The sequence below is a fragment of the Daucus carota genome, chromosome 6, assembly GCF_001625215.2.
Source record: "Daucus carota subsp. sativus chromosome 6, DH1 v3.0, whole genome shotgun sequence".
Taxonomy (NCBI): domain Eukaryota; kingdom Viridiplantae; phylum Streptophyta; class Magnoliopsida; order Apiales; family Apiaceae; genus Daucus; species Daucus carota.
Genome location: NC_030386.2, coordinates 28349145 through 28466775, shown reverse-complemented (window position 1 = coordinate 28466775; position 117631 = coordinate 28349145). Strand labels below are relative to the sequence as shown.

At 34.8% G+C, this 117631-nt stretch overlaps 12 protein-coding genes across 15 annotated transcripts; 2 read left to right on the top strand and 10 right to left on the bottom strand.

Annotated features, from left to right (window-relative positions):
• Positions 1 to 46611: 46611 nt before the first annotated feature.
• Positions 46612 to 48597, bottom strand: LOC108227031 (uncharacterized). The gene is made up of 2 exons (XM_017402027.2): positions 47157 to 48597; positions 46612 to 47081 (listed from the first exon to the last, which is right to left on the bottom strand). Exons 1-2 carry the CDS (start codon positions 48460 to 48462, stop codon positions 46876 to 46878), a joined length of 1512 nt encoding a protein of 503 aa, XP_017257516.2. The 5' UTR covers positions 48463 to 48597; the 3' UTR covers positions 46612 to 46875.
• Positions 48598 to 49342: 745 nt separating this feature from the next.
• LOC108228195 (transcription factor GTE4) lies at positions 49343 to 54232 on the top strand. Its single transcript, XM_017359240.2, has 6 exons — positions 49343 to 49682; positions 49793 to 51531; positions 51610 to 51664; positions 51761 to 51844; positions 51969 to 52044; positions 53777 to 54232. Exons 2-5 carry the CDS (start codon positions 49822 to 49824, stop codon positions 51995 to 51997), a joined length of 1878 nt encoding a protein of 625 aa, XP_017214729.1. The 5' UTR covers positions 49343 to 49682; positions 49793 to 49821; the 3' UTR covers positions 51998 to 52044; positions 53777 to 54232.
• A 2694-nt stretch (positions 54233 to 56926) lies between these two features.
• On the top strand, positions 56927 to 63316 carry LOC108224550 (uncharacterized). Of its 3 annotated transcripts, XM_064079254.1 has the most exons (9): positions 56929 to 57385; positions 57946 to 58187; positions 58274 to 58370; positions 58771 to 58954; positions 59065 to 59146; positions 59299 to 59350; positions 59487 to 59646; positions 59887 to 60036; positions 63066 to 63316. In XM_064079254.1, exons 1-7 carry the CDS (start codon positions 57002 to 57004, stop codon positions 59556 to 59558), a joined length of 1113 nt encoding a protein of 370 aa, XP_063935324.1. In that variant the 5' UTR covers positions 56929 to 57001; the 3' UTR covers positions 59559 to 59646; positions 59887 to 60036; positions 63066 to 63316. The 3 variants fall into 3 exon arrangements, with proteins under 3 accessions (XP_017254694.1, XP_063935324.1, XP_017254693.1); XM_017399205.2 differs by lacking the exon at positions 63066 to 63316 and having other exon boundaries at positions 56927 to 57385; positions 58771 to 58927; positions 59887 to 60158; XM_017399204.2 differs by lacking the exon at positions 63066 to 63316 and having other exon boundaries at positions 59887 to 60158.
• Positions 60292 to 61754, bottom strand: LOC108224548 (phospholipase A1-IIgamma). The gene is made up of 2 exons (XM_017399203.2): positions 61147 to 61754; positions 60292 to 60911 (listed from the first exon to the last, which is right to left on the bottom strand). The coding sequence occupies exons 1-2, from the start codon at positions 61732 to 61734 to the stop codon at positions 60297 to 60299; spliced, it is 1203 nt and encodes a 400-aa protein (XP_017254692.1). The 5' UTR covers positions 61735 to 61754; the 3' UTR covers positions 60292 to 60296.
• On the bottom strand, positions 62092 to 63136 carry LOC108226195 (embryonic protein DC-8-like). Its single transcript, XM_017401139.2, has one exon. The coding sequence runs from the start codon at positions 63036 to 63038 to the stop codon at positions 62271 to 62273; it is 768 nt and encodes a 255-aa protein (XP_017256628.1). The 5' UTR covers positions 63039 to 63136; the 3' UTR covers positions 62092 to 62270.
• A 528-nt stretch (positions 63317 to 63844) lies between the features above and the next one.
• Positions 63845 to 68734, bottom strand: LOC108224265 (protein trichome birefringence-like 39). Its single transcript, XM_017398783.2, has 5 exons — positions 68321 to 68734; positions 67966 to 68137; positions 64603 to 64778; positions 64370 to 64528; positions 63845 to 64289 (listed from the first exon to the last, which is right to left on the bottom strand). Exons 1-5 carry the CDS (start codon positions 68605 to 68607, stop codon positions 63998 to 64000), a joined length of 1086 nt encoding a protein of 361 aa, XP_017254272.1. The 5' UTR covers positions 68608 to 68734; the 3' UTR covers positions 63845 to 63997.
• A 1348-nt stretch (positions 68735 to 70082) lies between these two features.
• On the bottom strand, positions 70083 to 71972 carry LOC108224266 (transcription factor bHLH30). The gene is made up of 2 exons (XM_017398786.2): positions 71560 to 71972; positions 70083 to 70795 (listed from the first exon to the last, which is right to left on the bottom strand). Exons 1-2 carry the CDS (start codon positions 71839 to 71841, stop codon positions 70301 to 70303), a joined length of 777 nt encoding a protein of 258 aa, XP_017254275.2. The 5' UTR covers positions 71842 to 71972; the 3' UTR covers positions 70083 to 70300.
• Positions 71973 to 77641: 5669 nt separating this feature from the next.
• LOC108225169 (bifunctional riboflavin kinase/FMN phosphatase) lies at positions 77642 to 82583 on the bottom strand. The gene is made up of 10 exons (XM_017399986.2): positions 82341 to 82583; positions 81785 to 81971; positions 81555 to 81685; positions 80540 to 80609; positions 80096 to 80161; positions 79432 to 79586; positions 79264 to 79341; positions 78854 to 78990; positions 78266 to 78358; positions 77642 to 78093 (listed from the first exon to the last, which is right to left on the bottom strand). Exons 1-10 carry the CDS (start codon positions 82411 to 82413, stop codon positions 77983 to 77985), a joined length of 1101 nt encoding a protein of 366 aa, XP_017255475.1. The 5' UTR covers positions 82414 to 82583; the 3' UTR covers positions 77642 to 77982.
• Positions 82584 to 82806: 223 nt separating this feature from the next.
• LOC108225168 (bifunctional riboflavin kinase/FMN phosphatase) lies at positions 82807 to 88521 on the bottom strand. The gene is made up of 10 exons (XM_017399985.2): positions 88221 to 88521; positions 87793 to 87979; positions 87566 to 87696; positions 86763 to 86832; positions 85728 to 85793; positions 84985 to 85139; positions 84819 to 84896; positions 84447 to 84583; positions 83777 to 83866; positions 82807 to 83616 (listed from the first exon to the last, which is right to left on the bottom strand). The coding sequence occupies exons 1-10, from the start codon at positions 88303 to 88305 to the stop codon at positions 83509 to 83511; spliced, it is 1107 nt and encodes a 368-aa protein (XP_017255474.1). The 5' UTR covers positions 88306 to 88521; the 3' UTR covers positions 82807 to 83508.
• Positions 88522 to 89268: 747 nt separating this feature from the next.
• On the bottom strand, positions 89269 to 92226 carry LOC108228119 (14-3-3 protein 9). Its single transcript, XM_017403605.2, has 7 exons — positions 91990 to 92226; positions 91039 to 91345; positions 90847 to 90934; positions 90445 to 90554; positions 90212 to 90360; positions 89703 to 89755; positions 89269 to 89609 (listed from the first exon to the last, which is right to left on the bottom strand). Exons 1-7 carry the CDS (start codon positions 92051 to 92053, stop codon positions 89607 to 89609), a joined length of 774 nt encoding a protein of 257 aa, XP_017259094.1. The 5' UTR covers positions 92054 to 92226; the 3' UTR covers positions 89269 to 89606.
• A 587-nt stretch (positions 92227 to 92813) lies between these two features.
• Positions 92814 to 93831, bottom strand: LOC108226998 (heavy metal-associated isoprenylated plant protein 28). Its single transcript, XM_017401993.2, has 3 exons — positions 93700 to 93831; positions 93521 to 93596; positions 92814 to 93393 (listed from the first exon to the last, which is right to left on the bottom strand). Exons 1-3 carry the CDS (start codon positions 93703 to 93705, stop codon positions 93002 to 93004), a joined length of 474 nt encoding a protein of 157 aa, XP_017257482.1. The 5' UTR covers positions 93706 to 93831; the 3' UTR covers positions 92814 to 93001.
• Positions 93832 to 97121: 3290 nt separating this feature from the next.
• LOC108227406 (phosphoenolpyruvate carboxylase 2) lies at positions 97122 to 102684 on the bottom strand. 2 transcript variants are annotated; one of them, XM_017402529.2, is made up of 11 exons: positions 102526 to 102684; positions 102160 to 102407; positions 101515 to 101906; positions 101340 to 101424; positions 100862 to 101084; positions 100448 to 100551; positions 100251 to 100338; positions 99925 to 100079; positions 98708 to 99706; positions 97969 to 98355; positions 97122 to 97557 (listed from the first exon to the last, which is right to left on the bottom strand). In XM_017402529.2, the coding sequence occupies exons 2-11, from the start codon at positions 102325 to 102327 to the stop codon at positions 97258 to 97260; spliced, it is 2901 nt and encodes a 966-aa protein (XP_017258018.1). In that variant the 5' UTR covers positions 102328 to 102407; positions 102526 to 102684; the 3' UTR covers positions 97122 to 97257. The 2 variants fall into 2 exon arrangements, with proteins under 2 accessions (XP_017258018.1, XP_063936433.1); XM_064080363.1 differs by having other exon boundaries at positions 102160 to 102588.
• Positions 102685 to 117631: the final 14947 nt, after the last annotated feature.

The window sequence follows — 117631 nt, the reverse complement described above, 5'->3', positions numbered from 1 at the left end:
GGCACCACTGATGACAATTTTCGCCGATCTCTAGCCAAGAGGGCTCCGGACAATATGAACGATTTACAAGAGAGAGCCGGAAAGTATATAAAGGCAGAGGAAAGCTTGAGAAAATCCCAGAACAATCAGGGACCGAATACCAACTTCAAGAAGCGTGGGAATGACACGGAGTATAATGCTGAGAATAAATACTCCCGGAAGGAAGATGAGGAAAAATCGCCTGCTAAAAAGAAGGTGGGGCCGAGGTTTACTGAGTATGCCAGGCTTAACGCCCCGAGGAGTCAAATCCTGTTGGAAATTGAGAAGGATGAAAGTGTTAGATGGCCGAAGCCTATAAGGACTGATCCGGAGAAACGTAACAAAGATTTATATTGTCGATTCCACAAAGACACAGGACATAAGACCGATGATTGCCGGCAGTTGAAGGATGAAATTGAGTTCTTGATCCGAAGAGGCAAGTTATCCAAATTTACCAAAGATGGAGACAAAAATTATCGGGACAATGACAACCGTGGAAGAGACAATGATGATAAGAGAACCCAGCCTCGAGGGCCTGTGATCAACGTGATCTCCGGAGGGCCTACAGCTGCAGGAACCTCAAGTAATTCACGGAAAGCTTATGCGAGGGAAGTAATGAGTATAGTTGGAGAACCCCCGAAGCGGGCAAAAATTGACTATGCAATGGCATTCGATAACGTTGACCTCGAGAAGGTAAAGTTTCCCCATGATGACCCATTGGTAATTACACCGGTGATTGGAAACTCGTCCGTAAAGAGAGTGCTTGTTGATAATGGAGCGTCGGTGGATATCTTGTTCTATGATGCCTATGAAAAGATGGGATATTCTGATACTCAACTAACACCCTCGGATATGCCTATATATGGCTTCAACAATGTGGAAACTAAGATTGAAGGCATGATCCAACTCCCTATGACTATGGGTACCAAACCTAGGCAAGCCACATGTATGATAAACTTCTTGGTTGTTAAAGCCTCGTCTACTTATAATGCCATCCTTGGAAGGACTGGGATACACGCTTTTAAGGCAATCCCGTCCACTTACCACATGAAGATTAAATTCCCAACTAGGAACAGAATTGGAGAAGAATTAGGAGATCAGAAAATGGCCCGAAGCTGTTATATTGGGGCATTAAGATCTGGAGGTGTCGGGGGGCAAGTACTACCCATAGAGGACCTCGATGTCCGAGAAGAGGAAGAAAGGAGGGGCAAGCCCGCCGAAGACTTGATTCCGATCTCATTGTATACTGAGGAACCCGAAAAGGTTACTTATGTTGGAGCCCTACTTCAGGAAGATTTGAAGCAAGAACTAGTAAAATTCTTGAGGAACAACTGTGATGTTTTTGCTTGGACAGCGGCTGACATGCCAGGTATTGATCCTTCATTCATGACCCATAAGTTGAATGTAAACCCCGAGAGGAAACCTATTAAGCAGAAGAAAAGGAACTTCGCCCCTGAAAGGCAAGAAGCCATTAAACAGGAGGTCGATAAGTTGTTGGAAGCGGGTTTTATCAAAGAGATACAATTTCCAGAATGGTTGGCCAACCTTGTTATGGTCAAGAAAGCTAATGGGAAGTGGAGGATGTGTGTGGACTTCACTGACCTAAATGACGCTTGCACGAAGGATTGTTTTCCTCTTCCAAGGATTGATACACTGATAGATGCCACTGCTGGCCATGAGATGCTGAGTTTCATGGATGGCTTCAGCGGATATAATCAGATCCGGATGGACAAGGACGATGTACCCAAGGTATCGTTTATCACTGACTTTGGTGTATTTTGTTATTTGGTTATGGCCTTTGGACTTAAGAATGCAGGAGCAACATACCAACGCCTTGCGAACAAGATGTTTAAACATCTGATTGGAAAGACTATGGAGGTATATGTAGACGATATGTTGGTGAAAAGCTTTGTTAGGTCCAAAGTATCGTAGAAGGGGGGGTTGAATACGATACTCACTACAATTTAAAATTCTTTCGAATCTTGCGGATAAATAAATTGCAGTCCTGTAATGGGTTTCGTGTTCCGGATATTCATTGGGTCGATTTCTGAGGATATTAAAATATTAAACCAACACACAATATTTTCCAAGGTATATCTGTATATTGATAAATACCTCGAAGGTGCTACAAATCCAAACCCGAAGGTTGGCTACAATGACCACTCCTCTAAATATTACAAGCCCTATCCACCAAAAATATTTATGGTACAAAACTAGGCTAGGGTGTGTGTATATTTGAGAGAGTTTGTGCATAGCACTTGGCCATCCATCCCGAAGGATGATGTTAATTGTGAGAACCACAATCACATATTTATAGGCTTTCATAAACTAACCATGGTTAACGAGTTCGTCCTGGACGACTTGAGTTCGTCCTGGACGGATTCGATTTATGAAAATAAATCTAACTCCCAGAAGTCAAAGTTGCGCTTTGAACAATTCAGAGTCGCAACCTTTGACTTGGTCAAAGGTTGCGCTCGAGCACCACTGTGTTGCCTGTGACTTAGCCAAATATTGATGCTCACAAACTTGCGCCACAGTGAGAGACTTATAGGAGGCGCAACATTTGACCGGGTCAAATGTTGCGCTCCAAACCGTACTCCACAGTGATGCCTTAGATAAAAATACTGAAGTTGCGTCTTGGACACGGTTGGGGAGTGTGTGGCGCAAACTTTGACCGTGAGTCAAAGGTTGCGCCTCACTTGAGCATTACTGTATCCCTGAGAGCATTGCCTTAGTTAAATTCGAAGGGATTGACTCAAGTCAAAGTTGGCGCTTTGACTTGAGGTCAAACCTTGCGCCACTTCCTTGTAGTATCAGTATGCAGTGTATATACTTAGAAAAATCTAAGTACTGGAAAGTATTGAGGCGCAAACTTTGACTTTAGTCAAAGTTTGCGCTTCACAAGTGTTGGCCCCTTCCCTGTAGTGTACTTAGTTATTTTTCCTTGTACTCCCATTTGTCTCTCCTTTGACCGCCCCAAGTAGCTCTTTGACTTGAGTTTGCTTCATTCATATAATATATTATATTCATAATATTATATAAATATATGTATAAATAAAGATATATATATAAATGTATATAAATAATATTTATATAAACATATAGTAATATATATATATACATATATTTAAATATATTCTCATATATTTAAATATATATAATATACATAAAATTATATGTAAATATAAATATAAATATATATATAGGGATATATATATAATTATCTATAGATACAAATATACACATATTTATGCACATAATATAATATATATATATATACACTTAAATATATAAATGTTTATGTAAAATATAAATACATATACTATATACATATATATTTATTTAAATATATATACATATAAATATACATATACATATGTTTAAAAACATATATACATATATATTATATATATTATATTTAATTAAATATACATATATACATATATAATTATATTTGTACATATACAAATATATAAGTGCACACATATATAAAGTGTCACTTCCTGATATGGCTTTCTGTGGAAGCTTTGACATATGGCATTTGAGCAGTAAGCTTTGGCATAGTTGGCATTTGACTTGGCTTGGCTGTGGAACAAATGACTTGATATGACTGGATCAATTCTTCGATCGATAAATACTTTGCAAAGCTCCGTACGTGCTGACGCTTAGTGCACTGGTCTGGTTCACAAGCGACTAACACTGAAGTTAAACATTGTACCGTCTTTGTCAGCAAACATTGATCAGTCGGTTCCGGGTTAGTTTATGCTTCAGTTTGTTGATTATAAATAACCAACCAAGATATATAGAAATATCTTGCTTCAGGGGTTGCACTGAAATCTTTCGAGTACTTGGACAACATCTTCATTGCTTCCACAATCTTGAATACTTCAATCTTTATTCTTCACTGAGGCATGAACATATTAATGAACTTCTTCCAGTGAACTTATTCCTTCAAGACTGTAGATGGCTTCTTCAACCTTTGTCTTCGTATCTTCCAATTCCGGTGCAGGCGTAGTGTTATTTACTTGTCCCGTTCTATTGTTGAGTTATCATCCCTATGTAACAGATAGGGTTGTCTTTACATTTAGACTTACAATCTCCCCCTATTTGTTTGTTAATCATAACAAGCAAATCCTCTGGAGGATAACTCAACTAACACTAGAAAAAGTAAAGTCCTGGACTAGTAAATAATGCTACAAAGTTTCTGGATCATATAATACATTTCCAGATTTCATGAATAGAAATAACAGATGTGCATATCACCTTCATTTCTCTGGTTTTTGCTTACCTGCCAGATAATCCTCATAGTCTGTCTTGAAGAGAATTCAAAACATTCCATTATGCAAAGAACAATCAGCAGCTTCATTGAATTCTTCAGTGGTAATGAATAAGTTCCTTTCTACCACTTACTGAAGAATAGATGTATCACTTTATACTTCTCCTCCCGTTACCTTGATCAGGTTCCCCTTAGTGATAAGTAGTTGTCTCCCCTTAGATGAAAGATCAATCCTCCTCCTTAGTTGAAAGAAGAATCTCCCCCTCAGTAGTACACAGCTAGAGAGTAGTTTAATCCCCCTTAGTTGTAGACAGCAGAAGAAAGCTAACTTACTTTTTCTTCCCCCTTTCATATATTCTTCCCCTAAATATATTCTCCCCCTTAGTTGTGGAATCCTCCGAGGATATGTGGTATCAAATAGGTCAAGGAACGTGTACAATACTTCCTGTACCAAAAGATAATCTCCCCATAGAGAACTAAACAACGCTAAAGCTTGGGTCGAAGAAAGAGTTCAGAAGAAGGGTTTACTTTGATTGGGTTGGTCCCTATGCTGAAAGAATAGGTTCCAAACGGAAAAGTAATGAATAAGAACTGACATTCCAGTAACAACATCTACTCTGTCTTTAGGTATAAATCTGGTAATTAGTAGGAGTCTCACTAAAATGTTCTGCAGGTGTATCACTCAACACTCAATTTTCTCTCGGTTTTAGGGTAAGGGTGTCACTCACAAGTTCTGTAAGTGTATCCCTCCACACAAATACTGAGCTTCCAAAATGCTGAGTACCTGCAAGAAAATCACCTTAGCCACCCTTAAAGGGGGTCACCGGTGGTGCAATGGGAGTTCGTAATTCCCAGTCCCTGCAGACTCATCAGATAAATCCGAATCATGGTCCACAAGTTGCCAACCACTAAGTGGCTTATCCAATTAAGGATCCAGAGTTGTTTGCTCTGGGAGGTTAGACAAAGGCTTAATTATGGCAAAGGCCTAAGTCCTCCTCAATGTCTGTGAAGACACTTGATTCAAAAGAATCATCAACCATAAGTTCACAACGTGAAATGGAATGAACCGTAGTTGCTTCCGTCAATTCTTTCAACAACTTGTGAGCTTTCAATACCAATTATTATTATATGTACCTCACAAGTGTTTCACTCTTCTCAAAATCCTATGTGTTCGCACTCACTCATGCTCATATATTTCTCATTCTGATATCTCACTGGTCCTTCTCAGATACTCACCAAGTGTTTAACTCTCAGTGTTTGGCTCACAGTGTTTTTCTCAGCACTCAAAGTATGGTCTTCTGTACCTGCATGAGAAAATCACCATAGCCCCTTCAAGAGAGGTCACTGGCGGTGCAATGGGGTTTCGTAAATCCCCGATCCTCAACTGACTAATCAATAAATTGACTCATAGTCAGAGAGTTGCCGATCTCCTATAAATAGGAAATCCATTCCGATTGGATCCAGATCTGTTCTTATCTGGGGAGGGAGACGAGAATCCTGAAGATTTGGCAATTGAGATCCTCGTTTCCTCCTTACACCTGTAAAGGTATCAACCATCTTATCTACCGTAAAATGGTGAATGAAGAAGTTGCTTCTGGAACAAAACCTTTAACCTTACTGTGCACTCTCTTGTATTGTGTCCATAAGATTTTTTGTTTAGGCTCTTCATCAGAGTGATTACTGATGATGTGCTTGACTTAATACAAGATGCTCTGGCTGACGAGCGAATTTCAATGGACTCATCCTGTTGAGAGAATGATTCCAGAGACTGTTTTATTGCCTTTTCAGCTCTATATTCTTTTGGGAGAATACAGATGAGCAACAGTTACCTCAAGTTTGAAAACACCTTTTCTCCTTGAGAGGTAGAGCTGTGGGTACACTATCCCTCACATCCTTATTTGCTGCAACGAGTACAGTTTCTCCCTCATTGACCTCTAGTCTAATAAGTTCCTTATTACTCCAGGGGGAAAGTTGGGATGTGTTCTGAATTTGGTTTTATAGTCTGGGATAAAGATTGTTGGTTTTCAACCTTATGACTATCTAGGAAAGCCAAGAGGCTGATTAAGTTCCGAAGAACAGAATGAGATATAAATGCACTTTAGAAAATCTATGATTTTAAATGAAAGCAATTGCATTTAGAAAAATGAATCAGTTATGACTGTAAAATGATTTTCATAAAGAATGACAATCACAACTGATGAAAGAATCGAAGTTTTCCATTAAAAACTGGTTTGAGTACGAGAGTCTGAAAAAGATTTAAATGAACTTGTCTTTGAAAAAGACACAGACTCCTGTTTCTCACTACAATTTAAAAAGGAAACAAAAAAATTTATGCGCTGCAGTGTATAAAGCACTCGCCACACTAATTAGTGAAAAGGCCTCATACTAGCACATCGTCAAAACAGATGCTGCAAGTGACAAAGATCACCAAGTACACAAATACAAGATAATCAATGTCTCGTCCTATGACGCTACATGTATAGATGCAAAATATTCTAAGAAATATTTATGAAATAGAGTAGTGAATACCAATTGTTGAAATCAATTGATAAGAAAATTTCTTTGAAGAAACTCACCACTCCAGAACATAAATATGAGACAGAATAAAGATTAACTTGTCTCCCTTGTACTCAGAATATTAAACACCTAAAATATATTAGCACCAGTGGTTTTAAGAAATATGCAACAATATTTCACTAGTGCCAATACATCACAATCAATTCAGAAATAAAACATCAATAAAGCATCAGAAATAGATACCAATTAAATATTTCAAAAATGAATTAATCATGCTTCTATTATTCTATCAAAGTCAATCATGAAACAAATAGGCATATAATTGTCATGGATCACAATTTAACTAAGATAAAATAATAATTACCTATGCAATATCATATAATTATCAGATCAGCATATAACAACTAAAATCATGACAATCATACAAAGATATTCGCAAGCCCGAGGGAAAGTTGAAGAAAAGTTCACGAGTCTTATACAGATAATCCTTAAACACAAGTGAACTCACACAACTCCTCGCAGAAAATATTAACACTTAATATTAGTGATCTACATATAAGCATGCAAAAATATCACTAACACTAAAAGTATCACAACTATATGTAGTTAGACATGAAATAAAATATCAATTAATAAATCATCAAATATCCAACACAAATAGTTATGCTTCAAATATATACACTAATATAAATGGATTCAGCCTAGAGAGAATCTAAGTAACTCCACAAATATTAGTATATCATGACTAAATTCTAAATAGATTCAAACTAGATACCAATTACTGATACAAGTCATAAGTCTAGAAACAAATAAGTCATGCTTCAGATTTTATACCTATAAAAATGAATTCAACCTAGAAAATAATCCTTAGTATGTTCACAAATACAGATATATCACGACTAGATTATGACAAAGTTCTCTACTAGATACCAATTGTTGAAGAGGTATAGATCAAGAAAAATAACATAATTAAGTCATGCTTCATGTCATCCCTAATTATTTAAATCATGAACAAATAAGTCACTTAATTGTCATGCAACACAATTTAAATAATTGGAATAACAAACATTCATGCTAAAACATATAATCACCATCTAAGTATGCAAAGCAATAAACATGGCAATCACATATAATAGCAAAAAGCACGAGGTACTGGATTTTAAATAAATTCACAAGTCCTAAGTATAGACAATTTAATACTCATGAATTCATTTAATAAATACGATAGACATGCTCATGAAATAAGTAATACCTTATGAAAAATATAGTATGTGATCTACTTGCAGTTAAGTAAAGTGATAAGTTGAATATCTCTGAGACTTGACATTTCAGTTGATGTACCTTTCTTGTACTTATCAAGTCCAGTGGTTGTTGGCATAAGTCTTGGCAGGTCTAGAATCTTCCAAATTGCGCATATCCAAAAGATCCTTGACTTCCTTTTATTGCCATCATTCTTTAGGCTAACTAGTAGACCATAAAGAATTGCAACTTTCCAACAAATTCATCATATCACTAATCTGCATTCACTTAGCAATTATCTTGCACAAGTGACGTTAGTCCACATATAATATAATCATGGTATCACAGCACAAATAGTTATATTGTGTGTGCCTTGTATCATGAGAGAAAATGATTTGAATACCAAATATGACTCTAGCAAACAGATATTTAAAATAATATGCTAGTCAGAAGTCATACCATGTCTGTGACTATCATCAAGTCTTGGATAAAAACTCATAGAGAGCTGGTGAAGAAAGAACATACAAATTCCGTTGGATCTGCAACTGCAAAGTCCTTGAAATGTTGCATGAAGCTTCATCTTCTAGCTCACTATAATATCCTGAACCCGAGTCTCGTCAATGGTGCTTTAGTTAAATCATGAAGGTCGTTGAGTCCCCTAAGATGTAGAGTCCTGAACTTGAAGATTCTGTTTCCATCATCTTCATAACCTTCTCCTTTGAAGTAACTCTAAGCAACCAAATTTGGCTTGTCCCTCGTAACAGAGCCAAAATTATCCAGTTGGAATCTGAATACCCGACAAGTATTAAGTACTGAATTGTCTTTAGGTCAGGGTATCAGAATCCGCACAATCTGCTTTACAACTTGATTGAGATCATATTGTTGTGCAATCACTCAATCTGGATCCCATTAAGAGCTTTTGAATCTTCCCCAAGTTTCACTTCAGATTGAAACCCAAAGAAATAACATCCTTTCACCATAGCTCTCCTAGTCTTCACTTCACCATTAGGAACATTTAAGAACTAGAACCCGAGAATGATATTGATTTCAAACCCTTTGTCTAAGCAGATACGTTCTTGATATGTCCTGTTCATCTTCAATTTGGTGTTGAGTTTGACTAGTGGATCCACCAAATGCTCCCCCTAAGCTGTTGCTGGGATCTCCTTAATAATCCTTATCCTTGCAAAGAGATTCTGCTTGGATCTGAATCATTATTAAACCAATACTATCACCTTTAACAGCTTGGAGCAAAGTGTCGTTCAATCTCTTGTCCAGACTTACAATCACCTTCTGTTGATTAATCACAATCACCCTGTAGACTGTAGACTCCATAGAGTAGCCGAGGAAAATATTCTTTGAGCTTCAAATGCAAGAGTTGCAAAGAGGCATTTTCCTCCAAACACATACCAAGAGTTAGTGTTTGCTTCTGATTGGCCACTGACAAGAATGGTGTCTTTCTAGATTTATCAATGGTCAGGGTTCATCTTGATCAACCTTCATTTGTGACATCTTGTCCTTCGAACACATATGAACAACACAAAAGACTCTAGAGTAGTCAACGATCATCACAAAAAGATATATGGCTTTGTTTGAAGACATGACATTAGCTGATCCGTAGAAATCCATACGTATCATCTGAAGCGGCTCAGTAATGTTAGTCATATCTTTGCTTCTGTGCGATGCTCCTTCGACTTCCCTATTGACATACCTCATGAGCTTCATCCATATTGAATTCCAGATGAGGTAGTCCTCTCACCAATGCTTTTCTTGCAAATAGAAAGAGCTCCTTGTTTTGACATACAAGTTTGAGAGCTTCAAGTGCCATAGCTAATACTCATCTGATGAGGCTTCACTATCGAAACAGCTCACTCCATCTTCAATTGTAGTTCCATATTAGCTACGAGCAGATTCACATCTTTCCTGATTTGAGATAAAACACTATTCCATGAACTGACATAATGTCCTTTGTCAGAGAACCGTTTGATACTAGGAATTTGTGTGCTTTGACTCTTCCAAGAAAGATATTCTTCCATGATGACATTCCAGGAAAACAGGCATGTCCCGTAAGAGAATCTTTGTTGTCATCTTTCAAAGATTATTGACGGAACTGCTCACACGATCACATTTGCTGACAGGGTACTTTTGGTAAATATATGATTTCAGCTACTCAGCAAACAGAGTGCACCAAAAATCATATGGAACATATGTAACCTGCAATCACAAATGGAAAGTGTTCTATGGTCCCCAATCATAACTGGGTCCGGATGGATTAGAGATTTTTCTTTAACAGTGGTAACAACAGAATCAACCTTAACATGCTAATTCTTATTTAGACATTGCCCTAATTTGATTCTCAAACATGCTTTTCTAAAATCAATGCAAGTACACGGACATGCATTCATGACAAGAAAATAAGCAGACATGATGTTGAATACACATGGCAAATAATCAAAGATAAGACAAGAGCAAGGTAGGCAGTTATGCAATTCAGAAGATTCAGTACTCTCTACTTAAACCAATTAACACAAGTGCAACAGGTAGCAAGTAGAATTACATATATTCAATAATCTTCGAAAAGCATATGGATTAGACACAAGAAATTAATAATCACATTATCAATTCATACTAATCCCAATCTGTTGTTATATGGCATTATACTATCTCTATTACCTAAGTCAGTTTTAGATCTAACATGAAGTTCTAAAAGTTCTACTGACACAAGGTAGACATTCCATCATAGAACAAAATAAAATCCTTAACAAACAATTCAGATAAATAAGCAAGTCTAATTGTACTAGGGAATCTGAAAGTAAATGTTTTAACAAAGTTATATATGCTAGGATCATAACCCCAAAAACTAAGAGTTGTTTTCCAAAGGAAAGCTTCTAATCTCACCATTGCAAATAATCAGCTCCTAAATATTCATACACATGTTAAGAATCTGCTAAAGATACATGCACAAGATATCATCAATCCTAGTTACCAGAATAGTAATCTAGCATACTAGTTTAACATTATCTAATGTGATGCTATCATGCTTGTGCTTGTGTGTTAAACAATTCTACTCAGAGATTTATAACATGCTTTGAATATAAAGAAATAAGTATTGCATAGTTAGAAAGAATTCATACCTGAGAAGTGCGAGGTGAGTCATCTTCAGAGAATGCTTGGATAGTCAAATAACCATATGTTAGGCCGAATAAACTCACTATATAAGATAATATAGTGAACACAATCAAGAACAAAACACCAGTATAAGAGAATAATTCAACTAAACTCTTATTCACAAATCACAGTAGCTTACAAATAATCTCTTAGTGATTTATAACTTATCACTAAGAGCTGCTAGGTTACACGAATGATATTCAATTGATAACTCATCTAGAGTAAACCCTAAGCTGTGTTTATATACACAGTTACATGATATCTACTGATTGATTTATAATTATCTGCTTCCTAAAATAATCTAATCAGTAGCTATCCTTCTGCTGTCCTGATCTGCACAATCTCTCTTGATCTTTATCTTCCTTACTTAGTCAGATATGCTCCTGAAAATCAGCCGCCTGCAAACTCTGATCATTGCTTAAACTCTGATCCAGCTGTCAGTCGTTAAACTCTGATTTCCAGCTAAACTCTGATATTTGCTTCTGCACACTAAACAAGTTAGATACCTGTGACATCATCAAATATGTAACAATCTCCCCCAACTTGTGCATTTAGACAGAATGAACAAGTTCTATATATTTACTGATGATGTCAAAAACAATCAAGGACAAATGCATGAAGTAATTAATCTGCATAAATAAATCAACACTTACAGAATAGGCAGAACTAATTACAACTTACAGATCATAGCAGAACTAACTATCCAATCAGTCTATATCCATAGCTCTCCTTAACAAACTTGGTAATCAGATCTTCTTCAATTTGTTTCAGAGTTTGTATCATTTGAGCTTTGACAGTCTTCAACTCTTCATCTTCATCTCCTGTCTGGTATATGGCTGATCTCAAAGCATTAGCTTTGCTTCTCTTCATTGCTTCTCCAAGCTGAATGACTCTAGGCTTGTCTGCTTCATTATTATAACCCAAGATTCTGGTGTTTGCAATAGTCTCCATCACAGAACTATTCTTTTCCATACTAATTTCAGAACCATCATCTTGAGCTATTTGTGGAATATATTCATCATCAGACTTTATTCCATAGAATCTTCTCTTTTCACTAATTGTTTTCTTCATCAGATCTGACCACCTCTGAGTTGCTTCATTCTTGATCTCCAACATATAGTGAAAATGTTCTAGCTCTCTCAGAGATTTCAGCAATAAATCAGCTTCTGATATTCTATAAACTCTGCCAGATTCTAGAAATATAGCAATCTTTTCTTTATCTTCTGGCCCATCATGAGTGTCCATCAGAATCTGTACTGACTCAACTTTGTCAAGATCTTTCTGTGTAACAGCTTCTCCTACTTTTTCAGTCAGAGGATAAGGATCTCTGAAAGTAGTTGCTGAGCCTGTTTGAATCTTTTCTTTTCTGTGACCAAGACCAGTTGTGTCATAAGCTTCTTTCCCTCTGGTACCATGAGTTCTTACTCTGGTGAGCATTGAGCTTTCCTTGTATAAATTTGTACCAAGACTCCCATATAAACTCTTTTTCTTCTTCTGACCTTGAGTCTTCTCAGAATTTAACTTTAACCAAGAGGCTTTAGTGTCTTCAACTTTCTCTTCTTCAACTGAAACTTTAACTTGAGCATTGTCAGAGGTTAAAGCTATATCAGATATTGGCTTGCTTTCACCTTTTCTTCTTCTTATCAACCCGGCTTCTCTTTCTATAGCTTGATCAGATACATCAGTGATTATATTTGCATTTCTGCTCAGCTCTAACATCCTCTTAGAAGGATTCTCTGATGCTATCTTGATCATTGACTTCTTTATCACAAGAGGAGCTGAAGGAACTCCATCAACAGGTTTCTTTCCTTTATCTGCTACATCAGATTCAGATTGAGTCTGAGATCTAGTTCTTGGTCTGTTGATATCAGTGTAGTTTACTTCACTGATTACTATTCCCTTTTGTTTTGGAATTTTCTGTTTCTGAGAGGAATCAGTAATCTGTCTTTGCTCATCAGACTTTGTCTTGCTGATCTTCTTCTTCTCAGCAGCCAGTCTTTCTTCCTCAAGTCTGATAGCTTCTATATCAACTCCTGGATTCTCCTTTTCAAATATTTTCCTTGCCATGGCTTCATCAATTGCTTGCAAGGAAGGAGATTTGTAGAAAAGAGTAGTTTCTCTGCCTCTAAACTTCAGAGTTTGACAAAACTTCTGAGACTCAGGGTCTCCAGCTTTAATCAGCTTATCAGTTCCAGAAATTTGAACTTCTTTCTGTTTTTCAACCTCAGAATTTACAAGAGCTATTTCTTTGGATATGACATCTGAATCTCTGACTGCTTTACTTATGCTCTGAACTTGAGACATAACAGTCAGTTCCATAGACTTGTTCTTCTGTTTTGATTCTCTGGGTCTCTCAGAGTTTGCATCCTTATTGCTCCTGATCTGTACCAACTGCTTAATGGATTTGTCTTTATTTACATCTTCCTTAGCAGCTTCCTTCTTTTCCTCTTCATCATCATCATCTGACTTTTTGTTTATTAATAACTGGTCATTTTTGCATTTGTCTTTGAGCACTTTCTCCCCCTTTTTGACATTATCAGAGGTAAGAGCTTGAACCAGCTGAGCTACAGAGGAGCTCAAATCAGTCAGAGTATGCTGCATAGACATTTGAGTGGCCTCAATGGAAGTGAGTCTGTCCTCAAGAGAAGGAGGTGTAGCTCTGCACATCCTTTGATAATAAGTTAAATTGCAGACTTTTCTTCTGCCAGGTACAGAAAATGGAAGCGGAGAGCTTGGAGCTGTGGGAGCTCTGATAGGAGAAGATTCTCTGACAGGTGATAGTACTTTAATTGGAGAATCAGCCCTTTCAGTTGTAATGTCTCTGACTGGCTCAGAGAATGCAAGGTGAAGACCAGGTGTCTGGATGGAAGTGGATGTGACTTCTGTTGCACCATCATCATCAATATCATCAGCAAAGAGGCTCAGAGTATGAGATTCCAGAGCTTCAGTAGCTGCATCAGAGTTTGCAGCTTCATGAATCTCCTGAGCAGGAGCTGCAACAATAACTTCAGGTTGAAGCAGAGAATCCTGAATCATTTGCAATACCATCTCTATCTGTGCATCTTCTGATTGATTGGGGACAGCAGGAGCTATTTCTGACACAAAAGTATCAGCTGCAATTGTCATTGTTGGTTGATCATTGTGTTCAGGGAATGATTCTGACATTTGAGTGTCAGCTGCCATAGTGTCAAGCGGAATTGCAGTGATAGGTTCAATCATAACAGGCTCTGCACCAGAGGGTTGGTCAGAGAATGGGATCAAAGCTTGTGTTGGATTCTCTGACTGAAGTTTCTCAACAGTCAGATCAGTGATTGTGGTTGGCTTGATTTTCTTTCTCTGCTTCTTTGCTGGTGGAGGAGGTGGAGGTGCTTCATCAGAGTCAGAGTCTGATATTTTCTGGAGAAATCTTCTTTTTCTGGGAGGAGGGGAGGGTTTGGTTGGGGATTTAGTGGACCTGAGAATCCTCTTGGGTGAAGATTTTTCAACTGGTCCTTGTTGTGAAGAACCAGAGGGTAGTGTGTGAGTAGATTTTACAACTGGCCCCTTTTGGGAAGGACCAGAGGTTGGGACTGGTTCTGGATCAACAGTAGAAGGTAAAGGCTGTGGTATATGCTCATCAGAGAATAGAGCTGAATACTTATCAGGTAAAGCTATTCTTAATTTATCCTGTACAGTCACAGGAATGGCAAATACAGGCACATGTGGTTTCCTGCTATCCTTCTTAATAAGATCAGTAAAAGCACGTTTGGTGATCTTAAAGGGTAATTCATTACCAGTTTCAGGAATGGGCACATCAGGAAAACAATAAGAGAATATAAGCTGACAGAATCTAGCATAATAGACTATATTCATATTCTCTTGTCTCCTATCACCAATGAATCTCAGGATAGATGTAGCAATATCAAATTTGAGATTATGAATCAGAGAGTACCCAATCTGTTGACTGAAGATGGGGATGGCATCAAAGTTGCTACATTTGTTGCCGAAAGCCCTGGTGATGCAATCATAAAAGAAGCTCCACTCCTTGCAGAGATGTGGTCGCTTTAGTTCTCCCATCTTGTCAGTACTTGCTGTGTACCCAAGAAAAATCATCATGTCCCTCAGAGTTTGAGTAGGGACTGAGGAATCAAACTTCTTCTCTTCAGGAAGATGAAGAGCCTTCCTGATAGTCACTGGTGAAACAACATACTCTTGACCCTCATAATCGCAGGTCAGAGATGGAGAACCTTTTTCCCCTCCGTCATCGTAATTTGTTGTCCTCCAGAAAGTGAGAACCTGAGAAGGAGAGATGGACTCCGGCTGAGTCAGAGCATACATTAGCTCACTGTGAGCCAGGAAGTCCTGAATAAGATGGAACTCTTTGGGAGCTTCATCGTTATCAAGTATTGCTGAGTAGTTGTTGGTGACGAACTTTGCTCCATTGAACTCGAAAGCAGTTGTCGACATGATTTCTGGAAAAAAAATCAAGAAAATCGTGAAGTGTAGATGAGATGTTTGATGAAATGCGCACAAGAGATTTTGAAAATATTATCAGAGAGAGAGAGAGAGATTTCGTGTAAAGTGAGAGAAAAATACTCGATGTCTGAGAATATATATGTATGTACGCATGCGGGTGAGATATAAACGCTGTAGTGGGGCACGTGGCGAGTTCTGAACGGTAAAAAAATATGGTAGTGGAGAGGTAATTATGAGTGGCGTGTGAATCTGAACAACTATGCACCATTTACCAATAAAACACAAATAATTACCGTGTTTTTCTCCACTCAGGAATTCAAATGGTTTTTCTACCGTTTGATAATAAAAACTAATATTATCTGACCAAAATATTTATTTTAACTCGGACTTCGATCAGAGGCTGACCATTGACCAGAGTTTAAATAAATGACTTATAAAATGACAAATCAAAGAGTGATCATAGAATCTTGTAATGATGAGAGATAAATATTCAAGGTCTAAACGACACTTGCTCCTCAGAGTTTGCACATATTTATTGAACTCTAGTCAAAAATTACTCGAAGAAGAAAAAATTGTTAGTCACAGAAGTGGAGTGAGGTGTGTGTTAACATGAATATTCTAATGTCACAGAGATTGTCAAATTTCTTAAATAATATTAGAAAGAATCAGATGATAAGAAAATGTTTTAATCATCTCATAAGCCGAGTTTCTCACAAATGGATCAGAGTATTTCATTTCTTCTCTTTTGAACAACATTTGTCTTTTGAAAGGGAACTTCTCATGGTAAGTGAGTCATAACCTTTATCAGACTTTTGTTTGCTCAGTGTATTTCTCCAGTAATCAGAGAATGTGAAAAGTCCCCAAAAATTAACTTAATTTTTGATGCATTTGCTTAATACCAGCAGTGCACTTGGATCTTTCCTTTCACAGATTTTCTAAGATCTCAAAGGAGTACCTGAGATAATTTTTGTTTGTTTTTCTTTTCTTTTGATTTTCTTTTCTGAGAAGAAATATCTTGAAGATCCATAACTGAGATATATTAACTCTTAGCTCATAAGAGGAGGAAAGCAGATTCTTTTCTGAGTACATATCTAATATCTAAGAAGTAAGACAGTCTAAGTAACAAAATTAACTCATGTGTTGTGTGTTAGGGATTTCCACAGCTGTAATATCACAAATTTCAGACTTTAGAGAAGCTTATGACTAAATTCAGTTAAGTGCAACAATTCTTCACAGGAGTATCTTTCATCATGAAAAATTCAAGTCATCAGAGTTTGTCGGGTCAGAGTTTAAATATCAGAGTTTATCAAATCAGAGTATAATCATCAGAGTTTAGATCAGAGAATAACAGATGCAGTCGTAGATCAGATTTATAACAACAAATACTAACAGATATAGTATCATGCAATGTATCAGAGTTTAGAGAGGACCAGAAATCATCCCTAATTCGTTTACAAGCCTTGTAAATGTTGCTTCAGCCAGAGGTTTGGTGAAAATATCTGCCAACTGCTGATCTGTTGGAACAAAGTGAAGCTCTACTGTTCCTTCCATCACATGTTCTCTGATAAAATGATACCTTATGCTGATATGCTTGGTCATGGAGTGCTGTACTGGATTTCCTGTCATAGCAATAGCACTTTGGTTATCACAATAAATAGGAATTTGAGTCAGAGTTAACCCATAATCCAGTAGTTGATTCTTCATCCATAAAATCTGAGCACAGCAGCTTCCTGCAGCAATATACTCTGCTTCTGCAGTGGATGTGGAAATAGATTTTTGTTTCTTACTGAACCAAGAAACTAATCTTCCTCCTAGAAATTGACAGCTCCCACTTGTACTTTTTCTGTCTATTTTGCATCCTGCAAAATCTGCATCAGAGTAACCAATCAGTGTAAAGTCTGATTCTCTGGGATACCAGAGTCCCATCTCAACTGTTCCTTTGAGATATTTGAAAATCCTTTTGACTGCTACAAGGTGTGGTTCTCTTGGATCTGCTTGAAATCTTGCACAAAGACAGGTTGCAAACATGATATCAGGTCTACTAGCAGTCAGATATAGAAGTGAGCCTATCATACCTCTATAGTTAGTAATTTCTACTGGTGATCCAGTATCTTTATCTAACTTAGTGGCAGTTGCCATTGGAGTGGTGGCAGCTGAGCTATCCTGCATGCCAAATTTCTTTAGCAAGTTCCTGGTATATTTAGACTGATTAATGAAAATACCCTCATCAGTCTGTTTGACTTGAAGTCCCAAAAAGTAGCTCATTTCTCCCATCATGCTCATCTGATATCTGGACTGCATAAGCTTTGAGAATCTCTCACAGAGTTTAGGATTAGTAGACCCAAAAATAATATCATCTACATAGACTTGAACTAACAGCAGATCATTACCATGGTTGAGATAAAATAGAGTTTTATCAATTGTACCTCTGTTGAAACCACTGTCCAAAAGAAATTGAGCCAGAGTTTCATACCATGCTCTTGGTGCTTGCTTTAGTCCATACAGTGCTTTATCCAATCTGTAGACATGATCTGGAAATTTTGTGTCCACAAACCCTGGAGGTTGTTCAACATATACCTCTTCCTCCAGCTCCCCATTGAGAAAGGCACTCTTTACATCCATCTGAAACACTTTGAACTTCTTGTGTGCTGCATAAGCCAAGAAAATTCTGATTGCTTCCAATCTGGCAACTGGGGCAAAGGTCTCATCATAGTCGATTCCTTCTTGTTGAGAATATCCCTTAGCTACCAGTCTGGCTTTATTTCTTGTGATTATACCATCACTGTCTGTTTTGTTCCTAAAAACCCACTTAGTACCAACAATTGACCTGTTCTTTGGTCTTGGTACAAGTGTCCAGACTTTATTTCTCTCAAATTCATTTAACTCCTCCTGCATTGCTGTTACCCAGTCTGCATCCTTTAAGGCTTCTTCCACTTTCTTTGGTTCTGTCTGAGATAAAAATGAATGAAATAAACACTCATTTGCTGTTGCAGTTCTGGTTTGAACTCCAGCATCTGGATCCCCAATAATCTGATCTGGTGTATGAGACTTTGTCCATTTTCTTTCATGTGGCAGTTGATTTCTGGAACTAGATCCTCCCCCATGATCCATGCCAGTATCATTTTGATTCTCTGATGCCTCTCCCCCATTATTCATGCTATCTCCATGAGCATTCTGAGATTCTGATGCTCCCCCTGAAGATGTGTTCTCCTGATTTTCTGATGCAGAGTGATCAGAGTTTGAGGAGTCAGAATCAGAGTTTGTGTTTTCTGCCGAGTCTGCAACATTTTCATTCAGATTTTCATTTTGAAAGTGCTCCCCCTCAACATGTGCTTGAGGTTGGTGATTAGAAGTGACATGCTCTGATATTGTCTCAGAGTCAGAGTTTATGGAATCAGAGAATGCATCTTCATCTTCAAATCTCAGTTGCTCATGATCTTCAAAATCTTCCATTCCAGTAATTTTCTTATCATCAAAGGATACATGAATGGATTCCATGATTACCCTTGTTCTCAGATTGTAAACTCTGAAGGCTTTTGTTGATAAAGGATAACCAACAAAAATTCCTTCATCAGCTTTTAAATCAAATTTGGTTAGTTGTTCAGGATGATTTTTCAGAACAAAACATTTACATCCAAAAATATGGAAGTATTTGAGATTTGGTTTTCTGCCTTTAACCATTTCAAATGGAGTTTTCCCATGTTTGTTAATCAGAGTTGCATTCTGTGTGAAACAGGCAGACTGCACAGCTTCAGCCCAGAAGTAGGTTGGTAACTTTCCTTCCTCCAACATGGTTCTAGCAGCTTCAATTAGAGTTCTGTTCTTCCTTTCTACAACACCATTTTGTTGAGGTGTTCCAGGTGCTGAAAATTCCTGTTTAATGCCATTTGCTTTACAGAACTCCTCCATTTTAAAATTCTTGAACTCAGTGCCATTATCACTTCTTATGATCTTTACTGCATCTTTAGAGATTTTGTTCAACTGCCTGACATGCTCAATCAATAAAGATGGTGTTTCATCCTTGCTGTGAAGAAAATATACCCATGTATATCTGGTAAATTCATCAACAATGACCAGAGTATATCTCTTCTTTGCAATGGACATTATATTTACTGGTCCAAAAAGATCAACATGCAGCAGATGATATGGCTCAAGAATTGAGGACTCAGTTTTACTTTTGAAGGAAGACTTCCTCTGTTTTGCTTTCTGACAGGAATCACAGAGTCCATCTGGAGTAAAAACTGATTTTGGAAGTCCTTTCACAAGATCTTTCTTCACAAGTTCATTTATATTATTGAAGTTCAGATGAGATAATTTCTTGTGCCAGTTCCAGCTTTCTTCAATACTGGCTCTGCCAAGTAGACAGATTGCAGAGCTTTCAGAGTTTAAAGATAGCTTAGCTTCATAGATGTTGCCATGTCTGTATCCTTTCAGAACAACTTTTCCAGTTCTTTTACTAATGACCTCACAGTGTTCTTCCAAGAAATTGACATGATATCCTCTGTCACAGATTTGACTTATGCTCAGCAGATTGTGCTTAAGTCCTGAGACCAGAGCTACAGATTGAATGATGACATTTCCAAGATTGATATTGCCATATCCCAAAGTTTTCCCTATGTTGCCATCTCCATAAGAAACATTTGGGCCAGCCTTCTCCACAAAGTCTGATAGCAGGGCTTTATTTCCTGTCATATGTCCTGAGCATCCACTGTCCAGAACTAGGATGTTTTTCCTGTTGCCCTGCAATCACATACACAACTAATGATTAGTTTTAAGGACCCAGACTTGCTTGGATCCTTTGTTCTTGTTAAGTTTGTTAACACTAGCAGCGGAAGATTTATCAGAGTTTATATCAGAGTTTGTGCTAACAGACTTTTTAACAGATGCTGAACTAGGAGAATCAATCTTTTTCTTCAAAGAAGGTTTTAATTCATAATAATTGTAGTACAAACTATGATATTCCTTACAAGTGTAAATGGAATGCCATAAACTACCACAATGAAAACAAGGATTCTCTGGTCTAAATCTAGTATTCCTAGTCTTAACTTCTGATTTTGGAGACATAGCATTTATGTCCTTATTTTTCCTGCAAAAAGAAGCAAGATGATTAGGATTACCACAATTATGACAAGTTTTCCTAGGAGCATTTGGAACAGGCATGTAATTGTTGCTTTTGTTTATTCCAACCTTTCCATTCCTATTTTTCCTAGGTTCCTTAATCCTATTTTCTTTCTTAACCTCCTTGAGTTTATGCTTAAGCTGTTTCTGAGTCATTAAACCAATATTAACCTGTTTAGGAGTATCAGTTTTTGATTCTGCAACAAATCTTACTGGAACTACTTTGAGTTTTTCAATTTTAATGGTTTCTTGTTTATATGACTCAGCTTCATTTTTATCAGAGTAACCTAACCCTTTCTTCCGGTTCCCACTTTCTAAGATATTCTGAGTAGTCTTCCCTGAGTTAGTCCAAGTTCTGATTATCTCTTTTTCCTTAGCAAGTTCTGATTCAAGAGAAGCATTTTTCTTTAAGAGTTCATTTTTAACAAAGATAGAATCATCTCTTTCCTTCTGAACTTCTAGCATCTGAACTAGTTCCTTTTCAAGATAATCATTCCTTTTCTTAACATCCAAGATCTCAGATTTTAGTCTGTCATTTTCTAATGTCTGATCTCTATAACTAACATGCAGAGTTTTAAGAAACAATCTTAACTCAGTTATATCCTCAGTATCAAAAGCAAGAGTGGAATGAGGTACCTTAGTTTCAACAGTCTCAGTGCTGTTGTCCATGTTTGCCATCAAGGCATAGTTGACTTCTTCCTCTGATTCTGATGAGTCTGCCCAACTCCCCTTCTTTGTGATAAAGGCCTGTTCCTTTTCTTTCTTAGCTTTCTTGCACTCAGTTGCAAAATGTCCTTTCTCTCCACAATTGAAGCAGGTGTATTTAGACTTATCAGATTTTCCAGATTTTTCTTCTTTGCCTTCATTCCTTTTGAAGACCTTCTTATCAGAGTTTCTGTCTTTCCTTGAGAACTTCTTCCCTTTGTTGAAGTTCTTGTAAGCCATCTTCTTGAAGCTTTTTACCATTAGTGCTGCCAGCTGCATCATCTCAGTATCACTGTCATCAGAGTCTGAAGGGATATCAGAGTCTGAGTCAACATCAGAGTTTGATGACTCAGTATCAGACTTTTTGAGAAGAGCTTTTCCTTTGCTTTTCACAGTTGAATCTTCTTGAACTTTTAGGGCAACTGGTTTGGGTTTCCCACCATGTCGTTTGCTCCTTTGCTCCATCTCAAGTTCATGAGTTTTCAACCTTCCAAAGATTTCATCCAGAGACATCTCTTCAAGATCATGATTGTCTCTTATAGTGGTTACTTTCAAATCCCACTTTTCAGGTAGAGCAAGCAGAAATTTGAGATTTGAGTCTTCCAAATCATATTCTTTGTCCACAAGAGACAAGTCATTCAGCAGCTTGACAAACCTATCATAAAGATCAGTCAGTGATTCACCTGATTTTGAATCAAAGTGTTCATACTCTTGAGTAAGTATGGTCCTTCTGTTCTTTTTAATGGCTTTGGTTCCTTGACATCTGACTTCCAAAGCATCCCATATCTCCTTTGCAGTTTTGCATCCAATTACTCTATTGGACATAGCATTGTCCAGAGCACTATGCAACAGATGCTTCACCTTTGCATCTTTACTAATAGATGAGATGTCCTCTGGAGTATAGTCCTTCTTCTCTTTAGGAATCATCTTCTGGGGTTCATCTCCCACTGCAACAGAGAGCTTCGTTGGCATGTGTGGACCATCATAAATTCTATCCAGATATTCTGGATCTGTAGATTCCAGAAACATGATCATTCTTACTTTCCAGACAGAATATTCAGATGCCCTGAGGACCGGAACCCTAAGAGACTCATATCTACTGTTTGATTTCTCAGACATGATTGTGTGTGATTAAGATCTCACTGTAGGTCTATCAACAGAACCTGGCTCTGATACCACTTGTTAGGCCGAATAAACTCACTATATAAGATAATATAGTGAACACAATCAAGAACAAAACACCAGTATAAGAGAATAATTCAACTAAACTCTTATTCACAAATCACAGTAGCTTACAAATAATCTCTTAGTGATTTATAACTTATCACTAAGAGCTGCTAGGTTACACGAATGATATTCAATTGATAACTCATCTAGAGTAAACCCTAAGCTGTGTTTATATACACAGTTACATGATATCTACTGATTGATTTATAATTATCTGCTTCCTAAAATAATCTAATCAGTAGCTATCCTTCTGCTGTCCTGATCTGCACAATCTCTCTTGATCTTTATCTTCCTTACTTAGTCAGATATGCTCCTGAAAATCAGCCGCCTGCAAACTCTGATCATTGCTTAAACTCTGATCCAGCTGTCAGTCGTTAAACTCTGATTTCCAGCTAAACTCTGATATTTGCTTCTGCACACTAAACAAGTTAGATACCTGTGACATCATCAAATATGTAACACCATAATCATCCTTCTCATCAGCAATTGATCCATCTCACACCTTTCCCAAAATAGCATAAGAACTTGTTGTGATGCTTCTTTCAAAACATCCACTTGAATTTCAGACAAGCCCTATCATCCTTGTTTGTCGAGGCTTCAATATATATAGCAACCCTTCTTTGCTAAAGATACCAATCAATATTGTGTGTACTGACCAACTCAGTTTTCAAACAACCTGACGAACTGAACCCCGAAGAGTCACCACTTGAAACCAATGGATTCCATCTGAATCTGCCATGACTAAACCTCTCAGACAGTGTTATGCTAATCCTTGAAGTTATGTCCTCACATTCTTCAAAAGTGTTAACTTTCGTCGACTTGAGCTTCCTCAAATTCAGCAGTTACAAACTCTTCTGTTCAATCCTAAGGTTCTGACATAAATGCACGAAACTGATTTGGTGCGGTAGTAACTCGATAATTATATCCTTAAACCTCCACAGTTCTCTGTCTTTGGTTCAGTTGATTCTGGATGGATTTAGCATTGATACAATTCACTGTGTAATTGTATATCCCTGAATCACTGAGTTAGATTGAATTCCCTTGAAGATTTGTTCGTAAAAACTTCTCTTTTCCTACATCTAGTGGTACCATTCAAAGTTGACATTCCGAGCCCTGGAAAGATGCTTCATTGCAGATGTAGCAAATTCCCATCCTGATCTGGTGATCTGATAATCAAGTCGGAGTAATTACTCAGATCAAGGCCTGAAGTACCTTCTTCAAAATCCACTATCAGTAGTGTCCAATCAGTCTTCAATATAATCTTCTTCGAATCACAATCATCTTTGTTGAATATAGAAAAACTGCTTCTAATAATCCTTTGAGTAATCAGTTGAATTGGGTCATCAATGTACTTCCATTACCGGTTCTGAGACTCTGGTATTTTGAAAGGCCGGTGTTTGTCTTGTAATCTGTCAGTCTTATATGTCTCAACTAAATGTCAATCTAATTTGTCTTGGAGTAGAGTAATTAAAAAGGTTACGGGACACTTGATTATTTAAACTAAGTTTAAATTATAGAGAAAATAAATTTAAAAATAAGTTTTAAAAGATAAAAGAAAATAAAGTATAAAATAAACTTAGTCAAATCTATAAAATAAATTTAATTATATTTAAAAAATAAATTCAAATAAATTTATAATAAACTGAATAAGTTTAGAATAAATTTATTTCAAATTCATTTAGTAAATATATTAAAATTTATTAGATAAATTTAATCTTTGAAAATATTCAAGTGTCTCGTCTCCAATTAAATCATTGTTTCCAGAACAAACTAAATTGAACCCTTGAACTTGAACTTATATCCATAATCAGTTAAATTCTCTTAAATTTATATTTTATATTTTAACTTAAATTTAAATCATAAACTATACAAATTTAAATAATAAATTTATAAAAATTTATGATAAACTTGATAAAGTCTAAGAGTAAACTTTACAAGTCTAAAATAAATTTAAGCAAATTTATTAAATGAATTTAGTAAAGTTTATAAAGTAAATTTAATTAAGTTTATAAGATAAATTTAATTAATTCATAATAAACTCAATTAATAAGTTTAAAATAAATTAAGTCAAATTTATAAAATAAACTTTTTAAAATTTATAAGTCCCGGTCCAAAGTTCAGTATCCGATAGATAATCCTTGCTTAGGCCTATGGACAAATTCAGCAAAACAAACCGGAAGAACATTTCCCCTAATCAAATATCAAAAGCTAGGTTCTTGATTTTCCGTATGATAAGGATCCTGATTTGTATATCAATCAGCCTGGCTCTGATACCAATTGTTAGGTCCAAAGTATCGTAGAAGGGGGGGTTGAATACGATACTCACTACAATTTAAAATTCTTTCGAATCTTGCGGATAAATAAATTGCAGTCCTGTAATGGGTTTCGTGTTCCGGATATTCATTGGGTCGATTTCTGAGGATATTAAAATATTAAACCAACACACAATATTTTCCAAGGTATATCTGTATATTGATAAATACCTCGAAGGTGCTACAAATCCAAACCCGAAGGTTGGCTACAATGACCACTCCTCTAAATATTACAAGCCCTATCCACCAAAAATATTTATGGTACAAAACTAGGCTAGGGTGTGTGTATATTTGAGAGAGTTTGTGCATAGCACTTGGCCATCCATCCCGAAGGATGATGTTAATTGTGAGAACCACAATCACATATTTATAGGCTTTCATAAACTAACCATGGTTAACGAGTTCGTCCTGGACGACTTGAGTTCGTCCTGGACGGATTCGATTTATGAAAATAAATCTAACTCCCAGAAGTCAAAGTTGCGCTTTGAACAATTCAGAGTCGCAACCTTTGACTTGGTCAAAGGTTGCGCTCGAGCACCACTGTGTTGCCTGTGACTTAGCCAAATATTGATGCTCACAAACTTGCGCCACAGTGAGAGACTTATAGGAGGCGCAACATTTGACCGGGTCAAATGTTGCGCTCCAAACCGTACTCCACAGTGATGCCTTAGATAAAAATACTGAAGTTGCGCCTTGGACACGGTTGGGGAGTGTGTGGCGCAAACTTTGACCGTGAGTCAAAGGTTGCGCCTCACTTGAGCATTACTGTATCCCTGAAAGCATTGCCTTAGTTAAATTCGAAGGGATTGACTCAAGTCAAAGTTGGCGCTTTGACTTGAGGTCAAACCTTGCGCCACTTCCTTGTAGTATCAGTATGCAGTGTATATACTTAGAAAAATCTAAGTACTGGAAAGTATTGAGGCGCAAACTTTGACTTTAGTCAAAGTTTGCGCTTCACAAGTGTTGGCCCCTTCCCTGTAGTGTACTTAGTTATTTTTCCTTGTACTCCCATTTGTCTCTCCTTTGACCGCCCCAAGTAGCTCTTTGACTTGAGTTTGCTTCATTCATATAATATATTATATTCATAATATTATATAAATATATGTATAAATAAAGATATATATATAAATGTATATAAATAATATTTATATAAACATATAGTAATATATATATATATACATATATTTAAATATATTCTCATATATTTAAATATATATAATATACATAAAATTATATGTAAATATAAATATAAATATATATAGGGATATATATATAATTATCTATAGATACAAATATACACATATTTATGCACATAATATAATATATATATATATACACTTAAATATATAAATGTTTATGTAAAATATAAATACATATACTATATACATATATATTTATTTAAATATATATACATATAAATATACATATACATATGTTTAAAAACATATATACATATATATTATATATATTATATTTAATTAAATATACATATATACATATATAATTATATTTGTACATATACAAATATATAAGTGCACACATATATAAAGTGTCACTTCCTGATATGGCTTTCTGTGGAAGCTTTGACATATGGCATTTGAGCAGTAAGCTTTGGCATAGCTGGCATTTGACTTGGCTTGGCTGTGGAACAAATGACTTGATATGACTGGATCAATTCTTCGATCGATAAATACTTTGCAAAGCTCCGTACGTGCTGACGCTTAGTGCACTGGTCTGGTTCACAAGCGACTAACACTGAAGTTAAACATTGTACCGTCTTTGTCAGCAAACATTGATCAGTCGGTTCCGGGTTAGTTTATGCTTCAGTTTGTTGATTATAAATAACCAACCAAGATATATAGAAATATCTTGCTTCATGGGTTGCACTGAAATCTTTCGAGTACTTGGACAACATCTTCATTGCTTCCACAATCTTGAATACTTCAATCTTTATTCTTCACTGAGGCATGAACATATTAATGAACTTCTTCCAGTGAACTTATTCCTTCAAGACTGTAGATGGCTTCTTCAACCTTTGTCTTCGTATCTTCCAATTCCGGTGCAGGCGTAGTGTTATTTACTTGTCCCGTTCTATTGTTGAGTTATCATCCCTATGTAACAGATAGGGTTGTCTTTACATTTAGACTTACAAGCTTGAACAAAGCGGATCACCTTGAACACCTTAGAGAGGCCTTTGAAGTCCTGAGGACGCATAAGATGATGCTAAACCCGGCCAAGTGTGCCTTTGGGGTTGGTTCCGGGAAGTTTCTTGGTCTAATGGTCTCCAAACGTGGTATCGAGGCCAACCCTGACAAAATAAAAGCTATCCTTGACATGGAACCTCCCAAGAGTATAAGGGATGTACAGAAGCTGACAGGAAGGATTGCGGCCCTAGGAAGATTTGTATCCAAGTCGGGAGACAAATGCTTACCTTTCTTCAAAGCCTTGAAAAAAGCTAAAGATTTCGAGTGGACAGAAGAGAGCCAGGTAGCTTTTGAGGAACTGGAGAAGTACATGGCAGAGCCACCTCTTCTATCGAAACCCATTGATGGTGAAACCTTGTATGTATACCTAGCTGTTTCAGAACAAGCATTGAGTGCTGTATTAGTCCGAGAGGAGTTCAAGGTTCAAAAACCGGTATACTACGTGAGCAAGGTTCTGCATGGAGCGGAGCTCAATTACTCAGTGATCGAAAAGTTTGCCTTGGCCATGATTACAGCATCGAGGAAGTTGAGACCTTACTTTCAGTCTCATAAGATAGAAATCCTGACAGACCAGCCTCTCCGAAATGTCATACATAGCCCTAAGGCTAGTGGAAGATTGATCAAGTGGGCAATTGAGCTTGGAGAATTTGACATCCGATACAAGCCTCGAACGGCGATTAAAGCTCAGGCCTTAGCTGACTTCCTGGTTGAATGCACCATTAGCAACCAGGAAGTCGGGGGGCAAGGAGACAAGGTAGAAGAACCTACTAAGGAAGAAAAACCTAAAGAATATTGGCTACTATTTTTTGACGGGGCTTCAAAAACAAGAGGTAGTGGTGCAGGACTTGTGCTCCAAAGCCCTGATGGCTTTACAGTGGAATATGCTATTAAGCTGGACTTTCCAACCACAAATAACGAAGCAGAGTATGAAGCATTAATAGCTGGACTTGGTTTAGCTAGAACCTTGAGGGTAAAAAACTTGAAAGTCTGTGGCGACTCAAAGCTCGTGGTCTTCCAAGTGAATGGTGAGTTCGAAGCTTGTGAGGAAGCTATGACAAAGTATCTGAGGATTGTGAAGACCCAGATGGCACAATTTGAAGAATGTCAAGTAGAATATGTGCCGAGGGAGGAAAACACTAAGGCTGATGCCTTGTCTCAATTCGCATCCTCTGATGACGAGGTATGTTCAGGAAGCGTTTATTATCAGGTTTTGAGAACCCCGAGCATCGAAGCAAAATTAGTGGCTCCCATTGATACAGGGGCAACATGGATGGATGAGATTAAGTTATACCTGGAAAAGGGACACTTACCCCCGAATGTTGATGAAGCACGGAAGTTGCAAGTAAGGGCCCTCAAGTATGTGCTCATTGAGGGAATCCTATATAGAAAATCGTTTGTGATCCCTTATTTGAGATGTTTGAGGCCGGATGAAGCTCGAGAAGCCCTCAGGGAAGTTCATGAAGGTGTATGTGGCCAACACCTCGGTGGAAGAGCATTGGCTCATAAAGTAACCCGCCTTGGGTTTTATTGGCCAGATATGCTTAAACATGCCCAAGATTATGTGAAAAGGTGTGATCGCTGCCAAAGGTTCGCGCCTATAGTACGGCAACCCCCGGAGATGTTGACATCCGTCAACACCCCCATCCCGTTCGCAATGTGGGGAATGGACATACTCGGACCATTTCCACTCGCTAGTGCACAAAGAAAATTTTTGTTGGTAGCAATTGATTATTTTACTAAGTGGATTGAGGCCAAACCCCTGGCCAAGATAACCACCAAACAGGTTGCTCAGTTTGTATGGGAGAACATCATCTGCAGGTATGGAATACCACGAATCATGGTTACGGACAATGGGACTCAGTTCAACAATGCTGAGTTTAAGAGTTATTGCGAAGATTACTCGATAGAACTACGCTTCACCTCAGTTGCCCATCCTCGAGCTAATGGACAAGCTGAGGTGGCTAATAGAATAATCCTCGATGGACTGAAGAAAAGAGTTGAGAAAGCCCAGGGGTCATGGGCCGATGAGATACTTCCTATACTATGGGCGTATCGAACAACTTGTAAAGTTTCAACTGGGGCAACCCCCTTTCAGCTGGCTTATGGAGCCGAGGCAGTGGTGCCACTGGAAATCACTCACACTTCCTCTAGGGTCCAGCAATATGGGCCAGAAGCTAACGAAGAAGGTATGAGACTTGCACTGGATATGATTGATGAGATTCGTGACGAAGCTCATGCTAAGATTGTGGAAAACCAGAAACGAGCTTCCTATTACTATAACCTACGGGTTAAGGAGCGATATTTCAGAGAAGGGGATCTGGTACTTAGAAAGGTTGAGGCTTCTGGGGTAGATCCCAAAGGCAAGATGGCTCCAAATTGGGAAGGCCCATACCAAGTTAAGACTGTCACAGGCCATGGCTCATACAAACTTCAAACCTTGGAAGGAGTTGAAGTCCCCAGAAGTTGGCATGCGACCAACTTAAAGATATATTATATTTAATGTCTACTCTGTGATAACAGAAGTTAGTAATTACCACAAAAATAAGGTCATGTTGACCACTGCCATGTAGTTGATTTCCGGAGATAGTTATTCCTTTTGCTATAATAATAAAGTCCTGAGGATTATCTAACCTGTTTTATCGAAGTCACTTTTGCTTGTACTTGTGTCTTGTTCAATGGAAAGTTCACAAATTCTGATCGAACTTACATGTTTGAAGATAAAAATCCTAAGTTTGGACTTAAAATAGTCAGTTTCAGAGTTTAAAAATTCTAAGTAAGAATAACTCTGATTAAAATCCCGAGGATTATTCTGAGATTTAAATTAATCTTACGAAAAGTATTCTAAGTAAAGAATGCTGAATAAAAGTAAAACAAAAGAAGATTTAAATATATAAATTAAAACCCCGAAGGGTATAAACATCTGAATAATTAGTTACAAAAGCAAGCCACGCAGGGCTAGAAATAGGCCTAATCTAAGGAAGATCGTCGTCAAAGACGTCTTCCTGGTCCTTCCCCTGGAGTTGGGTTGTCTCCTGGGCCTCCTCAAGAGGGGTCTCGTCCTGGGCTTCGGTGTCTTGGGCTTTTTCCCCAAGATCCGCCCCAGCCTTGTCGAGTTCCTCGACCTCGAGTTCCTCAGTTGGAATCTCCACATCTTGGGAATCAATTGGGTGCGAGTCCCCAAGATTCTCGACCTCCATGGGAGAAGATATCTCTTTCCCTGAGAGATCGGGGACTAGGAACCGCTCCAATGTAACCCCCTCGATCTGAGAACCGAGTTCCTCGATGATCTTCACCCAACAAGACTTGAACGTCTCGGGGAAGCTCGCGTCGTACTCAGCCACCAGGAGATCCTCGAACTCCTGGGATTTCTTGAAGTCCTCCACCGCCTCCTTCTTAACCCTCGCCAACTCCGCCTCCAGGGTGCGGACTTTTTCTTGCTCAGCCACGAGCTCAGCCTCCACCTTCCTAAACTGCTCGAAATTGGCGGCCGAAGACTCGAAGTAGCGATCGCGGTCACGTTCCGCGATCGACTTCTCGGCCCTCACCGCCTTCAAATTATGAACGGCGGCTTGAAGGTAGGTGTTCATCTGCCAAAAATAAACAGAAAATTACTAAGTCAGGAAACACCTCAGTAAAAAGGAGGTGAAAAATATTGCGAAGTATGGAAAAGGAAAAATCATCAAATATCAGAAAAAAAGGGGTATTTGGGCCTTACCGTGGCAACTGCTTGGGCCCCCAACATCTCGATCTGTAGATCGTCGGAGGACTCGACCACGTGGGCCCGGTCGCGTGGAGTCACGATGTTCTTGGACCACTCGGCTGCGGCCCGGGCGTCACCCACGATAGTATCCTTGTTTAAAAGGCCCCACTGGACCACGTAAGGACTCGGGTCCTCGTCCACAGCTTTGGGCCTTGGTGCCAAAAAAGCCGGGACTTTCTCCACGACTTCTTGGGCCCCACTTTTTCTGGGCCTCTTGACCCGCTGGACTTCGGCCGGTACCACCTTTGCAGCGGCATGTTCCCTCTTCGCAAAAATGGTGTTTAATCTATCCAAAGCTGCAAGTACAGAAAATAAAAAATGGTTAGAATACATGGAAAATAAATAAGGCCCAAAAGAGGTGAAGGTAAAAGTAGAGTACCCTCTGGGCCCAAGTCACTCAGCCCACACTCTTGGAGCGAGGCCTCTGAAACTAGCATCGAACAATGGTGGAGGCAATCCCCTGTTAATATCTTGACTGCGGCCTCTTCCTCCACCCCTAGTTTTATGGACCTAACGGCCCCATCTTCGGCCTTGCTAAAGTCCGAATAAAAATAATCGGCCCAATTCGCGTCCTCCAGATATATATAAAACCATCGTTTCTTCCAGTGAGGAAGAGAATCGGGTGCCGTACCCGAAACAAAAATACTACGGGCCAGGGTCCTGTATTGGATCTTGACCCAACCCTCGTCATTGGGTGCGTTGACGAATTTAAAAAGATACCTAAAAACGGAGACATTGGGCTCAATGCCATGTCTCCTACATTGGACTAAGAAGCAGTAAATGAATTTCCAGCCGTTGGGCTGGAGTTGGGTTGGACAAACGCGGGCCTCGGCCAGTAGTCTAAAAACAAACTCTGGAGGAGGCAATCTGAAGCCCGCGTAAAAGGTTTCTTTATAGATTCTAATGCCCCCAGGTTTGGGATAACAGGCTCGGTCATTTGGGCCTGGGGCCACGTCCCTATAAGGCCCGTTGATGCCAAAAAGATAAGCTATGGCATCAACGTCCTTCTGATCATACTTGGAAGGAAACTTATATGCATCTAAGTGAAGCAAGTTGGGAAAAGCTTGGCCAAATTCACTTAGCAAATCACGAAGAGAAAAAACACTGGCATGAACGAGAGATTTTTTACCTCGATTGGCCCTAGGCTTGGCCGCAGGAGGCTGAGAGAGCTGAGATTGCCGGGATGAAGAAGAATCCGCCATTGATATTCTTCTGATGAAGGTTTGAAACCCAGAAATTGATGAATGAAGATGAAGATTGATCGGAACCTGGGAAATTTTTGAAGATCGCCCGGAAAACTGGAAAATCCTTGAATATCGGCCGGAATCTGGGGAGAACTTGAAGATTGCCAGGGATACGCCTAAAAATTCGCCGAGAAACTAGAGAATTTATGAGAGTGTTTGGGAGGGTTTTCTAGCATTTAAACTTGGAAACTTTGGAGTGAAATGAGAAATGAACTCTCAGTCACTCATTATATAGGCAATCCAAAACCGGTTCACTTGCCGGTAAACCCTAAAATGAACTGGCTACAGCCCGTAAAATGGGCCTTGGGCCGGTCATTGAGCCGTGTCGGAGGCGGGAAGCCCATAAATTTGAAAAATTCGAACCTATTCTAGAAGGATCTCGAGGATTCTGGGAGATACCCACAAAAAAATAAAGAAATAATACATAATATAGGCCTGACAAGTTTATAGACTAAGGCCCACAGCATATAACGCGACAGAACTCCCAAGTATGTCTCCTACGCGTGGCACCTACCATGTCTCCTTGACGGGGCATGCAACGCCTAGGGCACATTCATTTGTTGAACAAAATCATCGTTTATTTAAAAATAAAGGATAAATTCATTAAGATCGTAAAATCACTATGTGTTCTTGGCGTTGTCGAAGAACTATGTTTCCTAGGCGCTGCATAGCACGCCTACGGAACAACAACTTATTCAACCTGTGACGAGCTACGCTTACCCACGCCCAGGAGACATGTCTCCTGAGAGAACTAGCAAATATGTCTCCTTGGCGTGGTAAGGCACGCCAAGGAAGCATCATCTTGATCAGCCCGGACAGGCCTCATCCATTAACGCCCAGAAGACACCCTGAGCAAACATGTCTCCTTGGCGTGCCCACGCACGCCAAGAAAGCATCAATTTGACGGGCCAAAGCAGGCATCAACCATACACGCCCAGGAGACACGTCTCCTAGGCGTCGTGTATATCATGCCTCCTTGGCGTTGCTAAGCACGCCAAGGAAGCAACATAACACTCAGCCACGGGTGGCTAACTCATCAACGCCAAGGAGACATGCCTCCTTGGCGTGGCAGGTGACATGCCTCCTTGGCGTGGCAAGACACGCCAAGGAAGCACCACACGAACCAGCCTTGGTTGGCTTAAAGCGACCACGCCCAGGAGACATGTCTCCTAGGCGTGGCAGTAAATATGTCTCCTTGGCGTGGCAAAGCACGCCCAGGAGACACATTCCATTCAAGGGCTGATTGATCAAATTAAAGAATTATTTAATTCTTTAATTAAATTCTGAGAATTCCTAAAAATTGGAAAAATACAAGAAAAATTCCTGAAAAATCAGGAAAAATAGTAAAATTGGGATTTTAATTTCAAAAAAATATTTTGAAAATTCTTTAAAGGCTCAAAAAATTCTAGAAAATTGGAATTTAATCGCAGAAATTCCAATTTAATTGAATTAAGCCTTGAAAAAATACGAAAATGCTCGAGAGCACCATTACAAGCATACATCTGAAAAGGATACTTGTTGTACAAATAAAAAATGAAATGCAATCCCGAAGGATACGAAACAGAGCTATCTTTACTATACAGTCAATTCAAATCATCTCTCGAATTATCTCAAAATAGTCAAGATCGGTGAGATCCTTGCGCTATTTATGGAACTTCAGACCTTGGGTGATAAGAATTGGCAGAAGTTAGCTTTCTCGCGTAATGAATGAAGCTCGGAAAGCCGATAAGGTCTCAGCAACTTTTGAAAAGTTTCTACGAAACTTGTCGAAAGTTGGGGGGCAAATGATATGGGTCAGAAATAATATTTAATTATTATTGGATATTAAAAGCCCAAGAATACTAAAGCCCGGTTAAATAGGGTCTGAGACTCTTAGATATTAATTTCGTAATTGATAGAGGCCCAACCGTAGGTCCGGTTACGAATACAAGTTCTATAATACACCTGATTCTAACAGATAAACGTCTCGGAGTTCAGATAAATATCAGCAACGAGAGGATAAGAGTTCTATCTTATCTCTTGCCTCGAGGCACACTTCGATAAGAAGTCTGATACACGGAATCGTACTTCCATTCGACTTCTGACTCCGAAGCGCCTATATAAAGGGCTCTACCCCTCATAACTAGAACTACGTTTTGGACTTGATTCTTCTCCACGCAGAAGATACGTAGGCATCTCGCACCGAGACCAGTCCAAAGCACGAATCGCTCATCCCCATTTTTAGTTCTATAACAGAGGGCATCAAACAAATTTTCGAAAAACACATATATATTTTTAATTATTTTGTGGGAGTACATTTATAATTTTACAAAATTTAAAATGGTGAAAAAAATATAATAAATTGTGTTGGACTTTTATATTTTGTGTGAAAAATGAACTCAGAATAATCTATATTTATAAACAAATATGCTATCGTTAACAATTAAAGTCATTTGTAACCTGTAAAACTGATATACAACCGACATTCCAGTGCTTTAAATGTATTAAAAATTAAAAATGAGAACCACTAAAATGCTGCCCGTTACAAAGTCCATTGAAAATCAACGGATCTGTACATGAACTGATGCAGCATCAATAATTGATGGACTCCATTTTTACATCATAGTTTCGTTTTGGCCCATCAAAAAAGTCCCTGAATCAACTATATTAATGTTGCGGTGCATATGCTATAGTATCGACCAATATTTCGCCTATTCTAAAATCTCCTCCTTGCTTATCATATCATTTTATTACAACAAACTCTTCAACTAAATTTTATTTAAAAATAACTTGAGTACAAAAATATTTAAAAGTATTGTTTGGAAAAAATTGAAAAGAAATTGTAATTCGATTATCACGGAAAAATTATAAAAAATGATTAATTTTAAAAAGAAAAACAACTTTTTGGAAAATTATCACATTTTTCAAAAATTAATTATCCGTCTCGAATTTTTTCTCCTGGAGATTAGACGATTACAAGAAGAGATATTTCAAAAAATATAGCTATTCTATATATGTATATTTTGACTTTTCAAACAATATTTCAAGAAATGTAAGTAAAAATCAATATATTTATATTAGGAGTCGCGCTCAGTGGTGAACAATGTTTCACACGGATCTAAGACAAGGATTTAAGACTAGCATGATGGTAAACCAAGCTTTTGTGCTATAAGCCTACAACAATAGTGTAAGGGTCTCTTTGGATTGCTGTTAAAAATTACTAATGCTGTGAGTAAAAGTGCTGTTCAAAAAAGTGTTGTTCGTAAAAACTGAGACTGTTTGATAAACTTGATTTCAAATTTGTTGTGAGTAAAGCTGAAAACAAAGTGTTTGGTAAATTTTTTGTTAAAATGCTGTTTAAAATTATAATTAGAAATAAAATAATCTTTTATTCATTATTTCATAGACAAATATTAAAACAAATATAATTATTTAAACTCTGACAAATATAGTTGCAAACTCTAACAAATATGTTATTAATATATATAATTTATACTAATATATTTATATAATTTTATTTATAAGTTATTTAAGTCAATCTTTTCAGTAAACTAAAAAACATAAATTCTGTAAAATATTTTCAGCGCATACCATTTACTAAAATATTTTTAGTTATTATACAATATTTTTTCAATATCATTTATTTCTATTCGATTTAGAAAATCTAATTTTTATATTTATTTAAAAATTATATATAAATACATATGATTTACCAAAATATGCTTTTTAACTTATTATTTATATAAAGATATAATTTTCTTCTTCATTTAATGTATATTACTCAGCGAATTTAATTTTTACCACAATATTATAATTAGGTTTTTTACAACAAATTTGATGAAACAAAAAAATATAACCTTAAATAAACAACAACCAAATATATTTTAATAATTTATTTTGAGTTTTTCCTTTTAAATTTATTACCAAAATTTTTACCTGTTATAACAAAAAAATGTTTTATAAATATAGTTTTGTTTTGTTGTTTTGTTTAAAGTGTTACAGCTAGGTTATATAGTTATATATAAAAAAATTGTATGTGTGGGGTTCGATGCTCGGGACTGTAACAACTGCGAGCAACAGCACATCAGCTTTCTGTAAAACCACTTTTTGGACAAAAATCACAATTAGAAAAAGTTGTTTTAAATTTTACCAAACAGTTTTAGCTTAGAAATGCTAAGAAAACGCCCTTTTTGTCAAAAATCATATTTAAGCCCAAAAAATAGAAGCGTGAAAGTATTTATATTCATGATATTTGATAAACTAATATGAAGTTAAGAAAAATGTCCGAAGTATTCGATCTGAAATTTGATCACAAATGAGTACTGTGTGATTTATTAGTTTATTGAATCACGCATAGACATAGCATGATTCGCCTTCCTAAACTCTATTCATTACCTCCATCTCTCAATTCCAATACTCGCGCTATTTCGAAACTTATATATTTCTCCTTTTTGCAAATTTGGTTGTGTCCTACTTCAACTCAAAACTTATTGCAATTAAAGTTGTATCTCTCTTTTCGGTCCCTACTCAAAACCCAATATTTTAAAACAAATTAAATAGCACCTGGAAATTTAATATTTATGCTCTAAATAAAATAATTACCTATGTATAATGTGATTTAAAACACGTAATAAACTAGCGACTCGTGTTTTGCACGCTAACTTCACACATAAAGCATATATTGCAATAAGACTCATGAGATTATGAATCAAAATAATTGGCATAGATAGACTACTACATAAAAAAAAAAAAAAAGAGTTAATATGATTTTCTATATTGTATTTTCAATTGTAAAAATGTATGTAAATTGTACAATATTATGTATCTGGTTAATTATTTTCTCTCAGTTTGATTTAGACTTATAACCGCAATCTATCTGCTTAAAATAATTCAAATTTTCAATTTTTAGCTATATAATTTAATATCAAATGCTACTAATTTATTATTGCTCCAATTCCATTTTAATTTCATTTCAGTTTTGAGGACCTGCTCATATGTGTTAATGGTTTCTGGACTTTAGATAACCACTTTAGAAGTAACATACTAATTAACATGTGAATAAAGAAGATTAAAGTGAATATATAGCACCGTCTACACTTTAGCAAATGAGAGAATATTTTTGAAGGAATTTTAGAGATCAAATCCGAATTAGACTCGTTCTGACAAAAAAATAAAGTCCGAGGTCTCATTTATGTACTTGATAACTGTAAAGTCAAACTTATCTTCACAGTAAAATTTGAAGTCTCGTGGAGTAATGTAATTATGAGCCCAGAAAGATTCATGTTATAAACTGGGGAGAATTCTTGTAATCTCTCCTCCAAGATTCTCTGATCTCCCTGTATGTTAACGGCAGTGCTATTAGATCTTTACCGTTAAACGTGTTGCAGAATTACTGTATATATTTAGGTTAAGATCTCACGTTGATGAGCCTGACAATTTCTGTGGGTGAGATGAAACAATTTATAGTCTGGATAATATATTCTTTGAACAGTCGTTAGCTAAAACAAAAGATGCATTAACTTTTGTCGTCCAGACACCTTTCATTATATATACTCTCGTTCTCCGTGTTATTATTGTTAATTTCTTTTGAGGCAAAGAATCGGCTATTATGATTATAATATAGTTTCATCATAGCCTTTTGACTCTTAATTAATTACTTGTGAAAAGTTTAGGATGCATCCGGTGGAAATGCAATGGACGAGGATCACTGGTATGTTGGCAATAGTACGTCGTTGGTGGAAGTTGTATAGGAATTAATATTCTGATATTTTCCATTACAAAGTACTTCATAGAAATTTAAATAAAAACTAATTAGAGAAATGGATAGGTTTGTTGGGTCGAGAATGAATCGTCTACCTCAATAACATATATGTAAGGTTTAGGACTTATTTAGTAAACTGGGATATATGAGATCAAATAATACGGGATGCTATAAATTATACTAGAATCTTTTAGTGAGTTTTTAGTTGGATTGAGTGGGCCAGATATGACCCGTTATTCTATATATAATCTATTTTATTTCAATTCTCGAGCTATTGTAATTTTTTAATAAGTTGGTTTTTTTGTTATTTTTTTCAAAAAATAATAAAATAATCGTAAAAACATTTAAAAAAATGATATTTTTGATAAATTTTCAAAAATTTATGTGTAATTTCGTCAATTACATATTCTTAAAACTTTATGCTCTCACTGTCATAAATTTTAATTTAAAGCCGATCCTAATGATAAGAACCTATATCTGAATAGAAATTCCAGTAACGTGGAGTACTATTTAAATGTATTTAAAAAATATAACCTCCAAATCTCTGTGTTTATTTTAATACATTCATCAACCTAGGTTTCGAAACCGTCCAAAGCAAATGAGGTAACAGGTATGAATAGTATATAATATATTTACCAATAGAGGAAAAGGAGGGGCACTAATACAATACTGCGATAGAAAGTCTATTAATAATAAATTGATTAATTGGGTTGACAAGAATAAGGTGCTCAACTTAAAGTTATAAACTATTAAAGCAGAGGTGCATAAATGTTGTTGGCATGTTAATTGAACTGGATCCGGTGACTCATTCATTGAGCATGTTAAGTATATAATATAAAAAGAAAAAGAATTGAACTTTTTAAATATTTATATATTAGTGTTAAATTTAATATTTGGGAGATATCTAATATTATTTAGCAAAATTTGCTAAAATATTTTTTATCTCATATTTATTTTTTAAAATATGATCGAAGTTGGATACATGCATGATTGCTGATTTCTGAAATTTTTAATTATATTATTGAACGATACTCTATATCAACTCTATATGGATTCCCCTGAAAATCAACCTAAATTTAAAATAATATATAATGCATAAAAATTTCTAATTTTTTAACAATCTGAATTGAATATGTTTTTCCAAATATTATTTATAATATTTATAAATTTATCCAAATAAATAAATAAACTTTACTTTTTTATTTAAATGACTTTCTTAAATTAATACAAACACCTTGTATATATTCTATGGTATAGTCTTGTTCCATCTTTTTGCATGTGACTTTTTAATTAATGATGTCACTAACAAAAACTTAACTATATAATTTATTTTCATGTTTTTCTAATAAATATATTAAATAAATTTCAACTTTTTTTGAAACTAAAATAAATTTCATTATTTATATATATGATCAACTAGATTAAATATTTGGAAAAGGTTTATAAAAAGGATGAAACGAGTATGTTATATATAACTGGATACTTTCTTTATCCCGCATAATTATATACAATTTTTTTCTTACATTTGACATACATTTAAAGATTTTTATTAAGTATATTTTTATTAATACAGTTTGGATATCAAATTTCGTATCGAGTCCTGATCAGATAAGTTTATGACATGAGTCACCGTAATATTTCGAATTTGGGTAAAGAACTTTAGCAGAAAACATTTTTTGGATAAAAAAGCAATCTTGTTTCATTTATACTGCATATATCAGCGTGGCTCCACGTGTACTTAAGGACTCTGCAGATTCGGAAACGTCAGCCACATGTGGGCACGTTAAGAGAGGCATATTTGATTATTTGTCACTCCCCAGTTCAACAATATCATTGTTTAACTTGTAAAGATAGTCACATTATTGTTTTAATTAATTACTTAACTAATCGGTCTATTAGACATACATACAATCTTTCTTCTTATATATATAACTTATAATTTTAAAATTTATATTACAGGTTTTTTTCATATATACCTATATCTAAAAGAATTTTTTTACAAAAATACTATCATTTTTTTTAACAAATTGCAAAAAAAACTATCTTTCAGAAAAAATTTGTAAAAATACGGTGGTTGCATATGCAACCATGTCAGTAACTACTAGCAATACTGTATGCAACCACAAATTCAGCTTTGAAAAAATCTGTTGTAAATTATATTTAGTTGCAAAATAAGTTGTAAGTGATTGCAAAATGAGCGTCCCTGCACGATCGATATTAATATAACAAAAGCAACTATAAAATCAACTCAAAACAACCATTATCCCTAATTTTTAACAAGAGCAACTACAAAATCAACTCAAAACAACCGTTATCCCTAATTTTTAACAAAAGCAACCACAAAACCAACTCAAAACTATTATTATCTCTAATTTTTAAATACCACTTGGCCTCCGGCCAAACACAAACTCTATACACCCACACCTACTCACCATCGTCACCACGGCCACACCCACACACCCACACAGTTCTTCTCACCTCGTCATAAATCAATTTTTTTAAAATCCCACACAACTGCTGCAATATGATGTTGTTGAATCTAAGAATGTGATTTACATCGTGATCGTAAGAACTAGTGTTGGCATCATGACGATGAGAGAGGGAGCGCGAGAAGAGATGATAGTGAGAGGAGAGTGGAGAGAAAACCGACCTTGATGAAAACGAAAGAAAAATAGCAAGAGAGAAGATGAAGATGTGCAAGATGGAACAAGTCCCGTATATATGCAAAGTTGTTAGTTAAAATTATAAAAGAAACATATTTTTGCAATACTTTGAGACAAGTTGTAGTTTTGCAAATAATTTGACAAAAGGGGCATTTTTGCCAAATTCCCTAATATATTTTTAATTATATAGATTCAAATAATTCATAAACAAGCGTTGATATGTTAATATAAATGAATTTAATAAAAAAGCTAAGTAAGTTGATAACAGTTAAGCCCGTTTAAAATTTCTTAAATAAATAGATACTTAATATATGTTTTAACATTGATCTGTAAGTGTGTTTAGTAAATAATATAAAGATCACTGAAATATTTTATAATTTAAAAGGATGTATAAACAAACTCCAATATTGTTTAACCAACCAAAATTTTTGAAATTTCGATTTTAATAATATAATATAGACATAACTATATAAATTTTGTTGATTTCAGAATTAATTTGTGCTAGAGAAATTATTTTAATCATCTTAAATAATTAATTTATAATATAATTAATAAATGAGGAAATTAATCAAAATATGGTTCCATAAAAGAATTTCAAAGTTTTTTGATATTATTAGAAGGACAAAATTCCAAAATTATCTTTTCTTGTATCGGAAGAAAGTTACAAAATTAAATTTTTTGGTTCGGAAATTGTTAGAAAACCTTTTGAATTATAATACTCAACACTGCTAAACTAGAGAGTGCCGATTGAGTCTAATTAATTCCACATCCATGCCGTTTACTCCTATATATATCTATTTTTTCCTCAATAAGATTCATCAACAGACAAGAAGTAATTAAGTGCTGAAAAAAAATGATCGACTATAGTATTACATATATAATTTAGCTATAATTAGATATTAATCTACACATGCTAGCTAGCTAGGTCTATGGGCACAGGGCTGTCAGGGCATACCAATATGAATTATATATATAATATACCTGTCCTATATGTATACATAAGAAGTTAATTATTATATGCATGATACCATCTCCTAATTAAGGATTACCAGTAGTTAGCCATATACAGATAAATGGGGTGATCTTATGTATCACTTGTATAACTTTACACATGACTGTATGTCTAATCACTTATAGACTTGGAACTAATGATCAAGCATATGTTTTGATGTTAGCATGTAATTATTTAGTGATAGATGCTAGCTTTGATCAACTATAACATGCTAGGCAACAACAAAACCGTTACAAGTTAAAGTACATTCTATTAATTATCTTTAGTCTTGTTCGTTTATATTTTTCAGCCTCCTTTCTTGCTTCATCAACCATGTGGGATGATATTGGTCAATCGACATCCCACGAGGGTGATTCAAAAATCTACAAGTGAATGTGAGGCCTATGCATTGATATATAGGAGTATGAGTTATCTTGTTTATATATATTTATTTTTGCATTTTACTATTAGTTTAGGTATAACATATGTAAATATTAATAATAAAAGGACAGCAGCATGACTCAGCAAACTAATCACATACAAAGGAGGAGGCGAAAGGAGCCACAATCTAACACTGAGATATTATTTTGTGCAGAAGACAATAATCCTTCGTGGAACTTTTTGTCTGTTTATTTATGCAAAAAACAAAACAACACGTTCAGCCCACTACGGCAGTCTCGTATATAGCCATGGTGAGTTTTCAAGAGTTTCATCAGCCCTATAAATAGGAAACCTTAGGTTACTGAAATATCACAACTGCCTTTCAGTACTTAATTCTTTAAGCTCCTTTTCCTCTCAACCTCGTCTTAATTACAATACCCTAGTTCTTGTCACTCGTTCATCAAGGTATATATGGCCAGCTCAACATCTAATAAGCATATATGGCTAATGATTTTCATCGTCTTCAACACTTTCTTTGTCACTTCTAAAGCAGCCCGTTTCATTTACCAAAACAAAGTTCCACAAGTGCAAATCAGGGCTTTTGATAGCCAGCTTTTCTTGCTTAAGTTAGGTTACGACAGCTTCACACTTGAGAAATATCGCAGGAGATCGCTAGTTGCAGACAGAGTTGCACCGGCAGGCCCTAATGGCCAGCACCACTCCCTACCGCCTTCTAGTTCATAAGAGTCACGCCGAGGTGCACCGGGGACAGAGTTTTGCCCTAGCTACATGATTTGAGTTTTACTTCCTTTTTCTTTTCTTGTGTGCTTGTTTTGTTTTGGTTTCAATTGTTCTGTTTTGTTTCTTTTACAATATTTACGGCACAAAAAGAATGATTTGGCCTAAATCTATTCTACAGGTTCTGAGTTTTAGTTTGGCTGTGTGATGAAAGAGGAGTTTATATTTTATACTTTAAGGTCGGCCGAACATTTGCCGTCCCATATTTATATATGGCTTGAAATTTGTGGATTGGACTTTCAAACTTGTGCAGTTATCATATTTTACTCCATTATCTAGGTAAGCAGGGTTTTAATTGTCTATAAATTTCTATTATAATAAGTATATTTGATCAAAATTGATATTGTGACCCCATTAAAAATAAAAATTTATTACTCTAGTTTCAAAATTATTGAAAAATTTCAAATTTGATCAAACTCTAGCTTTATTTAACTTTGAACCCTAGCTATCCAGCTGGGCATATATATAAATTTATTTAGGTATCATTTAATTTGCAAAAACTTTCCTCATCAATCGATTGGTTCCTAGATTATTTCTTTTGTACGTAGACATAGCAAACCTCTAAGAGACAATATACAACCCTAATCAATCTGTCCAATTTACAAAAAAAACTGCAAAGTCAGACAGTAACACTTCTGATGCAGTTCTTCCTGCACTTTTTAAGTGATTGCATTAGCTGCAGGTTATGATTAATTTTCATCCTTCAGCAATATTTAGTGGTTTAAAATTGTAGTGTTTGAAATTGTCTATAATAAGGGAGGAAGTGAAAGATAATTTAAATAGTGATAGTCAGAGTGGGACGACTAAAATAGAGAGTTCCCCCGCTTATGCATTCCCTTTGGATTGGGTTAGATTGGGTTCAAGAGTGTTGGAGAAGGGTTACAGGGCTTATTTTCCATCATTCAGCGCGTTGCTCAACATATAAACGACTTAGGGCTTGTTTGGATTGGTGTTGAAAGTTTAAAAATCATGTCAGCAGGGAAATTTTTTGACTGACCAGAAGTCGGGTTCAAAAGTATGAGAGTCGATCCAGGGTACGGGACAATAAGAGTATAAATCCTTGATCGCTTAAGATGTAAACATGAGTCAAGTTCCACGGTAAAAAAAAAAATTGGAGTATCGTAATACAAGATAGGATAAAATATAAATTAGTCATTTTAATTTTAATTTTTTTTATTTTATAATTTTTTTAAATATTCGACAACCTGTCTATTATGTTTTCCGACATACACATTCATGTAATAGAATAAACACTTTTATAAATAGTATAGGTTACTATGTTTTGCAATATGACTCATAAGCAAAACAATAATTTTATTGACTTTTTAAGACTACATAAAAATGATAAATTATATATAGATTTGGATAACAAAAATTATTATTTATGATTAAACTAGATAATTATGATTGTACTACAATACTCCAATATTTTTTAATACTCTATGAAACTTGACCCATGCAAATATATATAAAAAATTATTCTGTACATTGATTGTTTATACATTATGTAATTGTGTAAACTCTCTCCAAAATATGCAACTCAAGTAGAAACTAACATTATTCGCAAAAAAAAAAAAAAAAAAAAAAAGGAGAAACCACCAAAACCCTCTTACTCCGTATGGAGTATAGATATCTAGCTAGGTCCAAAAATCAATAATCGGCCCAATTCCAATTTCGCTAACCCCATCCCCCCTCATTTAATTGGTCCGATTCATGTTTCGTTCTGGCCCAACTTGAGATGTATTTCCGAAATCTATAACCCTTCACATTCTTTATAATGGCATTAATTTTTATTTTAGTTTAAATTCTTTTATAAAGTAATTCTTACCGGATGAAGAGTATACACAGGGCGGGCCTACGTACAGGTCATTCCGACCGCCTGAGACCCCCAAAATTTTAGGGATCTTTTTAAAAATACCCATCTGTAAAATTATTTTTTTAAAAATACTACCATCTTTTTCATTGTTTTTAAAAATACCTTTTCATAAAATTTTTTTTTCAAAAATACGATTTGCAACCTTTGCAACCTCATTTGCAACCTTGGGCGGCGCAGCCGTAAAAGTTGCAAATGAGGTGGCAAAAGTTGCAAATAAAAATGGAAATGAGGTTGCAAAAGTTGCAAATGAGGTTGCAAAAGTTGCAAATAAAAATGGAAAGTTGCAACAGTTGCAACTGCAATTGCAACTAGTTCAACTGAAAACTGTAAGTTGCAAAAGTTGCAAATGAGGTTGCAAAAGTTGCAAATGAGGTTGCAAAAGTTGCAAATGAGGTTGCAAAAGTTGCAACTTCATTTGCAACCTCAGTTGCAACTAAATGCAACTGAAAACTGTAAGTAACAACAGATGTATGGTGTGCCCCTGGCGGGGCCATTAGATTACAATAGAATCAACTGAATGCAACCATATGCAACTGAATACAACCATATGCAACCATATATGCAATTACAAATCCTGATTTCAAGTTCCAGTTTTCAAATGTCGTTTTCGACCTCATTTTCGGAATCGATATATATATATATATATATATATATATATATATATATATATATATATATATCGATTCCGAAAATGAGGTCGAAAACGACATTTGAAAACTGGAACTTGAAATCAGGAATTCGGTTGCATATAGTTGCAAAAGAGGTTGCAACACGGCTGGCGCCGCCTGGAGTTGCAGATGAGGTTGCAAAAGTTGCAAACAGTATTTTTGAAAAAAAAGATTTTATGAAAAGGTATTTTTAAAAAGAATTCTGGAAGGTAGTATTTTTGTAAATAATTAAAGAAAAGGTAGGTAGTTTTGTAGATTTCCCAAAATTTTAAGGTCTTAAAAATTTAATATTATCTATATATAGGTATTTATATGTGTGAAAAAAACTGAAAATTGAAAATTAATATATAAATCCGGTAAAAGATTGTGATATAAATAATAATTTATATATGATTGTGTTTTCTATAAAAATAAATAAATATAATTAGTTGTATTTATTTTTTGTGCTCAAATAACGATTTTTCTACTTATATCTACAACCTAATAAATGTCAATCAATAATTATTTTCTTAGAAATGTAATCTAAATACACGTTGTAGTTGTCAAAAAAGAGGCCACTATTATCAAAATATGAGATAGTGAGCATTATATGTACTTTTATATCAATTTATTTTTATTTGAATTCGTTTGATTTTTAACTCCTTTTTTATGCTAATTTTTATTTTTAATAGTACACTATTGTATATTAAAATTTTCAAATAATAATAAATTATTTGGTAATAAAGTATAGATTAAAATCATTTAAATATTAATATTAAATTTAGAATATCTATTGTTGAAAGAAATTTTATTTACGTGAAAATAATAAGCATCTTCATACTAAATCATATGTATACTTTATCCTTATAATAGAAATACTAATATAAAGCAAAATAATTTTTTCGTAATGATGTTAGATAAAATTAACATTAAAAAATACAACATCTTACATTTGTGTGTGTGTGTGTGTGTATGATTCGACATATATATACACAAACATACACATACAATTATCATTTATATGTGTGTGTGTGAGAAATATTATCTACTAAATTTTTTTTGACGTGGTTGGCATTTAAAATTAAATACGAGATGTGTAATTATTTTTTAAATGTCTAGTAGGTTCTTAATTTTAAGCAACTATAGTTGATCTAGATTTCACGTAAAGTTGTAATAAAGTTGTGGAATCTGGTAATAATTTGTTTACTTGATTAAATTTTTGTTATAAATATATGAAGGGAAGATGCTAAAGACATTATTTGAGTTTTGTGAACATAAAGAAAGGTTCAGGCTTAAATATCTCAAGAGCATACAAACCAAGCTTTAAACGAAACCTACATAGTAATGAGTTCATAAAATAAAGTAGAAGTAAGACTATGTCTCGTCCTAACCCTCTTTTTCCTTCTTCTTCATATAGCCAGTTAAGTTTGTCTTCTGCTTTTTACCAGGTGGAGAACAAGTATGATGAGAGCCTTCTTCTTCCAAATTATCTTTGACATTTTCTTTACTACACAATCTCCTTTGTTCTTGCTTACAATGTCATGGAAAAAGATTCCCTTTAAACTTTGGTTGAGCAGGCAGTCCCAACACCACTGTCCTTTGAATAGGCTCATTAGAAAGAACTTGTTTACCACCCCTTTTCTGAACTTTCCTCTTTGACTTTCGAGTGCTTGGTTTTGCTGCCGAAGTAAGATCTTCGTGCAGTATTTTCTTACCTTTAGAGGATTCCTCCAGAGCTTGTGAACCTGCATAGATATTCTCATGATCAATTAAATCAAACAAAAAAATAATATGAACTTGTTTACACGAGATTTTCTTACTATTCTCTCCTGTTTTGGCTATATCCTGACTCTCCTCCTCAGTGATTGAGATGTACTCGTTAGCAGTATCAAATATATTCTCTCCAAGCTTAGATTGGTCATGGGAGCATGAAATCAATTCCAACACATCCTTACAAGCCTCCGTTAAATGATCAGGAGAAAGACACATTAAACAATTACGCGGAGTATCAAGATAAGAAACATGAACCATAGCCATGAAATTTTCAGAATGCCCTGGTATGGTAGTCATCAAAACAGTAGGTCGGGATGAACCCACCATAGTTTCCACATAGACCAAAGCAGAGTCAGAAGGCTTCTTATTAATAGCATTAAAAAGAGTGCCCTTATCAAATGCCACAGGCGTTCCAATCGCGCTACATATGTAACACAAGCCTTGTATAGACCAATAACAAAAAGGAATCTTAGTTAACTCCACCAACACTTTTTCCTTTTGAAGAGGATAGACAGTGTTATATTGTTCCACCCACTTACAAACATGCAATTTTTTTTCAAAGATAGACAAAGGACTACGATCAATAGCTGTCATGGCCGTTTGAGGGCTATCAAATTGCAAGACCAGATATCCTAGGTGATGTGAGTACACATTGATAAGACCAATCTGGTTGTATTTCCTAACAAGATAATCTTTGATGTTCTCGAATTTCATGGAAACATCATTTTCAAAATAACCCATGCAGCTATTCTTCCAATAATCCAAGGCATTTTGATGAAAACTTCTAGGTGGCTTAACTAACACAGTACCATTTTCCTTGATAATAACATTTTCATTATAATTGATAGATTGAGATTCAGTTTGATGAGTGTCTTTATTCTGTCGACACTCCAAATTTTCATTATTACTAGAAGTAACATTGGGATTTGGGGAAGAGTAAAGCTGTTTGGAAGTAGAATGAGAGAAAATATCAAACTTTACTTGAGATATATGTTTGCTTTCGTTGGTCTCTTTTGAAAGATTTGAATTGGAAGCATGTAAAGTAGTGCCTCCTTGTTCTTTTCCAGCCTTCACATGTGCAAGGTTGTACTCCATTCTCTTTGAATTCTGATTTTCAATAGAATAAAAGGGTTTGTTATATTTCAAATTTTGTGATTTGGTTCCATTGATAGGAAATAGTAAGTGATGGTGATAGATTTGTTTGTGAGAGCCAAGAAGAAAGATAGTGATGAAAGAGGGGAGATGAAGAAGATTGACTATGAAATGAAGGAATTGAGAAAGAAATTGGGGATAAGGAAATGGGGGAGAAGATGATGAGACTCTTGTTGGGTCCCCCCTTTTTAATCTACACATGGATGACTCAAGAATCTTCTAGATTTCTCTCTCTTTTTTTAATCTACACATAGATGACTCAAGACTCTTCTAGATTTCTCTCTTTTTTTTAATCTACACATAGATGACTCAAGAATCTTCCAGATTTATCTCAATTTCAATAAAGTATGTAATTCAACAAAATTTATCATCTCATAAAATCTTTAAGAATGTGTAAAGTATTAAATATCACTAAAATTTGGATATTTGTTATTATTGAAATTGAATATTTCATTCAGAATATATTTGAAATCATATTTGAAATATGAAATATATATCTCAAACTTTTGAATCTTAATACAATAAAACAAAATCAAATAATATATTTGTTGAAAATATTCAACTTTTAATGTTTTTTTAAAAATGAATTGAATATTCTTAGATTTGTAAAATATAAAAGAATATGACAAAATATAAACTTATTATATCAACTAAAATGATTAAATAATTTAATTTTATAAATTTATTTTTAATTTAATTTTACTTTTCAGTTTGTGTTGATTTTATTTTCAGATTTTCTAGCTTCACTAATGAATAACAACAATTTTTCATGACTTTGGTTCAAAGGAAAACATTTCATTCTTGGTTGTACTATTTAACTCAAATGAAATTGACTATGTTTAGAAAAAATATTATTATTATTATTTCAGCTTTTGTTTAAATATTGTATATTATAAATATGATAACTGATAATTTAAAGTTTTATTATATCACAAAATTTATTAAATATTGATAAAATAGAAATGTCATTTTGGAGTGAATTTACTTATATATTTCTTTAATTTATATTATTATTTCTCAGAGAGTTCCGCTGGGTCCTGGGTTGGGTTGGAAATGGTGTTAGAAAGAAATACTGTACGTGGGACCAACGTACTGAATTTTCGGGTCCTCATAGACAAGCCCATCATCAGTTCATGTAGTAATGATTTTGCTGCCAAGGGCCCACTTAACTCGTGACAAGGACGCGCCACCTCTGCGGGTTGGTTCAATATCTAGGCGACATAAACGAGGTTAAAACTCTTGTCTCCCGTAATCTTAACTGTTGATTCTCAACCCACGCATTACCCTCAGCCGCTGGATCAATACGTTACTGAAACGCTCCAAATAAACGCGTGAACTTATCACCCAACTCATCAACCGTGCGTTGACGGTATAAGTAAATGGAAGAGTGAGGATTGAGCAGGCAAATCTCACTTTTTAAGGTATGATTTCGTTAACTATGCATCTCTATTCATTGTTTATCTATATATGTCTTGTATGAATATTTTTGTTTGAATTGTTTTTACTTATTGTTCTTGAATTTTGTATTTAGGGTTTGAATTGTGTGAATTGTATGTGTTTATGGCATCTATGAATGGTGAGAGTGAAGAACCAAGCAAGGTTTATCAAAGGAAGTCATTTAAGAAGAATGTGAGTTTGCAAAAAGAAAGTGATGAGTTGGGTGGGAGTGATTTGATGAAAAGGCAGAAGCTTTGTGATGATGGAGGTGGCAAGTTTGGGTTTTTTGGGGAGGCAAATCGTGTTACGATAAGTTTGGCTTTGAAGAGTAAGAAGGAGGTGAGGGAGTGTAGGAGGAAATTACAAGGTGAGCTCAATTTGGTTAGGAATTGGATGAGTAAAATTGAGGGGAAAGAGAGTGAGGGGGTGGATGTTGGTGGTTTGGGTCCGAGTGAGATGAAGATGGAGAAGAAGCGTGTGCGTCCGGAGGTGGAGAGTAGGCCATTGAATCAGTTGAGTGTTTCTGTGGTGGAGAATAGTCAGGGTGGGATTGAGAGTTTGGGAAAAGAGAAAGATGAGGTGGATGTTGATGATTCTGGTGTGGGTGGGGTGAAAAGGAAGCGTGTTCATCCAGAGGTAGAGAGTAGGCCGTTGAATCAGTTGAGTGTATCTGTGGTGGAGTATAGTGAGGGTGGGATTGAGAATGTGGGGAAAGAGAAGAGAACTCTGAAGGCAAATCAGTTTTATCGGAACAGTGAGTTTCTTCTAGGTAAAGATAAGATTCCGTCGGTGGATAAGAAGTCCAAGGTTAGTGGGAAGAAACAAGGTGGGGGCGGTAAAGATAATATTTTGTCGGTGGCTAAGAAGTCGGAAGGGAGTGGGAAGAAGCAATTTGGGGGTGATAAAAATAACATCCCGTCAGTAACTAAGATGTCGAAAGAGAGTGGGAAGAAACAAGGTGGGGGTGATGAGGGGTCTGGATTGAGAGATGTTAAGAGTCGGGTTCTTCAGACTTGTAAAGGATTGCTTCAGAAGTTGATGAACCATAAACATGGGTGGGTGTTTAATGTACCTGTTGATGCGGAAGCTCTTGGTCTGCATGATTATTTTGACATTATTAAAACGCCGATGGATTTGGGTACTGTGAAGTCCAGGATTAACAACAACTTTTACCAATCGCCCATGGAATTTATGGTGGACGTTCGACTCACGTTTCAGAATGCTATGACCTATAATCCTAAAGGGCAGGATGTTTATGTCATGGCTGAGCAACTGTTACAGTTATTCGAGGGAAAATGGGCTGTTATCGAGGCTAATTATGAGCGACAGTTGCAGCTTGTTGTGGAACGTGAAGCTACTTTAACTACACCTACACCTACACCTACACCTAAGAAGGCTGATACGCCACAACAGCCACCAGTTGAAACAGAAAGGTCTATGGAGAAGTCAGGATCCTTTACTCCCTCCGATCTCAACACAAAACTGGTGAATCTTGGTCATCGAAGAAGGCCTGCTGCTCCAAAGAAGCCTAAGGCTAGAGATCCCAATAAAAGGGAAATGACTTATGAAGAGAAACAGGAACTCAGCTCAAATTTGCAAAGTCTACCAGCTGAGAAGCTAGAGAGTGTGGTCGATATCATTAAGAAGAGGAACCCGTCTCTTTGTCAACATGATGATGAGATAGAAGTGGATATTGATGGTTTTGATGCTGAAACACTCTGGGACCTGGACCGATTTTTCATCAACTACAAAAAGCATTTGAGCAAAAACAAAAAAAATGCTGAACTTGCTACCAAAGCAAAGCCTGCTGAAGGGCGGAGTGACCACAAGAAGGTAATTGCTTGATCAAGTTTTGCATTCTTATCCAATGAGATTGAATTAGTTAATGCATTATCTCCTATTTACTTACAGATTCCATCCCCAGTCGTGGACCTTGTGGAGGAATCTGCAAAAGAAACCAAGAAAGGTAAATTACCTAAAACATGATAAACATTCCACATGACATTTTCATTTACTACAAACATCGATATATTGTATTTGAACTCTGGCTGTTTGTTAATAGATAAAGAGGCTAATCAGACCAAAAGCAGAAGTGAAGCAAGTAAATCAAGCGGCTCTGGCAGTAATTCTTCCTCAACTTCTACTGGTATTGCTTAAAACCTTTATACTGTTTGTTTGAAGTTTATGTAGACTGGAGAGCCTTCTGTTAATGCATCTTTATTCAGTAATTAACCTTTTTAAATTTTCATATAATTCTGTTATAATTACAGACTCTGGTAGCAGCCATTCATCTGGGTAGGATCTGATGAAGAGCTAACACCTAGGACTTACATGCACTTGTTTCAGGTATTAAAACGTTCATCTTGATCCTTCTGCAGTCTTCAGAGATTGATTTTTATTTAATATGCTTGATATTTTTAGGTTCCTATATATGTTTCTTTTTTCACTATGTTTTGCTTGTACCAAATTCTTTTTCTTCTTCTTGTGGTTCTTTGGACCACTTAGATTCAAGTCTTGTAACTATATTTACCCTAAAAGAATGTGTTTCACTTGGCCAAATGTTTCGTAGAACCTAATCTCCTTTCAGATATATGATTAATAAAAATATTTAAATGGTATTTTTGTCACAAGAACCATCAAGCATCGGATTTTTTATGTCGGTGCGTAAAGTGCCCATTAAACCTAGTAGATAAATAATGTACAACAAAATAATGTGCTTCCTTCATGGTTGACCTGATGCAGCATGGTCTAAAGACTCTAAACTATAAAAATATTATTGCTAATTTGCTGAATATGTTACTTTTTTCGTTTCTGTCATCCTTGGCTATATTTTATGATTATGAGGACACAATGAACCTTTTGAAGGTTTTCTTCTAGATTTATGTATCTATGGTGCAACCCTGATAGTTAATTACCAAGAAAAAACATTCTAAAAGCATAATGCTCAACCTTATATTTTTGGCAGTAGAATCTTGAATGGCTTTTGTGCCAAGTGTTCAGATATCTGATGCTGCGGTGCCAAAGCCATTTTCTCCTAACTAGAATATTTCTTTATATGTTTACTGATAAGCTTGTACTTGTATTAAACTAGGTTAAATCGTGTGCAGTTTTATATAGTTCTTTTTTTTTTTTGGAAGGCGTGCATTTTTAAATAGTTCAATGGTTCACATATTTTGTGAATATATATATGAGTCAAGTTCCTTGGAGAACTCACGTATATTGGAGTGTTGGAGTCCAAGATGGTCTAATCTAATCTAATCTAATAGTCCACATTTTTTTATATTTTAACCTTTTTACTTCTTTAATTATTCATTGTGGTGGTGCATATATACATGAATAAATAACTCTGACCGGTTACACAAAAACACCAAGAGTTTGAGTTTCAGTTGCATCGCCTATTTGAACTTTTCATTTTTGCCCACATAATATGACTTAATGGAGAAGAGATACATACAGAGCAAGACTTCTTCCTTCACCCTAGGTTAAGATTAAAATTAAAAACAAACTAAAACCCAATAAGGACTCTCACATATATAACAGTTTAAAAAGAAGAACATTTTTTATTATTATTGTTTACTATTAAGTAAAGATCTTTATCATTTTTTGTTATTAATTTTGTTTTTGACTTACATATGTATTAATATGGATTACTTTACATAACATATGTGTCAACTAGGTCTTTAAGTTCCTTATCTTTATTAATTGGTAATTTATTATGAAGATGGTATGGTGTGTACAAAACCATAAAATTGTACTTTACAACAACTCTTAGATGGTAACAAATTTTCGTTGTTAATGTTTTCCTTGAAGGACATAAGTTCTGAAAGAGATGTTAAGAAATCAGCCACTGCTTTCAGTAGTACAATATTAACCTTCATATATATTTCTAGTCATTTTTTTCGTCCAAGTTTTATTCTTGCTACATGAATTCCATTTGTTAGTGGGGGTGAATGATAATGTGTTACCTGTAAATTTGGTTTGTGTTATGGAATGTATATGCTTGGTCCCACCACATTGCTTCACTAAGAGTCCAAGACGCACGGTAACACAATTGCTAACTTTTACCTTTGTTTTCCAGGTCTTAAAAAAATATATGATAGATCACATCAGAAGTTAGAATAGTCCTGGGAAGCTATGATTTGGGTCTTGGCAGAAGTTAGAATAGGCCTGTGAGATGGTTGTGCATTTTCATGTGTTGTGAGAAAGGAATGTTGTAACTTCTGTAGCCGGGCACAAAGTGAAAATAGTTTCTATTGGTCATGTGTCTTCTTTTATCTCCCGAAGAACAGCTTTTGTGACTGTAGATTTGCACAAAAAATAGTTTCATTGGTTTTGTGTCTTTCTTTATCCAAAGATAACAGCTTTTGTACTTGTAGATTTGTAGATTTGCGTGTTACCGCTAGATTATGGTAATTAAATTTGGTGGATTTGGTAGTTTAAACCCTGTAATTTGCTATCTGCCGTCAGTTGATGAAATAGTTTTTTCGTGCTGGGGGACAGCTAATTCTGGCCGTATGCACATCCTTCCTAATTATTTGTTCCTGCTTGTGGTAGTGTGAAGAACTGGATTATGTTATGTTCGTACTTGTGCTCTAGTTTTTTATGCAGCTGAAGAAAGTGCGTCTTATCTGCCATTATTACCAATACCAAAGCAGCAAGGAGTTCTTTAATCCTGCTACAATAGATGGTCATTGTAAAGTGCATCTAGTAAGAAGCACGGGGAACACGTGTCCCTCTTAAAATTTTTTTTTTACATTTTTTCACTGTTCTAAATTTTACAAAATTACAGAAGTATCCCTTCAAAATTTAAAAATATGTATGTGGTCTCTAGATCCGCCCCTGGTAAAGTGTGGACAGGACAGGTACTGGGATTTCGGTGGTGTTGCCATGGTCTTCATTATTTTATCAGAGCAGGAACATGCTTCCTGCTCTTCTGGAGTATATAGGGAACATATATAAAATTAGATGAACATATTTTAATAGACCAAAAATAGTAGAACTTTAATATCTCTTACAGCTACAGGAGGGTATGAAGTACATTGAATAATTCCGTTAAACACTGTGTTTCTGAATGCAAAATCCTTAGCCGTCGTGATCTTTTAATTGTGAGTACCTTATATATTTATATGTGGTTACCCGTTATTATTCTATTTACTTGCCTCTTTGGAAATTTCATCATGAAAATTTCTGGGCTCATATCCACTTCGTGCTAATTCATATATGGTAATTTTATCATATTATCAGAAATAATTTAATTATATAATGTAGAGATTTTTCATTTTCTAGCAACCTCTGATTATATAATAATGAAGGGTCTATCACTTGTTGGTATTCATTATGTAATTTACTTTTATACAAATTCGGAGATGATTTTCTATTCATTCGAATTATTAGAGTTATAAATGAACAAAATCGAGCCGAGTTTTATTCAAATTGAGTTGGTTTTAATTTTATTTTAAGATTGAGTAGAGTAATCAAATTTTAAGTTAAACAAAAAATGAAGACCGACTTGTTAATAAACAAGTGAATGCCAGTTCACTCGTAAGTAACTTGAACCGGGTTGAATGCGATTTAAATTTGACAAAATTGAGTTGTGCACAAGTTCATATATATATTTTTTCTGTTATTGTAATCATATTTTATAAATAAAAATTATTATGTTATGTATTACTGTTGAAGTGAAATTTTAATATATAATCACATGCCCCTTAACTTATAGTATATGCATTTATCTGTAACATGTTATTTCTTTATGCCAAATTTTAAAATGGAGCTCACTTTATCTTAAATTATTAAAACATATATGATTTCAAAATCATAATTTTTTTTTAAAATCTTGATTTTAAAATTTAGCTAATGATATACTCCCTCTGTCCCAGTCAATTGTATACGTTTCTTTTTCACTGCTCGACACGCTTTTTAAGGCTCTTATAAAACATAGTTCCACAACTTATTTTTAAGATTTTCTTTTTTTGTATAAAAATATAAATGTTATACTTTTATACAAAAAAAGAAAATCTTAAAAATAATTTACAGAACTATACTATATTGAAGCATTAAAGTCCGTGCCGCGCCCCCGTCCCCCAATGTATACTATTGACTGGGACGGAGGGAGTATAATACTAACTTTTGTTTTGTTGCACGTACAATTTAATAAACACTTTATACTATTTCATGATTATGGCTCTAAGTGCATCATCATTGCAAGAAACGTTTAATCTATACTCCCTCCGTCCCCTGAGTAGTATACATCGGGGGACGGGGACGCGGCACGGACTTTAATGCTCCTGAAAAGTGTAGTTGTGCAATTTATTTTTAAAATTTTTTATTTCTGAATTAAAGTCCGGATGTTATATTTTTATACAGAAAAAGAAAATCTCAAAAATAAGTTACGGAACTATATTTTATAAGAGCATTGAAATGCGTGTCGAGCAGTTAAAAAGAAACGTATAGAATTAAATGGGACAGAGCGAGTACATTTTAATTTGTGTTTAAAATATATTTTCTATATATCTCTCATTTTAAAAAAAAGAAATTAGTATTGTTCGACACGTTTTTAAAAAAAAAATAAATTTTATTTTCTATAAACATATAAACATTAACTTTTTATCTATAAAAAGTTTAAAATAACTATTAAAATCATATTAAAAAAAGCCTTAAATGGCCCTGTTCCAAGATAAACAAGGAGTATTATATTTTCATTATTAAATATTTAGTTTTTTTATAATATTATTAAATATTTAGTTATAATGCCTTACAAATATTCATTTACCAACAGTTTTTTATATTCATAATAACGGGGTGTATTCGATTGGGATTTTAATGGATTGTTTTTAGTCTATGGATTTTAATGAATTGGATGTGATTTTGATTTTGTGCGGATTCTTGATAAAATGCCGCAGAGTTTATAGGATTTAAGCATAATGTTTCAAAATCTCATTGATTTTGGTGGGATTTCAAAAAATTTAAAATACACTGAAAAATGCCACAAAATCCATCATGGTATGAAATGCAAAAAAATCCATCAGCATTTGAATACCATCATATTTTATTGGATTTTAAACAATCCCAATTGAATACCATCGGATTTTAAAGCATAATTTAAAATCCCAATTGAATACTCCCGAGTTTATAGCATAATTTAAGTCCCAATTGAATACCTCAAGATTTTAATGAATCGAATATCCTCGAATTTCATGAATTAATATTTAAAATGTCAATGCAATACACCCCTCTAGGATTTTTATAGAACGAGCGGAGCTCTGCAAATCGAACGCGGAGGGAGAAAAACCATAGAAAATCCATGAGGGGTGTGATTCAAAACATGATTCCCAGAAAGCTGATAACAAGTGCTTGCTGCTCCACTTGGGCTTGTCGCAGTATTAGTACTAGTAATGTGCAGTCCCCACAATGGTCTGGTCTTGAGAAATGGAGAGAGAGCTCAATAAACCAGGAGAGATTATGGGGACAAAAGGGTCCTCAACCAATGATTGAAGTTGATGATTCAAGTGATTTGGGTTCATTGTCTTCACTTGCGGAAATGGGGGCTCTGGTTCTTTCCACACCTGACCCTTTACGAAAATCGAGGCTCTCTCATCTTGCTTACTCTAAATGGAAGCAGAATGGATTGCCTGTTGGAGTTTCTGCTCCGCCCGTTGGGCCTTCTCGCCCAATTAAGCCCCAATTGGTCTCTCTTTCTGTACCCTACTTTGTTTTACTTGCGTTTTTATTTTAGTTATATGTTGAATATACAGTAGTTTATTTTATTCGTATTGCGTTGTTTAAGTTATGATAATGTTTATGATTGTTGGTTAGTTGGAAGGGATTTGGAATAAATGGAATGAGCAATTTTGAACTTTTAAGGGTAAATATATCGTGCAAGAAAAAACGAAGAAAGATGAGTGGTGCAAAGTTTGTTTGATGAGGTCTGTGGGGAAAATGAGTAGGAAAAAGGAATAAGCATACTTTCTTGAATTGATGAGTTTGAGTTTTTTTTTTTTTTTGGAATTGGTGTTAATTGAAATGGATGAATAAATGGAAATCTTAGATATTTGCGTGAAAAAGGCGAAAATAGTACGACTGCATTTCACCTGACCTTTGTTCCTTCCAACCAAATTTACCTTGGGTGTATATTGTTTGACCTCTGTGTGCACGAGCGTCTTTGATCTTGTGTGCCTTGTTTCTAGGAATAAGACACTTCTTTGATGCGAGCAACTTTTTTTTTATATATATATTTCTTAAACTTAGGTTTCCCCGAAGGAAATTCCAACACCCAAGAACTCTGGTTTGCCTCTCAATGCTTATATGCTCCACAACCTTGCTCATGTGGAGCTTAATGCTATTGATTTGGCATGGGATACTGTTGTTAGATTCTCCCCATATATTGAGCTACTTGGAGAGGGGTTCTTTGCTGACTTTGCTCATGTTGCTGATGATGAGAGCAGACATTTTTCTTGGTGTTCGCAGAGGCTAGCTGAGCTTGGTTTTAGGTGAAGAGGCACTTGTCTGTTATTACTTTGTTGCTTGTCATATTATCATGTATTGATCTATATTCGTTTTTCCTGCTAACAAATAGCTATGGAGACATGCCAGCCCATAATCTTCTCTGGAGGGAGTGTGCAAAATCTTCAGACAGTGTCACTGCACGCCTGGCTGTAATTCCTCTAGTTCAGGTACTCTCACATTTGGTTATTAATGCAATGCTAATTCATTTTACTGTGGTGCTGGTCATCTCTAAACTATTACTCATATTAGAAATAAAGTTACAACTGGGGGAAGTCTAAGATGATGAAACACCATTTCTTCTAAAAGATGCCTGTGAATTCCTTAATCATGGAAAAGCAAGGTACAAAAGGTATATGTACTTTATTGGTACAAAATCATGATTTCGTTTGAAACAAATCTTCTTTTCAGCTTCCTCTAAGGTAACAAATCAATAAAGAATGGACTCTCTTTTAATTTAAGAGCTCATTTAGTGTTAGCCAGATAGCCCATTTGCTTTACAAGAGGCAGGTAATTATGTTGTAAAAATGGGTTGAAAATAATGTTAGTTATCCTTTGGGGTTTTTGTAGGAAGCCAGAGGACTTGATGCTGGGCCTAGGCTGGTAAAAAAATTAATTGGCTTTGGAGATAGCAGGACATCCAACATTGTAGCTCAGATTGCAGATGAAGAAGTTGCTCATGTGGCCGTTGGTGTTTACTGGTTTGTCTCAGTCTGCCAGAAAATGGGTCGGGTTCCTTGCACTACTTTCAAAGGTTTAAATATAATTGCACTTACTCGTTGAAATTTAGTAGTATGCTATACAATGATTTGCTGGCATCTATCTTAAGGTTCTTAAATGTAAAGTCTTGTTTTTCTCCTGCAGACATATTAAGTGAGTATAATGTGGAGCTAAAAGGGCCTTTCAATGTTCTAGCTCGTGATGAAGCAGGCATTCCACGAGACTGGTGAGATTGATGATTGTTTTATGAAGCCTATTGGGTTAAGCTAAAGCTTGCTGCAAGAAATTCGACATTCCACTATATTCTTGGCAACATATTCTGCTGGGATTGAAACTTCTTTCTTATGAATGCCTTGGTTGTTTTTTAATGCTGTCTAGGTATGATCTATCATCTACGAATAAGCAAGAAGAGAGCAAACAGTTTTCTGAGGTATGTTTAATAGACCTCAGTGATAAAAGTGAAAAACGAGTATAAAATTTATAATTTTCACTATAACACACGTATAAAATTGCAACTCAAATGTTTATACTATATATGTCTGATATAATAAATCTGAGAATGATAGGTCTATGAACGGCTTGCTTGTGTTATATCTATGGAGCAAGAGAACTCAAATCTGAACAGGCCTCCTGGTTGATCATCATAATTGCCATTTGCCATTGCTTCCCTCAAGTTTGAATAGGCTTCATGGATGATAATCATAGCCGAAGCAATACGAGAACATGGTGAGCAAGACATTGTTGGTGAACTAGCTAGATTAGTGCAGAGTAGATGGACCTTTCACACATCCTTGATCATTAGAATCCATTTAAACATGTGTAGTGTGGTTATATCCAATCTTTCTAAACAGCTCTATTCTTGTTCTTTTTTGTGGATAACTTACATTGATACAGCTCATTTACATTAAATGAGTAAACTTTTGTAGTCTTCTCCTTTGACCCCCTTAAATAATTGATTGTTTCTAGGGAGGTAGTGGCCTGGTGAGAGTTTGGTCTGCAACTGTTCTTCAGCTTACTTGTGGCGTACATACAGTGATGAGCAAAATACGTCAAGAGAATTGATGCTCCCAACCAACCACATACACTTTCTTCTCAAGGGCTCTCAAGAAATTTATTGTGAGTGTGTACTTACATTGTTTAGTCACTAGAACTTTTTTGAACTGTTCTTTGGGAATATACTATATTATACATCCTCTATATAGTAAAACATATAGACCCTTTTAGGATATTTCTATAAATTTTACTTGCCCCCGTGCTAGAGTAAGAGACAATCTTGACTGAAATCCTTGATTTTCCATACTTTAAGTTTAGTTACGCTTTCTAAATTAGAGAAGGGACTATGGATGTAGTCTGAGGACAACAACTCACCAAACCTATCAATCATCATAGTCATACCTGTCATGATAATCCAGGCTCCAAGATCCGTCATCGTTTTGAATCATTCCTTTGTTTCTTAAGCTCCACCAGTTAACTGGTACAAGATATTCATCTTTCACATACTCGGTGTACTTATTGGCAAGTGCAATGCTTCTTCTAACTTCCAAACGAAAATCTCCATGGAGTCCTTGTGTTCCTGCAATGCCATGCAGATATGCAGATTCCATGTCATGAACCTTTGCCAAGTCAAAAATATCCTTCAAGTAATTTGACCTTTGGGTGTCTATCATCAGTTCATCCCCCACATCAGAGTATCCAACAAGCGGGTAAAGGGGAACAATGTCGAGGGCATTTCGAACTTTTAGAACTCGGAGATTCTCCAAGGATTGGAAGACCTTCAAAAAATTTGCATTGCCAACACGAGGACAGCCGAATGCAAACACTGTGACAAGGCAGTGCTTATTAGATTGGCCCTCTGTCATGTTGAATACATTTACAGCTATGTCAGCTCCACTCAGCACTGCAAGCGCAGCTCCCATACTATGGCCACATATAGTTATGCTGATCTCTTCATTTTTGTATTTTTCTAGTAGTTGCCTAATTTCATCGAGTACCTGCTATTTGAAACAGAATAAGTATAAGAACGTGGCTTGTGAAAGAGAGAAATAAGTGCTCTATGATCCCGAGCTGGTTATATCAGTGAATATGAACAGGCTTTAAGTTTCCTAATCTCAGCTGCACACACACACAGAGACTGCCCCCCCACCCCACATACACACACACTGGCACACACCTCTTTGATGCAATCATATTTATATGACCAGGGAGGATATAGCCGTAACAGATCACCTGATATCTAGCACTGGATTTGTTAAATTTTGATTTAGCATCCTCTGAAGTATAGATAGAGAGCCACCCACTGTGTAGTTTGACATTAGCAGCTTCTCCGAACAATGCAGAACCCGAAACCAAATCAAATTTAAGATCCTCAGCCCACTCCAAGGCCTGAACTGTCCCTCTCCAAGCCACTAATATATCTCTTCTCCCTAGCACAGCCTTACCTTCATCAGTAGCCACTGCAATGTACCCCATGAAATTTGATTCTTTCGACCACACTTCTCTTGAGAGTGACTTGATGATGAATGCTCCCGGTACAGGGAGCTTGGACGTTGCATAAAAATACTTGACAACATCATACTTGTAAGGATTGCCTTTCTCGAGACCTACATTTGCAAATAGATACTTCCTTGCATAAATGCTGCTTCCTGCATACTTTGATCTAGGCTCGAAATTGAAGGTATCATAAGCGGCTTGAGCTCGCTCGCCGTAGTGGAGGATGTACTGCCTCAGATCAATGTCCAGGGGAGCCAGGAGGTTCTGCCAATGGTCCTCGCCGCTAAGCTGTCTCCATTTTTCAGAGATACTACTCTTGCTCATCCTGCCACTTCTTTATAGTCGGTTGGTTTTACAAGTTGTCTTCTGGGATATATATGAATACATGATAGTATTATAGTTCCAAAATGTAATTAGCTCATGACCCAGAAACATCACACTTTTCGGGCTGGACCATTTGAATCTGACGTGCAAGAATTATGTTAAATTGCACAGGCTCAAGACATGCACTTCCTTTCCGTTTGTGTGTAATGATCGATTAACTCAAGTTAGTATACATAACTAGCTACTAGGTAGTTAAGCTTGTTGTCTGCTTGCATACATTTCTGTTTCGTTTCAAAAGAGAGATGTTGCTATCTAGCTTACATATAAAGTTCTGTTAAAAAGAAACTTGTCCCTCGCTTACAGCTTACAGATGTAGGTCTTGTTTCACATAAAACTAACTAGTCCCCAATAGTGAATAGGATTGTTAAAGTTTACAGAAACACCAGCTCAACAAGGATAAACTCCATTGTTACTGGCTAGAGAGAGCACAACACTGATAACTGCCAAGCTTCTACTTGTGATTTCCGAGTCTTTCACTAGCCCTTGCCAACCAGAAAATCCTTGGCTGTCTGCCCAATTTCTATTACAGTTTCGCCAATAGCCTGTAACACTCCACCGAATCCGCCTTGCTGTCCCTCATGTCCATATTCTGGTTCTGCCTGCGAAAATTCCCCCACTGGCTTCGACATTGTTTCCTTTGCAGCCTCAACTGTTTGTCGACCCGCTCCTGCGATATCATCATGTCTTTCCTCAGCTTCAGCGGATTGCTTGGCCAGCATCTCTCTCTCAGCCTCTGCCCTCTTCCTAGCCGCATACTCCTTAGCACTTTCCTGGGCGGCCACAACAGCATCCGTAGCAGCAGCCAACTTCTGAGCAGCGTAATCCTTAGCACTCACTCCTACACTCCCCACTTTATCCTTGGCAGCCACGGCCTTCTCCCCCACATACCCCGCAGCCCCGGCTGTGACATTCGCCGCAGCTTTTGTTGCCTCCGCGACTTTCTCTGCTGTATACTCCCCCGCTCCCCATCCACTCACAACAGCCTTGTCTTTCACCGTTGTCGCAGTTTCTTTGGCCTTCTCGTATCTCTCCTGTGCCGCTCTTATAGCGTCGATGGAATTCTGCTGCGCTGCTTGCCTATACTTCCCAATATCTCCTTCTCCTTCCTCGCCTTGCATCTCGAATTTCCCAACATTTTGTGCCCTTTCTGGTGACTCGGTGAGAGACTCAAATTGCTTGCTCACACTTTGTTTCTCCCCTACCTCACTTTTCTTCTTTCTTCGCGCTTGATCTTGTGAAGCCATAATATATTTTCTCCAACTCAAGAACAGATGGAAAGCGGGCTTATAAGAACATAGCAGTCAGAGGCGGTTCAGAGAAGACAGTGCAGTGGCGCCACGTGGTGTTTGTTCTGATGCTACGTGTCATGATATCGAAGCTTAAGTTGGTGACTCAGCTGGTAATTTGTTTACCTTTGGATAACGTTCATCATTTCTGGAACTTATTCAATACTAGCCTTTTTTGTTGTGTATGAGGTCAGCAAATTTTTTAAAAAAGATATTTCTCCGATTTTTCAATAGTTGTGTATTTTGTTTTTCCGCACCTATTTTAGAGTGAATCGATATAAACGTTATCTTTCAATTTCTGAACTAGTATTTATAAAGTTCTGTTTCAAATAATTTTTGAAAATTAAATATTACAATTATACGATCTATTCATTTGATGTTAAAATTGGAGTATTATATTAAAACAAAAACTGTATACCTAAAAAATCGTATACATTGATTTTGATAGTAATATTTAAGCACGGATTTTATTGAACTCAAATATGTTTGATCATGCTCAGTCAAGATATATAGTTCTTAACATCGATTTATATAATATGATTTTTTGATATTCGAGAGTAATCGGATATTGGCCATGATCATGAATATGGGAATCCATAGTCAATTATAAGTTATAATAACAGGCTGGATTTACTTTATAATAACAGAAACGCGAGTATAATTTTAATGCTAGTAGTAAAATAAATAATTACTAACCACAGGCCACAACTAACCACAAAATTTCTTTGAGTTTTTAACATAATAAAACAAATAACACACGGAGGTCTCGTGAAAAATGATAATGCATCGATTATGAAGTTCAGATAGAGGCATCCTTTAATGCCCAAAGAATATTCATTTCCTTTACAAAATCTTCTCTTATTCAGAATAAATAGCCAGACAACTCAACAGGAAAAGAAATAAAAGCTTGTTATCCCCTACCCAATGAGTGCAGCATACAAAATCTGATTCCAAGTATCAGGTAATCCTGGAAGACACCAATGACTGCAATCTAACCCACTGTGTCCTCCCCGATAATATGTTGGATGTGCATCTTTTCGATACTGTGACAATAATGTAATGTCAAGCAAATAAACAGGTTTTCGAATCCTGCTCAATACTTTGTTCAAAACAACTGACGCCATTGGTATTCCCCCTGGGTACTTGAGGCCTGAGTATGGTTGTGTCTCGTGCGAACATGATTTCATCGGCGCACCCCAATCCTTTCCCCTGTTAAAAACATGGAATTGTTATCAAGTTATGCCATAGATTTACAAGTAATGAGAGGATCGGATTGAGCTAGAGCTTACTCGAAATGGGTCGGAGAGATTCCCTGGAAGAATACTTTGGTTTTTGCTGGATTGACATTAAGATTCACCCATCTCGCCCAAGTTGTCAATCCTTTGTAGAATGCAACCAGAGTGTTCATGTCTTTGTATGTTTTTCTACCGTCTTGCACATAATCCCATCTGTCCATATCAAATTTCAACGGTAAGAACATCTCCGATAACAATAACACTGACGAATTACTTAATTTACTTACGGTTGAGTTCCTCCGGTGTGGAGCCACCAATGCCAGGAATTGAAGATCAAGACGTCCATTCCCACCCAAGCCTTCCCTGCTCGAATCGAATTCAGTTTCAAAACTCGACCTGCCTTTGTGCTTACAATATCCACCAAATGTGTTGTATGATACAACATTAACGTCACTCCATAATCCTATATCATTATAAAAAAATTGTCACTTTATAATTACATCTACATTTTTGAAAAGCATGTTTTTTGAGCAAGTGTATTTTATTAATTATCTCAAGCGATTACATCGGCTAAAAAGGACGATCAGAAATTGAACTAGTTCCCTAACAATTGCGTGAGCCGCTATGTTCATTGTTTTACTTATGAAAATTATGCTTAACGTTATGCTGAATGGTGATGCGGGGTGCATAAACGGTCCGCAATAAGAGGAGAAGGTGAAATTTATGCAACAGATTCCTCTTGCATTGTCCCACAGTGGCATATGGACCAGCCAATAATCACGGAAATGTGGGTCCAACCTTCTCTTGACTAATACATATGACTGGATTCTCTTGCAGTTGCGCTTACCGACAAGGTGATTGCCATATTGCGTGATTGGAGATCCAATCTTAACTCACTCCACGATTTCTAGGATGGTTTTGGATTTGAAGGTGATGTTTTAAAACTTTGTGCATTATTAAACTCTCCTAGCATAGTCATCAGTCATCACTTGAGGATTAGATGAGGTGAAGTTCCACTGCTCATCGTGTACTGCTTATCTCCGTTACCCTGATTCTTCCTTTTATCTCAAGTATCGATCCACATAACACTCAATATTTGAATATGAGTATGCACTAGGGGTGTCAAACGGATAATTCGGATACGGATCTGCCTGTATCCGGATCCGGATCCGCATCCGAAAATCCATATCCGTATCCGTATCCGAATCCGAGATTTTTTAAAGGATGATATCCGAATCCGGATCCGACGGATACTATCCGGATTCGGATAATATCCGGATCCGAATCTGATTTTTAATCAGAATTTTTATTTTTCTATTAAAATTTCTAAAAAATCATAAAAAAATAGTAAAAATAAAAAATTAATTTTTAAAAACTGAGTAAAAAAATTAAAATCATTAAAGAAGGTTTATATTAATTCAAAAATTAATTCTTATTTATCTTTCAATATAAATTTGTTATCTTTAAAATATTAAACTCAAATAAAATTATGATATATGTCTATAATATTTTAAAATTATACAAAATTTATATAAATATATTATTTTATGTATACATATATAAATACACACATTATATAGTTATTGAATAATAATAATAATATATAATATTTAATATCATATATATTTACTTTCGGATTCGGATATTATCGGATACGAATATGCCTATATCCGTATCCGTATCCGGAATTGTCGGATTCGGATGCGGATATTATCCGCTTTGTCTCGGATACGGATAATATCCGCTTTATCTCGGATACGAATGCGGATTTTTCGGACGGATATCGGATTTTTCGGACTTTTTTGACAGCCCTAGTATGCACACACACTTATTTTAGACCAATTCCGACACTCGGATTTGTATTAATATTGGACATTTTGAACTGAGTCCGATAAAATATATATATTTATACTTAATAGATAGATCGACAACTGTGGATGAAAGATATATAGTTTATTGCTTTTGAAAAGTTTTGACTCTATAAAAAATTTACAGAAAGAAAAACGTAAAAATATGGACAGGCCAGACTACGAAGAGTAGTATTTATTATGTTCAAGTGAAATTTGAATATTTTAGTGTAAATATCACGAGCAAGCGGCGAGTGACTTGACTCTTGTAAACCCCGGTATACACGAATCAGCTGAAAAGGGTGAGTATGAAACAGGAAAGGTTGAAACAATACCCCAGTAATGCCCCAGTTTCCATGTACACACATGTTCAAGTGCTGGAACTTAAAATAAAAACCATAAATTGGGAGTCGATCTACTCGAACTACCCGAGCTAGGTGGTTACCCAAAAATGACAAAAGTCAAAACTCATTATAAGTGTTACATCTTCGTGTCCTTTTCAGACCATAAAGTTCAAAGTTGGGTTTCATTTTTCCATTATTGCCACTACCCCCAACAAATTATCATGATTTCTTGCTTAATTTGCGATCCTCCTGGCTAACTCTTCTAGTGAGTGCTCAACACCTCATTCATGGTTTCTAGGTCCAGAAAAACAGAGCAAAACAGGGGGAAAACAGCAAAAGTGCCAAAAATGTGTGAAGATAAAGCTTTATCAAACATTCCAAGTTCTAACACATGTATAGATATACTTTATCAAACATTTATCCCTACCATTTTTCATATTTTCAGTAAAAATCAATTTGAATAAATTAGACCACAAATGTATACTTTAACTTTTAACATATTGACAACTTTATCTTTAAACAAAAGTTGGAAGCAGAAAAGCTAGACATGGCATGCGTGGAGAGTAAAATAAGTAGGGCTGTTTAACGAACCGAGCTGTTCGCGAACAAGCTCGAGCTCGGCTCGTTAAGAGCTCGTTCGGCTCGGCTCGTTAAGTTAACGAGCTCGAGCTCGAACACAAAAAATTGTTCGTTAAGTAAACGAGCTCGAGCCGAGCTTTTAGTATGTTCGGCTCGAGCTCGGCTCGAGCTCGGCTCGAGCTCGTTCGGCTCGAGTTCGGCTCGTTAAAGCTCGAAAAAATGTAATATTTTCGGGGTTTTTTTTATAATTTATATATGTTATTGGACTGAGAATTCAACATAATATATATATATATATATATATATATATATATATATATATATTTTAGTGATGTAAACAAAATTTTAGGAAATAATAATTTTATTTGGTTTTTAACAGGCAAGTAGAAGTTTGACTAGTACCGCTAACTAGTGTTTAATCCTAATTTAGTGTTTCAATATTTTAAAAAATATTTTTTACCGATCCAACTGTATGGATGTTAACATATATACATTTTAGTGATATAAACAAAGTTTCAAAAAAAATTGAAATTATTAGGTTAGCTATTTTAAGAGTCAACTAGCGGTTTGTCCTTATTTTTTTCTGGCTCGGCTCGACTCGACTCGACTCGGCTCGGCTCGTATTTGTTCGCGAACAAGCTCGTGTTCGGCTCGTTAGTTAACGAGCCGAGCTTGAACACAATTTTTGTTCGATTAAAAAGCTCGGCTCGGCTCGGCTCGTCAGAAAAAAAATTAAAGCTCGGCTCGGTTCGGTCAAAACTCGGCTCGGCTCGGTTCGTGAACAGCTCTAAAAATAAGTGATTGAGTAATACATATGTTGAAAGTAACATGGGAAGTAGTTGTGGTGAATTAATAGGGTATTTAAAAATAAATTACTGACCTCAAATACAAGTTCAGAGAGTATGGTAGTGGTGATAAGTGTGTACTTGGTTCTTGGTGCAGATGTGTAGATCATACAACCTAAAGACTGCCACATGTTGAAACTCAATGAGTCTCCCACAAACATGATCTTCTTCCCCCTCATTCTCTCCAAGAAAACCACCCCGTTAAACCTGCAAAACATCACTCATTAGTTCCACCTCTTGTCTTCAGCTACAAAATCAAAATGTGACTAATAGAGAGAGAGGGGGGGGGAGAGAGAGAGAGAGTGAGGGAGGGAGGGAGGGAGGGAGCGAGAGGGAGAGAGAGAGAGAGAAGGGGGGGGGGGAGGGTGAGAGAGAGAGAGAGAGATTTACCTTGGGATGTTACAGGAGAAGGGCTGCCAACGATATTTGAGGTAAGTTTTATCAGGTCTGCCAAACTTCTGGCAATCAAATTGTTGATTCATGAATGGACAATTTGAAGATTGGTAGGGAGGGTAAGTATTATCATATACCCATCTGCCTCGGAAAAAATTGCACCTGCTAGCTAGCTTCCTGCTGCTGCTAAAAATGCTGTGATTATGTACTTGAGCATTTGCTGTTTGCTGCCAAAATAAAAAAGCGTAGACTGACAGAAGAAGGGGTTTCAACATGGAACCCATACTTCGATCTGTATTCTAAATCTACCAAAATATATATACTACCAATGACAGAATGACTATGTCTGTGTGGGAAAAAGTTGTCATTGCAATTGTTTGTTCTGTTGATAAGTTGCCCTATATAATTAATGTAGCGATCTTGGATAATTTTAAGTGGCTGTTAAAAACGAACGTGGGGTTGGAATAATTTATTCCCTTTAAAGTTACAATACTTCAAGAATTATGAGAAACACAGTGAATTTCAGAAACCAATTACAAACATTTGTCTCTGTTCTTTTTTAGAACTCAGTATAAACTGTAGTCACCGGTCTGTCGCTCTTTTAAATTCAACTAAAAATATTATTTGTCGATTTACATATTTCTTGATGCAAATTATGATCACGTGCAACTGACTCTTTAAAATGGGGCAATTTTTTACTTTACTGTAATTACCGATTCCAACATCCGCCTTTGTTTTACATGTTCTGCCTCCAATAATAAAAATATACATTTATTGCCGCCTACAATTTTTCTCACAAGAGATTTATATTTGATGTTCTTCTCCTTTCTTTCTTCTCTTTTTTATTATTTTGTACATATATTAAATTTATATAAAATATAACTTCATAACTTACTTTAAAAAGAATTATATAAATTTTAGATATTAAATTTTTATTCGTAAATAAAAAACTTAAAATAATTATAAATTATATTTTTTGAAAACTTAAATACAATCTTGGAAGAGGGGAATTACTATTTCAACTTTGGCAATAATATATGTACTTTTGTTGGGCTCACCTCGGCTGCCGTGTTATGTTGGACCGGCCTAATAAATACAACTGAAATGGTATTTGCCTATGAAAATATTGTCCTCAACATCACCTATCATTGGTCTGATGTCTAATTGCAATGAAATTCATTAGGTTGGTCTAGGATATTTACTCCAGCACTTTGGAGGCATAATCATTAAATATAAATAAATTACATATATTTATATTCATATTTAAAAAAATTCAACATAACATATATGTCATTTAACTTGTTTTTGTGGCAGCTGACTTATGTCATGAATGACAATAAAACATTTTGACCCAACTTCAGATGTCCATGATCCATCTTTGGGCACCCACAGGCTACTAATACAGATTACTTGACTAGGGAAACTTCACTGGTCAGTCACTTAGAAGAGATCTCGATCACTATTACCAACAAATAACACCTTAAGCTTCTAGATGCTTAATTTTGGCTTGTTCATCTTCAGCTATTTTCGATCTTTATGTGTCCTTCTGGAAGACTGTAGCTCAAAGTAATAGCATGCCAAAAGGGAAAGACCTTTCATCATTCCAAAATTGTTGTCAGTGCTCTAAACTCAAGATTCTTATGGCAATTTTCACTAAAACTTTACAATCCAGCAGGATCTCTTATAATCAATGTTAATGCACAGGACTATTTTCGTGTTATGAAATTTGGATTTTCTGAGTCATTTCGAGCATGACAAGTAGAAGCCTTAAGCATATGTACTTTACATTCTCAGTTAAAATTGTAACAGGTAACATCACCTTGTTATACATAGACATTACGACAAATTTTTTCCAATGAAAAAACAGAAATTCATAGTATCTATTTTACTATCATCAGAATGTCTAGAAGCTTGACCTATGTACATATGCAAATAGTATATGGAAAACATATATACTAGGAGAGAATCAGATTTTATTTACCAGAAACTCCCTAAAGAAGATTCATTTGAAGAATTAAAAAGAGAAACTCTTCGCCTCTTGTTTGAAAGCGCAGAGTTTGTGGTGAATTCCTCTGAAGCATGAAATTTATCAAGAACCGACCTCAGGGCTTGACGAACAGAATTTGCAAAAAGCTGGCATCCTTCTGTATCTTGAATGTTCTCTTGTTTGCAACAACTTATTTCAAAAAGATTCGTCATCCTACTTCCTAGGGTTGCAATCTCGGCCTTCACAGTCTTCAGCTGGAATTCCTCTAAAGCTTGCCTCAAATCAGAAAGAACCTCATGCTTGTACTCGCAACATATAGACGCCCTGATTGAACAAGAATCTCCACCCGAACTGTCATATTGTTGCTCAACTCTTACTTCATCAATGTCCATTGGTACAAGAATACCTTTAGTAACATCTGCAGCATTTCTCCTCAGTTGTTTCAAGTGGTCGATAACTTCAGCAAGTAATGAGGCTTTATCCATCTGTAAAATAGAAACCATTAATTGCATCAGTTCATCAAGTAGTATTAATTTTTTTTAAACATCAACAAATAATCTCAGTCTAATTTGGAGCCAGTTTGACTGTGCTTCTGACTTGCATATCAAAACTAAAACTTAGCTACTTCTTTTATTATCGTTTTTATTAAGATCAGGGATTTTAGATATATTTGCTTAATAATTAGAAATTACTTGGCCACACGGACTCTTCATCTGATTCAATAAACTGAAAACATTCATAATCTGATTCAATGTTGTTCGGGGTAGTTTGGATTGTGGGATTTCAACTCGGTTAATGGGAATGTGAATGAAGTTCTAATACATGTTCGCATCAAAATCATATTTCCATAAACCGGTTCAGAATCTCATAATCCAAACATTCCCACAGTACCAAAGAGGATTGTACTTTGAACCCAGCCGTGCCAGTTGGAAACGAATTCTACCTTTACAAGTTCCGTTTATTTAGGACTTGTTGTGTATTAGTTCACCCAGTTTGAATTCGTCTAGTATGATCATTAATCTCATCATATCTTGTTTCTCAGCTAGAAAAAAAATATCTAAAGAAATTAAATTACCAAACGAGTTGACTTAGAAAGGAGCTTGTCCAAAACTCAACATGCTTATCTATAATCCTAAGAAAAAGAGTTCCAATCATTCGGAACCTATATAATCAAGTCGAGCTTAACAGCAGTAGCAGCAGCAGCAAATAGTGATAATACAAGTGAAAAAAAATAAAAGAAGAAAGATACCTTAGCTGTGCCAGGAATGATATTGCGCAAAGTAGCAAGATGTCCATTAATTCTCTCACGGCGCCGCCTCTCAGCCTGGCTATGATTCCTCAAAGCAACCATAGCTTTCTCAGGATTAAGACAACCTTTTTGCACAACAGGCTTATTAAGATTAGATGAAACAGCCCGTACAATCTCTCCCCTCTCACTATCCAGTACCAAAGATGATCCACCACCACCGCTTACTATACCTTTATGCTCATAGTTTTCTAGAAACGCATCAAGTGAATGCGAGAGCTCCATCTTACAAATCAAATTTGTATAATATGGTATATACGAATAGCGGGATTAAAAGTAGAGTGGTGAGTAAAGTGGGAGATATGATATCAACATCATACCAATCTCAAACTAAAACAATGTGAACATATATATAGCCTATCGTATACATGCCACATGAAACAAGGTGAGAAGCAACTTGAGATTATAAAACGGTTAAATACCGGACTACAATGAATTTTTGGGATTATTATATTAGGATTACTAAATTAATACTATGTGAATATTTTTTAAATGTTCACGAGGATGGTGTATTTAAAGAAATCATAATGCTTTCATTTGAGGTCACGATTATTACAGAAATATTTCGCAGAATTATTGGTCAACTATATTCATTTAGACTTAAGAAAAGACTAACTATATCATTGTATTTGGTAATTCATTTACAAAATTTGAAATTTCTACATACATAAAAGTGAGTATAACAACTATTTATTAAAAAAATTAAAATTTTAAACAGCTTTTATTTAAATATAAAGCTTTTCTTTTTACTAATTATATTTAAGAGTTGACAATAGGCATTTAATATACATTTATCATACTCCACACAGTTTACTTTCTTGCAGTTTATATATATATATAGTTTTGAAGGCTGACTTGAATTTATTTGAAGTTAAGTAATTTTAAAAGTTGAAAACAATATCGTCAATATTCAAACTTGCATTTCTCACAAATGAAACTAACATATACCTGGAGGTCCTATTTTCTTAACATAATAAAAAAACATGGTTAAAATATGAAGAACACATGTGTAGAAAATAAGAAAAATAATATTTATTAAAACAACATAAAATGCATGCCGTGAAAATAAGGGATGGGATATTTGTCCAGCAGACCACTGCTCCCTCCGTCCACCCAATTGCTCCCTCCGTCCACCCAATTATTTACATTGGGTTTGGGCACGGAGGTTAATAAATTTGTATAGTGAAAAAAAGAAGGAAAAGTGGGTGAAGTGGTGGGACCCATTGATTTTTAATATATAAAACGGAGTTGGTGGCCCATTGATTTTTAATATATAAAACGGAGTTGGTGGAGTAAAAGTAGTGTGAAAAGGAAGAAAAAGTGAGAAAGTGGTGGGACCCATTAACTATTTTAGGAAAGTTTTGTGATGTAAAGTATTGGGTGGGACGGCCAAATAAAGAAACTGTAAACAATCTGGTGGGACGGAGGGAGTCATATTTAAGGGACCCCTAATAATATTGATAAACTATTGTAAATTAATTGATCTGATTATTCAGGATTTATTAAAAATAAAAAAATAAAAATGAGAGAACCAATGGTAGCAGGCCGGTGACATAACACACTTAGGTTTGCGAATTTGCAATGTTGCATCCGACGTTGTGGTTGATAGGCCGGAAAACGACCATCCAAAACTCCAAACGGCAGGTCAACTTGTAGCATGTATTATATGTAAAATTGGGAGATTGCAAGAGTTACAAACTTATCTTGTCTCCCAAATTAACTCATTCCACCCATCGGAATAAGACAAAGATATTTATCTATTCTCTTCATACTCATTTTCATACTCCCTCCGTCTCTAAAAGCTTTTCCCATTCTAAATGTCGGGATTGTTCATAACATGAGACAAATTACTAATTTACATCTAATCTATAAGACTAAATATAGTCATGAGTGATCTTGTTGGATTCGTATTTGTGAGTACTTTAATACGGTGAAGTTTTTATATTTGATACTAATACGAAATTAAAGATATTAATGATCAAAAGCGTGTGTTGGCAAGCGTGACAAAGAGAAAGAGGAAAAGTATTAAGAGACGGAGGGAGTATTATTTTTCATACAATATTGATTGCAAACTTTTTATGAAATATTATTTTATAATTTACTTTAAAAAATTTATTCTTGAACATAAATTTGAATATTAAATTTCTATTTAAAAAAATTAATATTATTCATAAAAATATATTTTATAAAAATTTTGAAATATGTGTCAAATACTCTCTTCGAATATATTTATATTATTCAGAAAAACGGAGGGAATATATAACAACGAAAATAGTGCTATCGCAACTCAAACAGTGACTACTCCGTATATGCATACGGTGGTCAAGTTAGGCCATCTACCACAGTCGCTTTGATAAACATAATACTTTGGGGCCGTTTGGGTTAGCTTAAAAGAAGTGACTTCTTGCTTATAGTAAAGAAGTGGAGTAGAAGTGAGAAGTAAAGAAGTTAATAAAGTGTTTGGAAAAGAAACAGAAACTGTGAGATAGAAGCTAGCATTCTCAGCTTTTTAAAAGTGCTTCTATTTCTTTACACAAACGGGTCAAGAGAAGCAGAAGCCAGAAGCAGCTTCTGCTTTCCGGAACCAAACAGGCCCTTTATCTTATGTTACGCTGCCTATGCAGTCTACTTACTAGATAAGTTAAAATTTGTATGCATTACTAAAACTCAAAAATTCATATGCATTACTAAAACTCAAAAATTCATACATGAATGCTCTTTGGAGTTTAGCCTCGCGCAAATATAATGGAACACGTACGTATGGTACACCAATGAGAGTACCAGACTCTCACCAACCAGCCCCTGCGTATTATAGTACTCCCTCCCATTTGTACACGTATTTCAATGCTCTTATAAAATATAGTTCTGTAACGTATTTTTGCGATTTTCTTTTTCTGTATAAAAATATAACATCCAAACTTTAATTCAGAAAAGAAAAATTTTAAAAATAGATTGCACAACTACATTTTGCAGGAGCATTAAAGTCCGTGTCGCGTCCCCGTCCCCCAATGTATACTACTCAGGGGGCGGAGGGAGTAGTATTCATCTAAAAGTTTGACGAGCTTCTTTTTCAATTGTTCATTTCATCCTATTTCACCGCACCTGGGATGTGACAATCGGATATAAGAGCAAGTCCAATGCAAAGATGCAAAATAGCTATAGCTATTGTTATAATTTAGCATTAAAAAATGTTTTTTATTGCTAAAATGGAACTTCAACTCCAATGTTAGATGCATTTTGCATCCAAATAATTCCAAATTTAAGTAACTTTAGTCCCTCTCTCCTAAACTTTATTAAAAGTTCACCATTATACATACCAATTATAATTAGTTGATGATGTGGCATGGATGCATAAATGCATCCTTGGTTTCAAATTTAGAACCAAGGATGCATATATGCATATTTGCATCCAAATATAGAACCCCATTAGAGTTGAGATTTTTAGTATTTAATTTCAAATTATAGAAATAGCACCACTTATAACATTGCATTGGACTTGCTCTAAGTAGTGTTGTTGAGATTAATCCAGCTCTATCAATCTTATTAATAACATTAGAGTAAACGATAATAATATCGTCCTACTACCTTTTCTAGGACTTGCTCTTTCATCACTTGAAAGATTATCACTGAATGGATTTGTATTTAATAAACTTTAATGATCGTGACCTATCATTTCAAAATTTTCGAAAAGAAAACTGTTTGATAAGTTTTTAACTTGTACAGATAAAGCACAGTGAGATGTGCATATTTTCCAAAGGTGCTATCTTGGTCACCACTTTCTCTTATTTTGTCTTGTGCGTAATCGTGTATTGCTTTAGGCAAAGCAGATCCAAACACTTGACCAGGGAAGATTTTACACCTTCAAGCTTCAACACTCGTGCTTGCCTCATCAAAATTAAAAGCTGTAATAATAACCTTATCATCGATGTGCCCGGATTTTCTTCTCCTCCCGATATTATTCTTAAATTGATTAGGCTTTAGAAGACGATATAGATTTTTTTAACTATTATTTAGTAAATAATGACTCAATTACAAAGGTTTTTTTTCTAAAAAAAAAAATCAACTTTGAACTAATTAGTATGATTAATTAAAATATTGTTCAGATATATATTTTAATTTGAAGCTATCATAAGTTAATAATTACATCTATTTCTCAATACTAGTAAAGTATTTAATCAATAAATAACATGAAACTAAATATTAGTATATAAGTATTTGACTCATATGTATAGTGTAAGATTACAAAAATAAATAATCATATATCACCATATTTTATTCACTATATAGAAAAGAATAAATAACACTTATCTATTTTATCTTTTCAAGAAAGATTGAGTCATGTAAAAGTGATTAATTTCTTCTTATTATTATTCTCAAACACTTCAATATCAAATATAATCAACTTTTTTATTCTTCTATTATATTCAGGCAGACCATTTATACACCTTATCAATCAATTAAACATGATTTTAATCGATTTATGAAAAAAATACCTAAATCATTATTTATAACCGGTTTCTCGTCCAAGATTTAAACAGGTTTAGATGACCCTCCAAACCAATTTCTAGAACACAATGCAAATTATGAATTATCCTTTTTATCACATAGCCTATTTAAAGTAAAAAAACGAAATAAATAGCTATTCCATGAGTCTGAGTTATGGTCAATATTTGATTACACACTTTTTTTGATAACTTTTTGATGCGGAGAGCACTTACAAGATTGTCTTCTTTTTTATTTTTTATTTTTAAAAAGTTGGGCAACTTAACTCTGGTCAATTTATAATAGGACTTTTAAGTTATTTTATTTGACCGAAATGTAGTTCACCCAACAAGATACATACTATTACATTCGAACAAATACATCATGCATGCAAAAACTAACTTATAATCTAACAACCAATCCACATAAGCATTCAAGAACCTCTTTGGTGATGACTAATGACAAAAACATCTAACAAACCACAGATTAAGTAGAGGCACGGTCAACCTTTGGTAGTTTGGTGGGACCCTTCTTTGCGTTCTCCCTGCCAGTTTATTTTAAAGATTTAATAAACATAATTGCTAACCGATAATTATTCAAAAAGGAGATATTCATAATTATTATCAGTTAGAGAGAAAATGTCGGACGAATTTAATAGAAAGATCATTAATAAAATTTGATAATTTATTTAAAGGATTAAATTAAATAAATATTAGAAAGATAATAATGTTTGAATAAGTAAAATGTAATTTTTTAACTTTAGGTACACAATAAATGTCGGTAAAGAGGTGATTTTAATAAAATACAAATTATCTAAAAAAATATATCATTTTTGTTAATTGCACTTAATTGTCCTTCTATAATTTTATATAAGAATCACATTAACATGTCATCAATATATTATGTAATATAACCACAGTAGTCAGTATGATAAATATCTCGTTTAGCTTTTATAAAACATTTAATCAATTTACCGATTACATTATGATTTGACTAAATCTTCAAAAATTTCCTATAGATCCTCGATTGGTTGGTATTTCTGATTTTTACAGCAATGAATCGGAATCGCATTTTACAGAAATCCAATTTTTGTAATTGTTTAATAGTTTAAAAAATATTATCGCATTATGAAGATGATTAAAACACATTGAGGAAAAAATACGTATTTATACATATTTAAAAAATTCCTTATTTTTGTAAATGACATACTCCTATAAATATATGTCATAAATAATACTGTTGGGTAGAAGGTCCGAGTAACAACTCCAAACCTACCAAGAGTTTGGATCTACTATGAAGTCAACCCTACAATGACTAAATTCAAGGCGTCTGAATTCTGAAACAGCCTTGTACATTGAACTCGGCTGTTTCATGCCGTCCCAACTCCTTATAAGTTATACGTGTGTTCGAATAACATTTAAAATATTGAAGGTACAATGAAGTTTGAGCTTTTGCCATAACAATAAGGACTATTACATTATGGGGCCGTTTGAGTGAGTTTAAAATAAGTGCTTATTGCTTAAAATAAATAAGTGGAGTAGAATTTAGAAGCAAGATAAGACTTATAAGTGATTAGTGATTAAAGTGTTTGGGAAATAAGTAGAAATCCTGAAACAAAAGCTAGCATTCCTAGCTTTTTACAAGTGCTTCTTGACTTTTTACACAAACAGTACGAATAAGTGCTTCTAACTTAGAAGCCGAGAAGTCCGGCTTAAAATGGGTTGCCAAACACCTACTATATGTTTGGCTCATAATAACAAGATGCCGCCATAAGGGGGCAACACTTGATATCTGTTCAAGTTATTTATCATCCAGTGGAGCTACAACTAACCATTTCCGCAAGTTTATTCCATCACAGAGCACGGTTATTCCTCGAATACAACTTCAGAAAAAGGATCGTGTGCTTGAATGACTAGTAAAAGCCGAAGAATCTAATGCAGTCCTGGCAATGATCTTGTCTTCTTCAAGTATTTCTTTCTCACTTGATGAATTTTCCTGCAAATGATGCATTTACAGTCATTTTCGTCTGGAGTCAAGACATCAGTAACTTATGTGCGCCCATAATTGTATGATACATTAACAATTTTTTAGTGGACCAAAATGATGTTATCATTTGGTAGTTCATGATAATTTGATCATTAAAATATTACAAGTTCATTTCAGTTACCTTGTTGGACTGTCCTCCGATGTAGCCAACGAGCATTATCTGCAACTTCTGATTACCTGTTGCCTCATTGCTTCCATCTATCAGACAAACATGCTGAAAAGAAGCACCAACCTGATTAATGACCTTGGAAGCAAAGTTATGGAAGCTTTGATTCATCGAAGCATTATCAGAGAGATGGGACTAGTTACTGTATAAGGCATTTTACATAAGCCCTACGCCCCTACTCATATAAGTTGGCCGTAAGGGTTAGAAGAAAACTACACGTTAAAAGTTCATTTTTTTTTTTTTTCAAGGCAGGCAAAATTTGTGAATCTGACTGCTAAATCAAGAACTCTCATATATCCTGCAGGTTGCTACTGCCACCCTCAGAATGGAAACAACAAGACCAACAAGAAATGATTTGTGGTACATAATATTTTTAACATCCTCAGAATTAACTTCAAATAAGGATGACATGCATAAAGGGAAGCAGTCTTAAAAGTAAGAGCATGGAAAATTTATTGCAGATCCAGAGGAATGTTTCATCACAATATTTTAAGCAAATTTCAAAGAAGCTAAGAGTAGAAGTCTGCAAGAAAAATTACTAACAATGATTTTCTTTATTGAACAGCAGTCACGGTCCCAATTTACGCTCATCAAAATCTTAAATATCTTTGAAGATTCATCTTTTGCCCAGCCGAAGTAAATTCCAAAAACTTGATCAGGTAGACCAGATGCTCCATCGCCTAAAGATAGAAATTCCTTTTTTTAAGACTTGTAGAAAATTCCAGTATCAAGGATTAAAACAGTAAGAGGCCACAATTATCAACCAAATAGCTACTAAGAATAGTGCAAGAATTCACATACAACATCACATTTCAACTTATAATGAATAAACTTTCCAATCGAATCATGCCTTGTACGTTACTGAAAAGGTAAAATGGCATGTTTACAGCAAATCAGTGAACTGGATGCTACCTTTACTTAAGTACTTAATAGGCCTTTAAGAAGCTATATACCTGCAATTTCATATAGATGTCCATTTTTGTATAAACCTCTGAAATATATGGGCTCAATCGGCAAGGCACCATTTACCCCTGCAGACATAATCCTAAAAATCATACCGATAGAATGAAACAGTTGGGAAAGCAACCATAATAAGTGAATTAAATAGCAAAATTACTCACAGTCTTCGAATGGTGGTAGACCCCAAACTTCTGGCTGTAACTCCAGAAGCGAGTGAAGAACCATGTCAGCAACAGAAAACTGATCAGATTCACTTGGAAGCGAGGGAACAGCCACAACCTTCATTCCAGCAGCCTTCCCTGCTTTAACACCGATCCTGTTAAAAGCATGGATATAACATAGATATCATTACAGTAATAGGGGAGTAAAATGTGGCTATGCAAAAAATCTATATGCTCAATATATTTCATCCAACAGAAAGAAAGGCATCTCTTCTTAAATTATTAAATCATTATTTGATTAATTCTCTTAGCTCTTTCAGATACTAAAGTAACTATTTCTACTTTGCATATAAAGAACTAAAAGTCTACAAGTGACTCAAGTAAATGCCTTGAAAATGGTTTAAACATATAACGGTGGGAGCTCCACGGTGGTCCTGCAGTAGGCGATTGAACTTGTCTATACTTAACATAGTCGTGGTACTAAGACTACAGAAAACAAGATAGATGATAAATTATCCCCTCACAATACTCTTTAATTTCCCTAGGATTCCTACAATAATAACCAAGGTTCTAGGTACAGAATATACTGTAAAATTACTTTATGAAGTCCAAAAACTAATAAGCATACTTCTTTAATTCATAAGGTGTAAAGTAATAAACTTACAAGGAGTCTTCTACCACCAAGCAACAAGCAGCATTCACGCCCATTCTCTTTGCAGCTTCCAGAAATCTGATGTCCAGTCGAAATAATTCACAAATATGTAAAAAATAAAATTACTACAGTGAGATCGTTTGGAAAAAAAGAAAGTCAAAAGCATATCAAATTTTTATGGAAATATATACTCTTTCCGATAAAAGAAGTTGACTGATGTAAGAGTAAAACAAGCGTGAGGCACTTAATAACTTTCACCAAACCAAAAGAACTCGTGCAGTAAATGGACGTGCATTCACTGACAACTTCTCACACAAACAAAAAAAAAATTACAAAGAATATAAAAAGAGAATATAATATAAGGTAAAAGGAAATCACAAGAGTATAAATTGTGTGGATACTACATGGAATGATGGAAGGTTAACTCAATGACTAAAAGAAAGCACCATATCTTACATATCTGGAGAAGGTTTTCCCGATTTGACCTGGTCACTTCCAAGAACAATTGAAAAGTACTCACTCCAGCCTATAATAATGGCACAAAGGGAAAGCAATGAGGAAAAAAATATCATACATGAACATAGCACATATATTTGCATAAATCCATATTGCAGCAAAGAAAGCCATCATGTCTGCCAAAAAGGGCAATAAAAGAAAAGATGTATATCATTCCCACTAACAGAACCTGAGAGTACTGTACTTTATACAATCTATCTTCAAATTTAAATAAAACTGATTAGCTTAAAGACTTGGAGTATATAATTGACTAGCTTGCTTGCAGACGAACTGGATTTGACTAGAAAAAATCTGACCAAGACTCATATCGTCTAAATATAATCACATTATGAGATTCGCAGTTTATCAACCAAATGATCCATATTAATTATGGAAAAGTTTGAATAACATTAGAGGAATCAGATAAGTACATAGTCTATTCTAATTCAGTACTTTATACAATAGATTAATACATATTATTATTAATTTTAAAAACGTCATGTTGCTATTTACTGCTGAATGTTCAGGCCAGGAGCAACTCTTAGCTAAGCGTTTGTATCTTCGTTTTAATGCTAACTCTACAGGTATTGGTGAAAGAGTAAAACTATGTTAGGCTAGTCTGAGTTTTGGTCTAAAAACCACGACATGCTTTACAAATTCATATAGAACATATCAACCTTGATCGGGAAAACTCAGTACTGAGTACTGACTATAGCTAAGAATTCGTAAAACTTAATGAATATAAGTTCACTTATATCTAAACATTCCACTAGCTGCTAGACTAGAAATATAAGCAAGATACACACTTTAGGAAAGGCATTTTTTTAAAATTCTTATATATAATTACCTATCTGTGAAACAAAATAAAACAACCAAAATACACATGTAAAAGGAGATCCAACAGGGCTTAACACACATATAACATATGTAAGGAATCCACAATGACCCGAAAAGATGAAATAATAAAAGAATGAACCTGGTTGATGAGAGACTTTTGCTTCTACATTTTTAGTCATGGAGTTTGATGCAAGGGCAAAAGGCACTTTCTTCTTACGTAGATGTTTTATTAGACGATTAGCTCCAGGAAGTGCTTGAGCTAATAGCCACCTAACAGAAGTAACAAGTAACCATAAGACAAAGGCCAAAACATCGATATTTGTTGTTGCGTGTTATTAAACAGGCACAAAAAGATAGATTAAGACCCACTTTTCTCGATACATGGGCATAATTTCTTCAGTAAACTGTTCAGGTGTGATTGGTAGGTTGTAGTCTTTGATAATAGCAATTCGTGACTCATTATGGGTCATCCCCAACCTCATGCCTTCCTTCTTGTAATCCACTGCCTTTCCATATCTTGCCAAAAGATCCTTCAAAACGTCCTTCGTAAGTACTTCTGCTCACACAAACACAACAAAACTTAAAACAACGTTGCAACAAAACAAATTAGACATTATGTATCCATTCCAAAACTAAAAACACATTTCAAGGAATGAACAAATAACTTATCTCTTTGTTTGGACATGTATGTATAACAAACAAATTTATCCCTATATTTAGCCAAGTCATGAAAAACTAATCCTCGTGGTTACTAGTCAGAACACATAATTTGAGCAACATTGTAAAATAAAGATATAGAAAAACAATAGTATGTATATTATTTATGATAAAATTAAGAACTGGAGAACCAAATGGCATACACTGATTTGATATTTCTATGTTGATAAGTAGATAAAAGTGAAAGAGGGGATATAGAAGTGAGAACCTGTGTTCAAAAGGGTGCCATCCATATCAAGAATCACAGCGGAAACATGGGACTCAGCTGCAGCACCATTCATGGCGGCTTCAAAGATTAAGGAAAGAGATGGGCGGTGAGTGATGAAATTTAAAAGGGCATTGATTTATATATAAAGGCAATAAAAGGGAACCATTCTCATTGCAATTGGGCGGATGCTACTTAGCGTAAAGACTCTTTACCGAATGGGGTGCTATAAAATACGAGTATTAGTATATACCATTCTTTATGCCAGAATATATGACGTTATATATAAACTTGGCGCCTTTTCTCCTTGAAAAGTAAAGGGTTACAATATAAGATTGGCCCATTGTTGTAATCAGTACTCACCATTGGCCCATATATGCAGTACGAAGACAAATCCGTTCACTTATTTGTAAGAACCTATTATCAACGTGCTGATTCCTTGTAGTGGACAGTGAATTGGAAGGCGCACTGAGGCCTTATAATCAGACAATGGTTCAGGGTACTTGTAGTAGGGCAACAACAGAAATGGAAATGTTGTTGTGCATCATCTTTTTCTCTCTTTTTTTTTTTTGACAAGTAGTGCATCATTGTCACCCACCTCGCATCCACATCACACTTTGTGAGAGCTCGTGCAGTACGGGTGATATTTTAGTATCTACTTGAAGATGGTGATGATAATTTTTGTAAATACTTAACCTACATTGTTAAATAAACCTTTGATATTTCAGGACACATAATAACAATTACTTTTTAATTACTTCATAAACCAAACGCAGCTGGTAAGTAATCCAAAATAAGATCCAGACTTGTTTTGGCCTATACTTTAGGTGACACACAATAGTAGGTATGCATTAATTTTGCATATAGAAATATACCGGGAACATAGGCATATCAGTGAAACACTCCAGTAAACTTGTAGTCATTTTCGGTTATTTACTTAATTATGTTATTGTATGAACTATGAATCAGAGTGATAGTCATAGCATTGTGTTGGTTATCAGGCAAAAATGTTCTCATGCTCAATCTCACTGAAGGATATAATTTTCCTGCTTAGAGGTGCAATAACAGCACCGTTGTTGTGCATTATCATTAATGAATGTCACATGTTTGCATATAATAAGACTTCAGTATCATCTTTCCGTCAGAGAGCAGAATATCCTCAAACTTAACTTCAGAAAGAAGGCATGCATGAATGATGAGTAAAAGCCGAAGATTTCAATGCAGTCATGGCTAAGACCTTGTCTTCTTCAAGTATTTTGTTCTCGCTGGATGACTTTTCCTGCAAATAACACATCAACATCATTTTCGTCAAAAAAAAAAAATCAACATCATCATTTTCATTGTAAGTTAAAAAATCAGTAGTAATTTAGAAAAATATATCTATGCTGGTATGGTACTGTACTACTGTCTGTGCTAAAGTTATATTTCAGTTCAGTGACCTTATTATGTCCTCCAATGTAGCCAACTAGCATAACCTGCATCTTCTGATCACAATTTGCCTCCCCGCTCTCATCAATTGGACAAACATGCTGAAAGAAAGCACCCAACTAGTAAACAACATATTAGCATTGCTGGAGCAATTAAAAGAAAAATGTATGTGTAAGCGTTGATTCATTAAAAGATTCAGAAACCAAAGCAAAGCCACCGGTATGTCCTGTGGGAAGTAAGACCTTAACTCTGGTCCTAGGTTTTTTCAAAAAAGCGGCCTCACTATTCTGTGTTACGTACACTTGAGCCATAGATAACCCATAGGCCATATAATTTGGCGGGAAAAGCTAGAGAGAAATTGAATCTCATGATATATTTCCAAGTGAAATTATTTGAATTTGACTGCTCAAAACATATCCTGCAAGTCACTACCACTGTCGTTGAACGGAATTAACGAGACTTACAAAAAAATGACTTCTGATGAGTATAATCTAAGATCTAATATTCTTCACATTCTCAAACTTCAAATGAATTGCAGACAATGCAGACTCAGGAAGCATAAAGCAAAGCAGACACAGAAGTTTGAACTAGCAGGAAATAAATTGCAGATTCAGCAGTAAACTCAGGCCAACAATTACTATGAATTATCAAAAGTAGGAAATCTGAGAGATGATCACTAACAATGACTTTTTCTAAACAACAGCAGTTACGTTCCCACGTGATGCTCATCAAAATCTTCAATATCTTTGGGGATTCAAATTGTGCCCAGCCAAAGTAAACTCCCACAACTTGATCAGGTAGAGCAGATGCGCCATGACCTGTAAAGGAAATCATATAGACTTCTTGTAGTAATATTGCCACATTGATGATAAAACAATAAATATTGTCTTGGCTATGACCCGACAAGCCATGAAATAGTGCAAAAGAGCACATTTTAACATTTATTTACTCAAAGTACATAATATGCCTCCAAGAAGCTATGTAGCTGGGAAAGAACAAAATGAACTTACTCAAGGTCGATACAAAATGAAATTGTAAATATGTTCCACACACCTTCAAGTTCGTGCAGAAATCCATTTTTGTACAGGCCTCTGACATGTACTGGCTCAATTGGCACGACACCACTCACCCCTGCATATTTCAGATCAATAATCAGACTGATATAATGACACGGTTGGAAAAGAAAGCTATAAGTGGATTAATTGGCAAAGATACACACAGTCTTCGAACGGTGGTAGACCCCAGACTTCTGGCTGCAGGTCCAGAAGTGTGTGAAGAACCATATCAGCAATAGAAAACTGATCAGATTCACTCTGGAGCGAAGGAACAGCCACAACCTTCATTCCAGCAGCCTTTGCTGCTTTTACTCCAATCCTGTTGAGATGCATAAATATCAATAAGACTATAGAAAAAATATATATAACAAAGGGAAATGACCATGTAAAGTGTAAACTATGCATCTGCATGCTTAATCTAGAGCAGCATGATTTTACCATAGCAAGGATACCTTTTATCAGAGTATTTATGTATATCTCTCTCTTTACTCCTGTACGTAGATACTCAAATACCACAGCAAGTATACACAAAAAGGCTTGTCAAGAAAAAGAAAGTATACACAAAAAGAACTAAAAGAGATGTAATATTATAAGCCTAAAATATATTTTACGCGTATAGCAGCAGGAGCTCAACTGCGAATCTGCTGTAGTTACAACTTGTCTATACTAACATAGTAGAAAGATTGATATTAGTGACAACAAAACACAAGATAAGTGATAAATTATTCCCCTATTTCTTCCCCTAGGACTTATGACTAATTGTTGAATAAACTATGTAATATAACACTACAAACAAGCTTGTAGCTACATAATAAGCTATGAGAGTACTTTGAGAAGTGCAAAAACTAATAAGCGTGCAACCAGCAGACATTTTTCAAATTAAAAGGTATGAAAACAGAAAACTTACAAGGAATCTTCTATCACCAGGCAACTAGCCACATTGACACCCATCCTGTTTGCAGCTTCCAGAAATCTGATGTCCAGTCGAAATGATTCACATTTATATGAGAAATATATTACTACACTAGAGAAGATTGCAATAGGACTCCTCTGATAAGAAGATTTAAGGAAAAAATATTACTGGTAAATGGAATAATATGACGCACATTGATATTATGGATACATATTATTTCCGGTGAAAGTAGTTAAAAGATTTAAAAGACAGGCAATAACCAATATCTGAAACTTAGGGTGATGTTTACTTAGATAAATTTTTTCCGAGTAAACTTCAGAGTTGTGGCCAAAGTTTACATCTATTTTCTAAATGTTGGCTAGAGATCCAAATTCTCAAAAAGATGGCCAAACTTTGGCTTCGCTTTTTAAATGTGTGGCTCCCGTTAAATGTCACTAACGGCAGCCTAACGGGAGCCACATTTTTGAAAAGCGGACCAAAGTTTGACCACTTTTCTGATAATTTGGAGCTCATTTTTACCCTTTTGTTCATTCCAAATTCTCAGAAAAGTGGCCAAACTTTGGTCCGCTTTTCAAAAATGTGGCTCCCGTTAGGCTCCCGTTAATACATTTAACGGGAGCCACACTTTTAAAAATCGGAGTCAAAGTTTGGCCATCTTTTTGAGAATTTGAAACTCTGGCCAACTTTTTAAAAATCGGTGTAAATTTTGACCACAACTTTGAAGTTTACTCATTTTTTCCAGTGTTCTGTTTCGCATTTCCTAAAATTTTGATTTCTAATAAAACAGGTGAAAGCTGAGATACTTTAGCAATTCTTCTATTATAATATTGATGAAGCATCCTGATAGTATTTTCTTTATTGCAGTATATATGGACTGGACATTTACCAGCAAGGCATGTCAGATAAAGCAAAATAGTCGAAGAAGGTTAAAGGAAAAAAAATAAGCGGAAGGTATCAGGTGTACATAATTTTGGTTGAATACTACATGGAAGAACAACTAAATGACTAAAACAAAGCACCATTCCTTACATATCTGGAGACGGTTTCCCTGATTTGACCTGGTCACTTCCAAGAACAATCGGAAAGTATTTTGTCCAACCTATAGTAATGCAACATAAAGATACCATTGGCAAATTATATACGTAAAGATAACACATATATGTTCATATAGTCATATTGCAGTGAAGTTGCAACATTTTTGTCAGAGGCTACTGAAAAATAAATGATAATCAGTTCCCACTAATAGATATTTAAAACCTAAAGTTACTGGACCTGATACAACCTGTCTAAGACTTAATTAGAACTGCTCGTCTTTCTCTATATAAATGATCTTGCTTGCAATCAAACTGAATTCGACTAGTAATAATATGACCAAGAGTTCGAGACACAATTCTATCTACATACGATCAGTGTACAGAGAGGTTTTTTTATTACTAAGTTTATTTTACAGATTGAGTATGATCAACATGATGTCTGTTTATATTAAGTATCAAACAGTTTGGGATATTTACAAGAACTATGGTGTATATCTTCGATAGTGCACTAGCCTTCTAAATGGATTCACCTGGTAGTTAATGGTGGAAACCTCACATGAGGACAGGACATATGTAAGAACTAAGAAGCCGTAAAAGTTTAACTGAAATGAGTTTAAACAGGTCTCACAACTATACCAACCTAAATAAGTTCACATAACCGTTGCAGTATGTAAGCCATAAAACAAATTCATAAATGCAAAGAAGATCCAACTGGACCAACACAGACGTAACCAATATGAAAAAGCCCATAGTGGCCAAAAAGACAAGGGAATTGAAAAAATAAATAAATAATTTGACCTGGTTGGTGAGAAACTTTTGCTTCTACATTTCTAGTCAGAGAGTTTGATGCAAGAGCAAATGGCACTTTCTGATTGTGGAGATGTTTTATTAGGCGGTTAGCTCCAGGAAGTGCTCGCGCTAATAGCCACCTTGGTGGCAGTAACAAGTAACAAGAAAAGTCAGATCAACATTTCAAACAAAGTCCGAAAATGGATGCGGGTGCCAATAGAGATATGAAGACCCACCTTTCTCGATACATTGGCCTAATTTCTTCTGTAAACTGTTCCGGTGTGATTAACAGGTCGTACTCTTTGATAATAGCAAGACGGAACTCATGATGGGACATCCCCGACCTCATGTCTTCCTTCTTCTGATCCACCACTTTCCCATATCCTTCAAGATAATCCTTCAAAACGTCCTTATTAAGTACCTCTGCTCACACACATAAACACAACAATCCTGAGCCAGTCTTGCAACAAACACAAACGGAAAATTTGCACTCCTTTATTCAAAAACACATAACTGCAGCAACATGATCTTGCAAAAATAATTTCTGGAGCTAACTTTTTAAACACGCCTCAAAACACATGCAAAAATCAAACTGAACTTGTAATTTGAAACGGTGGGAGTGCTAAACAGGGAGACACAAACGTATATGAGTAGTAATAAGAACCTGTATTCAAGAGGGTGCCGTCCAAATCAAGAATTACAGCAGAAACATGTGTATCTGCTGCATTAGCATTAGCATTACCATTCATCGCGGATTCAAAGATAGCAATATAACAAAAATGGATGAGTAGTGAATGAATTAGAAAATACAGGGCACAAGAGTTTGCATTGCTTTATAGTTGATTAAAGGGATCCAATCTCATTGCATTGTGCTTTATAGTAGACTTTCTGCACGAGGCAAGGCAGCTAAATAGCAGTTTAATACTTGTATTAACATGTTCCTTCCTCTTCCTCATGTCATTTATTTAACAATAATGGAAGAGAAACTTGGCGCCTTCTTCTCATTGACCAGAATATTCAACAAGCACAATTGGCCCACGTCAGACAAGTACGAGAAAAACTGAGACAATAGGACACACTACTGTATTACAGTACACAGTACAAATACTGCACAGTAATAATGGTTATGAGAATGAGTTATCCCAAGGGGTATGAAAAGAATGATCTAACCCGGGATGGGAACCGCCCACTATGTTTTTCTAGTAAGTGAGTCTTGGATTCATCATATTTTCAGGTATACATTTTTTTCTCTCCTTTTCTGAAGGACTGATAAAGACAAGCTGGCCAGCCCAGAAACCGGTGGAGCCTGATTGTCTCACTCGTAATCACTGAATCTGAAGCCTATGAACGTAGTTTTTTCATACACTTCAGAGGCATGGATGGTTATGCTGGTAATTTTAATACTATTGTTGTAGTAATTCTTCAATAGTTCAATTCAACTTTGATTCAGCAGACAAATACATAATTTGTTTTTATAAATAAAATAGTAAGATACAGCTTCGTATAGCACATTTCTTAATCCTCAGCCAAAATATGGACTTGAAATTGGTCTCCTGGCACCAGATATATAAATGATAACACATAGGATAAGTGCATATTGATCACCACTCCATCAAAATTGTGATTAAGACAATTTTGTCTGGACTTGACAATATTATAGCTAAGCTATGACATTTAAGAAACCGTATGAATTCTAAGGAACAAACTGGGCATACATGTAAACGAAGAGTAAATTATAGCATATTACGGTTGGGAGGAAAACTGGACAGTATGTTTAAACCTCCATATGGACACCGGCAGTCACTGAAAAAATAAAACTACCCAACAGCCACAGCAATTCTCTGAATACATCCGCTACATTGAGAAGGATAAACTTCAGAAATGCAAATCAAACCATCAACACACCAAATTCTAAACTCATAATTAAAAACAAACATTTCACCCCATATAGAAGGTGAGCTTTAACTATCACAAATACACTAAATATCCCCCAGTTGTACTTCTGGTAATCTCTGGGATACAGGCATATGAACTTCTCTGAACATATGTTTCACTGCAAGATAAAGACCAACAAGTTGTTAATTGTTAATTTAATTGTCAGATGTCACACAAGAAAAAAACAGACGTAGCATTATACACTGCCCACCTCCGCATCTTCGCCTTTGACAGCTTTACCAGCACCATCTTTGTGTCCATCCTCTGTTTCAGCAAAACAAAGACAAAAATCAAGCAAGTAGCACAAGAGAGAAACACAGATAGTTTTTCCAAGATGAGCAAAGACCAGGCCAGTAAACTAGGAAAAAAGGAAAGAAGAAGAAAAAGAAGAAAAGAATAGCCTGACATACAATTTAAGACTCTAGAGTAGAGTGTCAACCATAGAAATCAGCCAGTTTCACTAAGATTCTACAGCCCCTAAAGAATTAAAACTAATGTGATAAAAAACATTAACATTATAATAATAACATAATGCTGCATTTTTTATTTATTTATTAAATCATGCTGATTCCAATTCCAATTCCAATTTTTAAGTGGACAAGCCTGATACTCTAGCAAGTTTGTAAAGCATAGTTCTTTGTCTTCAAACTCTAGCTACCTACACTTGTAATCATATATTATGATTCCAATTAAATAGGTGCTGACAATTCCTGTGATTACCTCCGTCCTCTGGAATGTCAGAAGTCCACAAGGTAAGGTTGTCCCTAAGTAGCTGCATAATTAGAGTACTATCTTTGTAGGACTCCTCACTTAGGTTATCAAGCTCAGAGATTGCTTCATCGAATGCCTGCTTTGCTAGGCGACAAGCCCTGGTAAAGTAGATCTCAAACAATATTATTAAAGCTATTGAATGATAAAAAAATATCTTCTGCACTAATAACACCATAGCATACCTTTCAGGAGAATTCATAATCTCATAGTAGAAGACTGAAAAATTTAAAGCCAAGCCCAGCCGAATGGGATGTGTAGAAGCCAATTCAGCATCAGCTGAAGCTGTAGCTGCCTGCAATAGGATGATAGGTTATTTCAAAGGAAGTGTAAGCCCCTTATTTAAATGAAGTAATATCAGTTCTGTACAAATGTCATCAAGCAAATGCGTAGGAGGGAGCTGGATAGAATAGATTGAAATCATAGCTGAACCTAAACCCAAAAAACTTCCCAAGACAAAGACTGAAACATAGGTCCATGTCTGGTGATTCAAAACACTAGAAAGTTTCTTTCAAGTTACAATAAGTTATGATTTGATTTCATTCCAAAAATACTGAAGGACAGCCACATTAAAAACAACAAAATACCTCATAAGCTTTCAGAGAAAGATCAGCAACATCTTTCCTGTCATCACCAGACTTAAATTCTGCAAGATACCTATAATAATCCCCTTTCCTAAACAAAATAAAACGGTAACATATAAATTTCAAAATACTGAGGCTACTTGACATATTTTCGTAAAGAAAATGTTTATAAAAAAAAAAAAAAAAAATTCTCACATCTTATAGTAAAAGACTGTAGATTCACCAGGTGTGCAAGAAGGAATGAGATGTTCATCAATGACACTCATAATGTCATTACAGATAGCTGTCAACTCTGTCTCAACCTTTTGTCTATAATCCTTGATCCTGTTTACATTCTGATGGTTCCCCCTTGATTCCTCTTTTTGCTCAATGGATGACAAAATACGCCAAGAAGCCCTACGAGAACCAATCACATTCTTGTAACCAACTGAGAGTAAATTCCTCTCCTCCACAGTCAACTCAACATCCAGTTTTGCAACATTCTTCATTGCCTCCACCATTTCTGGCACATGAAACTTTCTTCATCAAAACATGACACTTCAATTATGTGCTACAATTATTATCCCAATATATAAATTATGTGCTAAAACATGAGTTTTACGCCTTGACGTAACAAATTTACCAAGATGAAAGTAATACATCAAAGTTCTCAATTCTTTTGTGCAGTGAACATAAAAGCAACAGAGATCAAAGCTAATGACATCTATATTCATTTGAACAATAATAATATACAGATTATCTATAATTTCCCCACAGTCTAATCTCCAAAATCATCCTATCAACTAATTTTTTAATCACTATCTAGTTAATTTTTTTGGTTACCTCCATTACAGTCAATTAATTAGAGTCAATTACGCTTGAATTGTCCAGAACAGTAACAACTTCTAAGGCATCAATAATTCTATGAAAATCAAGTAATCAACTAAAGAAAGTAACTCCAAATCAGTATATTAATTCATTTAAGAAATTAATATAAAATACAAATCTAGCACAAAATCATAGCCCTAAAATTACACTTTCAACTGGTATTTCATTTGATTTGGTGTTTCACAGAATTATTTAAGCAATCACAGTGAAAACATGGAGCAACTCAAAAGATATAAAACGTTTCGTCACAGCAAACAAATTAGATGTAAACTAATTTACCGTCATAGCGTTCGGCTTGCTCAGCGAGCTTGGCGCTGTAAACGAAAGTGTCTCTTGAAGCCATGGCTGATTGCAGTCGATCTGGGAAATTAGGGTTTTCGATTTAAGGGGTTTCGAGAATCTCTCAGCTCTCTTGTAAAACAATAAAGTTTATTTTTGTATGATTTATATTTTTATGCGATATGGGCCCTGGTGTCACCAAGTAGTACTATTCGGTCCAGATTTTCTGCGAGTCTGGGATTACAATGCCCACCTTGGGTGGCCTTAATTCTTTTCTATTTTCTACGTTATTCTGTTTTCTTGGTTATGATTATTTCATGTTGAAAAATTGAAAAAGGCTGTGCTTTTAATAAATAATGTTATAATGAGGACATAATATTTTATTAGAGCACTCTGAATTTAGTTATCGGACTAATAAAATAATTTTGTGGGCCGGGTATTATATATAAACTTGCAATCTCAAACAGAGCTGAGGACCTTACCGGGTTTCATAAAAAGTGGAATTATTTTATTTAAAATAGTTTATACGATAGGTTAGGCTGAATCGGTTCGTTATTAAATTCGAGTTTGAACAACATTAGATGATCGCTCCATTGTTAATTAGGATTTGATTTATAATAATTTTGTTTTTTTCTGAAACTATTATCATTTTGTTATTTTAATTTTAAATTAGACCAAATTTATAAAACATAAAATTTTCATTATTTATTAGACTCAATTTGAACTCGAGTCGTTATAAAAAAAACTTGAACTCGAGTCAAAAGGTGAAATGGAGTCTGACTCTAATCGTTTGCAATCAACTAAAATTTTATTTAATTGTTAGACTCAATAAACAAAAGTGATTTTTGACATTTATATAACATTACAATACATATATAATACGAAAATCCAAAAAAAACACATGCAAATGCTATTCAATTCATTAATGCTTATGCATAATGACTTGGTTGTAATAGCCTTACAAATCACTCCAAACCTTTATATTGGTGTTTGTAACTTGTAAGTCACTTCATCACATGACAGAACATGCATTAGGATTTTCGTCGCTAAAAGCAGCTCCAGTTTGGTGCCCAAAAATGGATCCCGCAGAGGAATGGGAGGTGGAATAATGATTATACTGAGAATGAGTCCCATGTCCACTAATGCTATAGCCATGCTTGTAGTAGTTATACGAGGATGACGCCACGGGTTGCTGCGTTACATAGGGCGCAACACCTCCATGATTCATGTGCTGACCTCCACTGAGGTTGTAGTTGCTGTTTCGGAGCTCCGGGTTGTAGGGCAACTGCCATATCTCCGCCCTCCGTCCGGTTTTCCTCACCGTCTTGAGAATTTTCTTCTGCTCCGTCCAACCTGTTACCGTCACTTTTTGCATTTCCATATCTATATCTACACTGTCCACTCCTGTACATGATTTAGGAAATTAAAATGTAAAAGATATTAAGATATGCCATATAATTATCCTGCCAAATCAATTTTCGATATTGAAGTTTTAGGAGAACCGGTAACGTAGCTTTAAATAGGAAGGTACCTTTGAGATTTGTGAGAGCTTTCCTGACTTTGTCCTCGCATCCGGGGCAATCAATGTGTACGTGCATTTCTGTGGTCTAAACAACAAAGAAAAATATGTATCTAGTTATATATGCATGGAAATGTGGCAGCTTAAGAAGTTGATGCTGATATATGTATAGATAAATAAATATAGCTTACCGTCATGATCTTTGATATATGGAATGTTAGCTTGGTGTTGCAGCTATGAGATGAAGTTGAAGCAATTTAAGCAAGTGATATATATGTATGAGTTCTGGTTAGCATTCGTATGTGAAATGATGAAACAGATCGATGTTTGTATATATAGGCAAGCTAGTAAGATTGGTTAACAAGTCTTTTTTAATTTTGCATTAATATGGAGTAAGAATTGTATAAACTGCAAACTGTATTACAATTATTATATGATTGCCTCACCGACTCTCTAATTTCTTGTCTCCTCAAGAATGCTTTGGATGGGCATCCACAATTGTTTAAGGGGCAACACCTGGAATTAACCCCGTCCAGTGGCCCACAAGTTTAACAATAACTTTGGCAAAGAATTTATTAGGCTTAAGTAGGGGTGAGAAAAAACCGATTTAAAACCGAAACCGAACCGAAACCGAGAAAAACCGGGAAAAACCGATCCGAATGTAACCGAGCCGAAACTGAAACCGAAAAATTTAAAACTGATCCGATTTAAATGGTTTGGTTCCGGTTATACCTCCAAACCGAACCGATAAAAACCGAACCGAACCGGTTATTAAAATAATAATTAAATAATATATATTATATATAATATATATTATATTTAAAAATCAATAAATCTATTCAAAATACTCTGTTTTGTAGATACAAGTTGACTTGGATGATAAAGAAGTTAAAGCTTCTGATATTAACTAACTTCAGCCTTCAGATAGCATTTTAGGCATTTTGGTCTTATTTGCTTATCTGTGTAATTTTTGAGCAAATCATTAGTAGAGTTTCTGCATTCATGTGATATCAGGTGGCCAAATACAGAGTATCATTTTCATGCCTATGTTTGCTGGGACTTAGTTATTGAGTTTACATGTAAGAAAGGCAGAAGATCTGCTCTGTAGTTTATATGTTATTGCTGGGTCTTTTTTGTAGTTTTGGCTTCCGCTATGAATTTTACTGTTGGATTATTATTATCTTTAGATTGCTTGCAACAATTTGGGTCATTTGCATATTATTTTTCAATTTTGTAGTTGTCGGTTTTATAACCGAAACCGAGCCGATTATAACCGAACCGGCTTTTTTAAACCGCAACCGAAACCGAATCCGAACTGGCGGTTGCGGTTTTCGATTTTAAAAACCGGGGATATATGGTTTTATCCCGAAACCGAGCCAAACCGGCCATGCTCTCCCTTAGGCTTAAGCATGAAACACAGCTATCGATAGTTATTGGTTTACGAAGGTCGGGCCCAGGGCCGTGCCTGAGATTTTAGGTGCCCAGTGCAAAACTAAAAATGTGTGCTCCAACAACAAAATAATAATAATAATATAAAATAATATAAAATAATCATTGTTTTTTATTATTTTGGTATAATTATAAAAAATAAAAAAATGGAAAAACAAGTACAAAAATAGTAAGATATAATAATTATAAAAAATATAATCATACAAAAACTAATTTAAATGTAAAATTTATTAAATTTTGATGTAAAACTTTAACTAATTGATTAATTAATTCTAGTTTAACTTTTTCATTGAATATATAAACATTCAATAAAAACCTAATTTAAAATAAATTAGATATCCAAAAATTAAATTATTAAAAATAATATAATGTACAAGTTGTCTAAATGAAAACTAGTGTTGACCATTGTATTTAATTATTAAAATTAGTAGTCTAAATTACTAATCAAATAGATTAATATTTTTATTACATATTTTTTTATTAATTTTATTTAAAAAAATTATAAATTACTTTTTCATTAAGATTAATATAACATTTTTTAATTTTGCTAAGATAATATTTTTTTAAAACAATACATGCATAACCACTCAAAATTATGGGCCCTCTCAAAATTATGGGTCATGTTCCGTCGAACACCTCGCACACCCTCAGGCCGTGCCTGGTCGGGCCGGATTTGTTTATAAGAGCTTTTTTCTATCTATTTAATAAAAGAATTCGATTTTAAATATAAAAACTTATTCGATTAGTAAATGAACTCAGGCCAGATTTTTTTTAAAAATTTATTTGGCTCGTTTAGCTCGGACTCGGTTTAAATTCGACTGAGGTGAGCACTTTTCAAAGAAGCGGATAAATTCACAACACGGACTTGTAAATGAATGTCAAGTAGTAAAATTCACAATTTTGAATGTTTCTAATTCAACGGCGAAACGAAGGGCTAACAGCGTCAGTTTGTCTGGATTTCAACGACTCAAGCACAGGCTCATTTAGTATGCTCGCGTTCTTTGTCTGAGTTTGAGATTTGCGAGAATGAATTCCACGTGAAGTAAGTTTGAGGGTGTGGACACACCTGCGTGAATTCTGTTCTGTTATTGCTAAACTAGCTGTATCGAACTTTGAGATTTGCGAGAATGAGTTCCTCGTTAAGTGAGTTTGAGGGTGTGAATACACTTATGTAAATTCAGATATGTCATTGCTAGACCAACTGTTTCGTCTTTCATTTCTGGTCACATCCCTTTCTTATTATTACTGTAATACCAGCTTGATTCTTTGGGTTTTCAAAAGCTACTGCTACAATTTTAAATTCTGAAATATTTTAAATAACTTAACTTTTTTTAAATAAAATATATTCATCAAAAACCTAACAGGAAAATTGAAATGGCACCGAAAGAAAAGAAGAACAACGGCATATTATATATGTGAGCTGAGTCTCAGTTTATGATTATTGATAAATAGTACTGCCTGAAATTTAATCTGTTTTTTGACGAATAGCAAGCAATACTCGACCATCTACATGGAAGGCATATTGAGAAACTTTCTAAAATACATTATTACAACATTAACTATAAATTACTGCTACATCAACTCTTAGTTGCCGAAAGAGATTATAAAAGCTGCAGGGGACAAGGCAAAGTTAGTTTTAGTTTTTAACTTTTTATGCATAGGGCAAACCTCCCTAAACTTGTACAACCAGACTGTTGGCTTTAATCTGCGGATCAATCTTTACTTCTATCAAGATGTTACCCGCAACCCCATTTGACGTGCAGAAAGTCGGTTCTCAAAAATTAGAAAATGAAGAAAGTACACAACAGAATAAACGGTTACAAGTCCATGCCATGAAAAATAATACTCAAATATTCTAATTACCGATTTTGACGGATCTCGTTTTTGTTTAACGCGTGCATTTCAAACTCATTTGTTGTCTAATGGATTCGAGTCCACTCAAGCTCTTCCATGTGAGCTTGTTAGGCTGTTCAAGCCATGTAGCAGTAGATGTCAACGCCTATCTGTATATCAACATTCATATTGGTTGTTACTCAATTAACATCCGAGACACGCTTACTTGTTTTTGTGTTTATCATTATAAGTTTATATATATTCATATATACAATAATTCTCACTGTCACAAGTCAGCAGAACCACAAAACTAAAACTATAATTAGCAATATAGAAAATTATACCCGCAACAAATCGATAAATTTCAGAAGCCATATTATATAACTCAGACAAGTTCAGAAGCCATATTATAACTCCAATAAGTTCATAATTACCAAGTTATGATATCAGACGGTACAACCCGTTAATTAACCGGTATTTTGCATCCCAGCAGCAATACCCTTCATGGTTAAGATAAGGGTGTCTTCCAGTCCAGGGGCGTACTCGCTCATTGGATTGAGCTTCAAAAGCTCTGCAGCTGGCTTTTTGCTTGATTCTGTGATTTCCCTCGAAAGATGTGGCTTCACCTTCACATCATAACTGGGGTCACGGATCCGTTTCAATGTGTAGGCTTGGAGAACATTCAGGGTTGTGATATATGAATCACGAAGACGGAGTCTCTGCTTTAAATATGGATCTCCTTCCAACAGATCTTTGTGCCCTGCAATCTAAGAGACAGCAAACCCCGGAAAAGAAGAGAAAATTTGCTATCAGTTTCGCAGAAACAACAATTAATCCATTTAAACCAAAAGGCACAACTATGAATTAGGAAAGTAGAGGCATAGACTTCACCAGATTTCAATCGATGTTGAATATGTACACTCAACTACCTACCATTTCTGGCTTAAAACTGGACTTACATTTTCTATATCGATCCATGTTTCATAATAAACATTGTCTAGATTCATTAGACGGCTGTCCTATTAATGTCATACTGGTCGCCTCTAAATGAGTTAATCAATCAGTACACACTAGCTCGTGATTCTAAGAAGAAAAAGTAATATACTGTACCAGTATATTATAAGATGTGTTCATCTATTTAGCAAAAAAAAAAAAGATGTGTTCATCTAGTCGTTTACCTGGAGGAGAAAGCTTTTAGATTCTTCGAAAATTGCTCTTAGTCGCTCCCCAAAAGGCCACAACTCTTCTGAAACTAGGAGCTTATCATACAATGCTGCAATGCCCGGGTCACCCTTTGCAAATACCATCTCCACCAAATCAATTGTGACCCGGAAGAAAGGCCATTCATTGTACATCTCCTTGAGCATTTGAAGATTTCGTATATCCTTCTCAATAATATGCTTAAATGCAGCTCCAAAGCCAAGCCAAACCGGAAGATGAAACCTTGTCTGTGTCCAAGCAAAGATCCATGGGATTGCTCGAAGAGATTCTATTCCGCCACTTGGCTTTCTCTTAGCTGGACGACTACCAATATTCATACGGCCATACTCCAGCTCCGGCGTTGCCTGTTTATTATAAGGCAGAACTTCTAATTAGTGCTCTTATATGCGTTTTTGATATTTTTTTTAAAAAAATTATGTATAATTAGCTTTAGGCACTACTGATATTATGTAAGAGCACATAAAAATTGAACATATCAACATTAATTTCACTGGTAAAGTAATGCTAAATGGAAAAAGAACAAAACTTATTATGTTAATCCAGTTTGAATCTGAGAGAGTTTGTGTGTGTAATAATCATACTAATATAAGACTGCTGACTGGAAATATTTCATAAAAGTTTTGTTTGACTACCAACACATAGCAAGAGTGCTCAATTGTAGCTAAAATTTAAGATATACATGGTAAGAGAACTTACAAGGCGGAAGTACTCCACAAATCGGGGCTCCTGAAAAACAATGGATCGATACTCCTTTGTAGCAATGACTGCCATCTCATCGAGGAGTGCACGCCATTCTGGCTTGGGTGATATAGGAGGATGCATTCCATGCTCCAGTGTAGCAGCAGTGAATCTTTGGAGTGTCCTAAAGCACAAGTGCTCCTCACCAAAAGATTGTTCAATAACTTCACCTTGGACAGTTACACGTAGCGATCCATGAACTGTATCTGGTGGCTGAGATAGAATAGCAAGATGTGTGGGACCTCCCCCTCGTCCGACTGTGCCTCCACGACCATGAAACATTGTTAGCTTTACTCCAAATTGCTTTGCTACCTGTATAAGCTCTTCCTGAGCTTTATATAGTTGCCAAGCTGCAGAGAGGCGGCCAGCATCCTTGCCTGAATCTGAGTACCCAATCATGACTTCTTGCTTCCCATTAATCCTGTCTTTGTACCAATCAATTGAGAATAATCGTGTCATAGCTGCAGGTGCAGCCTCAAGGTCAGCTAGTTTTTCAAACAAAGGCACAACTCTTAGTGGAGTCTTAACATGGCATTCCCTTTGTAGAAGCTCTACAGCAAGCACATCAGATGGAGCAGTTGCCATTGAAATAATATAGGCACCGAAGCTGTCTGATGGGAGTTCAGAGATGACATGGAAGGTGTCTAACACATCAGCAATTTCTTCTGTTTTCGGAAGATCATGACCAAACAGAGGGCGTTTTCCGCTGAGTTCAGATAAAAGCCACTCCTGCCTGCCTTCCTCCGACCACTCCCGGTAGGATCCGATTTCCAGGTGCTTTGTAATAGCATCCATCACATCCGTGTGCCTGTCGGATTCTTGCCGAATATCAAGCCTTACAAGAGAGAGACCAAAGGTAGAAACTTGCCGCAAGAAATCAAGAAGGCTTCCATCAGCAATTGGCCGATCACCACACGAACAGAGTGATCTGTAACAAAGCTCTAGAGGCTCTAGAAACTACAAGATAAGAAAAAAGAAGATATTAAGTAAACATACTGATAATATTATATTTATAGATTTACAGAAGAGAATCCAAATTTATTTATTTATTTATTTGCTAAATCAATTATTATCAACTTTTAACGCCAAAACATACAGTAAGAGTTAACTGAACTGGGGCAAAATTATAATGATCTAATAATTAGCATGTTATATAAAGTTTGAAGAATACAGACCTGCTCAACATTTGTGAAAGTTGCTTCTTCAGGAATATCAGAGACCCCATTTGATAAGATTTGACGAGAACGTTCGCGGGTATGATACAGTTTATCCCTCACATCAGAAAGAATAACACGATAAGGTTCATTTGGAGGGATTTGTTTCCAGAACTCTGAAAAATGATGAAAATAAACCTCAGAAATTGTAGACTAATGTATTGCCATTTTGATTGTGTGGACAATTCTATTTGCAGCATGCAAAACCTTTTATAATTCAGGCTCCAAAAAATATCAGTTTGCAACCATAAAGCATACAACAAATATTAAAACCACCAAGGACATACCAATATAGTGTTTAGCATCTCTCTTAGAAGATCTATGAAGTTCATCAGCACGAGCACAAAGTTCATCACTGCACCTCCACATTGATAACTGTGAACAATAGATAGGAAATGGAAAAAAATAATGGACATCAGTATCCACTCAGGATTCCTCACCTCAAATAATCAATTACTACCATAACAATATAAAGACTCCTTACCTCAAACATAAGATCCTCTATCTGGGAAAAGTACATATTGGCAGCCATCATTCTAGCCAATAAACAAACATCCCTTGTGACCTCAGGAGTCACTCTAGGATTTCCTGCAATACATATCAAATGGACATTAAGACTGAAATTGCAGTCAAGATAACACGAAGATAAAACTTTTCATTGAAACTGTTGTCTTAAAAGGTCCAGCTTAACGGCCTGTTCCAGAAAAGAGTACCTTACAAGGGCTACCTTATCAAGGATCAGTTTAATGAGGATTTCAAACAGGTAATAGTTTTCGAAAAGTTAATTTTTGCAGGCTTTGTGCTTAAATATTATTTAGCATATTTAGCGAGGCACAAAAACAAGACCCAATTATTTAGCATATCATTCATGGTGGAATTGTTTTAGAGAAGGGTATACCATCACGATCACCACCCATCCAAGAAGAAAACTGAATAAGGGGTGCATTATAAGGAACTCGTTCATTGATCCCGATATTCTTCAAGGCGGTGTCAACACGACGCAAGAATTTAGGGACTCCCTTCCAAATGGTCTCTTGAAAGTAGCTCATTCCTGCTCTCATCTCATCTTGTGGAGTTGGTGCAGTTCTCCTAATTTCATCAGTGCGAAATGCAGCTTGTATCTATTTGCAACAAAAGAAATACATAGCTAACTCGAGGATATCATAAATACACATATATAAATTAAGAACTTATAAGGTGTGACAACATGAGGATGGAGTGGGGTTTTCTCATATGATTATCAGATTATGTTGTATAACATGCAGAACACAAACAATCTACCAGAGGATATACATCAGATATTAAAGTTCTTGTACTCTCCCTTTTTACCAAGTAAATCATCAGCAGTCCAAAAATGAAAACTCTGTATTACATACCTCTCTCTGGAGGGCCTCATCCAACTCCTGCTTATCATCAGGAGTGATGTCTTTAGCATACAACTGAGCCAAACAATCACGAATCCTGTAAATTATCAAGCAAATAGTTATAATTCCAATATTAACACATAATAATCCACAAGCAATTTCCCAGATGAGACTGCAGAAAACAGACCTAGCATGCTTCTGAAGCAACGATCTGCGAACTGACTGTGTAGGATGAGCTGTAAGGACCAAGTCCACAGTCTGGTTCTTCAAAGATTCAAAAACTTCTTCAGGGGTCTTCTTCAACTCACCCACAAGCCTCTTAAATGTCTCTTCAATATCTGATTCAGTTGTTGCAGAGGCTTCATCTGCCAAATCACCCTTCTTCAGTTTAATCCTCCGTCTGTAAGCTATCTGAACCTCTTCAGCCAAATTGGCCAAATTAAGCATGTGAGAGAAGCACTTGGCAACTACAATAGAATCCCCAGCATCCAAGCTTGTCAGCATTCTCCCAAGCTCCTCCAACTTCTGAGGGTCAGTGCTCCCTTCATATTCAGCCGAGAGCTCATAACAGTCTTGCACCTATTCCGCGCGAAGCCAAAGATAGATAAGTATAATAGCTTACACAGCTACAATTAGACTCAACAGAAACCCCACTAATTGAAAGTTATCAAGCACAGCAATGCAATTACAGAACAAACATCAGGAACTATCGCTATCCACATATAATAATACTGGATAATTAAACATATGTAACATGAAGATATAAAAATAATAATTAAACAATAATTTACAGTAAAAAAGAAAAATAGATTAAAAAGATGAGGGTTGATACCGTTTCGCGAATGTCCTCGCCATGCAGATCCTGAAGAATATCGAGAAATCGATCGAGCAACAACGCATCGTACTCCACCAATTTGTCATCTTCTGACACCTTTCTGGGTGCCAAAAGCCTCAATTGCGCATCAATCGATGCCATCTTCTCCAAATTCCTACTTGCCATCTCTCTCGATCACTCTCTATCTCTCTCGATTACTCTCTCTCTAGCGAATTTATGTGATATCCGTAATCGCAATCACGGGCCTGAAATACAGATTATGAGCAATAATAGAGAAATTAATAAATGAGAAAGCAGTGTAATTCTCGTGAAGGGGAGAAAAGCGAAACAACAAGTGAAGAGTGGAGTGAATATATCAACTACCAAAGGAGCAGCTCTTCTGCTTTCCACGAGAAACAAACCAGGCCTATATTTTATAGGCCTCCGCAACAACTCCGGCTCTTTTTCCAGATATTTCTACTTCTTTTTCTTTTATTTCTTTTATTATTATGGTTATTATCATCAATAAATAAATATGCGGGTACAAAAGAATAATGTACTGTTATAGATTTATTATTTTATCATTATTGAAATATAAAAAAAAAGGTTTGATCGAGATAAGCGTACCTTTCCGCTAACTGTACCATCATGCGCCGTGGACCGTACTGTGTATATCTTTCAGCCATATTTTATTGGGTTAGTCATTAGTGAGAATATTGTTGTTTAAAATGATCAATTAAAATAACATAATGTTAATTACATTGAATCTGTTCAATGACATTATATATACTAGCTTATAGCCCGTGCAAGGCACAGGAGCTTTTTAATTATATATAAATTTCTTAAATATATTTTAAATGGTGTGAAGAAATTTAATTTATAAATAATAAATTAAAATTTTCAATAAAATAAAATTCGAAATTATAATTTGTTTGTAAGTTAGAACTGTGGTAAATACATCATCACAGCCATTAATGGCTTCAAATAAACTATTGTAATGAAGCCATTCCTTTTCTCGTATGTACCCTGCCAAAGTATTAAATTCTTTCTATCAAATTTTAATATATTTTGAGTGGAATAACTCTTATTAGATTATATTAGGGTTGGTTTAGCTGGTTAAAGGGAGGACATGTATCCTTTTGGTCACAGGTTCGACTCCCAAAGGGTGGATTAACGCTATTGCGTGATCCGAAGGTAGCGGTTGCGGGTTCTTAGGTTAAAAAAAATAAAAAAATATATATAATGTGATTTAAATATTTTTCAAAAAATTTATATGGTTCTAAATTAAAATTGATAAACATAATTTGTTTTTGAATTAGGAAAAGGAATCATAAACATGCAATAAGAAGGTAGAATCCATTTTGGATTAAGAAAAAAAAATTGTATTTGCTAATCACATAAATCCGGCTTATTAATTTTAAAATATATTATAAAAAAATTGTGACGGTGAGATTTATATGATTCTACGAATAAAACTGGTAGGAAATATTTATTTGGGATTAAAAAAATCATATACACGTGAAAGACAGAATTTGTTTTGGATTCTGTAAAGGAATTATAAATATGCAAGGTGATATCAGTTGCCTTGTAGAACAGAAGTTAATTTTCCAATCTAACGGTGCTTATTTGTTCAATATAAGATCCAACGGATGATAAGCTTTTGGACCAGAGGACCATACGACCAAATTATCTCCCTTACGCTTATTATATATAAGTATATAATGATTAATTAATTTTTAAAAATATAAATAATTTATATTTAAATTATATTCAATAAAAGTTATAGATTTATATGATAATTATAATGAATTGATTATAGTGTTCGACAAATACATGAGATATGAGATTGATGACAGTTCTTAATGACGAAAGTGAGTTGAATATCATCATAAATCTCTTTTAAATGGTATGACTTTAATTGATGATAATTTTGCATCATTTATATATGATCGTAATTGTGACATATATTTTGACTTTTAAAAGGTAATTAAGTGCTGTTATATTGATTATATTTTTTATATTATTTTGTGAATTAACTGGTTGTACGAGGTCAACATTTAAACTAAATATTAGAGTTCCATTCATAGTTGAAGTAGTGTTTTGATTATTTTTTAATAATAAAAGTATAAATGAAAAACGAAGTTACTTTTCATTTATTTTTTTTCAAAAAATTATAAACGCAAGCGAAGTTTCGTTTTGTAATGATATTGAGGGCCATATTTCTCGTGATATTGAGGTCTTTTCATCTTTTGAAAGTGACATACGTAGCACATAACCTTAGAAAAATTGTTTTCAGTTTTTGTGAGTATCAAAACTTATCAAAAATAATAATTTTTTAATGTAAAACTAAAATATGTCAAAACTAAAATATGTCACACTTATTTTACCAACATTTTCTTAACAAACCAATAATTTAAACCGTACTCATAAACAAACTAATATTTGTTTTGAGAAATAATTTACTTAATAGGTATATACTAGAAAAAGAAAGAAAACAAAAAATTGAAACAATACTAATCACACAATAAAATCCGTTGGTGATCACAGAACAAGAGGATGAACAAAAAATGGCTTTACAGATTATGAAGAGGCATCCATAACTTTCTAATTTCCTCAAGAGCCAAATATATGAAGATTTTGTAAAAATTTGGCTAGATCAATAGAAACAATAAATGCTGATACACTGCCCTAGTGCCCTGGGAATAAAAGGCAAGGTACTTTAATTAGGATATTCTCCAGTTGCAACTGATTAATAGTCTGGGCCAGGTCTGACATGTGAAGAAGCCCAACTTAGCAGGGTAAAAAACTTTCAATTACAAAGTTGGGCCGTGAGATAAACTACAAAACCAATAAACACTAGTGTCCTGTGTCCTCTCTGCATGCCGGAAAGATACTGAACCATAATTCTTTATTCGCCTGACTGACAAAAATGATTTTTGTTGACTGATTAACTTCTATTTGCTCAATTGTTCTGGTATTCCAACTTTAAATATATGGATACAGTTTTGATTTTGAATTTTGTTTCAAGTTTAGTTTTTGTTTGCCTTTGGCTTCAACGTTATTTTTATTTTGATTTTAGTTTAATTCTTAGTGGGTGTTTGGCGGGGCTTTTAAGCCCCGCTTCTGGACTTTTAAGTTAGAAGCACTTATTCGTACCGTTTGTGTAAAAAGTGGAGAAGCACTTATAAAAAGCTACGATTCCTAGCTTTTGTTTCACGACTTCTACTTTTTTCCCAAACACTTTTATCACTTATAAGCCTTAACTAACTTCTAACTTCTACTTCACTTTTTTATTTTAAGCAAGAAGCACTTATTTTAAGCTCACCCAAACGGCCCCTTAGAGCATCTCTAAAAAACTCTCCATTTTGGTTCTTAACTTGAAATTTGAGGAGGATGAGAAAAAATATTGCTCCAACATACTCTTAGTGGCTCTTTAAATCACTAAGAGGCTCTTGTTTCTCTCTTCTCTCTCCTCAAAGTTAAGAGCTGCTCTTAACTTAGAGCAACTCCAAGGGGCTCTCTAAACAAGCTCCTAAGTCTAAAATTTAGGAGCAAATCAAAATTTAGTGCTCCAATGGGCTCCTAGATGCTCCTTAAAAATTTGGGAGCCTACTCTCTCTCCTTTCTTTTAAAGAGCACCTAGTGGCTCCTAACTCAATATTATATTATTTTCTCTTCAATCTTCTCTCTCTTTTAGTTAACTTTTTCCTCTCATTTATATAAAATAAATATAAAATGTGAATAAGGAGCCAAATATATAGAGTAGCATTGGAGTTCTCACGTTTTCCGGTATATTAACTTACTAGGAGCCACAATTTATATTATTGTTTAGAGAATGATTTAGGAGTACCGTTGGAGATGCTCTTATTTCTATCAATAAAATATTCCTTCCCTCCAATTGATTCCCACTTTTGAATTTGGATCTTTGTTATATTTGAGCCCAATTTGAATAAAATATGATATAGAGAATAAAATAGAGAGCATTGTTGCAGTTCATGCTCTTAAATTTGTACTAAATTGCTAAGAGTCACATTTTTTATATTATACTACCTCCGTCCCTTTTTACTTGTCACTTTGACTTTTTGGTAACTTAAGTTGGGTTAAAAACATAATTCCGCTTATTAATTATTTTTAAAATTTTCTTCTTATGAATAAAAATATATTCTATAAATTTTAATTCAGAAAAAGAAAATTTTAAAAATAATAAATAGAAGTATGTTTTTAATTATTTTAAGTTACGTGCAAAAATTCAAAGTGACAAATAAAAAGAGACTAAAGTAGTATTTAGAAGTCAATTAGGAAGCTCTTGGATATATGTTCTTAGCGATTTGTCCTTATATAGACCTCATCATTGACGAATTTTTAATCATTTGGTACATTAACTATACTCCCTCCGTCCCAATCAATTCTATACAGTTTCTTCTTTGGGATGTCCCATCATTTCTATACATTCTCAAAATAGCAACTTTTTATAATATAAAACACTACTACACCCACTACATTCTCCCACTATCTCCATTTTATAATAATAAAAATACTATTACACCCACTAACTTCCTCCACTATCTCAAATCTATTATTAAAAAATATATGCGTCCCACCACTTTACCCACTTTCCATTTAACTTTACTCATTTCATACCCTTTTTCTTGGTCTCCGTGTCCAATCCCAGTGTATATAACTCACTGGGACGGAGGGAGTACCTTCCTTTTCATCGATGTTAAATTCAGGTGTTTTTACCATCTGTCTCTGTACTGATTTTTTTTTTTTTTATTCCCTACACATTCGTAATTTTATATTATGGTCACGGGCGAACCTCCGTTCACAGTACTCGGGGGGATAGCAGCAATAAACCCCTGATTCAAGCCTTGCATTTCATAAAATTTAGTCAGGTGTCCTATCCCAATTTACAAGTGCCTGGAAATTTTGCATATGTTATATTCGAAAATAAACGCGAATCAAACACGCGAATCATCATATTACTCTCTCTACCGTGTTTATGTAAATATAAATTCGAACTATCGTGCAACTCTGTTTAACTATAATGTTTTCGTCTACTCTAAGACAATTCTTTTATATATATAAATGAAGATATATGAAATGTTAAAAATATGATTTAAAATTAAACACGAAAAACATATTATCACATATGAATATAATTAAAAAAAAATGCACAGATAATAAAAATATTTATTATTTATACCATTAATTTAAAATTATTGTAAAAGACCAAATTTTCATAGAGAATATAATCAGTCAGGACTATACAGTCACTATGTGTTTAGGGATAGTATCTTATACTAATATTAGAACAGCACTAAAATATATTGTTCGGTTATAATGTACTGGCTCGGTTATAAGGCTAGTAATGTTTGAAGAGACCTTTATTGAACTTTAGTCGGTAACGGTGATATGATATAGTCGAGGATTAGACACTGACACAAAGCAACTAACTCGCATGTGAATGAGAAGTAGTAGGATGCATGCACCGGAAGTTGCCGACAATTGCATTTTAGAAGCACAAAAATGGCGCGGTAAGCATATGGGCTCAACAACTTTCATGTTATCCCTCCATTATCACTAGGCACCCACCTTAGTGTTGCCAACAAACTTTTCAATGTTTTACTAATATTTGTATATATAATCCCAACCAATGCATGCTGCGTTAGCTTGTGTTTAGTTGGAAGAATGTATACAATGAAATGAAATTCGGGAGATATAGAAATAGAATGAAGTTACCAAGACAACAGCAAAAACAAGTGAAGGTAAACTTTCCAAGATTAAGTATTAATTTCTTTTAGTTTTAAGTTTCGAACTACTCTAGTTTACACATGAGAAATAAACATATATATATTTATACGTAATCATAATATAGGTCATATACTTTTTTATTTCGACTTTCAAATTTGTCTATATTCTTTTTAATTATTTTATACACTTTCCTTAATTGAGCCGGAGGGAGTAGAACTTAGGTTGATGGAATGAAATGAAGGGAGAATAGAGTGAATTTTATTGATTAAAAAAATATCTATAATTTTCATTTATTCAATTATTCTATTATTATTATTTTAATTATAATTCTGAAATGCTCAATCTATTTTTATACCATGTTTTTTTATTATTATTATCACAAGAAATTTAAATTCAATCGCATTTAGTCGTTATTAATTTATACTTTCCTTTCTCTTATAAAATTTATATATAATATTCTATTCAATTTTCTTCTCATTACATTTCATTCCGGTAAAAGCAGTTTTTGATATCACCCTCCACCAAACCTACAGTTGACGACTATAAGAGCATCTCCAACCCTCACAAGCCCTTAGCTAAAAGTTCATGTGGCTTTCCAAAATTAAATTTATAGCCAATGTTCACAAAAAATTGAACTCCAACCACAACAACCCCTTGTGTATAATTGTAGCCATCCCCCTATGGATGACTATATTTGTCGATCCGCTACAGAACTGTGCGAATTTCACGTCATCTCTCGCAATTTATTTTCCTCCTTCCCGCTGATTACATATTATTTATTATCATATTAAACTGATATATTCTATTTATAACAATCTAAATATTAATAACATACTACTTTTAAATTATAGCCAACCAATATAGTCAATACCATTGGAGCACAATGTCTTACAGGTTCGGTAAATTTTACATAATGTCTTACAGATCCAATTTAGCCAACGATTATAGCCAACGCCATTGGAAATGCTCTAATTTGGGGAGATTCTGCAAATCACTCAACCACATTCAGGTTGAATCTTTTAGAGCTCTAATTTTTTCTAATAAATCAAAAATAGCGACTCAACCACAAACATATTCATAACCCGTCTAAAATGTGGCAATTTAACTTCCCGTCGAACAACCCACAAACCTTTCAACAATATTACATTAAATTCATGTTTTTCTTTCGGGTTAAATGGCGTTTTGGTCTCTAAACTGACGTATAACTTTCTCTTGGGTTATCGTACTCAAAAAACTGTCAATCAGATCACTTCACTAATGAAAATATGCAACTTAATCATCAGACACGATAGAATTTTCACCGCCGTTAAATCCTGTTGACTATAAACGGCACTCCGTTAAATCTTTACACTGTGCTGCCACATCAGCTCATTAACCCATCCAATAATAAAACTACCCAACTGAACCCGATCCAAACAACCCACCCACGATCCACTTATTATATTTCCCCAATTTAATATCCATTTAAATCACTTGCATCTCATCATATTTAATCTCTTTTTTATTACTAAACAATTACACAACACAAAGACACTTCTCATCGATACATATGAATTACTACAATACCAATCTCATAATCATGCGGTTTTTGTTGGTTCCGGAGCTTCCTGACGAGTATATTACCTTGGTTTTTCGGTCTCTGAGATCCGGCGACTAAAAAGATGCTCGCTTGTTTCCAACAATGGTTGAGAGTGGAGGGGCAGAGTCATCATCGGCTGTCGACGTTGTTTCGGGGTTTGATTCAGTGATGAAGTTGTCATTGCAGTGCGATCAGAGGTCTAAAAGTCAAATGAATTGTTGACTGAATTTAAGTTGATGAGCTTTTGGATGTGGACATGAAAAAAGAATGAACCCTAATTTTGAGAAAACAAATTGAAGAAATTGCAGTTAAGATAAAAAAGAAAAGAATGAGAGAAAAGGGTTTGTTGGGTTTAAATGATGGGTGGGTCAATGGTCAATGGTCAAATGACCCGCAAGTGCCACGTTTGTGGGTGCCATATTGATGACAAGCAAGCCACGTCACTGCCGATTTATCTTTCCGTCCATGTTTTAATGGCACTAAGAAAATAGTGATCTGATTGAAATTTTTTATCAATATAATTAGTTGACTGACAGCTTTTTGAGTACGATGACCCAAATGAAAGTTATAGGTCACGCCATTTACCGTTTTTTCTTTCTGAGTAGTACTACTCGTAGACGATGTCGATAAGACTCAATCATGAATCAAAGATATATATATGATCAAATTTAATTTTTAGGGTTAGTGATGATGATTTCAATTTGGGGAAGAAATTGCCCAATAAAATATGTGCGGTATACATAAATACTGTGTTATAACCGTTAGGTTGTTAAATCGCATAGACACCACTCAAATTTCACACGCATCACAAACGGAAACATTTATCGCCGAAACCCTACTCAGGAATATACATACACATACGCAATCAGATTCAGGGCTCACCGCCTGATCAGCGCTAAAAAATTGGAAGAACATTAGTACAAACATATGACTGAGAACATCGCCAAGTAGGGGACTACTGCGAATTAGATCTGTAAAGTATTTGTGAAGATACTAAGAAGGCCGATTTGAATTCGAAAACTATCATATTTGTCGAAAAAATATCGCCAAATATGTTGAGCAAAATGTGACTAAAATGCACACTAAAAAAGTTGGAATTTTAAACATAATATCGTCCAGGGTATTGTCTTTAGTGGCATACAACTTGATTCAGCCTATTGTGGCATAAAATGCGAATATTGTTGGCAATAATAGAAATCCAAATCTTATATAAGTATCAACTAAATTACTTGTTCGTGATTGCTATCAAGTCTCAGTCAAGAGTGTTTACTTTTAGTTGCTTCCCATTTTCATCTGCCCTGCTGGCTACTCCTTTTACTTGGAGCTAGCTAGGGCCACCACTAAACGAATAACTTAGCTAGCTGCACTGCAGATAAATTCAAGAGAGATCCATAGCACACACATTAGCTACAGTGTTGATAATCCAAGTCCAGGTAAGAAATCACAAGCGAAGTTAGTTTTTTGCCCCAACAGAACACTATAACCGATCATGATATTTGACCCTCACTATTTAATCTTCAGAAGTCGGAACCAGATCTTTTGTATTATTAAATGGCGACTCTGAACAAAAATTAACCTAATTCACAATCTTGTAATTGTTGAACACGGGATTAACATTCTTCCTGCACTTTATTGAGAAGTAATACTGATGTGGCTTTGTGCGCTGGTGTGTGGGTAAAGTAAGTTAGTTAGACTAAGTTAAAATGGGAATTATTTGAGACATATAGCCAGCAGACAGAAACTGCATCTTGACCACTGAAAAATCATTATAGCCGATAAATGATCAGTAGATTTCGATTAAACATATTTACCTTCTAGTAGCTGGGGTGCCTGGTATATAGCTGCAGCTTCACCTTGCATAATCATAAAGGAAAGTGCTAACACATTTACTGAAACAAGTGATGAAGGCAACTAATCGTAACACAGCAATTCCTATACTGATGTTGAGAACATTGGTGAACCAACCTTTTATTGAAGGCAAATAGTAAATGTATGTACGCTTTTTTCATCTCAGTATTGATTACGGTTCCTCGATCGGTAGAGAAGACGACAAAATATATTAAATACAAGAATGATCTCTGTGTAATTAGTTTCCAAACTCTACTTTTAAAAAAATCGAAATTATATCGGAGTCACAAGAGAAATAAAGCTCGGGTGCAATGGCTAATGACGACAAGAATCGAAATGCCATGACTATTTATTATAGAATGGGGGACAACATTGTCTTGTCCTTTCATTAGGGCTCGTCGGCAGAGAAGAAGACAAAAGATGTTTCTGAAATGAATCAAACTACTGGACTCTATGTAGATATAGAGTGATATGCTACCCGTGCACCCTTCCGCTCTTTTTTCTTTTCCTGTTTCATATTTCAAGACCGTTCATAACATCGACATAAATTATTAATTTACATTTAATTTATAAAATTAAATATAATAATGAATGGTTTTGTTGGATTCCTATTCATGAATATCTTAATATAATGAAATTTATATATTTAAGCTAATTTTAAAAAAATAACAATAAAAATATATGTTGACAAATCAATACCCTTTATTAATAAGCGAAACCACGTTTCGGTGGAACATCGGTACCAAAGTACCAAAATTCGGTCAATTTCATATTGATTAGGATTTTATAGTCATTATTATATTATTATTATCAAAAGAGTTCTATATTGAATAAAATTTTATTATTAAAGACCTCAATATTCATTAGGACAGTGAAAGACTTCAGTATTGATTAGAATTTTATTATTAAAAACTTCAATATTGATTAGGACAATGTTATATAAATTTTTTATTTAATAACAATAATCATTATAGAATTATGAAAAGATTTTCATATTATTAGGATTTTATACTTATTATTATACATTTTTAGGATTTTATAATTATTATTATACAATTATGAAAAGAGTTCTATATTGATTCAGATTTTATTATTGAAAATTTCAATATTGGTTAAGATTATTATACAACTATAAAAAGACTTCCATGATGTTTAAGATTTTGTAATATAACATTTATGCTATCCGCACAGTTAAATCGCTAACAATTTAACTTACGAAACAGTTCTATAAAATGCATATCAAAATTTGGCTATCATCATATTATTTTTTATTTAACAATTACTATTATTATAAAAAAAACCTTCTATATTTGACAGAATTTTGTATTATAACAATTATCCCACTAATAAAAGTATATTACCAACAAAATTATTTGTTTTAATTTTTTAAAATTCAAATAATTTAATATACAGAACAACTCTATAAATCTTTTATCATGCTTCAGAGTTCAAATAAATATGGAGTTCATATTGATATTAATATAATATCCTATCAATAGAATAATAATGTCAACGAAATTATTCGTTTTAAATTTTAAAACTCATACAATTTAATTTACGAAATATATTTATAAAACTTCTATCATATTTCAGAATTAAAATAAACAAGATTCGATATTTTTTTTTTTTAACGTAGGAACCCGCAGCCGCTACCCTTCGGGTGCGCACTGGGTAAACCCACGAGCTCACGCAATAGCCTGCAAACTACGTGAACCAAGGTAAACCGCACCTAAGCGCGACAGGCTCTGATCCAGGAGGCATAATCACAAATTCTGCTCCCTTCGGGAGTCGAACCTGTGACCAAGAGGATACATATCAATATTGATACCAAAGTACCAAAAAACTTGGTCATATATTTTTTAATAATAATTATTATCATTTAGTGTTTTTCAGAAAATTACGATAAAGACAAATAAGGCGGTGGCAACACTGACTTGACAAATGGAAACTCAAAAAAAATGAAGTCATTGTCCATATTGCAACATGTAATAAAAGAACCGAAACTCTAGATATACGTCAAATATTCATTTTAATTTTTAAAACTCATACAATTTAATTTACGAAACATATCTATAAAATTTCTATCATATTTCAGAATTAAAATAAACAAGATTCAATACTGATACCAAAGTACCAAAAAACTTGGTCATATTTTTTTTAATAATAATAATTATTATCATTCAGTGTTTTTCAGAAGATTGCGATAAAGACGAATAAGGCGGTGGTAACACTGACTTGACAAATAGAAACCGAAAGAAAATGAAGTCATTATCCATATTGCAACATATAATAAAAGAACCAAAACTCTAGACATACGTCAAAATATCTTATATCAAATTACTTTTGGAAAGTTAATTAATTTTGTCAAACTACAATATCAGTTTATCAAACAACTACAACAACCGTTGGATCTACAAAAACTACAATTAGAATTATATATAATGTTTGCCTATTAAATGAATAAAATAATTGTGACTTAAAATTTTGAATTTTTGTTCAAGATTAAAGACGCTATATAAACGAACTTATATGTGTTGATCTTGAATATTATTTTCACAATTTAAAAATCATCAAACAACATGTAATTTTACAAGAATAAAATATACTGTTAGAGTTAAGTTCCATAAAGTACGCATTTAAGACGCAGTAAGTACCAGCCATAATCTTTTAGTTTAATCATAAATAATATCTTTAATTATTCAAATTTTATATATAATTTACCATCTTTAAGTAGTTATATATATAATTATCAATTAATCATTAACATTTTTTAACATTTATAATCATTAAGATCATTATTCTACTTATGAGTTATATTTTTAAACATATAGTATATAGTGTTTAGTGATTTATAATATAATTGGTTTATCTTTTGATTGCAACGATTATATTGTAGAACATAACCTATAAATTGTCAGATGTTTACAAATATTATAGACTAAAAAAATTAAAATTGAAACGAGTAGATTATTTTTAAATAATTTTGGACGCCAATACTCTTATTTTGTGGACTCCGTATAACAGAGACTCATATTGTTATGAAATAAATTTAAAGTAGGATCAAATTTTAATATATAGAAAGTCTTATATTAAATAACAATAATTTAAATATCATTTAAAAACAATAATTTTAAATAGGTATAATAAAAATATGATAATTTAACTAAAAAAGACATTATTCTTCCAATAAATAACAAATTACAAAATTTTATTTAAACCGTGCTTAGCACGGGCTATCAACTAGTATGATAAATATAAAGAGAAAAAGTATTAAAGACCGGAGTGAGGACGAGTAATATTTTAGATGCTCCCCGTGGATGGCCGTCAACTCAATACCTTTTTGGTGACCCATCAACGCGACTTAAAATTTACATAGCTACCTAACCGTATCCATCTGTGATCTGTGTATACTTGCTCTATAGAGTATAGATTAGAGGTGTCAATCGTTTCGTATACTTTCGTTTCGTGTATTTTCGTGTTTCGTGTACTCGAAAGTGAAACCTGTATCCGCCCGTTATTAATTTCGTGTACCTAATTTGAAACCCGTATCCGTTTCGAATCGTTTCGTGTATATTTTGTGTACTTTTCGTGTATATTATATATAAAAATATTAATATATTTTTTAATCAAAAAATGGATTTAATATATATTTTCCTTTATAAATTTATTAAATGTGAATGATATATATTATACTTGTATACAATTATTTATAAATTTGTTAATGTATCTACAATATATATCCACACATACATATAAATATATACTTTATACTCAATTATATATTTAATATATCATTACATATATATAATAAATATAATCTACAAATATTTCGTGTACTTTCGTGTATTTCGTGTACCCCAAATGAAAACCCATATCCGACACGAAATCTATCATGTAATTTCGTGTTCGTGTACTTTCGTGTTTCGTGTATCGAAAATCAAAACCCGTATCCATTTTTTTCGTGTCGTTTCGTTTCGTGTTAGCGTGTTACGTGTCAAATTGTCAGGCCTAGTATAGACTATAGACCCCGTTTACCCCAGGAAATGTATGTTTTTATTTTACTATATTGCGGATAATTATTTAAGAATTTCTTTCTTCCTTCGTTCCGCTTCTTATAGAATGGGTAACTGAATTACATTCTCAAGTTGAGAAAATACTTCATTCTCTCTTATTAATTCTCAATTTATTCTCAAATTTTATAATAATAATTTTTTAAATTTTTTCAAAACTTCCTTCTTATTTTTATTAATTTCAAATCATTTTATTCATTCATTCTCCCCACCCAAATACAACATTAAAATACTAGCCGTTCATTTCACTACCCCTATACGCAGGCAATCACAATTAAATCATACTCACTCCGTCCCTCTCAATTGTTTACATTGGGGGACCGAGCTCAAAATAACTAATTGCTCGCTTAAGTGATCCTCCAACTCCACTCCTGGAGTCCTGCTAGCCATGCGCTGCTAACCTTAGGAACTCATCAAAAGGGATATGACACAGATGATCATGAGAGCTCAGAGATACGACAAACCCCAGTTCCTAACAATGTAGGTCTACTGCCCAATGCCACGGTTATTAATATAAGATGCCTCACTACAAAATTTAAGAAACAATTGTGTAAATGATTAAATTGAAGCAAGTGAGGGTGCTCCTCCATTTACAGGTATAATCACTTTTTTTTTGGATGGCCTAAGCTCTATCTAATCTTGTCCTCCGATGCTATAATTCTTCAATATGTACGTGCACTCCTCCACTACAAACCTCACTTAGAATAAAAATTAAAAACCAAAATAAAAAACTTATAAATCACATCAAAATATATCAAATATGGTATGGAAATTGAGACATACACGTCTCTTAAAACCGAATCGGGAATAACGGATTGGTCCGAAGTGAGACATATAACCGATCGATGACTTTGGTCGGAAAATTTTTGCCATTTCCTCAGAAATCTGGCCCACTGTTAACGTGTCATACATGTGGATAGTTTCAAAACCGACTTAACAGCGGTCGAAAATGTGTCAGTCAGTAAAGAAATTCAGGACTCAACTGGGGGGTCAGTTATAAAACTGACCATCTTGTGGTCGGAAATTATTCGGTCCAAAATCATATTAGGGTCCATTTTGGGGTTGCCCTGTAATAAAACTGACCATCTTGTGGTCGGAAATGAGTCGGTCGGAAATCATTTTCAGGGTCCATTTGGGGTGCTCTTGTTATATAACCTACCAACTGTAGTCATTAACGAACGCCCTGTTATTATCGACCGATTTATTTTGGTCGCTTTTCTCGGCAAATTGGTTACCAATAATGGTCGGTTTTATGTTTTAGTGGTTGGTTTTCTGGTTTTAGGATATAAAGTTGGTCGGAAATGTGCGAATTTGGTCGGATTTAGTGACGCGACGTCCATGTCAGTTGAAGGACGTTAGTGAACGAGACCCACACCCACTTGTAACCAACCGACCTTGTCCGGTCGGTAAAGTTGGTCGCAAATGACCCAATTTTTTACGACCGGTCTGGTTTGGTCGGTAAATCGATCAGAAATGCCCGCTTTTTGTCTGACCACTGTTGCTGGTTGGAAATGACAGTCGATTTTGTCAGCTTCTCTTGTAGTGTAAGTTGTTTAGTTAAACTAGGTTTGAATAAATTAATAATCTCCCCTATTATTTTTTTATAATATTTTTTCCGCTGCTTGGCACGCAATATAAGATATATATGTAATATAGTTTTGTTACTTGTTTTTAAAATTTTCATTTTTATGTATATATTTAAACATTATATTTTTTATTTAAATATCTTTAAAGATAATTAAAAAAATTATATTTATAAAAGTTTTAAAATTCATTATATACTTATATATAATAAGCGTAAGGGAGATAATTTGGTCGCATGGTCCTCTGGTCCAAAAGCTTATCATCCGTTGGATCTTATATTGAACAAATAAGCACCGTTAGATTGGAACAAAATTAAATTCTGTTCTAGAAGGCAACTGATATCTACTTGCATGTTTATAATTCCTTTTCTGAATCCAAAACAAATTCTGTCTTTCACATGTATATGATTTTTTTAATCCTAAGTTTTATTCGTAGAATCATATAAATCTCACCGTCACAATTTTTTTATAATATATTTTAAAATTAATAAGCCGGATTTATGTGAGGAACAGATACAAAAACTTTTTCTTAATCCAAAATAGATTCTACTTTCTTATTGCATATTTATGATTCCTTTTCTTAATTCAAAACAAATTATGTTTATCAATTTTAATTTAGAACCATATAAATTTTTTGAAAAATATTTAAATTCACATTA

Bases quoted from the DNA above. Each gene is read 5' to 3' on its own strand.
- LOC108224550 (XM_064079254.1), top strand. From the start codon at position 57,002: ATGAGGGGTGTGATTCAAAACATGATTCCCAGAAAGCTGATAACAAGT. The intron at 58,188-58,273 runs GTGAAGAGGCAC...GCTAACAAATAG, and splicing joins CTAGCTGAGCTTGGTTTTAG to CTATGGAGACATGCCAGCCC. The intron at 59,147-59,298 runs GTGAGATTGATG...AATGCTGTCTAG, and splicing joins GCAGGCATTCCACGAGACTG to GTATGATCTATCATCTACGA.
- LOC108224265 (XM_017398783.2), bottom strand. From the start codon at position 68,607: ATGGGTTCCATGTTGAAACCCCTTCTTCTGTCAGTCTACGCTTTTTTA. The intron at 68,138-68,320 runs GTAAATCTCTCT...GATGTTTTGCAG, and splicing joins TTCTCCTGTAACATCCCAAG to GTTTAACGGGGTGGTTTTCT. The intron at 64,779-67,965 runs GTCAGTAATTTA...ATAATGATATAG, and splicing joins TCTCTGAACTTGTATTTGAG to GATTATGGAGTGACGTTAAT.
- LOC108224548 (XM_017399203.2), bottom strand. From the start codon at position 61,734: ATGAGCAAGAGTAGTATCTCTGAAAAATGGAGACAGCTTAGCGGCGAG. The intron at 60,912-61,146 runs GTGATCTGTTAC...TTCAAATAGCAG, and splicing joins AATCCAGTGCTAGATATCAG to GTACTCGATGAAATTAGGCA.
- LOC108224266 (XM_017398786.2), bottom strand. From the start codon at position 71,841: ATGGAGCTCTCGCATTCACTTGATGCGTTTCTAGAAAACTATGAGCAT. The intron at 70,796-71,559 runs GTATCTTTCTTC...TCTATTTTACAG, and splicing joins TCATTCCTGGCACAGCTAAG to ATGGATAAAGCCTCATTACT.
- LOC108225169 (XM_017399986.2), bottom strand. From the start codon at position 82,413: ATGAATGGTGCTGCAGCTGAGTCCCATGTTTCCGCTGTGATTCTTGAT. The intron at 79,587-80,095 runs GTAAGTTTATTA...TGCTTTTAACAG, and splicing joins TTGGTGGTAGAAGACTCCTT to GATCGGTGTTAAAGCAGGGA. The intron at 79,342-79,431 runs GTGAGTAATTTT...TTATGTCTGCAG, and splicing joins TCTACCACCATTCGAAGACT to GGGTAAATGGTGCCTTGCCG.
- LOC108228119 (XM_017403605.2), bottom strand. From the start codon at position 92,053: ATGGCTTCAAGAGACACTTTCGTTTACAGCGCCAAGCTCGCTGAGCAA. The intron at 90,935-91,038 runs GTGAGAATTTTT...TATTTTGTTTAG, and splicing joins ACAGTCTTTTACTATAAGAT to GAAAGGGGATTATTATAGGT. The intron at 90,361-90,444 runs GTATGCTATGGT...CTACTTTACCAG, and splicing joins ATTATGAATTCTCCTGAAAG to GGCTTGTCGCCTAGCAAAGC.
- LOC108226998 (XM_017401993.2), bottom strand. The intron at 93,394-93,520 runs GTACCTTCCTAT...AATCATGTACAG, and splicing joins AGCTCTCACAAATCTCAAAG to GAGTGGACAGTGTAGATATA.
- LOC108226195 (XM_017401139.2), bottom strand. From the start codon at position 63,038: ATGGCTTCACAAGATCAAGCGCGAAGAAAGAAGAAAAGTGAGGTAGGG.
- LOC108227031 (XM_017402027.2), bottom strand. From the start codon at position 48,462: ATGTGTAGATTAAAAAGGGGGGACCCAACAAGAGTCTCATCATCTTCT. The intron at 47,082-47,156 runs GTAAGAAAATCT...ATATCTATGCAG, and splicing joins AGCCAAAACAGGAGAGAATA to GTTCACAAGCTCTGGAGGAA.
- LOC108225168 (XM_017399985.2), bottom strand. From the start codon at position 88,305: ATGAATGGTAATGCTAATGCTAATGCAGCAGATACACATGTTTCTGCT. The intron at 85,140-85,727 runs GTAAGTTTTCTG...GCATCTCAACAG, and splicing joins CTGGTGATAGAAGATTCCTT to GATTGGAGTAAAAGCAGCAA. The intron at 83,867-84,446 runs GTTAGTGATCAT...GCTTTCTTTCAG, and splicing joins GTTGTTTAGAAAAAGTCATT to CATGTTTGTCCAATTGATGA.
- LOC108227406 (XM_017402529.2), bottom strand. From the start codon at position 102,327: ATGGCAAGTAGGAATTTGGAGAAGATGGCATCGATTGATGCGCAATTG. The intron at 101,425-101,514 runs GTCTGTTTTCTG...GATAATTTACAG, and splicing joins TTGCTTCAGAAGCATGCTAG to GATTCGTGATTGTTTGGCTC. The intron at 100,552-100,861 runs GTATACCCTTCT...TATGTATTGCAG, and splicing joins GATGGGTGGTGATCGTGATG to GAAATCCTAGAGTGACTCCT.
- LOC108228195 (XM_017359240.2), top strand. From the start codon at position 49,822: ATGGCATCTATGAATGGTGAGAGTGAAGAACCAAGCAAGGTTTATCAA. The intron at 51,532-51,609 runs GTAATTGCTTGA...ATTTACTTACAG, and splicing joins GGCGGAGTGACCACAAGAAG to ATTCCATCCCCAGTCGTGGA. The intron at 51,845-51,968 runs GTATTGCTTAAA...TTATAATTACAG, and splicing joins TTCTTCCTCAACTTCTACTG to ACTCTGGTAGCAGCCATTCA.